The sequence below is a fragment of the Ostrinia furnacalis genome, unplaced genomic scaffold, assembly GCF_004193835.3.
Source record: "Ostrinia furnacalis isolate ACB-3 unplaced genomic scaffold, ASM419383v2 OfSCF4894, whole genome shotgun sequence".
NCBI lineage: Eukaryota > Metazoa > Arthropoda > Insecta > Lepidoptera > Crambidae > Ostrinia > Ostrinia furnacalis.
This window is the reverse complement of record NW_021135133.1, coordinates 3,314-147,492: the sequence shown is the minus strand read 5'-3', so window position 1 is coordinate 147,492 and position 144,179 is coordinate 3,314. Positions and strand designations below refer to the sequence as shown.

At 36.8% G+C, this 144,179-nt stretch overlaps 3 protein-coding genes across 3 annotated transcripts; 1 reads left to right on the top strand and 2 right to left on the bottom strand.

Moving 5' to 3' along the window:
- Positions 1-43,392: 43,392 nt before the first annotated feature.
- Positions 43,393-61,101, top strand: LOC114360115 (uncharacterized). Its single transcript, XM_028314688.1, has 2 exons — positions 43,393-44,616; positions 61,036-61,101. The coding sequence occupies exons 1-2, from the start codon at positions 43,393-43,395 to the stop codon at positions 61,099-61,101; spliced, it is 1,290 nt and encodes a 429-aa protein (XP_028170489.1).
- Positions 61,102-61,289: 188 nt separating this feature from the next.
- Positions 61,290-92,257, bottom strand: LOC114360114 (uncharacterized). Its single transcript, XM_028314687.1, has 8 exons — positions 92,041-92,257; positions 91,389-91,541; positions 90,726-90,861; positions 88,021-88,148; positions 86,087-86,212; positions 85,078-85,242; positions 69,363-69,587; positions 61,290-61,416 (listed from the first exon to the last, which is right to left on the bottom strand). Exons 1-8 carry the CDS (start codon positions 92,255-92,257, stop codon positions 61,295-61,297), a joined length of 1,272 nt encoding a protein of 423 aa, XP_028170488.1. The 3' UTR covers positions 61,290-61,294.
- Positions 92,258-110,989: 18,732 nt separating this feature from the next.
- Positions 110,990-140,916, bottom strand: TrpA1 (Transient receptor potential cation channel A1; the record flags this gene model as incomplete). Its single annotated transcript, XM_028314709.1, has 19 exons — positions 110,990-112,411; positions 113,234-113,364; positions 113,596-113,755; positions 113,851-114,126; positions 114,411-114,599; positions 114,751-114,956; positions 115,064-115,364; positions 116,299-116,406; positions 116,853-116,997; positions 118,481-118,650; positions 119,669-119,948; positions 120,321-120,499; positions 127,837-127,944; positions 130,030-130,269; positions 130,400-130,696; positions 131,220-131,345; positions 135,104-135,173; positions 136,031-136,121; positions 140,717-140,916. Coding segments are annotated over 19 exons (3,415 nt in total), but the record flags the coding sequence as incomplete, so codon positions are not given.
- Positions 140,917-144,179: the final 3,263 nt, after the last annotated feature.

The following is a 144,179-nucleotide window of genomic DNA, read 5'->3' as shown; positions in this document are numbered from 1 at the left end:
GTCAGATTCGAGGATCTAACGCAAAATCACAGTCTAATCAATCCTACGCTCAACTGTCACGTTTTATGCAAAACTGAACCTTGTGCTCGTGTTGATTAAATAGAACTTCGTCAAAATCTGCCGGATTATAACATCCTTCGACCCGGGGCTGAATATTTGGGGTGTACAGTGCAATAACTATCGTAAATAAAGGCGATAAAATTCAGTTTCGATGCACGGGCTCGGTAATGGTAGGAACTCCATATGTGGTCAACTCCATCGTCCGCTGTCAGACATTCTGTTATAGAGCGTCGTGTCAATTGAGGCTTGGTGATGAATCGCCTCCCTGCACTTTGGCTATTGATTTTTCTTCCTTTGTGAAAGCATTAAAGTAATTTTTAAATCAGATTCGAAACTAATGAGCGTCAGTAATACCTTTAAAACGTTTCGTTTTGAGTGAAATATTTTGTCTTAATTTTCTTCGTTATTAGAAAGCGTGGCTCTGTCTAAAATCGTTAAGGCGCGGCAACAGTCTCACCAAATCCCAAAAATCATTCTGAACGCAGATTTACATAGTAATAAGGAAAAATCATCATCGATATTCAGTAAAATACAAAAATTCCCAAACGTAGGTAATTTCCTACGAAATTCTTTCAGGTGAGTCTCAAATGTCAGCATTATAGGAATAAAATTATCCAAGACCGTTGAGGTGTCAAAAGTTGTCTACTCCTAGAAATCATTCGCAACGCATATTCAAACATAAGAATAAATAAATAAATAATAAATAAATAAATAAAAAATGTATTTATTGCCTTCGAACCATAATAACGAAAAATCATCGTCGTCTATTTCAGTAATAATACTTTTATACAAAAATTCCCACACGTAATTTCCTACAGAGTTCTTTCAGGTAAATCTCAAATGTCAGCATTAAAAAGCCCGCCCCGGTTACCTATTGCTCGCCGCCGCAATTGATCAAAACACTCGATCCCGAGTCAATACGGGTTATGGAACGGGAAATCGGTCAAGTATGAACGCCTTCGTATGCAAAAGTTTAGTTAGCGGGACTTTTTACATGTTTGCGTAAGGATATCATCCGGAATTCCGGATTATTGTGAGACGACATAAACGGGTGGGTATAGTCGCTTTCTGATATTTAAACGGTGAAAAGTAGACAACTGAAGTAGGTGCTACTGAACTTTGATTAAGCGAAAAGAGATTTTGTAAATAGAAAAACTATTTTAGTAAATTCATTGAGTGAGTTCAACCTTATTAGTTAGTTCGCAAGTCAGTTTTATTTACCGAATGTTTAGAAAATACACCTTTTTAATGCACCAATTAAACTCAAATAAACTACTTTCCATTCTGCGGAACCCGAAAATGTTTTTATTACTTAGTAGCAGAAGCAGCGCATCGCAACTGGATGCTAATAAAAGTGACAAAAGCACAAACACTGCAACCTCACACACGCACAAAAAAGAATTAAACAAGCAATTAAATCGAACGGACGTGATTTGCTTCTTAAATATTTTTTTTCACAGAAGAAAATATTTATCATAAGGATTTGTTTCCAGATGGAAATAAATCATAATATCTATATTAGAAGTAGGTAGACCTAGCATTTATTTTGGGGTCGTTTGTCCCTTTTGCAGTATTTTTATAAAATCTCAGAAAAGTTTAATTTACCAATTTCCGATTTTTCCATACCTTAAGGAGGCAAACACATTTAAAATGCACCGCGGCTGCTTACCATCGATATTATTTATGGGGTGCATTTAATTAAATATATTAAAACAGGTGTCCATTTTTAACAAAATGCCTAAACTATGGCACACAATATTATTTAGGTATTTATCGTAAATTGATAAATAATATCTTATCAAAAAGTGTAAAAAATGGAATTCATGAATCGTGTGGCCGCAAACCAAGTAACTCAATTGCAAAAGAAACGAGTAACTTTTTGCATTACAAATAGTTTTGGCTTCTGAAAATCTGGAGTCAAGCTGAACAAACAAAACAAGCAAAATTTCGCAAACGATGAAATCTTTCAAGGGCCACTTTGTTTCAAACTTTTCGTATTAGCATTCTCCCGACTCTACCATAAAGAAATTCCTTGAACCGACTCCTCAAATAACAATTGTTCATTAAACAGAAATTCCGTTGATATCCAAAATAAATGTAGAATTATGTTCTTAAACATATGAATATACTCGTAAGCATCAAGGCAAAGGTAGCTAATTGGGATTAAATTCTTAAGTTTTTTGTTTCGAAACATTTTAAATGTTAAACTGAGAATAAAAGCCATTACGTCAGCCATCTGAACGAAAAGGCCTAAAATACTGAACTCTAGCGCTAGTTCGGGAGGTGGCATCAATATTTAAAATACCGGACAGCCGAGCCAATTAGTCAGTTAACGCCGAAATAACCGGCGCCATTAAAAATTCAGATTGCAAAGTGCAGTTCGGTGTCGCTGCAGTCGCCGTATATAGCGGGGCCAGGCAGGCCTGTCTGCCCTCGAATAGAACGATCAGTGGGAAACCAGGAGCAAGAGACAGGTAATCGCTGTTAGTTAAAAAATTTACGGTTAAAATAAGTTCGTGGGATAAAACTTTTTTGATGAGTAGAAAGAAAATAGGAAAAAATATTTGGTACCGAAAAATAAACAGAAAGTGTTTTTTTAGGCAGACATTTTTCCCGGGAGCTTTTTTTGTCAAATTCGTAATTAATAAAATGAATATTTTCTATGGTTTCTGAGATGCGCCTAGATCGCGGCTAGATGAAGCTAGCAAAACTCAAATGAAATAGAATGAAAACATTTGCCCAATGCGCCCGGCCTACAAAGGTATCCAGACTAGACTAAACTGAAATAGCGACCTGTAAATGTGAAATTGATTCTGACACATTTCGCTAGTTCAGATATATCCAAACCGTCTCAGAGTGCCTTCTGTATAAACCTATTTCCGGATTTAAGCCGTCTGGCTTCTCAAAATGTGACAATTGAAAAATTGGTTTACACTGGGTGGCAGCTCGACCGCTTGATTTATGAGTTAACTGCTTTCAAAGTTTTATGATGAGTGCCTACTGTATTCTACAACCGAACGAGGGTGGCATGGGGTTTGAAAACACACAAAGGAGTTTCGGTTAAAATAAAAGCGATTGTCTTCCACCCGTTTGTAAATCCATTAACGAGAGACGCGCCATTGGCTATGCCTGTAACTGCAATCCCTCTCTGCCTGTTTCAGTAGATAAATGCATGGTCTGGCGTCATATGATTTTTTTAGAATGCTTGAATTGTGACAGCTGACCAGTGAATATTTAGCGAAGTACCTATGTAATCCAAATTAGCTCGACTTCTTCAATGTACATAAGGTTCTGGAATACAGTCAGGGTGAGGGTGTCGTCTAATAATTGCAACGCGACGTGAGTGTTACGTGAAGTTTAATACAAATTGACAACTGTTTATAAATGTAAAGTGGCCCGTTTCCAGGTAAACAGATGTTAAGTTATAGGGAAACAAATGCAGCACTGTGTGCCAAGGACTTTGCAGTGCAGTTCCAGTCCAGGACTGATGAAGTAATCACAAGTAAACTTTGGCGTAATATGAATTGCTCTATCCATTTGCTAGTCTTCGAGGAAACGGAAGCCAAACAGCTTTAGTACCTACCTGAAATATGTTCGTATGAACTTCTCCAGAACTACTTCTCAGAGCACTAAGTTAAAACAATACCCTCTAATGTTATGATAAAATACAAATAAATACAACATAACATTACGTTACGGACTCAGTTATTTAACTTTTATGCATTTAAATCTGAAATACGAACAGCCTCCTCTGAAGTAAAATGATTTGAAGATTGCCAAAATTTTTGTTTTGAGTAAACTTTGAACAAAGTTATCGCGTTGTTTCCAACCGAGAGATATTTATTTAATGACCTTACTTTCGTTTTCAAAAATAGCTTGAGTGGATAAACTGGAAAAAGTCTTTTAGCAAATAATTTAGAAATATCTTTTGATAATAATACGCTTCAAACATATTTCAAGTCTACGCGTATGGTTTGGGTAAACTTTAGATGACCTACCTAATATTATAAAGTTCTAATGTCACTAATACGAATGGTTTGCTAACAATGTTTTATATTTTGCAATAAGACGCTTTAAACTAGATTGAAATTCAAAATTATTTGAAGGCCATTAATTAATAGTACTTTTGAGTAACAAATGAAGCGCTTAAAAATTAATATACTTATTCTCGTATACATTTGAGTATGAGGAGTCTTTTAACTGCCAAAAGTCTGACTTGGATTAGGCTTGCGTTTTTTCATTACGCGATTTTATCTCGAGTTTTTAATTAGACTGAGCGACCCAACTTCCGACGATGAAACCACGTCTAGTGTCAGCACACGGGACATGTTACGCAAATAAACAAACCACAAGACGAACGACAAAGTTTACCCACAAGCAATGCGAAAATATTTTGGTAGGTTGGAGCGAGCCGCAGTGGAGAATCATTGAATGTTTCCTGCTTTCACAACTTCGGCTCTTTCCGAACAAGTCTTGTTTTCATTGGTTTGTTGTACTTTAGTGGCTGACGTGCCTTTCTCGAACTTTCCCCTTTCCATCTCGGAGTTCTGATATGCTCTGTCATACAACACTACTAAAGTCTACTTTTCCCCATCTAATAAAAACTATTTTATTGTTTAGCTCCTCGTTTTTCTAGAAGCTCTTCCCGACAAATTAACTCAAGCATCTTCACGGATTAGCTCAGACTTGTGATTAAGAGCGCGGAAAGAGGTAGCTAATTGAAGTAAATACAGCACTTTGAAGATAATTTAAGTCCTGGAATGTGTCATTTTTATTCATTACAGCCTGGCCAAAAAGCTTACCTTGATTTTCACTGTAACGTCTTCGTTCTTCTTCGTTACACTACTCAGAAATACATGAAATTTCAGATATTAAGAACAAGAACACAGTTGAGATGTGTAGACACATCAGTGCGAATATGTATTCACTCACTTTTATGTAAATTCTCTAATACCAATATAGTCGTCATCAAGTCCATCCAGTAAACAGAGTATTTATGGGTTGACCCGATGGCCAGTGGCCGACATTTCCACAATAGCCGTTTACCAACACACAATGTCCGCACCACAAGGACTGCCTGTGGTATTTTATCATTGATTCCATTACAAATCTGAGTCGACAAGCCTCGGCAGCCATTGTTCGGCTTGAAACGATCAATGAGCTCCACAAGAGCCTCTCTGAAGTTGGATAATTAATTATGGGCCATAATGCCTTGGACGCGCTCGTTATGGTGCCCCAGAGCGCCGTAGACTAACTCAAACCCATACAATACCCTATTGAATCTGGATAATACGTTTTTGAGTTACTACCGAAACGGATTAGCTATATTACTAGCGAGAAAATTATTACTTTCCTATATTACTTCGTAAATCTTCAGCGCAGACGGTAAGCGTATTCTTANTACAAACACCGTTTATTTCTGTACTCAATATTCGTGGAGCAGCAGAGATGTTGACGCCTCGGCGATCGCAGCGCAAATAGACCCGATCAAGATGGCGGACGCGGGACGTGACATCAAACTCGTAATGCCTACCTAATAAATCGATTCATAATCGATGAATCGATTTATTTATAAATAGTAAAAATGAACGTAATAAAAATAAATGATAATTTATTTATGATTGTTAACAGTCGGCCATCCTGAACAGACGGCTGTCCCAGACGTCAACCTCTCTGTATTAATAATTATTCTAACATGATCAATTTTGCTTTGATTTATATTAAGTAAAACGAATTTTAACAATTATACGCAATTATTCACACATTCTTACAATTCAAATCGTATAGCTTTGTTCTCCTTTAAATTAATGTTATCATAATCAAGTTACATTTAATCGCAATAAGATTTAAATACATAGGTATTTAGATCGTGAGAAAAAAAATGTAAGTAGGTATACATTCTTAATTTATGTTCTCGGTCATCCTGCATAATAGAATGACCCCATTCCAGAATTCTAGAAAGTTCCTATATACTGTAAACAATCCATAAAAATAATTAAGTTAAAGGATAAACAGCTTAACATAATACTTAAAATTATGGGTAACTAATGTCATTAATCAAGAATCACTTTCAATACACTTCACACAAAACGCACTCTGACTCATTAGGTACACTTATCACATTTACTACCCCGAACTGAGTGGCGAACTAGCGAACACCAGGACGTTTTCTCTCCGCACCTTTTACCCGCACAAGGGGCTGCCGCCTACATCCGCCGAAGCTGCTACCGCTTGCACACATGAGAAGTTGCGGCGTCACTTCCCCGAGCTGCCACTCCTTGCCCTCACGAGGAGCCGCAGCCTCAGTCGACCGAAGCTGCCACCGCCTCAGCCGACCAGAGCTGCCACCGCCTGCCCACACAAGGAGCCACCGCCTCAGCCGACCAGGGCTGCCACCACCTCAGCCGACCAGGGCTGCCACCGCCTCAGCCGACCAGAGCTGCCACTGCCTGCCCACACATGGAGCCACCGCCTCAGCCGACCAGAGCTGTCACCGCCTCAGTCGACCAGAGCTGCCACCGTCAGCCCACACAAGGAGCCACAGCATCGGCCGACCGGAGTTGCCACCGCTTGCCCACACAAGGAGCTACGGCCTGAGTCATTCAGAGCTGCTACCGCTTGCCCACACAAGGAGCTTCGGCCTGAGCCCACCATAGCTGCTACCGCTTGCCCACACAAGGAGCTTCGGCCTGAGCCAACCAGAGCTGCTACCGCTTGCCCACACAAGGAGCGGGACGTGACATCAAACTCGTAATGCCTACCTAATAAATCGATTCATAATCGATGAATCGATTTATTTATAAATATTAAAAATGAACGTAATAAAAATAAATGATAATTTATTTATGATTGTTAACAGTCGGCCATCCTGAACAGACGGCTGTCCCAGACGTCAACCTCTCTGTATTAATAATTATTCTAACATGATCAATTTTGCTTTGATTTATATTAAGTAAAACGAATTTTAACAATTATACGCAATTATTTACACATTATTACAATTCAAATCGTATAGCTTTGTTCTCCTTTAAATTAATGTTATCATAATCAAGTTAAATTTGATCGCAATAAGATTTAAATACATAGGTATTTAGACCGTGAGAAAAAAAAAATGTAAGAAGGTATACATTCTTAATTTATGTTCTCGGCCATCCTGCATAATAGAATGACTCCATTCCAGAATTCTAGAAAGTTCCTATATACTGTAATTAATCCATAAAAATAATTAAATTAAAGGAGATCTAAAAACAGCTTAACATAATACTTAAAATTATGGGTAACTAATGTCATTAATCAAAATCACTTTCAATACACTTCACACAAAACGCACTTTGACTCATTAGGTACACTTATCACATTAATACCCCGAACTGAGTGGCGAACTAGCGAACACCAGGACGTTTTCTCTCCGCACCTTTTACTCGCACAAGGGGCTGCCGCCTACAGCCGCCGAAGCTGCTACCGCTTGCACACATGAGAAGCTGCGGCGTCATTCCCCCGAGCTGCCACGCCTTGCCCTCACAAGGAGCCGCAGCCTCAGTCAACCGAAGCTGCCACCGTCTCAGCCGACCATAGCTGCCACCGCCTGCCCACATAAGGAGCCACCGCCTCAGCCGACCAGGGCTGCCACCGCCTCAGCCGACCAGGGCTGCCACCGCCTCAGCCGACCAGGGCTGCCACCGCCTCAGCCGACCAGAGCTGCCACCGCCTGCCCACACAANACATAACATTTTTGTGAAAACCATGATCATCTGCCTCTGCCTTATGGTTTGATTTGTGGGTAAGTATGTGAAGTGTCGATTTGACCAAACAAATTATTTGGGATATAATATTTGGCAAAATAAAACATTTGCTATATAAACATTTGCCAAGTAAAATTTGGCCAAATGATAATTTGTCCAAATGAATTAGTTGCGAAAAGTACAGTTGCTAAAAGTTCATTTGGGAAATGAAACTTTGGCGATAAGTTGTTTGCGAAGTGAAATTTGGCGAAAAGTAATTTGGCCAAACGGAAGGATACCCATTCTTCAACATTCATAAATGCGGTCAAAGAGTCTATCATCAGGTCATTTAGTCTCCACTGCAGGAGCACGACCCTCTCTCTCTCTCTTGTACTATAGGCAAAATGGAGGATTTGACCTACACTCCCCAAGCTGGCCAAACGGGTTGGGGAGGCAAGAGTAACCTCTATAATTTTTTAAATTTTTTTGATGCTCCAACTATCATCCAGTTAATTTCTTGTTACATGACAGCTAAGTGTGCTTACGTAATTCTCGCTGGTAGCAGCTTGTGTATGCCATTCCAAGCCATAAATGTTAGCTTGAGATGTAAAGGAAATCATTGTTACAAATCATCATCAGTTTATCCGCCATAACTCCATTATTTTTACTAGGTCCATGATAACGACATAACCATTGCTATTCACTTCAGTTCGTCCTCCATACTCCCATTCAAAATACCATGGTAATGATGACGTCACCAACGACGTTACCTACATCAGCTTCTCCGCCGCAATTCCACAACATACACCACACGCCTTTCGGCAGCTCTTTGCTCGTAACAGCTTTGTTGGCTCGTTACGTCTTTCGTGCAGCTAGCGAATAAAGTTTTCTTTGACGTATTTGCATTCGCCATATTGCTGGATTCCTTTAGACTTCGTGCTAGCGATTGATAACTTTATAGCCGCTTACCGACGGCGAAATTTGTTTTACGAAATTGATTTCGGCAAAAATCACGACTTCGGTTCTGTGGAATACGTTGAAATGGCTGAGTTTGTTACTCCAGACAGACAGAACTTTTTATGTTTCTTGAAGAATCGTTTTGCTAAAATCTTTAGTCAGGGTTATTAAAGTAACAGACATTTATCTCTGAATATTTTCTGCTATATTTTATTGATAGTTTAGATTTTAATCTGATAGATTAAGAAGAAAGAAGGTATAAAGGCTTAAGAAACAATATTATAATTCCATTAAATTACAATTATAAACTTTTAATGTAGATAATGATTTAAATTAAATGGTCAATAAACGATTGATTACCATCAATTTACCGTAAAAACTTTATAGACATTTAATTATGCAGCTGGAGGCAAGAGCCAGTGATATAAACTTAGCAATTCTATGCAGTGGCGGGCAGTAGTTTTATTTTGATGGCAATTGTAATGTAGCTTTGCTTAGTGAACCGATGACCTCAAAAAGAGGGCTTTAAGGTGAAAAAAGCCGTAGATAATGCTTTATGGTGCTCTGCCAGCAATGAACTGAAATTGGCTGAAATAATGAATAATTTTAGGTGGGAATTAAGACCAGTCGCCCAGTAAAGTAAAGGTTTTGGGTTCGATTTCCACCTTAGTCATTTAAATTTTTTCAAGTTATTTAAAATTTTCGTTTGAGACACGTCTCTTAACGCTACAAAATTTCCTTCTCCCAGTAGTTCTACATTTCTTATAAGTAAATTCTATCAATAAAACAGTGCCTGTAACCTACATGCACTGCACGCCACGACCCTGAAAATAAGATCTAGAGTCAGTATCACAATCTTGATGTAGTCAGTAATTTGCGATAATAAACAATGGAATTATTTCTGCTATAGCAGTTACAGTGTAGTTGACTCATGTAAACATTGATTGCTGGTTGCCGCGGTGATACATTGAGCGCACGCGCAGCACAATACAACAAACGTGCTACAGGGCTGTCCACATTACTACTGCAATAATACTTGTAAATTTTATACGTCGTAAATATAATTAAAATAAAGTTTTTCACTGATTAGCGACAAATAACCTGTTTACTCGTTTAAAACCAAATTTAATATGTACACATTCATACCTAACCAAAACCTATACAGTATACCTACACTGAAAAAAGTGTTTGGTTACTGCTTACACAAAAAAGTGTGAATAGTGTGTCATTACGAAAGTTAGTATAATAGTAGTAAACCTCCAGTTCGCAAGTCACTTTTTTTGTAAGCAGTAACCAAACCATTTTTTTCAGTGTACCTAAGCAGTATGCAGTATCCAGTCTTTAAAACTACAAGTCATCTTAGGTAATTTAATAATTTAGTCACATACAATTCAATAATTAGTTACTTCTTATCTACACTTCCTCCACTTCCCTATGTTACACGCTAACGTAATATCTAAGAAACTAATATAAATATCTGATTTCAGTGAAGTGACAGCCCTGAAGCAGCCAGTGATTACACGGCTACGGGCGATAGACATCTCGCTGCACCCGGCCCCGCCCGCCGTCATGTTCGGATCAACTTAGCATCATAACCTGGAGGTGTTAGTAACTACATTTGACTTTCGCTAAAGCTAGCTTCGATGTCGGGTTGTCGAAGTGAGTGATAGCACAGGTAACTGTCAAATTAGATGTTATGAGGAATACTGATTTAGTGACTGAATTAAGGGTGTGGTTACTTATTTTTCATTTATCAAACAAGATTTAAGTTTGCAAAGTCCTTGAGTCTAGGACTTACACAAACTAGGAAAACAAAATACACGAATTAATTATTTGATGATAAAGGAACCTATCTGCAACAAAAACCACATACTCAATAGTACAATTCTGTAAACATTATTCAACAGTTTGAAGAGTCCAACTCACTAAATTAATGTAATAGAAAAACGTTTGATTAGACTTATTTTCTGTTCTCGTTTTTAATTATTTTTAAAGGAAAGAAATTGATTGTAATAAATGAATGAAGAAATGCTTCCATAAAATTACATTCGACTTGTGTTCTTTTCACCAACCAACCACAGCCACCAATAATAAAACATAGGAAACGTTCTATCTATATTTCACCGTGTTCTAGTTCTAGCCCATCAGTCTAAACTGAACTATCTAGGCCGACACTAAAACGGAGCACTAATTCAAATTCATTAGACTGCCAAGGAATGAGATTGCCTTTATTTTAAGAACCACTTGCCACTCGACTGATTAAGTGGTGCCTAAAATCATACTGTCTGTTGCTAACCAGGTCTCTGTGACCTGTATAACGAATATAATCAAAATTTTATTTATAAATCTAAATATACATGACACCTTGTAGATATCTACGAAAAAAGGAGTAGTAAACTTCACAATTACTAAGGAAGTTAAAATAATAACGTTTAACCATGGTACATTAATGTAGTGCTATAGGTACTGCTGCCTGGCACACAATACCTCAAATATATTTTTAACTTTTTGTATTTGAAATTGCTTTACATTTTCAAAGGTGAAGCCACAATACCTCAATTCAAACCTAAACATAATAAAAAAAAGAACAGAAATCTTCACAAATACGTTGCTAACTAAGAAAACCTCTCCACTGAAGTAATCTTCATAATGGACCTTTCGCGTTGAAAATTTTACCTTTAAAGTTACAAATCCTGCTACAGGAATTGCTACTCGAACATCTTGTTTCAGATTGTTTTTAGAAAATTTGATTTGGGCAGCCCTCGAAAATACAGCGTGAAGAACACTAACATAAAAAGACTACTTCATCGAAATAATTACCATATTTTAATACGTTACCATTTACACACAACTCACTCATAATATAATTTTAGGACTGGATGAAAGTATTTATTTTACTCCCTGTGTCAACAAGGCATCGCTTACTAATACCCTCTCTACAAGGCAGTAGGCCCATAACTTAAGTAGACAATATCAGCTAATAAGGAGCTTTCAATTAATCGACACCTCGCCGCCCCTATCGGTATCTAATTAGCAATCTTTTTAACGCGATCATCCTTCGCTCTGAACCACTCGCGTGAATACATCAGTGCACCCCCTTAGAGAAATAACTCGAGCGTAAAGTAAAGCTAACGCGGCCAAATGAGCAGGTCATAAAAGCGCCATCACTCCAACTCCAGGGAATGCACTGGATTTATTTATGGGAAAAACTGGGAGAGCGTTCGTTCGATTTGTTTGCTCGGGTTGAGATTTTTCTAAATCCCCTTTACAGACAATAGCTTAGAAGATTGTCGAGGTTCCTTTTTATGGTCTGCAGTGAACAAAAGCGGTAGGTGGTAAAAATCTTGCCTTGCTTCCGTAAATTCAAACGGCACAGGCTTTAAATTATTTAGTCCGTGGACCGATTTATATACCAGTACTTCCTTGCCAGTGGCGTACATAAATACCAGAAGCGTTAAACATTGGTTGAGTAGGCAAACATCTTAGGACTGTATTAGCGAAATTCCGAATAGGAAAAGAAATTCTTTTAAAGTTTAAGCTCATCGCTATAACAAATATGTAATTGCAAGATCATGCGAGTACATGGCACATTCGAGTTTGTTACACATATTTGATAGTCTTTTCATAAATGAATACAGTTCTGAGACATTTATACTGAGATGATTGGTGGTCCTCGAATAATATCTCAGTAGAGTACAAGTTATTACTCTTAACATAATTAAAGTACACTTGAATTCACAATTAATACATTAAAAGTACAATAACAAATACGTAATTGAACAATTATGGCACTCTTTCAGCTTAATATTGTCTGTAGATTAACACGTACATTTCGTAAAACGGTACAAAATTAAAACGTACTGAAACGGAATAATCCCAGCTTGAAATTCCGAACAGCGAACAAATTCGCTTAAAATTAAAATGTAAAATAAATTAACACTACCTATCTCATTACGGAGGAAGTCTTCCTTAAAATTCATGATTCAGTCATACAAGAGACTACAATTAAAGTTTAATATAGCAGGTGGTGAATTGAGCAAAACTTTCGCTCTGTAAGCCGAAGGCGGGCTTAGGGCTGGCTGGCATACAAACTATTTATGCTTATTTTAAAATAAACATTTTTTTATTGGCAACCAATTATTTTCAATATTAATGTGCATTAATATTTTATACTAGCTTTCCACCCGCGGCTTCGCCCGGAGTTTTCCCGGAAATTATTCGAATTATTCTCACCGTAAAAACCATCCGTGGACTTCTACGAACATTTAAAAAAGAATTGGTAAAATTGGTCCAGGCGTTGTTGAGTTATGCGCTTACCAACACATTTTGCGATTCATTTTTATATTACAGATAGATTAATGATCCTTTGTATTGTCCTGGATGTTTTTGTATCTTATCGCAGTAAATCATTTTCTGACACACCACAATACACACGGTCGAAACTATGCCATGTGTTGAAATTAGTTAATGTTAAAGTAATAGGAAATATAAGAAACGAACATATCCGTAGTCTTCTTTTATTTCTACTTCTGGTAAGCAAACACAATTTCGTCTCATATCCAGCGAAATCTCAAGCACGCTTCACTCTCGCTAGGATTTTGGCCTGGTTTTTGAGAGCTCGTTAGGTCCCTCGTCCTAAGTACCACGTGAGTTTCAATTTCTGTGTCAACGTGGACAGTAACTACGTGGACGTTAAAACTTGTAAATTAATGCTTTTGCTATATTAAAAATTTCATTAATGGGTCCTTTCAGGGTTCACACATTTAGAGACTGCTAGTAGCTTCTATAGTACTTCAAGCTCTATATGACGAAAATTAAAACAAGTTTCATCGCTTCAGCCAAATGACGTCCACTGCTGGACAAAAGCCTCCCCCAATTATTTCCACAACCAACGAGCGGCACTGCGCTCTCACTTCACGTATTACGTACTTAAATATAATCGGCGTTCCATAACAGACATTTGATAATCAAGTTGGGTCTTACCATACATGATAGAAGAATTTTAAATAAACAACTTGAAAAAATCGAACAGCCTAAGGCGGGACTATTTATTTAAAACTAGCTTTCCGCCCGCGGCTTCGCCCGCGTGGTTTGTTATTCCAAGTCTGATTCTTTTTTGTTATACCACGTTTTATAGTGACTGACGTTTCATGTCAAATCACACGGGAATGCTGTCGAACGGGATAAAAAGTATCCTATGTCCTTCTCCTGGCTCTAAACTACCTCCCTGACAATTTTCAGCTAAATCGGTTCAGCCGTTCTTGAGTTATAAGTGGAGTAACTAACACGACTTTCTTTTTAGATTGAGAAGCGACTCTATTCACTAAGAAATTTTAATAATGATAGAAGAAACTCGTAAGAAATTTAACCTTCTAAGGCAGAACAAATTACTGCCAGCCCTAGCCAGTAGTAATTATAGCGGCATGCCAACTCCTCGAAGTCGGATGGCGTGGCATGAATATTCCATTTCCGAGGAGCGCGTGTTCAACTCCGCACTGTGTCGGTGTCGCGAGCTGAGCGCGGAATAATTGAGCCGTCTTCAAGTACTACCAGCAGTAGGTACCTACTTGTCCATTAGACAGTTTGTCTTTAAGACGAGATTGAAGTTCACTTCGCTGTCAGTCAATTGGAAATCGAGTCTTATAAAACAATCTTTTGACTCGGGAACTATTCGCTGGGTGCGAAGTACTAGGTGGGGGTAACATAATCTATCGCAGCGCTCATGGTGGTCAAAAGTAGAAATAATGTAAGCTCTGTCATCAGATGTATCTGTCAATAGCAAAGCGATTCTACATAATACATTTTAATATCTTTAATTAATCGCATGAAAANTTGGGACATCTCCTTTGTGATTTTTAATTAAGTCACATAGGTAATTCCATTTTACCAGTAGGTAGGTGCTTTTTCAACGGACTCGATTTATTCTAATGCTTTATGACATCCGGAATCTATTACGATGTTAATCCCCGGAACTACTCGTATCATCATCATCATCATTTCAGCTATAGGACGTTCACTGCTGAACATAGGCCTCTCTCAATGATTTCCACAATGGCCCGTGTGTGTCTAGGTATTATTTATTTACTTTTATTTTCAGTAGGACCGATAGTCCAGCAATCTAAATATACAGTGTGTCCGGGCATGTAGTGATCAAACTTTAAGGGCGTAATCTATGGACAATTTTATCGATGAAAATACTTCAAATTTAGGGCTTGACCCATTTCTCGCTAAATTACGAGGATTTAAGTTTTTGATTTTTAGTTTTCACCTCTTCCTTCAAAAACAAGTGAAAACATGGGTAACTTAACATTACTAAGCAAATATTTTATATCATCCGATAGCCAATAAAAATTTCTATTAGTAGAAGTAGAAAAAGGACATAAGTTTCATACATTTTAAGGGAGTAAGAATGGATTTAATTAGAAAAAAACATGACTTTTTTCACTTTATTTTCAGTTATTTTCCAACACAAGAAAAACCAGGTCGTTAAGGTATGTTTTATTTGCATTGTATTATTAGTATTTGAGCTATCCTACAAAACGAATGTAAATTTATTAGTCTACGTCTATTAGTTTCGGCGTAATTGTTGAACAAAGATACCCCTTCCCAGCGATTCCATAGCGCGGCTATTACGAGTATGTAATCGGAATAGGTTGTGTGATTCTTTCGGGCAGTGCGTTTTCGCATGTCGCGTGCGCTATGGAGACCGCTGGGAAGGGGTATCTTAAAGTATCTTAAATATCACTACATGCCCGGACACACTGTACAATAACTCAAAGGTGACTGACTGGGTCTGACTGACATAGTGATCTATCAACGCACAGCCCAAACCACTGGACGTATCGGGCTGAAATTTGGCATGTAGTTAGATGTTATGACGCAGGCATCCGCTAAGAAAGGATTTTACGAAACTCTACCCCTAAGGGGGTAAAACGGGATCCACGCGTATGAAGTCGCGGGCGGGCGCTAGTGAACGTATATAGGCTGAAATTAGCGATCCAGCAGTCCTAGACAAGAGTTGCAGTAGAAACATGAGGTGGGAATACCCTCATTACTATTTCTTCGCATACCAGCAGTTTCAAAAGCCTTTCAAACGCCCCTATTTTCAGCAAAACTTATTCCCTAAGGCGCGATTCGTTCGCGCTCGTTACAACGCGTCTACGCTGATCTATGGTATGATTTATACGTGGAACAGAGCAAAGCCTTTGCTGCAATAGGTGGGATATTTGTATAATTCATTGCTTTTTAACAGATAAAATTCAGGTAGCTTGAGTTTTAGGTTGGTACTTTTGAAAAGTTTTGTATAAATCTAATCATCATCATCATTTCAGCCACAGAACGTCCACTGCCGAACATAGGCCTCCCCCAATGACTTTGGATATCGGACGATTGGTAGCGGCCTGCATCCAGCGCCTTCCTGCTACCTTTATCAGGTCGTCGGCAAATAAAAATGTTTATAAAATTCTTCTTTCTTCTTCTGCCTGTGAATATCTGACTTGTAACACCCTTAATAAATATTCTGCATCCGTCAAGCTCATATGACTCAATCATTATAAAATATTTTCATATGGATGTGTTTGGTATGAAAAAGTGTTTTACATCCTGTGTTAGACATACAGCATAATATCAAGCGTCAAGCTTCCGGTAGCAATTTTTCGTTAGCTGGAGAGCAACTTACAAAAAATATAGTCGCGTTTTATTGTTCACCTTAGGTATACGATAAATTGGTGTCAGTTTGTCGACTTTAAGGGCTCCTTTACACAGCATTCCAGTTTTGTAGTATTCAACAATGGAGGATCCCGCAAAAATGGATTATCGTGTGAACACACTTGTGTATTTCTCCTCCTTCCTTCCTTCCTAAAGTTGCTGTGCCCTAACTGGGTCCACATTGTATAACTGCCTAAATTGTAAGACCTAATGTGAAAGCTAATGTGGTTATGCAATAACGATTGAGTATTGAGTATTTAAAATTCGAATCAAAAATTCGGACAGATCGGTTTTCCTGACTTTCGGCAAACGGGATGTTCGTTTGAACGTATAGAGAGATGCCAACTAATGCGCTGAGTTCGAAACTTACTGTAGCATTAGAAATTCACACACACAAAGTAATCAACATGTGCTCATTATCCACTGCGGTATCTGTAGATACTCAACGTTCGAATAATCTTTAGTACTACGCAAGCAATGTAAGCTGTTTACATTATGACGTCGTTGCTGTCATCGTTGCTGTCAATTGCTGGAACACCAGGCCGCCCCCTTGTCACATCTCCCTTTAGTTTCTGTGATCTGTGGTTCACGCATAAATACAGTTCCTCCAAAAACATCTCCGTGGAAACAAGGTCTTAGTTAATGAATAAGCACACCCTGTAAACATAGTCTTAGCTCTTATCTCCATTAATTTACCATTTTTATCCTTGTAAAGCAAAATAACAAAATTACCAGCGCTCAACGAATCTGCAGCCTAATATCGGCTAATCCCTTATTATGAACGGTAAGCCTAATTGAGCTTATGGAGCACACGAGTGTTGCGGAACAATAATAATATTATCGCATCTTTTTTCCTGTAAACGTTGCAAAATAACTCTTATTGACGTATAAATTGATGGATATTTGGAGGTAATGGGCGTGAAAAGATTTTTTTAAAGATGCCTCTCCAACCCGTCTGGCCAGAGCGGAGAGTGTAGGCTAAATTCTCCAAGCCTCTAGTAAATTAGAGGAGAATTAGCAAGCTGAAGTGGCAATGGGCAGGGCACATAAGTACGCAGAATTGACGGCCGATGGGGCAGCAAGGTTCGGGAGTGGAGGCCACATACCAAAAAACGCAGCGTGGGACGTCCACCCATAGAAAGGCGCTGGATGCAGGCCACTACCAACCGGTTAATATGGAAATCATTGGGGGAGGCCTGTGTTTAGCAGAGGACGTCCTATGGCTGAAATGATGATGATGAAATTAGAGTAGGTCATGCTCTTGTAATACAGATATAATGATCTGAAAATGATGAATGAATGATAAAGATGCGTCAACTTTTAACAGTTCAGAAGTAAAACACCCAAACGTACCTACTTACAAACACCGTTTATTTCTGTATTCAATATTCGTGGAGCAGCAGAGATGTTGACGCCTCGGCGATCGCAGCGCAAATAGACCCGATCAAGATGGCGGACGCGGGACGTGACATCAAACTCGTAATGCCTACCTAATAAATCGATTCATAATCGATGAATCGATTTATTTATAAATATTAAAAATGAACGTAATAAAAATAAATGATAATTTATTTATGATTGTTAACAGTCGGCCATCCTGAACAGACGGCTGTCCCAGACGTCAACCTCTCTGTATTAATAATTATTCTAACATGATCAATTTTGCTTTGATTTATATTAAGTAAAACGAATTTTAACAATTATACTCAATTATTCACACATTATTACAATTCAAATCGTATAGCTTTGTTCTCCTTTAAATTAATGTTATCATAATCAAGTTACATTTGATCGCAATAAGATTTAAATATATAGGTATTTAGACCGTGAGGAAAAAAATGTAAGTAGGTATACATTCTTAATTTATGTTCTTGGCCATCCTGCATAATAGAATGACCCCATTCCAGAAAGTTCCTATATACTGTAAACAATCCATAAAAATAATTAAATTAAAGGAGATCTATAAACAGCTTAACATAATACTTAAAATTATGGGTAACTAATGTCATTAATCAAGAATCACTTTCAATACACTTCACACAAAACGCACTTTGACTCATTAGGTACACTTATCACATTACTACCCCGAACTGCGTGGCGAACTAGCGAACACCAGGACGTTTTCTCTCCGCACCTTTTACCCGCACAAGGGGCTGCCGCCTACATCCGCCGAAGCTGCTACCACTTGCACACATGAGAAGCTGCGGCGTCATTCCCCCGAGCTGCCACGCCTTGCCCTCACAAGGAGCCGCAGCCTCAGTCGACCGAAGCTGCCACCGCCTCAGCCGACCAGAGCTGCCACCGCCTGCCCACACAAGGAGCCACCGCCTCAGCCGACCAGGGCTGCCACCGCCTCAGCCGACCAGGGCTGCCACCGCCTCAGCCGACCAGAGCTGCCACCGCCTGCCCACACAAGGAGCCACCGCCTCAGCCGACCAGAGCTGCCACCGCCTGCCCACGCAAGGAGCCACGGCCTGAGTCATTCAGAGCTGCTACCGCTTGCCCACACAAGGAGCTTCGGCCTGAGCCCACCAGAGCTGCTACCGCTTGCCCACACAGGGGGCTTCGGCCTCAATCCAACAGAGCTGCTACCGCTTGCCCACGCAAGGAGCTACGGCCTCATCTCGAAACCGCCTCGTCACACGTGCAGTTCAGCAGCCCATCTCGCTTCAGTTCATTAAGGAATGGGATAGGATAGGGAAGGAATAGGAGTAATGAGGACATGTTCCCCTAATTTAGCAACTTCTATAAATTATATGACATCATTATATCCAACTTAAGTTATAACTTTGTAAAATATATGTGTAGATATCTTCGCAATCAACATTTGTAAATAATAAAATTTGATTAATTAATTGTAATATAAAAATAATGTATAAGATTTCATAATGATAATGAAATTAATTGTAATATAATAATAATGTATAAGATTTCATAATGATAATGAAATAAATGTACTTTTGAACACTAAAATAAATAATTTCATTTCCATCCACATATTTACATAATAAGAATCACTCGCTATCACCGTACTCGCTCTCCGATGCAGATTCCCCAAATCGCATCCAAGGTTTTAATTTGTCCACAGAAAAAACATTACGATACTTCTTTTTCGAGTAACCTTCCACGCTACTTATTTCATAACGGTCATGACCTAACACCGCGGTAACTCTATATGGGCCACTAAATGGCGGAACTAATTTATGGCTTTCGCCCGGAGTTCTGGTATTCTTTTGAGCCATTACTAGATCGCCCTCCTTATATGTTTTCGCCTTGGTCCTATTTTTATCAAATCGTGTTTTCATTTTTTGTTGTCTATCTCTAATAGTTGATCCTACCTTTTCGCGTACACTATCCAAGGCTTCTGCAGATAACTCCTCGGAACAATTTATCTCGTGCAATTGAGCTTCTGCTGTATTAACCGTAGGCCTCCCGAATATAACTTCCGATGGACATTTTCCCGTGGCTTGATTTACAGTATTGTTAAGGCTCCACTGAACCTTTGCAAGTTTAACGTCCCAGTTGCGATCGTCTTCATCATGACAAAGAGCCGTAAGAGATGCCAAAATTGAACGATTATATCGTTCAATTTGGCCATTGGCTCTCGGTGTTGCCACTGCGTTTAATGTATGTTTCACTCCAATTGATTCAATATATGCTTTGAACTCATTTGAAGTGAAACTTGTCCCTCTATCTGAGATAAGGTGAGCTGGTATACCAAAAAGAGCAAATACTTCCCTGAGCACGTTTATTGACGTTTTACTTTTTGTATTCCTTACAGCGCGCAATATAATAAACTTCGTAAAGCTATCTATAATCCCGAATACATAAAGATTGCCACGCTTACTCTTGACGAATGGTCCCAAGTGATCGATGTGAAGACATTGGAACGGCAAGTGAGGTTTTGGGATGGGGTTCAAAAGACCCTGTTTTTTGCCTCCTGGTATTTTGGCATGAGCGCAAGCAATACAAGCACGAACGTATTTTTTTGTAAACTGAGCGAGTCTAGGAAACCAGTAATCTCGTCTTACCTTTTCCAATGTCTTCTCATATGCAAAATGCCCAGACTCATCGTGACATTGTTGCATGATCTTCCATCTAGCATCTCTCGGTACAGCCCAACGTAACTCACCATCTACTTTTCTATAAATTTTGCCTTCTTTTAGTTCGTAATTATCTCGGATATCTTTCGCTTCTTGACATTTTGTATCGAGTACAGCTTTTATATGGCATAACCTAGGGTCGCTCATTTGTACCGATTGTAACCAATTAACTTCACCTATCTGCAGAACTGAAAGTGGTTGGTCTGCTTGCTCTGGAAGTGAGTTGCGACTCAGGGCATCTGCATGTGCCATTTGAGAACTCGGCTTATACTCGACCGTAAAAGTAAATTCCTGAACAAGGAGCCACCAACGCGCTATTCTCGGAATCAGGTCTCTCTTTGTTAAAGTGGTACGGAGTGCATTACAATCCGTGAAGATTTTGAAGTCTATACCCAGGAGGTAAACTCGAAATCGGTTGAGCGACGCGACGACAGCAAGAGTCTCCAACTCATACGAATGAAAACGTTGTTCCTCTGCTGTCGTCTGTCTACTGAAATAAGCTACAGAGCGAAGTGGTGAATCTTTATTTGGGCGTTGTAACAGTATACCGCCAAGACCATTTGCACTGGCATCGGTATGCAGTTCTGTGCCAAAGTTTGGATTATAAATGGCTAGAACCGGACGTGTGGTCAGAATTTCTTTTAATTTTGAAAACGCCTGAATCTGATCGTCACCCCATACCCAAGCTGTAGTCGCTTTTGTAAGGATCGTAAGTGGTCTTGCGATCGTGGCAAATCCTTGAACAAAGCGCCTGAAGAAGCTGGTCAATCCAATGAATTGACGTACTTCATGGACGTTCTTCGGCGTTTTGAAATCAGTAACAGCCTTTGTTTTGTCCTGTCCTGGTCTTACTCCTTCTGAAGAGATCTCGAAACCCAAATATTGTATGGTCCGTTGAAAGAAGTTACACTTGGAAAGGTTCAGTGTCAAATTAGCTTCTCTCAGAAGGTCAAGTACTTGCTGCAACTTGGACATCCCCTCACTTACAGTTTTTGATGATATGATGATATCATCCATGTAAGCAAGGACGCCCGGAATGCGACGCAATTTTAGAAGTTTGAGTATAAGTCTTTGGAATACCGCTGGTGCATTTGTGAGTCCGAAAGGCATACGATTATATTCATAGTGGCCATCCGGAGTCACAAATGCAGTCAGGTGTTTTGATTCCTTTGCCATAGGCACCTGATGGTAGCCGGAGGTGAGATCAAGCGAGGTAAAGAACACCTGACCAGAAAGACTGTCAATCTGGTCGTCGATGAGAGGCATCGGGAATTTTTCTTTGACAGTCTTTCTATTCAATGCCCGATAATCCACGCACAACCTCGAATCCCCGTTTTTCTTTGCCACCAAAATTATTGGACTCGCGTACTCTGAAGCCTATTATACAACTCGAGATTTTCTTAATGATAAGTCATCCTGGGAGTAGGATTATGGTCCTCTCATGCTCGCACTAAAAAGAATTAAAATGAAAAGTAATGTATAAACTCATAATAATTTCTCAAATGTTATAGTGTCATGCTTCTCAATCTGGACTGTTACTTAGCTTTAATATTAGTTTTTTATTTTAAAGAGATAACTTGGAATTGTCATTCTCACTAAAATGTCTCTGGGGTGGTGGCGTAGTGAGGCGGGTCGTTACATTCCCTCTAATATGGTCGAGTGAAGCGATGGCTGGTTCACTCGTCATGTCTGTGAACAGGCGCTGCTTTCGGGGACTGGTCAATCCAAGTTATTCAAATTTATGTATGCGAGTCATTTCTACTAGTATCTTAATATGTAAGTCTAGATATTAGCACGTCACTACCTTGTTTAATATACCACGCAATCTTGTATACCCATTCTTATAAGATACACCATACAAGAATGCATGGTAAATTCAGTGAACTGCTCCTGAATCGAATGTACCTACTACTACTATTTCTATTTATTTATATTAACCGGCAGACAGTGGTGACTGAGTTTGTTGCGGCGCTTCTTCTCAGCACTTGCCAAATGTTGGTCTCGAAGCGCTGGTAGGGTAAAAAGATTATGAGACATGTAGAGGCTCCTTAAGAGCAAAATTACGATTTGTAAGAACTATTTATTAGTCCAAACAAATAAAGAAATTTTGACTTTGACTTTGACTTTGACTCCTGAATAATTCCGTTAGCTAATAGATTGTTGACAATACCATTGACTTTATCGCGTTCTGATAGTGAGAGTCTGTAGGGCCTATAAGTGACAGGTACATTATCTTTTAACTCGATATGCATTTCCGTACAATTTGTCTTGCCTAGTTCGTCCAGATTAAATGCAAAACAATCGCGATATTGATTTAGTAGACCACAGAGTTGGTCTTTTACATCTGATGACAAGCTATTATCCATATTTACTTGCATAGGATCGATGTCGGAAGGATTTATACCATCATTGACTTCTATTGAGTTGACAGTCAGTATTTTGTTGTTTGGATGTTGAGAAATTGGCATAATATTAGATAACACTATACCACGGGCCAGTAGAGTTCCTTTACGCAACACGAATGGTTCTGAATTTAACGAAATAATCACCACCGTTCCTTTACCACTGTTAATCGAATATAGTCCCGGCAATATCATATACTCTTTACCCTCTCGCATACAAGGCTCAGTGTCTATACAGTGTGTCCGGGTTTGTAGTGATCAAACTTTAAGGGCGTAATCTATGGACAATTTTATCGATGAAAATACTTCAAATTTGGGGCTTGACCCATTTCTCGCAAAATTACGAGGATTTAAGTTTTTAATTTTTAGTTTTCACCTCTTCCTTCAAAAACAAGTGAAAGCGTGGGTAGCTTAACATTAATAAGCAAAAATTTTATATCATGCGATAGCCAATAAAATTATCTATTAGCAGAAGTAGAAAACAGATACAAGTTTCATACATTTTAAGGGAGTAAGAATGGATTTAATTAGAAAAAAACATGACATTTTTCACTTCTTTTTCAGTTATTTTCCAACACAAGAAAAACCAGGTCGTTAAGGTATGTTTTATTTTCATTTTATTATTAGTATTTGAGCTATTCTACAAAACGAATGTAAATTTATTAGTCTACATTTATTAGTTTCGACGTAATTGTTGAACAAAGATACCCCTTCCCAGCGGTTTCCATAGCGCCCGCGACATGCGAAAATGCACTGCCTGAAAGAATCACACAACCTATTCCGATTACTATGGAAACCGCTGGGAAGGGGTATCTTTGTTCAACAATTACGTCGAAACTAATAGACGTAGACTAATAAATTTACATTCGTTTTGTAGAATAGCTCAAATACTAATAATACAATGCAAATAAAACATACCTTAACGACCTGGTTTTTCTTGTGTTGGAAAATAACTGAAAAAGAAGTGAAAAAAGTCATGTTTTTTTCTAATTAAATCCATTCTTACTCCCTTAAAATGTATGAAACTTGTATCTGTTTTCTACTTCTGCTAATAGATAATTTTATTGGCTATCGCATGATATAAAATTTTTGCTTATTAGTGTTAAGCTACCCACGCTTTCACTTGTTTTTGAAGGAAGAGGTGAAAACTAAAAATTAAAAACTTAAATCCTTGTAATTTTGCGATAAATGGGTCAAGCCCCAAATTTGAAGTATTTTTATCGATAAAATTGTCCCTAGATTTGGCCCATAAAGTTTGATCACTACATGCCCGGACACACTGTATATACTAATCCAGTATTATCGGACTCCATCAAAACTTCTACAGTCACTGAACCATGTATCGTGACATCGTCTACATTTGTGATTGGGTGTTTGTCATATTTTGTGTCTACCTCCTTGTAAAATACCAATTTGTCATTTGTTTTAAGCGCCCTTACTTGAGGAAGTTCGGTCAATGACTGACCCACTAATACATCAGCTGGGAGAACAGAAGAGTCCACCAAGTACGCATCTATTTGTTCGTCTAGTCCGTCTAATGTAACCCTGACATTAACACGCCCACTTGGAACAAGAGTCCCGCTAGCAAACCCCTTCAGCGTAGGTAAATTGGTTTTATCTATCGCTAATTTCAAATCGGAACCAAAATCTTCCCGAAGTAAAGTGCACTGGCTACCTAAATCTACGAATGCTGTCATAGATCTACCATTTACAGTAATTGGTTTATAATATTTCTCACTACCTCTCTCTGCCGTCACGATATTCAAAACGTTTTTCGTATTCGATGTAGTTGACCCTTTAGGTACTTGATCCCTTGTAGTTCTAGTCTCAAACTGTCTAGAACAATTTTTCTCTTCGTGGCCAAAACGTCGACATTTATTGCACTTAAGAACGTCTTTAGGACAACGAGTCACAACATGACCTACTTCGCCACAATTGTAGCATGTCGTTTGAATTGTCGCGGCTGGCTTCTTAAAGGAAGAGTCATTGTTCCTCCTACTTGTATTTTCGTTATATTGTTGATTTTGATTGGGCAAACGAGGGACCTGAGTAGCCCTGCTGGTTATATTCCTAAAGTATTGAAGAACATTTTCGGGATTTTGGAGATTTGCACCTTGAACATTCATCCTAATATTAGCATCGTAGATACCTTGTGTAAGGCAATCCACTGCCTTTTTCCCATTTAACTCACACCTATTTATAAGCATAATCTTATCATAATAATACTCCTCTAAAGTTTCATTGCGACGAGTCTTCCTAGCTAACATTTCTGCAAGAACGTCAGCATAATTTTGTTCGCACGGGAATGCAGAAATCAGCTTATCACGCCACTCAGCCCATGTGTATTTGACGCTGGTGAGTCCGTCATACCAACGCTTAGCTAAACCCCGTAATTTGGGTAGTGCATAAAATATCGTTTGACGTTCTGACCAGCCATACACATGCGCTGATTCATCTATTTTAGCTAACCATTCCTTCATAGTCTGATTTTTACCTTGTGGATCAAAGTCAGGTATTATATTTTGAGCCGCTTGCACCCCTATGCCTTGATTGGAAGTGTTATTGCGCTCCGTTAGAACCGTGACCAGTTTTTCTAACAAAGAAGTCTCATTCAACGTTCCCGCCGCTGATTCACTCGTATTTTTATCATGATTGTGATTCTCTGACTCCCTAACCTCTGCGTTAGTATGGGTTCCTACTTTAGATGTATCTGATTCACAATGTGGGGTAATTATATTATCAGGTGAGAAACGACTTCGTGATCGACGACGTCTTTTGATGTCGGGTTCGTCCGAATCTAAACGACTTCGTCGTCGTACGTTGCTGTGGTCTCGACGATGAGTCGGCCTAGAAGGTCTATGTCTACTATCGCTGCGACTATGTCGCGGCGTACGTGATCGACTTTCATTACTACCTCTCCTAGATAATGAATTATCTCGCCGTTGATTGGATCGCGATTTACTCTTAGGGGTTGACAATTTCCGAGTAGGTGGATTTTTAGTAGAACTACGACTACGTGAAGGTGTTCGTGGAGGAGTTCGCGACCTAACGCGACGTATTCGTGACCGGCTGCGAACCCTTGAACGTCCAGTCGTGTCTTGTCGTTGTAGTACTGGTGATAACGGTGGTCCTTGCGATGTAGATCGCGAGGTTTTCTTTTTACTACTACGCCCCCGAATAGACCCCATAGCTACTAGTAAGTGGGAGCGGATAAAGGAATTTAGGAATAAAGGTTTGCTGTAATATTACATAAATATGTTTAAATGGGTGATCACTTCAATCCCACTAGCAACGAATCATTCCGGAATCATTATTATAAAATAAAAATGTTTTTTAAAATGTAAATCAATAAATTAATATTCACTGACTAGATGTATTACGTACGTCCCAAATATATCGAAATGACGTAACGATTAATTTTATCACAATACTCACAATAAAATATTATGTATCAAACAATTATGATACAAGTCACTTCACTACACTTCAGTATCTATTACAAAAGTGGTGCACTCAGCCTAAGCGCCGAATAAATAAATGAAAGCTATTTTTATTTGCACTTATTTACAGCCAGCATTGCATCATATTTGGGGTAGGTACCTACCCGACCATTTTAAACGTTATAAAGTTTCACTTGATTTATCCACACAACCAGAAAGTAAATGTAGCCTCAGGTATACGTGTAGTATTACTAATGTATAAATAATCTCTTAGAAAAATAATTGTTAGAGATAGTACCTTCATAGAATAGCGACGAAAGATTCCAATCACGGAAATAAAATGTTTATAATTATTGCACTATTCATAACGTCGTATACATNTTCATCTATTTTAGCTAACCATTCCTTCATAGTCTGATTTTTACCTTGTGGATCAAAGTCAGGTATTATATTTTGAGCCGCTTGCACCCCTATGCCTTGGTTGGAAGTGTTATTGCGCTCCGTTAGAACCGTGACCAGTTTTTCTAACAAAGAAGTCTCATTCAACGTTCCCGCCGCTGATTCACTCGTATTTTTATCATGATTGTGATTCCCTGACTCCCTAACCTCTGCGTTAGTATGGGTTCCTACTTTAGATGTATCTGATTCACAATGTGGGGTAATTATATTATCAGGTGAGAGACGACTTCGTGATCGACGACGTCTTTTGATGTCGGGTTCGTCCGAATCTGAACGACTTCGTCGTCGTACGTTGCTGTGGTCTCGACGATGAGTCGGCCTAGAAGGTCTATGTCTACTATCGCTGCGACTATGTCGCGGCGTACGTGATCGACTTTCATTACTACCTCTCCTAGATAATGAACTATCTCGCCGTTGATTGGATCGCGATTTACACTTAGGGGTTGACAATTTCCGAGTAGGTTGATTTTTAGTAGAACTACGACTACGTGAAGGTGTTCGTGGAGGAGTTCGCGACCTAACGCGACGTATTCGTGACCGGCTGCGAACCCTTGAACGTCCAGTCGTGTCTTGTCGTTGCAGTACTGGTGATAACGGTGGTCCTTGCGATGTAGATCGCGAGGTTTTCTTTTTACTACTACGCCCCCGACTAGACCCCATAGCTACTAGTAAGTGGGAGCGGATAAAGGAATTTAGGAATAAAGGTTTGCTGTAATATTACATAATTATGTTTAAATGTGTGATCACTTCAATCCCACTAGTAACGAATCATTCCGGAATCATTATTGTAAAATAAAAATATTATTTTTAAAAATATAAATCAATTAATATTCACTGACTAGATATATTACGTCCCAAATATATCGAAATGACGTAGCGATTAATTTTATCACAATACTCACAATAAAATATTATGTATCAAACAATTATGATACAACAAGTCACTTCACTACACTTCAGTATCTATTACAAAAGTGTTGCACTCAGCCTAAGCGCCGAATAAATAAATGAAAGCTATTTTTATTTACACTTATTTACAGCCAGCCTTGCATCATATTTGGGGTAGGTACCGGTGTACCTACCCGACCATTTTAAACGTTATAAAATTTCACTTGATTTATCCACACAACCGGAAAGTAAATGTAGCCTCAGGTATACGTGTAGTAGTATTACCAATGTATAAATAATCTCTTAGTAAAATAATTGTTAGAGATAGTACCTTCATAGAATAGCGACGAAATATTCCAATCACGGAAATAAAATGTTTATAATTAGGTATTGCATTATTCATAACGTCGTATACATGCACCTTGATTCGTATTAGATACCTGATAATTTATGATAATTTTCACTGCAAATACGATAATCGACAAGTACTTTGTACAAATTATATTGGTTTGCCATAAATAACACACAGTATAACAATATTCACCGATATTCAATAAAATATTTTAAATGTGCAGTCACTTACCGAGTTTGTTGCAATTCTTGNGAGTAGGTGGATTTTTAGTAGAACTACGAGTACGTGAAGGTGTTCGTGGAGGAGTTCGCGACCTAACGCGACGTATTCGTGACCGGCTGCGAACCCTTGAACGTCCAGTCGTGTCTTGTCGTTGTAGTACTGGTGATAACGGTGGTCCTTGCGATGTAGATCGCGAGGTTTTCTTTTTACTACTACGCCCCCGACTAGACCCCATAGCTACTAGTAAGTGGGAGCGGATAAAGGAATTTAGGAATGAAGGTTTGCTGTAATATTACATAATTATGTTTAAATGGGTGATCATTTCAATCCCACTAGTAACGAATCATTCCGGAATCATTATTGTAAAATAAAAATATATTTTTTTTTAAATGTAAATCAATTAATATTCACTGACTAGATAATATTACGTCCCAAATATATCGAAATGACGTAGCGATTAATTTTATCACAATACTCACAATAAAATATTATGTATCAAACAATTATGATACAAGTCACTTCACTACACTTCAGTATCTATTACAAAAGTGTTGCACTCAGCCTAAGCGCCGAATAAATAAATGAAAGCTATTTTTATTTACACTTATTTACAGCCAGCATTGCATCATATTTGGGGTAGGTACCTACCCAACCATTTTAAACGTTATAAAATTTCACTTGATTTATCCACACAACCAAAAAGTAAATGTAGCCTCAGGTATACGTGTAGTATCACTAATGTATAAATAATTTCTTAGTAAAATAATTGTTAGAGATAGTACCTTCATAGAATAGCGATGAAATATTCCAACCACGGAAATAAAACGTTTATAATTATTGCACTATTCATAACGTCGTATACATGCAACTTGATTCGTATTAGATACCTGATAATTTATGATCATTTTCACTGCAAATACGATAATCGACAAGTACTTTGTCTTAATATAATTATTTGTTATCATTCCTCCCATTTTACGCAATATAGGTATGCTTCAGCTGGCATTCACTTCATAACAATTACGATAACACTCATATTTCGTACGAATTATATTGGTTTATCATAAATAACACACAATATTCACCGATATTCAATAAAATATTTTAAATGTGCAGTCACTTACCGAGTATGTTGCAATTCTTGGCCTTAGCACAGGCAAAGCGTTCGTCGCGGTATCCCACTTCTGAACTTTTAACAGTTCAGAAGTAAAACACCCAAACGTACCTACTTACAAACACCGTTTATTTCTGTATTCAATATTCGTGGAGCAGCAGAGATGTTGACGCCTCGGCGATCGCAGCGCAAATAGACCCGATCAAGATGGCGGACGCGGGACGTGACATCAAACTCGTAATGCCTACCTAATAAATCGATTCATAATCGATGAATCGATTTATTTATAAATATTAAAAATGAACGTAATAAAAATAAATGATAATTTATTTATGATTGTTAACACAACGAGGATCATAACAAACAAAAAATGTGTGACAAAGTTATAACTCGTAAATAGGTCTGTACGGATCCTGAGACACGAAACAATTCAGCATCCAGAGTACTGAAATCCGGCATTATTTATTACTAGGAAAACTCTAATATTTTGGCTGGTTCCGAGAAAAAGCCAAATATCTGATTGGTGGTTAAAATAACCACGTAAATACCTCACTCCAAACTTAATCTGACATGAGAATCGATTACGCCAGACATAATATCATCGGTATAATAAATTGTGGTTGACAGAAGCCCGTTTTATCAAGAGACCTTAGTGTAATTTGACTGAAATGTATATCGAATATCAATTCGGTCTAGTCTAGCCAAATCGTCTGAGAATAGTTACTTAGTTCTGACACAAATATTTGGATGTCTTATAAGAACTTGGAGCCAAAGCACACGATGCGTTCCGTCGGCGGTGCGACGCCGAAGCGGTGTCGCTGCGTCTTACGGGACTCTTCCCACCTCTCGTTCCCACCACTGCAACTCCTGTGTAGCCTGGATCTACAGCTTGACCGCCATAAAAACCCAACCAATGAAGATCAAGTTTGTCCCGGGGAAAAGTTAAACTGTCATTGAACCCGCAACGAAATTTATCAGAAGAACATAGGAGGAGTTCGAAGTTAAGGTTCGAATTCCCTCCATTGCAAAGCGGATGACAGGTGACAAACAAAGGTTTAAAACCTTTAAGAAAAGATACACCACGGAAAATAAATATCAATTAAGGGGGCCTATCTTATGAGCGGTGTCGCTGCGTCTTGTAATTCTTCAACCATACCAACGCGTGCAGATCGCGATCACCGGCGCGATCATAGGCCAATGACAATGACAGTCCAAATAGTGGTTGAAGCTTTACATAGATAGCTTGCTCTCGAGGCAGCTTGAGCTGAACCTCATGGCCTTTTGTTTCCCCTATTTAATTTACTCTAGTTTTAATTTTAATTGTAACATTTAAATTAAATTTTTATTGTTTTTTATTTATAGATATCGTATCTGTGGTGGGCACACGAGCGATACGGCATAATATTTGCGGTGCGGCGCCGCAACGCATCGTGTGCTTGGGCTCTAACGATAGGTATTGCAATACCATTTTCAAAATACATTAAGGTACACATAATTAGGTTTGGGCTTAGATATTGGGAATAGATTGGGTGATATCAAATAACTCTGTATTCTCTATGGAATCTTATAATTAGCTCATAATAATATAAACTTGGGATTAATACAAATAAGTTTCATCAGACTGCTGCTAGAATAAAAATATATACTTATAACTCAAAGGTGACTGACTGACTGATTGACTGACTGACTGACTGACATAGTGATCTATCAACGCACAGCCCAAACCACTAGACGGATAGGGCTGAAATTTGGCATGCAGGTAGATGTTATGACGTAGGCATCCGCTAAGAAAGGATTTTACGAAACTCCACCCCTTAGCGGGTAACGGAATCCACGCGTACGAAGTCGCCGGCGGCCGCTAGTGTACTAATAAGCCTGTTAGCCCCTCGTATTACGTTACAGAGTGGGCTCACCACAATAGTCGAGCGGCAACGGGGTTCAAACCCGCGTTCCTCGGATATCAAGTCGGCCAGTCCGACCCCTTCACCGTTCGTTCCCCTTCAATCGTGGCATCAGTGTTGACCTGTTGGATGCAGTGCTTTCCTGTAACCTTAAAAAGGTCATCTTACACCTTAACTTACCACTAGAGATGAAACGGATATCCGGTAACTATCCGGTAGGCCGGATATCCGGCCTAATTTTACTATCCGGCCGGATACCGGATAGTAACTTACTATCCGGCCGGATACCGGATATTAAAAAACTACGACAATTTCCTATAATAACATGAAATACTTACATTAACCTTTGAGGTAAATATCAATCAAATGGCTTACAAGACGGCTTTTATTTAAAGTCGAAAATGTTACAAAAAAGCCGTATTAAGGTCTTTCAAAAAATTTATTTCTTTTTCTGGGCTATTCACTCTAATAACAAATACATAAATAGTAAATAATTTTCAAATTCAAATAATTATCTGTTAATGTCGAAATATTGCCAAATAAAATAGGCGATCTTTTTTTCACTGATGGTCTAATGACATGATACAGTTCAGTCACATTACGCAGCAAGTAAACTAATTTAATTTTCACTATTCAATCACACACTCATGATGGCAACCGAAATCGCCCGAATTAATCTGCCCCCTAGACAAGTGGCAAATCTGACATTTTATTCGAACGGATTCGATTTTCGAAAAGTGTGACTTGTCTAGTCCACTAGACCCACTGATCACGTTCGAAGCACCTGTGCGGCGCTAAATTCGTCACGACATGCAACGAGACAATGGGCCAACTATCCGGCCGCCGGATATCCGGCTATCCGGCCTAGCAGCTCACCGGATATCCGGTATCCGGTATCCGGCCAAACAACTATCCGTTTCATCTCTACTTACCACCTTAACTTCGAACTCCTATGTTCTCCTAATTAATTTCGTTACGGGTCCAATTACATTTTAACTTTCCCCCGGGACTAACTTAACCTTCACTGATTGGGTTTTTATTGACGGTCAAGATGTAGACCCTGGCAACATAAGAGTTACAGCGGTGAGAACGAGAGGTGGGAATAGTCCCTTGTATAGTCTGGTCACCGAGCACACTCACTGCTGCCGCCCGTCGCACAGTCGCGACAGCAATATAATTACGCGCGTACGATAAGGATAGGTAGGTAGCTTGGGGTCATTGGACAAAATTCTACGTGCTCGGCGACCAGACTTTAGGTGTAACTTTTGTTGAAAAGAAGCTCACTGTGTGCCCCCAATTCTTATATCTATGTGGGATGGCTATATCTTTGTTATTTGTGTGTGAATACGAGATAGAGTAATTCCACGCAGTTTATAGCGGCCATTACAAATGCTTGTAATGGGTAGTAAACGTGTCGGTGTGTTTATCTTCAGGCGTTTTCTTATGGACGTATTTGGAATCGACGTTGATTGCTTCCTTACGAGGTCGAGGAATTGGGATACATAATACAACAAAGGTTACGTACAATAGAATGTAAAACCAAGCTTGAGGGACTTCTTCATCAATTGACTTCTATTTATGGTTATTGATTTGAAAAGGTTCTCTTTATTTGTTTGTGGTTGATAAAATAAATATTCTTGGAATTAATAAATTTAAAAAATCTTGAATTTATCATGGCGTACGAGTAGATTAAACTTAGACAAGTTAAACTGAACCAGACGGTGCAATAAGTGACTAACGCCCGTTTTCACCATCAATCCCTAATTTTTAAGTGACCCTTATGGCAACACATAACAAGCATTTTGTTTTCATAGGGGTCACTTAAAAATTAGGGATTGATGGTGAAAACGGGCAATAAGAAATGTTAGGTTCAGGTTTATTCTTTTTAGATTTTATTTGTGTTCTAGACTCTAATTATTTGTAAAAAAAACTGGGCTCTATAGAAATCATGGTAATTTCGTCAGTGAGTTATGTCATTTTCACTATTTTATATTAGTAATTGATTTTTGGACGTGTGTGTGTATTAATAATATGAATCAAAGGTTCAAAACCTGCCATTTTGTTCCCAATTAAGGCAAAAACGAAATGGCGTAGAAACAAACAAATCAAAGCACGTCTCGTCACCTTTTTGTATTAAACCGCGTTTCAGCATTGGATATGATACTCAAATTGGATGCATGAGAGCCAGCAGGGCGCGTGAATCCAAACACGTAAAAGCGTGTAGTAGACCCACACTGTGCAGGTATTGGTTTAAGGAATTCAACTCTAGACTATTTTCAGTATGGAGCGTAACTTTGTTGGGAAGGACTCAGTGGGCATAATATGAGTGGAATGTAAATCAAATCAAAAAAAAAATTATTTGTAAAACATAATCGATAATCTGTATAAAGCATTACTTTAATTTTAATTTTTGCATTCTCGGATATTTAAAAACTCATAAAACTCATTTATTTCTGTAAATAGCCTTTAAAAAAGCACTTTTACACGTCCTAGTATTAACCCTACCACTGCTTCAGGACAACAAATGGGCCAGTATTGAGAAGAAGCAGCGCAAGAAACTCAGACACTATTTAGTTAGTAGATTTTTTTTATTCATCATTTTGATTACGGTCAAAATCTACACAAGTGAATTTATTAAAGGCATGTATTTAAATGATCTTTTTAAATTAGCGAAAACGGCAAATAAAAAAATCTAAATGGTCATCTATTTTAATGAGTGATCCTCTTTCTTTGAGACATAAAATAAATAAAATCGATCGAAATTTTAACCTCTTTTGAACTACGCAAAAAAAAATTTGAGATGTAAAAATTATATCTGATCGTTACTTGTTGGTCCTCAAAAATAAAAGAAATGAGCACCAAATATTCAATATTGTGATACTTTTTTAAATAATTCGATTTGTATAAATTATTTTTTGTCTATATCAAATAATCTTCAAAATAATTATGTTATGGTACTTATTTTTATTAAGTTGTAGTCAAAGGATGGAAACTATTTAAAGGCACTTGATGTTCAAAGATTTTTTTTTTATTAAAAAGCATACTTAACACGTTCACACTGCGTTATCGGGTCGAATTGACCTTAGGTGCTGGATGCGTTGGTGTGGGATGGATATATTCGGTCTTTTCAATAGTACGAAAGATAAATATTGTTTTGCAATTGTTTCGTCAAACACAGTAAATATTCGGAAAAAAAAAACTTATCAGGTCCTTACGACCCGATGTCGCACTAAAAGTAAACAAATATCGTTTAGTGCTTTTATCGTGTCTAATCGACCCGTTGACAGATGACTTTATGGTCACTGATCACGGTCGAGATCGGTATACTAAGAGAAAATCAACCTTGCGATTTGAAAAAAATAAAGAGGTAAAAATTATGATGTCGGGTTCAGGGATGTCAGAAGTAAGAAATCATTTTACATAGCGCCTCTAGTCCCAAACTAAGCAAAGCTTGTAATTTAAACAAACATGGCAATGTACCATTCTGCTTGCTTATTGGCCGCTAAGCCCTTGGCCAACTCAGTAACTAATGTCGGACGATTGTCACTCAACCACAAAGTACCTACCGCGTAAATTAAAATATATTTTTTAATTAAAAATATTAACCAATAATATTTTTTGTTAGATCAAATATATTTTAAAGTTAAGTTATACATAGATCGAAATGTATTTATTAGGTGATCAATATTAAAAGGCAAACTTGATATAAAAATCATCAAATTAACAAAATTAAAGATCAATAACTAAAAAAGAGGATCAAATATTATTTTTGTTTACCAAATATTAAAAGAGTATGTTAAACATAAATATTATGTTACCTTTAATGAAGATCATTCATAATTTATCCGTAGATCAACTAATAGAGACCCAATAATTAATATAAGGATAAAATATAATAAAAAACATCATTTATTTTTAAAAGTGCACATACAAAAAAGATCAATTAGTTTTTAGAGGATCAAATAATATTGTCCCTTTATTAAATAATCTCATTGACAGGGCAAAAACATAGAACAGCGAATTGCTATTTTAGGATAGCGCTCTTGTCTTTGGACTTTGTAATCTCTAAAAATGTTGCAATTCTTTCAAATAAATTTTAATATTTATCTAGGTATTTGTTAACCCATATTATGCCCAGAACTTAGGTCTCAGATTTAGTGTAATTTGGCATAATTTACAGTTTTTTTGTACACATCGCATGAGAACATGTACCATTCGGTCGTTTTCGTACCTCTGGGAATACATGGGTGTTTATTTTGGTCTTAAAGCGGTTTTTTGCGATGCTTTTTCTCAGCACTGGCCTATTTATGGTCTCAAAACATTATTGTTTGGTAGCATTAAAGTAACTCGGACGTGAAAAAGCGCTTTTTAAAGGCCTATTTGCAGGAAATAAATGACGTTTGCTAAATGAGGCTTTTGCATCAATCTCAATTGTGCGTCAGGGTTGTCACGCAACCCGTGACGTTGTTTTCAAATTAATTAAATTTTACTCCAGGGGTGCAAAAGCGATGAGAGGGAAGGATTGCTTTTCCTGTTACAAATGTTATTTCCTAATTCAGAGAATTGTCAGATATAATAGCTAATGGAAACGGCATGTAAATGTTTAACCAAATTAAGGGAACTCCGTATCTACGAGTAGCTTTGATGTGTTAAAGGTACATTTAATTTTGTATTGAAGGTTATATTCGTTAATTCAATTATTTGTTACTACGAGTATGATAAAGATTTTGATGAGAAAATCGGTTCATAGCATTCGAGATCTACAACTTTGACGCAATAAAACTTGACTAGTTTTTTAGGCACTAATCTTTTCCACAATTTATTTGTTTTACATCAAATCCATATTTTGGGATAAAACTATTTCTCACGGGCTATGATTTTGACTCCTGATTGCCTTTATATTTTTTTTGCCATGATGACTTCTGACCTCTACCTCTTTTGCAAATATTTCAAATCTTTGTTTTTTTGTGATAAAAATAATAAAAGATCAGTAGTTGAGTACCTATACAATAAAATAGAGACAATAATATTTCTATATCTGACATAATCCTACTATTATGAGCCATCGCTTTTTCTTTCTTTTCCAATTTAAGTAAAAGTATTGAAGAACAGATCTAGAACAAACAAGTTTATGTACGTACACAAAGATTTTTGATTAAGAAAACTTTTTTTCTTTCTTTGAAATAAAATACATGAATGTATTTCACTATCTTCTAAGGAAGTGGATTAAATCTGTAGTACAAAGCAAAATGGAAACAATTACCTGCACAAATATTAGCTCAGAAACAACCTCTCAGGTAAAACAATACAAAAATCTTGCCAAAATAAGGAAACTTGCCCAAGAATGTATTTTACCGAGTGCTTAACCCTTTGACTGTTTGGTAAGGTCTAAAGAACCGTACAACCGTCTACAAGTTACACAGATACGTCCCTAAGGTGAGTCTTTCTGGTGTCCGCCGGAAAAGCCTTTCATGCATTAGGTTAAAATTAAATAAGGTATTTTTTTTCGACCTGTCCTTATCATCATCATCATCATCATTTTAGCCACAGACAGCTGAACATGCCTCTCCAGTAATACTGCTAGTAGTAGCGGTATTGGTTTCGACCAATAATATCACTGAAAGAAATTATCCTCTATAGTTCAGAAGATAGTTTGCTCTAGGTATAGTAGCCATGATAGTATAGAGTCTATACTATTATAGAGATTTCAATTCTTCTTTTAATGATTATTAAATAAAGCAATTATTGCAATGATCTGAAGAAAAAAGAGGCTCATCCATAAAAAATATCACCATAACTTAATGTACGCCTAAAATTGCTATTAATATATTATTTTTTCTTGGCTCTTCAGACACCATACACACTATTCCATTTTTTCCCTAGACGTGCGAAGGGTTTAACAAAAACAAACAGCCCCGTGCCGGTCTTACTCAGGAATGCTAGACATTCTTGCAATTAAAGTTCACTCACTTGAGACTATGAATCTACTACTACTTATCTTTTCTAAGGGTTAAATGAAGGGGCAGACTTTTTTGAGTAAAATGAAGAAAATGATTGATGCTCTTGTGCATGTTTTGCTACTTTTTATAAATTCAATGACAAACTGAGTGTTATTTAGAATTTACAATAAAATCTGTGAAAGACTAACTTATTAATTACTGTTGATCTCACTGTAGTTTTTACTAGTCCTTAAATTTTTGAGTTTGAGAATTTATAGATGGGCTGAACTTTAAATAATTACCTTGCTCAGTAATTCTATATAAATAAAAATTAATTGCTGTTCGTTAGTCTGATTAAAACTCGAGAACGGCTGGGCCGATTGAGCTGATTTTGGTTTTAAAATGTTTGTCGTAGTCCAGGGTAGGTCTAAACGGTGAGCAAATAAGGAAAAGTTGCGATGGCTTATTTATTGCCTTTAAGGCGGAACAGAGTTCGCCGGGTCAGCTAGTGTATAATATAAATGAATCGCAAAATGTGTTCGTAAGCGCATAACTCAACAACGGCTGGACCAATTTTACCAAATTTTTTTTAAATGTTTGTTGAAGTCCAAGGATGGTTTTTACGGCGAGAAAAATTCGAATAATTTCCGGGAAATCCCTAAAAACATCACTTTTTTCTCACGGGCGAAGCCGCGGGCGGAATTCTAATTAACAATAATATAAGATCGCCGACTAACTGCACAAGCAAAAGTGTGGAACCCAATAGGTAATTTAGTATAATGTATTTTTTTATATTATCGTCTTGGATAAGTACTTACTACTTTATGAGGAATACTAGCGGCCGCCCGCGACTTCGTACGCGTGGACCTCGTTTAATTACTAATGATGTTGATAGATGGCGTTTCACGGGTTCCCCCGCATGAATAATTTACGAACGTCAAAATTTTTCGTCCAGCGCTTTAGATTTTAACCAATGACGATAGATAGCGCTTTTTACCCACGTCTTATTTATTTATTGAAGTTTAGTTTGTCACATATCGTAATAAATTATAGCCTATATGTTAACCTGGATTATCAACAATAATACTGTAAAGTTTCAACAAAATCCGTTCAGTAGTTTTCGCGTGAAAGAGAAACAAACATCCAGACATCTACACAAACTTTCGCATTTATAATATTAGTAGGAAGTAGGACGAGTACAAGGACGACTTTATCCACTAGTTATGTTGCCTACATGATAGGAGCTTACACACGACTCGTTGTAGTGGGCGACGCCTCTGTGGACCATTGAACGTAACTTTTGGCAACGTTCCATGGCATATAAACATATTTCCTCCAAAAGTGTTAATACTTACCAATTCTTTAATATTATTTGCAGCAAATAACTAGTTAAGTAATCGCATAACATCTTATCATACACAATATACTTATTTAGTTACATTATCTTCCAATTGAAAAGAAGAACCATACATTTTATGAGGCGATTTTATAATCGCTTTAACGATCACTACCAACATAAATACGATCAACAGAAAGCGCTCTGAACCACTTATCCTCTCTGTTTAATGTACAAATAACTCAATCAAGTAAAAAGCACTTGAAAAAGCTTTATCCGTGGCTCAAAATTAAATAATCAGCCAAATTGCTTTGTTATTTATTTCCCCTTTTCGTTTCCAATCCGAACGCTCCGGAGAATTTGGAACTGGCATCGTATCCTTCCGAAAATCCGAAATAAATAAAAAATAAAACTCAGTCAAACAACAAAGCCAAACACTTAACTTTATGGGTGTAGAAAATACATCTATCATATCGAATGACCCCTACGATATCCGGCGAACAAAAAAAGGAGGATATAAGAAGGAATTACATCAATCCAATTTAAGGAACGACTCGCATTACGCACATTCCGGAATCCAGAAATTATGGTGTGGCGCAAGGATCTGGAGCAAGCGACCAAATGTTTTAGTGAACGGATTAGCAAGCTTAAGTGGCAATGGGTAGAGCACATAGTATGCAGAACTGACGGCCGATGGGGCAGCAAGGTTCTGGGGTGGAGGCCGCGTACCGGTAAACGCAGGCTAGGACGTCCACCCACAAGGTGGACCGATGACATCATAAAGGTAGCAGGGAAGCGCTGGACGCAGGCCGCTACCAATCGATCAACATGGAAAGCATTGGGGGAGGCCTATGTTCAGCAGTGGACGTCCTATGGCTCAAATGATGATGATGATGACAAGAAGATAGGTGATGTCATGTAGGTATCAACAATTGGTCAAAGCTCATTACACAACAAAAACCTATCTAATACCTACGTGTCGATCTAATTCAATATACAAGTATCAAAAACTAGGATGTTTCCTAAAATTTCCGTCTCTTCCTCCTTTTGGAAGAAAATAGTAGGTTGGATTCACAAACAAATTGATTCTTGTCAAATACGATCTAAGGCCAGGTTTATGAATTGAGATTTTTGGCTGAAACGTGCTCATCTTCTATCAAGATTCATACTTGAAACCAAAATGTTCACATCAGAAACTGGGTCAAGGTATGTCAAAGTTTCAATGAGTTTATCTCCACAAGTTCTGAGAAAGGTTTGATATACATACAAAATAACAGACAACGAAGTGTCTTCCAAGCCACAAAATAGATTGTATCAGAAGAAAATCACCTTTATGTACTTTATTTTCATAAGCACACAGACGCGTGTCTCAAGCGGGCGGAACTCGCACTCGCAGTGGTTTAGACTGGTTTGCGATATCGCGTCTATGATCTTTGTCTATGTGTGCGTTGCGAGCGCACTCTGTAAGTCATAAGTTAAGTCATAAGTTTATTCCATTTAAAAACAATATTACATTGTGCTGGAAATAGGTACAATAATAATATAAGCATAATAAATAAGCATGCAAAATTACAATTAATCAGAATCTATACCAATGTCAAAATTAACCATGTCAATAATTAATAGCAATATTATAATTGCAAATAAAAAAAAAACAATCAAAAATATTATCTTATACATGTCACATTTTGTTTTTTAGTTAAATCTAGTTCACATTAAATTCAAATTAATTTCAATAATGTCACAACAATAAATTAATAAAATAAGTCAAATTAAAGTTAGACCATTTTACAAAAATCCTCCACACTATAAAAACTATTATCCAGCAGGTAAGCCCTCAATACTTTTTAACCGACTTCAAAAAAGGAGGAGGTTATATGTTCGACTGTATGTATGTTTTTTTTTTCTATGTATGTTCACCGATTACTCCGTCAATTGTGGACCGATTTTCAAAATTCTTTTTTTGTTCGATAGAGTACACTTCTGAGGTGGTCCCATTGTCACCAAGTCAGGATCTGATGATGGGATCCTAGGGAAATCGACTGCAACCCTCAAATTTTATAGGCACGTATATCGTTTTTCAAACATTTTCTTAAGTTATTCAAGTATTTGCTCCTGGAAATCATCATCTCAAATTGATGAGCTGATGATAGAGAGTAAAAATCCTTAATGCTTAGGAGTTGGAGGTAATTCTTTTAATTTTATAGATAAGTATAGTTTCTAAAGTTATTCAAGTGTTTGCATCAGATAGCCATCATCTCATCACGATGAACTGGTCATGGTAGGTACAACTCCATAACGCTTAGGAGTTGGAGGATAATTCTTTAAATATTATAGGTACAAATAGCCCAACAGTTGTATTCTTTCATGTTTTTAAGGTGGGCTGACGGTTTAAGGTCTTTTTAGGTTGCCGATATGGTAACCTGTATTTTGTAGAGAATATTATGTTACACTTGACATGAAGAATATACTGCCTACCTTCAGTGATAACACCAAGGTAATAATTAGTTAACTAAAAAGCCAGAAATAAGTTAATTTTTATAAAAAAAAATAAAACCGACTCCAAAAAACATACACTAAAAAGTAGAAAAATAATTACTAATTACTTATTTATTAGGACGAATTAATATTTATGTATACCATGATTGATACTTTTGGAGTCGGTGCAAGCAAACTTCACACGTTTCATAATCTTGGCACCGACTCCAGAAGTATCAATCATGGTATACATAAATATTAATTCGTCCTAATAAATAAGTAATTAGTAATTATTTTTTTTAAATATATTAACATTATTTATTTTCTTTAAATGTTTNTTCGAGGCAATTTGGACCTTATTACTTAAGAGTTTTTAACTTGTAATATTTTAGATTCTATTGTGAGTAATATTGGACTTGTAAAATTTTAAATGCATGTTTTAGGACTTAGAATAATTTGCTAAAAAACGAGGGAACGGGGAATCCATGCCCGATTTTGTTGATATTTAAGTTAAGCGAAAACACTTGTAATTTTCATAGATTGTCATATTAGTAAAAAGTTACATTTTACAAATTGCAATATTTTGTTTATGCACAGTCTTTTAATTGTAATTTCAATATGGAAGGTTTAATTAACGTTCAGAAAGACTTACAAAAAGCTATTGAAAAGGGTGCAGTTAATTATAGGAAAAGTCCAAAGGATAGAATCACTATTGAATATTTAGAAACTAGATTGGAAAATGTGGAAAGAGATTGGGGATTATTTTATAAAAATCACAATAAGTTAGTTCTTCAGTACGAGGGCAAAGAATTGGAAAATAGTTCATATGTCATTAACGACATCTATGATAAGACTGAGGAATCTTACATAATGTATAAATCATGTTTGAAAACTGAGTTAAATAAATTATTGGCTTATGCACAAAGAGAAAAATCTGCAAATTTAAATGTTGAAAAATGTGAGTCCAATAATTCTTTTGTTAATTTACCTAAAATATCGATTCCGAAGTTTTCTGGTAATTATTCAGAGTGGCCAACCTTTAGAGACTTGTTTACTTCACTCGTACATAATAATAATTCACTCGATGATGTACAAAAATTACATTACTTAAAAGGCCAACTGTCAGGAGAAGCAGAACAATTAATAAGACATACTCCTATTACCAGTGATAATTATTTGCAGTGTTGGGATCTATTAGTAAAGAGATACAACAATAAACGTTATCTTTCAAATTGCATTTTGAAACGATTATTTAGTCAAAAACAATTAAATGTTGAATCATCATCGGGATTAAAGGAATTGTTGGACACTACATGTGACTGTTTAGGTGCGCTACAGAACATAGGTATACAGGTGTCCACGTGGGATGTTATTATCATTCATATAGTAACGTTTAAATTGGACTTAGAAACGCGTAAACAGTGGGAATTACATATTTCTAATATTGATGCCAATATTTTACCAACTTGGAACCAACTTAAGGAGTTCTTAGAGAGTCGTTTTCGGGCTCTGGAGTTCGTAGTTGCGAAGAGACCTTTCCAACAAAATAGTAGTCCTCAGAACAAGCCCAAGGTATTGCTTTCTACTAATGGTTCTGGTATGCGATGTGAATACTGCTCAGATGTTCACAAGTTATGTTTCTGTAAAGAGTTCGCTAAACAAGATTGTGCAAAACGACGTGAGTTCGTTCTTAAAAATCGCATTTGTTTTAATTGTTTGGGCAGTAATCACACCGCTTACGAATGTAAGAGCCCCAGTACCTGCAAAATATGTAAAAAGCGCCACCACTCGTTACTTCACATAGCATCTGAAAAGGTAAACGAAAAGAGTTCATCTGAAGAGGTCTCTCCACTGGTGACTTGTCTGTCAACAATGGAAAAACCTAAGCAGGTTTTATTAGCCACCGCGTTAGTAAATGCCGAGTCACAAACAGGTGAATTTCAAGTTATACGGGCGTTGCTTGATCAAGGCTCTCAGGCGTGCTTTATTACCGAAGCCACTGTGCAGCTTTTGAGATTAAAAAAGAGATCAATTCATGGCGTTATTTCAGGATTGGGAGATAATAAATCAGTAACTACCAAATATGAGGTCAACTTTACAATACAGTCGCGTTTTGATCCTTTGCATAAAATACCTATCAAGGCGTTCGTGTTAAAAAACATCACTTCATATTTGCCTGAAAAGCACATCAAGTCAATAAATTGGATAGATTTGCAATACTTACCGCTAGCGGATCCTGGGTTCACTGCATCAGGTAAGATTGATTTGCTGATTAGTGCAGAAGTTTACAGCTACATTCTGAAAGAAGGGTTAATGAGAAGTCCAACGGGATCGTTGATCGCGCAGAACACCACATTGGGGTGGATCGTTTCAGGTGTAGTTGACACTGCCAATGTAACTGAAGAAAAGAATAACAAATCTAAGGCCATTTCAAGAAATATAACTGTCATGCACGCACAAGTAAATGAGGACGACATTTTAAGGAAGTTTTGGGAAATTGAAGAACAACTACCTGATAAACGGACTATCCTAACCGAAGAAGAACAACGCTGTGAGGACTTCTTTACAAGCACCACAGTGAGAACACCCGAAGGTCGTTACATTGTGAGGTTACCATTTCGTGGAGATCAACCGCAATGCACGAATCACGGGTCTAAAGATATCGCAGAAGCTAGATTTAGATCTTTGGAAAAAAGATTCGCAAAGGACAAACACCTAAAAGAAAAGTACACAGAAGTAATAAATGAATATCTAACTTTAGACCACATGAGGCCAGCCAATGAGAACATAAAGGAAAATGAAGCAACTTATTTACCACATCACGCTGTTGTACGAGATGATAAAACGACAACAAAGGTTCGAGTGGTATTTAATGCCTCAGAGAAGAACAAGAAAGGCGTATCATTAAACGATACTCTTATGATTGGCCCCACTATACAAGCGGACCTTCGCCATACTGTGATGCGATGGAGAGAACACCCGATTGCTTTAGTAGCGGACATCGTCAAAATGTATCGCCAGGTTTTAGTAGCAGAGGAAGATGTGAAGTACCAACGTATCCTGTGGCGCGACGAACCTGAAAAACAAATAAAGGAATATGAATTACTGACAGTTACTTTTGGAACAGCATCGGCGCCTTACCTTGCGGTCAGAGTGTTGCAGCAAATCGCCATGGACGAAGGCCAAGAAGTTCCTCAAGCTGCTGAAAGGATTTTACAGAGCTTTTATATGGACGATCTGATGACTGGTTGTTCAAGCGTCGAAGAAGGTGTAGAGCTCTATAATCAGTTAAGCAAATTATTAGAAAAAGGCGGATTTAAATTACAAAAGTGGAACAGTAATGATAAAACGTTAGTTGAAACTATCAAGGAGAAGGAAAGGGAAAGTGACGGGTTAGTGACAGAGGAGGTGATAGAAGGAAATAAGGACAGGGATACACAAAAACCAGAACAAACAGAACTAAAACTCAAATTAGACCAAACAGTAAAAATATTAGGACTTACCTGGAATCGCGACGACGACTTCCTGCAGTACTCGGTGATCCTTCCTCCAGCAACCGCACCTGTAACAAAAAGAACAATTATAGGAGATATAGCGAGACTGTTCGACCCACTAGGATGGATAGCGCCTACCATCATCATAGCAAAGATTTTTATTCAGCGTTTATGGTTAGCTGGTGTAGGTTGGGACGAACAGCTTTCTAACGAACTATTAGATGAATGGAACACTTACCGAAGAACATTATTGGATTTAACAAAAATCAGGATTCCACGTTGGCTTGGTACTTGTCCAGATGACGTCCAAGTCGAACTTCACGGGTTTTGCGATGCGTCCAAGGCAGCCTACTCAGCAGTTATCTATTTAAGGACAATTAACATACAAGGACAAGTGAATGTATCACTTCTAACTGCCAAAACAAGAGTAGCGCCTATCAAGCAAGTGAGCATCCCAAAGCTGGAGCTATGTGGAGCGGTTCTGTTGTCAAGATTGATAATTGAGACTGCTAAGGTTCTTAACATTCCCAAGGACAAGGTTAAAGCTTGGACCGACTCCACCATTGTTCTTGCATGGTTGAATGCTCACCCTAGTAAATGGAAAACCTATGTAGCCAACAGGACCTCGGAAATTCTAACAAACATGAACTCATCGCAATGGAGCCATATTTCTACGAAGCACAACCCTGCCGATTTAGCTTCTCGAGGAGTTTTGCCGGTTCCTTTAGCTGAGAGTAGCTTATGGTTCAAAGGGCCACAGATAATTCAAGAACAAATCATAACTTACCCTAGAGCGACGGATTTGAAGGGCACCCTTGAAGAATCAGCCGGTAGAACTTATGTTGCAACCATCCCGGATGATACGATTTTCAAAAGATTTTCTTCACTGTCGAAATTAGTTAGAGTCGTAGCATACTGTAGAAGGTTCATAAGACGAACAAGGTCCACATATTTACGCAAGGATGAAATTGATGAAGCTCTACAGTGCTGTATTAGACAAGCCCAAAGAGAATCATTTCCATCTGAATATGCTCAATTGTCGGTCGGAAATTCAGAACACAAATCAAGTTCATTGAGATCACTATGTCCATATTTAGACGACAACAAGATCATCAGAGTCACAGGTAGATTGCAAAAAGCACAAGGAGATGAGAACTTTAAGCATCCAATAATTTTGCCAAAGAATCACCAACTCACCAAGTTGATAGTAGCTGACGCACATGAAAGAACATTGCACGGCGGTCCCCAGTTAATGATAAATTATCTGCGGTCTGTTTACTGGATAATTTCAGTCAGAACAATTGTGAGACAGCACGTTCATGCATGTGTGATCTGTGCTAAACAAAAGGCTCAGACCAAGGCTCAATTTATGGGCTCATTGCCTTCAGTAAGATGCACGCCAGCTAGACCATTTCTTCACAGTGGTTTAGATTATGCTGGACCCATCAATATAAGGACATCCAAGGGTAGAGGTCATCGCTCTTATAAAGGATACATCTCATTGTTTGTATGCATGAGTACGCGCGCTATTCATCTCGAGCTGGTGAGTGATATGACCTCTCAAGCTTTTCTTGCAGCATTTAAGCGTTTCACTGCTCGTCGAGGACATTGTACCGACATTTGGAGCGATAACGGTACAACGTTTGTAGGAGCAAGCAAAGAGTTGCAGCAATTGAGTTCCATCCAAGAACCCATTGTACAAAATCTTGAAATGAATGGCACTACGTGGCATTTCATTCCCCCCCATGCCCCCAATTTCGGAGGTATCTGGGAGGCTGGAGTGAAATCTACTAAATTTCACCTCAAACGCGTAATTGGAGACCAAACTTTAACTTTCGAGGAATTAAGCACTCTCTTGTCTCAGGTGGAAGCATGTTTGAATTCACGTCCGATAAGTGTCATTCATAGTGACGATCCTAGTGAACCATTTCCACTAACTCCAGGACACTTTTTAATTGGAGAGTCACTTTTGACAGTACCAGAGCCCAATTACGAAACCTCATCATTAAGCTCTTTAAGTCGTTGGCAGTTAATACAGAGATCAGTTCAAACCTTTTGGAGACGTTGGTCTCAGGAGTATTTGGCATTAATGTTAAATCGATATAAATGGAGATCACACACTCCAGAGCCAGAGATCGGCCAGATTGTTTTAATTAAAGAAGACGATTTGCCTCCTAGTAGGTGGCTTTTAGGGCGCATTTTAGAGAAGCATCCAGGTAATGATAACATATCACGTGTGGTCACCTTGCGCACTAAGTCATCCGTCATAAAAAGACCTACATCAAAGCTCTGTATTTTGCCTATAGCAAACTAAGTTTATTTTGTTTTAAAATGTTATTTGTCATTAAGTACAATTTTATTAATTACTAGCGGCCGCCCGCGACTTCGTACGCGTGGACCTCGTTTTACTCCATTAGGGGTGGAGTTTCGTAAAATCCGCTCTTAGCATCTATAGCGCATACATTTTAAATTTCAACTCTCTTACTTTAAACACATAGGACTTTCATAATATAAACTTCCAACCCTCCTTTTATCTCCTTAGCCCCCGTGGTTGATGTCTAATGATACATTTTCAGTATATGTACCACCACCACCACCATTTCAGCCATAGGACGTCCACTGCTGAACATAGGCCTCCCCCAATGCGGCCTGCGTCCAGCGCTTCCCTGCTACCTTTACGATGTCGTCGGTCCACCTTGTAGGTGGAAGTCCCACGCTACGTTTTCCGGTACATTATTTGAGGATCATGAATTATTTTATTGTTTTTCTTTAGAATAATTTTAAGTTTATCAACATTACCAATGTGGTTTCTATTGATGTTTACAGTGTTCCATATTGCTTTAGCTGAGTTCTTACATCTCTCAATTTCATACTGAACAGCCTTTTTTTTCGCTGTTCTAATCACTTTCCTATAAATACGCACATATTTTTTTTTATACTCTAGCAACGTATTGTCAGCAACTGATGTATTTGCCAGTGTTAAAAAGCGTTTCATCTTGCTTGACGTTTTTATCCCCCTAGTAACCCACTTCAAAGATTGTTTACAATTCACTTTAATTTTTTTTGTTTTTATTTGGTAGGAATTTACAAAAACTGTATTAAGATTTTTCAAAAAGCTATTTATTCCATATTCGTTCCAGTCATATTTGAGCACGTATTCCCTAAATTTGTTATTATTTGCGTCGTTAAATACTCTTTGTTTCTTTAATAAAACTACATTATTATCTTGCTTGTGACCCTGAAACGGTAGAGAAAATCTGCACATTATAGCCGCATGACCATCAGATAGACCATTGTGATCCACCTTAGTGTCATTAATAAAAGTATCGGGAAGATTTGTCAAAAAGTTGTCCAAACATGATTGAGCACTACCTTTAACATATGTCACTGACGATATAAGCGGTTTAAAATTGTAACACTTCAACAAAGACAAAAACTCAGATCTCTGACTTGAGTCCTTCAACAAATCAACGTTAAAATCGCCACAAATCAAACATTTCTTATTGAAATTATATTCTAATAACATTTCCATTTGTTCAATAAAAAGATTAAAGTACTTATCTAACGGATTCCTATAAATGCAGATGACATTCAGTGCAGTATCTACATCTCTAATTCCACATACTTCAAAATAGGAGGTTTTGTACATTTTTTTACAATATGACAATTCCACAAAATTACAATTCCTAAGACCTAACACAAGACTTCCTCCTCTAATTTTATTTGATCTGGTATTATAGGAAATAATTCCATACTGGTTCAAGTTAAATAAATTTATATTTTTGTCATTTAAAAAGTGCTCAGTAACACATACATATCGTGGCATAATTGAAGTGTTAAGAGTCTCCAGATACAGATCAAATTCGTCCTTTTTTGAGGTCACGCCACACATGTTCTGATGATATACCTGTATGCAGATATTACTACTATGTACACTGCTTTCGTTCTCAAGCACCGTTCCACAATCAGGACTTTTCCCTTGAAATTGGTATGTATGATTGATTTTACACTTTCTTTGAGTCACGAAAAAACTTTCTATTCAGATTTTCGAAAATATTTAAAATACCCAAATTATTAATTTTACCTGTATACTGGGAAAACATTTCAAACGACAAGTCCATATTGGAATCAAAACAATACACATTCTTTAGAGACTGTAAACCCCCACTTAACATATTATTAAAAATCTCCACATTATAATTAAACAAAGGAGCCCCACAAATATATGTAGGAACTGCAAGAATTATGTTAGTAAAAGTAAATTGCCTTAGCTTCTCTACAATATCACTTATAAGTTCATAATTACTTTCCATTTTTCTTAAGTCTTTTTCTCCAATAAGTACAACGCAATGATCACTTTCAGTATAGTTCTCGATTTTATTTTCCAAGCCATCTAGTAGTTCTCGTATTCCTGCGTGTGTTTTTATAAAATGACAATATTCGAATTCCTTATTATTCAGTCTCTCCATAGCTCGTAGGACTTTGTTTCTGTTATTACTGCTGATGACACATAATTTTTTCTTCATAATGCAATTTGTGTCTGGTGATTTTTGAATATTTGGTTCATTCTGAGTGCAATTCATGTCCGAAAAGTTCATTCTTACTTTGTTGAAGTTCTTTTGTTTTTCTCTTGATTTTCTAGCTTTAGGAGTGGAGCGACATATTTGTGTAAGTTTATGAGTTTTCATCTCATAAGCCTTGATTTGTTTCTTTAGCGTATTGTTTTCTAGTGACAGATTCTCTATTTCTTTTTCAGCACTAAGAAGTTTCTTTTCTACAGAGTTTAGTTTCTTTATTAGTTCATTCAGCTCTTCTTTAATACTAAGACTTATTTCTGGACAGCTTCTGTTTAAGAATCGTGTTTTTATTTCAGAATCGTCTTCACTATCTGAAATATCCAAATTCAGCAGCCCTTCAAAAGAGTTGCCCGTGGAAATATTTATTTTACATTTGTTGTAGATTGTCTTCTGCTCCTAATTTGTGTCGAAGCGCTTAGCTCCAGTCTATTCCTTACACCACCCGCCAAACCGAAGGCCTACGGAATAAAAATGAAATGTTGGGCAGTAAAAAGTAAGATCTCCACGATTGTCCGCGCTTCACTCCGACAATATACGTAGGTCGAACCAAATTGAGACATTTTCTAATTCCAGCCTTAGCAGGATAGACGAAAGATGGAATTGAAACCGTAATTCAAGCTCCCCCAAAAATAGGTCGGCTACAGCTGACCTAATTTCCTTGGATTTAAAAAAGACATTAAGAATGTAAGATACAAAAGATTTATTAACTTCTCCAGTCGTTACTGGGGAAGCACTTAAGACGCTATAAAATTTCGTTTTTGTTTTTGCCTTGAAACCCAAGTTTTCAAACATTTTATTTTATTTATTGACGAGGATGTCTTACGAACTGATTTTGTTTTGTTCGAAATAAACTTAAATTCGACTAAATCTTACTCGTGACACACCAACAAATAAAGGAATATCAAACGAATATAAAATTATAACGAAACATTTTATCCTGAAGCGAATTTTCGAGCACCTTGCGTCATTTTAAAGTACAAGCTGAAGAGTTATTTAATTAATTAAATCATGTGAAGTTGCTGTTATTTAAAGCGTGCTTACACGACACCTTGTGAATTCAGTGACATTTTTTTTTTTTATTTATTTATTTAATAACAATCTTAGCTCTAACATTACACCCCAATGCGATAGAGTAGATTAATTAGTACATAATTTAACAATTAAGATTGCCACTATGGCTATAACATAAAATAAATAATGTAACCTTTGTGAATTCAGTCAAAGAACAGCTGAATATGTCAACGGTTCTAGCTACTACATTAAGTGTACGCAACGTTCTGGTAATTGGCGCCTCTTTTAGCATATTGGTTCTAGCATTCGGAATTGCGAATAGAGGAGGCTGCCGGCGCCGCCATACGTACCGGTCCGGCACACAAAGCGTCATCGACTGCAGTACGACCTGGTTGCATACCCGCCCCCGTACTAATTTGAACATATACGTAGCCAGGCTTAGATCGCGTCTAACTTCTAGTTTGTTGTACCCCACCATCCCGAGTACAAATAAAGTTGGATACATGAGTGGATAGAACGGTGATTTTCATATAATAGCTGGAATAACTACATCGTAACGTTTAAATAGAAGCTTTTAGAACATGATACTTTTTTATTTGATTAAGGTTCAGCCAAACCAACGCGATCACACGCGATCAGCCGGCGTGCAGCGATGGCGACCAGAAATGAATTGATCGCCATCGCACGCCGGCTGATCGAACCTTTACTAGGTGTGCCCGCGACTTCGTACACGTGAAAACAGTCTAAATAACGTTCCAGTGTTTGCAACATTTTTATTTACTGCTCCACCCCTATTGGCTGTAGGGTGATGTTATATAGCCTAAAGCCTTCTTCGATAAATAATAGGCTATCCAACACAATAAGAATTTTCAAAATCGGACCATTACTTCCTGAGATAAGATCGCAAACAATCTCTTCAGTTTCAATCTCTTAATAGTACAGAAGTATACGAGTAGATACTTGATATTATTATTTCTACATTTTATTTTGTCTGAAAACCTACATCTAGACGCGGAAATTCTTTTCATTTCTTTCCTTGCGAAATTTTCTCTTTGTGTTTCTAAATTGTTACTTTATTTCTCAGCTTGAACCCTAATTGCGGGTTTATTTGGATTTTCTTTGGAATTCAGAATGTTGGTATTCTTAATTGAAAGTTGGTTTACATCTTTTGTATTTTGGTATTACTTTTGTAAAATGTTGGTCCCTTGAAAGCAATTAGTACTATCGATGTTAATGCATCAGATGGGCTGTCAATACGTTGTTAATTTGTGGTTTAATTTTCAACAGATAATTATGTCATATCGTGAATAAATAAAATTTAAATGTTTATCTCAATCACATGGAAAATATACTTCACAATATCGAAAAGTAGCTCTATGTTAAGCAGCTTCGTCCGCGTGATTTTAAAATTACTAAGGACGCGTGTCCGTGCGCTTTAAAAATCTGGATGTAGCCCTCAGTCATAAACTAATAATTTATCATATTTTATCAAAATCCATTCACGTTCACAAACTTTCACATAATATTAGTAGTATAAGATGATATTGCCTGAAATGCCCACATCTCGAAAACGGTTGACCCTATACCCCAAATCACTACCCCTTCCTAATAGACCGGCAAACACCTCGGGAAAAACAAAAGCTTTAACGGGCGTTCGCAGTTAATATGAGGACAAAGCGTCTATTTTTGCCAAGTCTCCGACCGGTTTAGTTCACTCGTTCGACAGTGTCGCGTCTAATGGATTGTGAGTGCGGCGCGCTCGCGCGGACGGATCCGCCTCTGGTAGCCGGTGGTGTAAGATAAAAGAAACATGATTCCAATTTCAGTTACTCGACGGGACAAAATGGAACAGAACGGAACGTAATGAATCGTGGAATTCTTGTACCAAACTCACAAAATAAAATATTGCAAGACAGGAGAATCAATATTCAGATCAATGAAACAATTGACAAAGAGAACAAAATGGAATGGAGTAGAACGGAACGGAATGAAACGTAGAGATTCGTACTAGACACAATTTTGCAGGACAGGGAAATCAATATAAGATTTTCAGATCAATAAAGAAGGTCCACTCAATGAAACGGAACGGAGTGAAACGTAGACGAGAATCCTACGTACCAAACTTGTAAAGTAACATTTTGAAAGACAGGAGGAACTATACGAAATGGAGTAGGACGGAACGAAACGTAGGATTCTCGCATCAAACCTACACGTACTTACAAAAATTTTGTAGGTCAGGAGAAACAATATTCGATTTACAGATCAATGAAAATATTAACCAGATGGGACAAAATGAAATGGAGCATAACGGAACGGAATGAAACGTAGATGGTCGTACTTTAAGCCCCATAAGGAAAAGTAACAATCGTGACAGATTAAATTTCTTGCTTCATGTAGCGAAGTAATTTCTATGTGCAATATAGAGGAATAATGCTCCACTGAACATAATAAGTACGCAATATTAATTGGAATAAGATTTAGGACTGGTTTTATTATTTTGTTGATTGATTAATATGGGGATTAAATCCCCCATTTGATTATGTTTAATAGGTAAGAGGAAAGGTTCCTGCAGTGAGTGTAAAAAGATGACCTAATGATGATGATGATTTGAGTTGAGTTCATTTTATATTATTGAAACCAGTAATCACATCAATAAACTGCTCTGGACTTGGGGTCTACTGCTGATTGCATAAATAAGTAATGAACAGCTAGGGACTGGAATTCGCTGCCTGCCTGTTTTTCCCGAACACTATAACCTCTAGGGCCTTTTCACTTTCAGGGCAGATAATATGTACCATCTAGACTGCATCTCACTTAACACCAGGTGCGATTCATCATCATCTCAGCCATAGAACGTCCACTGCTGAACATAGACCTCCCACGATGCTTTCCATTTTACTCGGTTGGTAGCGGCCTGCGTCAGGTGCGTTTGCGGTCAAATAATCTGCCTTGTTATGCATTAAAAAGAGGTTACCCTACCCTCGCCTATCACTTGCACTATTTTCTAGTTCGCACTATATCCGTGAAGCTAAGTTTTCTCTGCACTCCATATGGCATCTAATGCAACGCAGTAGACTGTATTTTTCTAAAAGTATTTCATTTTATATCTCTTTTATTACTGAATTCGAGGACACTAGTTCGCAGCTTGAGTTGTTTGTACAAAGACAATTTACTAATGCCTTCTTTTGTGCAAACAGTATAGACTGTTGCCAAAATAAGTGGCCTTGAACGTATGAGGAGCATCTATCCAGATAGAGTATACAGTTTTTATCAAGATAGGGTATTTTAGCAATAATATCATGTAAGTCGCTGACATAGCACGACGGATTAGCAAGCTGAAGTGGCAATGGGCAGGGCACAAAGTACGCAGAACTGACGGCCGATGGGGCAGCAAGGTTCTGGAGTGGAGGCCGCGTACCGGAAAACGTAGCGTGGGACGTTCACCCACAAGGTGGACCAACGACATCATAAAGGTAGCAGGAAAGTGCTGGACGCAGGCCGCTACCAGCCGGGTAACATGGAAAGCATTGGGGGAGGCCTATGTTCAACAGTGGATGTCCTATGGCTGAGATGATGATGATGATGATGATCATGTACGTCAAACTTCATGATGTAGATCCATGAAATCTTACTTTGTAACTTGCTATAAGGCCTGTCGATATACACTCGCGAGCAAAACTATGGAATCACTTACATGAAGTTGTTTCCACGCGATCTTGTGTACTAACGAATTTGTTAGTAACAAAAAAAGTGGCACCATTTTAAAGATTAAACTTTTACCTTTTAATTCATACCAAATTCATTTAAATCACACCGGTATTTAAAAAGATATCCCGGCTGATGTGAAGAACTAAGGAAAAAGACATGTATCAACTGTTTGATACGTCGCGAGTTGCGGCCCATTTACCCCCTATAAAAGCACGTGTTTTCGAATTTTTGCTTTCACACGTTGATCCATACACATCTCAGCTTCTTTTGACACTTTACCTGGGATTCTACACCTTCAGAAGCAGCACAAATCCTTGCACTATTGCAAGCAGGGCTCAGCCAGCGGGCTGTCGCATGTCAGCTCCACATAAGCCAGTCCTGGGTTTCGAAAGTTTTAAGACGCTTTCGGAAGACTGGTGGCTTTATCCCGAGACCAAGTTCTGAACAGCGCCAGTGTACATCGCAGAAGGATGACCGTTTTTTCATGTCAACCTCTCTATGAAATCGTCATTTGATTGGTATCGACGTCCAGCAAGAGCTCAGAAATGTTCGTAGGATAGCTGTTAGCGTGTGGACAGATCGTCTAAGATATAAGCAATAGAATTTGACTCCAAAAAGGCCTGCCACAGGCTCGAAACTGACGGCAGGTCACCGACAAGCACGCTTTCAATTAACTCGCACTTATTTTGATGGGTAGGCGAGTAATGGAGGCGAGTTTTGTTCTCCGATGAATGCAGACTGTGTTTGCAGTGCAGCAGTTGAAGAGGTCGGGTCTATAGGCAGCCTGGGGAGCGATTTGTGCAGTGCTGGTTCGCTGAAACAGTGGCTTATGGGGGTGGCTTGCTCGACTTCCCATCGAGATGTGTACGAGCAAATTGAAAGCGTGCTTATCGGTGACCTGCCGTCAGTTTCGAGCCTGTGGCAGGCCTTTTTGGAGTCAAATTCTATTGCTTATATCTTAGACGAACTGTCCACACGCTAACAGCTATCCTACGAACATTTCTGAGCTCTTGCTGGACGTCGATACCAATCAAATGACGATTTCATAGAGAGGTTGACATGAAAAAACGGTCATCCTTCTGCGATGTACACTGGCGCTGTTCAGAACTTGGTCTCGGGATAAAGCCACCAGTCTTCCGAAAGCGTCTTAAAACTTTCGAAACCCAGGACTGGCTTATGTGGAGCTGACATGCGACAGCCCGCTGGCTGAGCCCTGCTTGCAATAATGCAAGGATTTGTGCTGCTTCTGAAGGTGTAGAATCCCAGGTAAAGTGTCAAAAGAAGCTGAGATGTGTATGGATCAACGTGTGAAAGCAAAAATTTGAAAACACGTGCTTTTATAGGGGGTAAATGGGCCGCAACTCGCGACGTATCAAACAGTTGATACATGTCTTTTTCCTTACTTCTTCACATCAGCCGCGATATATTTTTAAATACTGGTGTGATTAAAATGAATTTGGTATCATTTTAAAGATAAAAGTTTAATCTTTAAAATGGTGCCACTTTTTTTGTTACTAACAAATTCGTTAGTACACAAGATCGCGTGGAAACAACTTCATGTAAGTGATTCCATAGTTTTGCTCGCGAGTGTAGTAGCTTTTAGCCGTGACTTCCACATAATGACAGCGTTAGTACTTTCACTGGGTTCTACCCTAGCTAGAGCATGACAGATAAGTGGTAAATATTCTGCTTTTGATCTAAACAATATTTTTTTCTTTCTTTCTCCTGATTTCTTTTTGAGTAGGTAAGTATAATTTCAAGTAGGGTAAAATGATATTATGAGGAACTTTGAACTTTTTTTAAATCTATAGTCAAAATTTTATCGAATGTAAAAATTCAAATATTATCTTCTGGTTTAAATATTTATTGTAACATTTTGTATGACAATCATATTTGTACCCATATTATTGATACGATAGCACGCAATGTGTAAGATGAATTAGAACCTATAACAACAGCATTTTAGTAGCGTTTAGCTTGACAGATGACAGCACATCAGATTACAAATTTTTGTTGCAAAATAGCCAGTATCACAACGAAATAAGATGCCACCGTGTTTAGATTGACTTGCTGGTGTCTGTACTTAGTTTGTTTCACTTTCAAATAGAAACGTAACACGAACTGTAACGTAAAAACTTTTCAATTTACTAGGAACCGTCCGAAATGTATGCAAATGGCATAATAAAGACGAAGTCAATGAACTAGGGGACACGTTATTGGGGGTAGTCAATACTTGCTGGTTTAAAGTTATTGTTGTGATCAAGAAAGGTACCTCTTAGATCAACTTTTATTACCATTATTGCATTATAACAGTCATTTCTGTCACATACTTACTCGTAAATACACAAAACTATACAATACATAGGTGCTGAAGTAAAAACTAATAGAAACATAATAATAAACAATTTTATGTGTAGCCTTATTGTAAGACGTAAATAAATACATGTGCGAGTTTATATTGAGAAAGAAATACTGGTTTTATGCCTTTTATGAACTTTGCATTTTTGCTGGAATGAACATGATTCATTCCAGAAAAATTGAATTAAATGTAATCATTTTCTGACAATGGCTCAGTATTGAATGATCAAACGAACTTACCAAGTGAAGTTCGATCTAAATTATCCTGTTTTCGCCGAAGAGATTTATTTTACCATGTAGTACCCCTGTACGACAACCCAATCCGCACACAATATTCAGCGTAGTAGTATTAAAAAACAAAAGAGCGGGCAACCCCACCCCTACCNTAGTCGCTAGGTGCAACCGCCTGCGTGCCTCCATCCGTATACGATTGGCACTGTTCAGAAAAGGAGTAACATGCGTCCTAGGTGGAATGTGGAAGCAGAAGCGTGCACAAGCATTCTGCACTCGCTGAATGAGCTTTGCAGTCCTGGCTAGAAGGCATGGTCCATAGACAGTGTCGCAGTAATTAAGCTTAGAAAGTACCAGAGCCTCACAGAGCGAAATGCGAAGCTGTTCACATAAATAAGGTCTCATTCCATAAAGCAGTCGGAGTCGATAGAAGCATCCCCTTGCACATTCAGCTATATGGCTCTCAAACTTAAGGTGGCTGTCCATAACAAGGCCTAGGTTTCTGACATTGTTCACTCTTTTGACAAATAATAAATAATCCCAACTAATATTATAAATGCGAAAGTAACTCTGTCTGTCTGTCTGTCTGTTACGCTTTCCCGCTTAAACCTCGCAACCGATTTTGATGAAATTTGGCATAGAGATAGTTTGAGTCCCGGGAAAGAACATAGGATAGTTTTTATCCCGGTTTTTGAAACAGGGACGCGCGCGATAAAGTTTTTCTGTGACAGACAAAATTCCACGCGGGCGAAGCCGCGGGCGGAAAGCTAGTAATAAATAACTTTATTGTGTCTTTAACAATGCACATGGTATCTTAACGAAAAAATTACATTTAACAATAGGAGCTGTATTAAGATAGGGATCATTAACGTCTATACTAGTTTATTTATTTATTTATTTATTTATTTATATGGCATACCAACAACATACAGTGTGAGTCACGTTAAAGTGTACATATGAAAATAGATGAAACTAGACCTATTTTTATCGACAAAAAAGAGGTCAAAAATTTTTTGAGATTTTTTTTTTAATTTTTTATAGAATTTTTTTTCTTCAAATTACTTATTGTAAAGAAAACGTAATAACTTTTAAACTAAGCGGTATATCCTGATAAAATAAAAACAGTAATAATACTAAATAACAGGAGATATTAAAAAAATACATAAAATACACAAAAAGTGCCAACAAATAATAAAAAATGATACTTTTTGAAAAAAATCTGCTTAAAAATTCGTGTTTTTTTGGTTATNCGGTGAAACGGTGACGGAGATAGCTATTGCGGTTTCTATCTTGCGGTTGTTCTGTTGCTCCCGCCGGTACTGGAGTCTTCAATCTCCAGTTCGTTGCTGTTTCTGTATTCTGGCGTTGTTTATCGACGTCTTCTGTTGAACGCTGTTTTCCTTTCGAAGTTTGGCGTGGTACGGACAATGGACGGTTTTCAAACTTTCTATATTTATCTTCTCTATATTCTCGCCGTGACTCCTCCCGCCGGTATGGAAGCTGCGATGACTCCTGTCGGTTTCTATTTGACGATGACTCCCGCCGGTTTTTCGATGACTCCCGCTGGTTTTGGGACGATCTTCCGTTTCTAATAGCGCCTGACGGATTTCTATTAGCAATTTTATCGACGTGCGTAGGCGAAACTATTGCGTGTANTATGATTAAATTGATTTGCAAAAATATCTGTATATTATTTGAGGATCATGAATTATTTTATTGTTTTTCTTTAGAATAATTTTAAGTTTATCAACATTACCAATGTGGTTTCTATTGATGTTTACAGTGTTCCATATTGCTTTAGCTGAGTTCTTACATCTCTCAATTTCATACTGAACAGCCTTTTTTTTCGCTGTTCTAATCACTTTCCTATAAATACGCACATATTTTTTTTTATACTCTAGCAACGTATTGTCAGCAACTGATGTATTTGCCAGTGTTAAAAAGCGTTTCATCTTGCTTGACGTTTTTATCCCCCTAGTAACCCACTTCAAAGATTGTTTACAATTCACTTTAATTTTTTTTGTTTTNTTTGTCAGGCGCAAGAAGATTTTAAGCAATGACGATAGATGGCGCTTTTCCACGTCTTATGAAAATCCCAAATATTTTACGGGACCCTATTGTTTTCCAAAATAAAATTTAGCCTATGTTACTCGTGAGTTATGTAGCTTTCGAATGGTGAAAGAATTTTTAAAATCGGTCCAGTAGTTTTTGAGCCTATCCATTACAACTAAACAAACAAACAAACAAACAAAGTTTTCCTCTTTATAATATTAGTGTAGATATTAATTAAGGCATTAGTTAAGTACCAACCCAATGTTTAGTTCATTAAGTTTTGTAGGCCATTCCTGCAATTAAATGGCCTAAGGGGGCGGTATGTTTAAGAGTGTTTATGTATTAAGTTCAAAACGCCACCAACAGATGGCGCTATACGTTATTAACTCGCGCAAGTGAAGTATTTTTTGGCCCATACATAAATATGGGTGACTACAGAGTCCATTTTCGAACAACTTAATACACGTCTTGTCTTAGTACAATACTATTGTGGTTTTATTTGAGTTAACCCTTTAGTACAGTTCAGAACATCGCAAGTTCAGTGTGTTAACAAACGGAGCTAATCATACGAGTGAAAAGCCAATGGTTTCATATTGCCTTTTGATTAGTGCATTCATCTGAGTGAATTCAATATGATTGCAAAGTTGTTTACTTACTTTAATTTGTTTATCGTTCATAAGATTTTGAAGTTGTTTCGTGGTGGATTGAGTAGCCTAGAATGCGCGCCGCGATAAGTTTTTATCGCGACCTTTTATCAATTTTACGCGATAAGTGCATACATTTGTCGTCTAAAATCATCGATATCATTATCACGGCGTGTATCCTACTCCAGCTGGTCGCGAGTTCGATCTCTGTACATATCATCTAGATCAGTGGTTCCCAAAGTTGTCTGGGCTACGACTCATCTAATACAAGTTCCCAAACTCGGGAGCCACCTATAGGAAATTTCGCCCGCTGCCCAGCAGTTGTATCGGTAGGGTGGTGTGTCGTTCTACAGGCAGGGCCCACTCAATGTTCGCTCGCGACCCACCACTGGGTCGCGACCCATAGCTTGGGATTTAGATGGTTTCTAAGTAATCGCTTTTCTTTCCTGTTACCGTCCAAGGTAGTACCTACTATGTACATAATTATTATTATTGAAAAACCTCTAAGATAAGTTTAAACTAAAAGTGATAGTCTAATATAGGTACAAAATAATAAAACCTAGACTCATTACTTCACACTGTCAACATCAATAAAAAAAAATCATAGCGCTGTCTCGACAAATAATGTGATATAGAAAAAGAAAAAAGAAAACAGCAGCCAGATCCATTTTACAGCGACTAAGCAATAAGTTAAGCTGCAAAAGCAATAGGCGTAATTGGAATCCAATAACTAAATCAAGTCGCTGAGTTACTTTACACACGTTTTTAACATTTCAATAGTTTTCCTGTCAAAATAAAAACATATGTAGGTGTATTTTGCAATTATTAACTCAAACAAACTTGTCAAAGTTGTCGTAAACTTTACAAAAAAGTTTTAATATGAGCTTATGTTATTGTATAATTTCCTTAAAAAATCCAACCTGTTTAAAATTTAATAAGCAATTCAATTGATTTCAAATCAGAAACTATCGCATAGGCTACTTTAATAAATTATGTATGCAGCTTCACCAAAAGCTGACTTTAGTTGGCTAAAATTAATTAAATTACTTTGCACGACAATATAGGTGGCACTGAACTGGTTAAACATAAAATTAAATGAGTAAGAAATAGACTGTCATTTATTTAAGTTATTTAATGTCACCATACACAACAATACATGACATCTTACATTATAACAACACTCAATATAAAATATCAAAAAAAGTATAAAATAACACCCACAAAAGATTAACAACGACAACGTTGAAGAAACCAACATATAATATTTTTAAGTGTTTTTATCATTTTGTGCTGCACTTCGCGATACAATAGATTTTTATCCAATATCTCCCGTGTCTGATGCTGGAGATGAACTAAACTCTTAGAAACTCTTTCAGTTGTAAAGGACAATGGCGACACCCGGCTCCGTATTTTGCTGTAAGCACACAATGGCATCAGCAGGGTTTAACTTAAAAGGAATTGGGAATATTGAGTTTACTGGAGTGGACTAAAGGTTCGGCCAAACCAACGCGATCAGCCTGCGCGATGGCGATGGCGATCAAAGCGTTTAAGTCTTATCGCCATAGTAATCGTGCACGCCGGCTGCATGCATTGGTTTGATTGAACCTTTAAGCCTGAGCTACTCGTATATCTCAGTATCTTTGTGTGACCCAAATATTTATCTTGTAAGATCAACTGGCGTCATCTATTTCTAGGCTTTGGTCGAATATTGGACGCCACATCAAATGCAAGTTTGGTCCAAGTCAAACTCCTCGCTTGCGCTATGTTAACATCGTACCCGAATATCACCCAACTTCAGTTCAACTCCAGACGGTGTATTGAAACTTCCATCAAACGTTCTGTTTACACTTGTGTATTGGTTAAGAGTTTATTCGTCATTAGCCTTCGTTCTCTGCTTCACAAGTGGGTTTCGATTCAATGCAGAATGCTCTTCTAATCCCTAAATAATCCATTACAAGGACCTGTATAATCCTTTGTTAAAAGTGGCAAATAGAAATCGGATTTTAAGGTTATACTGAATAAGTCTTCAGATTACAGCTCATTGACATAATCACAAACCTATTTACAAACTGTTTGAAATTATTACTAATGGCAGTTACTACTACGATTATTTTAGGGACTATATTATTATGTGGAAAGATTATAAAAGATTGTTTGTGCACGGTTGTTGTACGTAGTTAAGGCAAAACCCGCGGTTGTCTATATCGACGGGCGCCTCCACGCTGTCGGTGTGAAACCACAGCCTGAAAGGCTTCACTGTGCCTGCAAACAAAAGGTTTGATTAGTAGGTTCATTCGAAAGTTGGAATATAAAGTTGGGAAACGCCATCTGTTCTACGAACAATCGCCACGTATTTTTCCCACCACTATAACCCCTTTTGTTTTAAAATCTAACGCTTTTAAGCTCCGGGACTTTCCCGTACCGAGCTTTGAGGCGCGGGCGCGCGCGTCGTTGTTCGTTATTGCCATGTGACAAGCTTTAAGTAGGTACTACCACAGAATAATAATAAGTACTACGTACAGAAGTTTTACTTCGCGAAGGTATTTAAAAAAATGTATGCTCAATGTCATTAACAATGTGGTGTAATTTAGCCTGTCTCAAGAGTCAAGCACCATTTTGTTGACAAACGTCAGTGATCGGCACTGCGCCGAAGCTATAGGGCTGACTTCGGTAAAATGATGTGACGGAAGGTGCCAAACTGCAGAAAATGGCGGAAGAAATACATGATTTAGCATGAATTATCACGAATAATATTAACTACTTATTTACCTCTCAGTGTCTTGAGGCAACTTAAAAAAGTACATTCTGTGTTTTTATTATTATTTAGGCAGTTAAATACTGCACAGTATTTAGTACACCATTTTCTTTATTTTGTTCCATCCTCAGAATACAGAACAAACCAGAAGGAGTGTTCGATAACATTTCTACGCGGCAACTTGTGTCCAAAATACTTCCCCTCCCGCGCCCCTCTACCCCCTTTAGTGTTACTAGCGCCGTGTGACACCCCCATTTTTGGGGTAAAATTATGTAATTTTTTAAAGAGATGTTAAACAAGTAAAAAATAAGTAAGTGAAATAAGTACACACGGCCAGTGTTAACTATCCATTTCCGTTTTTGCTCTCGCTCTTATCAAATGGTGATTCTTTGCGATAGAACGAGACGACATGACTGGCCATAGGCATAGATAGTACCTACCTACCTATGAATTTAATTTTTACTCCGAAGTAACTAAGTGTAAGATGATTATTTATTTCTATTAAATAGTGTAATATATGTACTATATTTTATGTAGGTATAATATGTTATTTAAAAGTCAATTACAAAAGTCGAATATAAATTTTAGAATGCCAAGTAAAACAAAAAAGAAACTTAAGGTTCTTTATTATGTAAACATATCGACAACAAAACATTTGTTTACGGCGCAGTAGTGCTTTTAGTTTAACTTTTCTTGGAGTCAAAAACAGAATCCAAATCAAAAACATCACCAATACTTAAATTTGATTGCGAGGCAACTCTGGCTGTGTATCCTGAAAAAAAATCAGAGTAAGTATGTAAGCAATAATTAATTACTTAAAATTATTATTAAATATACAAATATTGCTGCTGCTGATCTGTTGATACCAATGCCTTACTTTTGAATAAATGGGAAAGTATGAAATTCACGATAGTAATTTATTATCTCCTCATTATTAGGGAGTAATATTATAAATTAATTCAATATATTGAAATCAAATCAAAATCAAAAATATTTATTCAGTTTAGACCACAAGTGGCACTTATAATTTAATTAATCAGGTTGTCATGTCATGGATGAAATTACACTAAAAACTAATTAAAACAAAAAGGATGGGGAAAATATTCCATTATTCTGTGGTAACGCTAACAAAATTAACGCGTGAATTTTTTATAAGTAGACAAATGTAATTCAATATAAAAAAGTAGGGTAAAATATTCCGTTGACCTGTGGCAACACTTACAAAATACAACCGTGATTTTTTTTGAAAATTATTATTTAATTAAAATGAATTGGAAATGTGCTACTTACGGATAAAACATGATCCCATGCACTTTCTTCGTAATTCCAGTAGCATTCTTACATGTTGGAACGGCACAAGACGGCATAATTTAATTATAAAGTGTCAATCTGACGGATATGTAAACAATGCGCGCGCCGGCCATTGACTGATTGCTCTAAAGTCAAAGTAGTGCGATTTGGAGTACTTTAAATGAATACACATTTACGCCCGTTGACGGTTTCTGGTTTGTTCCGTATTCTGAGGTTCCATCATACACTAAGCATACACAAGAATACGCGTGCGTGAGTCAATGTTCGCTCGTATGTGAGGCCTTGTCGAATAGTATCCTGTAGGTGGGCCATCGTGCGTGTTTTGTTTTCGATGTAAACTCGCGGAGATGAACAGGCCTGGTACTACGCACGTTTCCGCTTACTAATTGTATTGTTAAAAATTTTATCAGACATGTGGTGGTGAACACTGAAAAACCTTTGTGATTCAATGCATCCGCTGAAAGCATCAAACTAATTTGATTTATATTGTTTAGATCGTAACATAATATGACTCACGAGGAATACGGCTGCTTGTTAATAGAACGTTGATTTTATGATGGTAATATGATAAAACTGATGGTTGGGAGTTGGTGTAATATAAGTACGTCCTGAAACACTATCCTGAAACATTATGAAAGTTTTTTCAACACCATGGCATAAACGTTTGTCTCATAATTTCCTAGAAAGTGTTGTCACCCATGGGAAAGGAGCAGACTTGCGCTGTGTAGTTTGTTCTCAGGCAGTCAGAAAAGGCATCGATTACTTGATTGAATGGTTATTTTCCGTATTTGTATTATCACAATGAAAATAATTAATTAACAGTAAGTGCATTTTCTATAGGTTCTTTTACACCGTTAGAAATATGAACTTTTCGTATAACGCTAACCTTTAAATCAAAAATTAAGCGATTTTTTTCCTCATAAACTATCACATGGTTGAGTTTTTGTAAGTAGTATTTTTACTTTATTTATAGACGTAAAAATATTAAATACATGAAATCCACTCGGTCCACTCTCGAACAGATTTCAATATGAATGTAATAACGCACCTACCTACGCATTTTATTCGGTCTAGAGCTTTCGTTATAAAGATTGAGAATGTTACTAGGTATGCAAAATCACTTGAAACCTATGTTACAGTTAAGCTTTTACATTTACAAATACATTAGTTTTTATTTCATTCAAAAATACCCAGTAGTTATGATTTTATAGGCATTCAAAGTTCGCTTAAATATTGAGACCCGCCGACGGTCACGTGACCCCGTGTGACGTACATTCACAGCGTCCGCTCACTAGAAAACGGATATAAACATACTTAAATATTTTTTTTTTGTAAATACAAACTTATTATACATATTAACACCGTGAGTCAGTGAGTCAGTCAGTGAGTGACAAAATTAAGTAACTTTGACCCGTTATAATTCTTAAACTACTGGTTCAAATTGAATGAAATTTTAAATATACCGTGTCTTTACAATGCCTGCATAGCTAATGAAAATTCAGCCTTCTAGTTTTATCCACAACGAAGTTACAGGCGGTCGAAAATGGCCTGAATTGCTTCGAGAAAAGGATGGTACGGCCGTGCCGCTTTTTTGCTCGACTTGGTGGGGGCACTGCCGTGCCCCCCAGATATGACGTCACGCGCATAAAATGGCGGGCCGGCCGCCGCCCGCACTTTTAAAATTCAATATCTTGGAAACTAATTGACGTATCGAAATAATTCTTTCACGTGTATTTTTTATTTTTAACAGAGAATACAGAAAGCTAAAAAACAAAATTAGTGAACATTCTTCATTATGTTCTTTAGAAATTCCATATTTAGATGTTTAACACCAAAACATTTTTACTTTATTGCGTCCAAAATACTACTACTCGTATGGCGGTTATTTTCCTAAAGACGTAGATTTCAAATTATTACGAGAATCTGGCTCATTTTACTAACAGCTCCGTGTATAATAATTTACTTACCAGTGTTTTTCAATGTAAGAAAATGTATTTTCTGTTTTGAGAAATAAATGTCTTAGACCGTAATGCTTCAACCACACCAAAGCGTGCAGATCGCTATCGCGGCGCGATCACGGCGCGATCACGGCGCGATCACGGCGCGATCATAGGCAAATGACAGGTCGCGTGAACTGTCATGGTAATGTACGTACATCATAATATATATTTTTTTGTTTTGTCATTCTCTTATTTTATAAGTTAGGGGGGGTCACATTTTACCACTTTGGTAGCGTCTCTCGCGCAAACTGTTCTGTTTAGAAAAAAATGATATTACAAACCTCAATATTATTTTTAAAGAACTATCCATAGATACCCCAAAATACGGGTTTGATGAAAAAAAAATTTTTGAGTTTCAGTTTTAAGTATAGGGTGGGGAACCTCAATTCCTTTTTTTCTAATTTTGTGTAAAAATCTTAATGCGGTTTTCACCATCAATCCCTAATATTTAAGTGACCTCTTTAAAAACAAAATTACTGTTATGTGTCACCATCACTTAATAATTGATGGTCAAAACCTAATCATGAGTAGAGATGTAGGAATTGACTGAATCTGACCGGTCACGATGGTCAAATACCATATATGTCCGGTCAAATTCAGTCAATTTGACTCAATATTACTGTACTACCACCGAATAATTTATTTATATACGTACCCAATTTATATGCAATTTTAAATGAAGGAACGTTATATTACTATTCTGTGTAATGGTTTCAATGGTACGAATTTGAAGCACACTGGTTTTTTGTATTAAATTATGAGAGGAGAGAGTGACGTCTTACGTCACGTAAGTTGACGTGCGCGGCGATGCGACATTGCCATTCACCTATAATGCACGTGAGCGGGGTGCGGCGCAATTGCGTAGGGAAAGAAAGAGAGCACAATAAATTATTACAAAACACATAATGTTTCAATTTAGAAGTTTTAGACTTACTGTAAAATGTTTAACTATAACAAATCATTACAAACCACTTTTTTATTTCAATTAAGATGTTGTAGACTTTTATCAATCACAAAATCTAAGAAAAAACTTAAAAAGTACTTAACTATTAATGAAATCAAATTGTCCGAAATTGGCCGTTTTTGGCAGTTTATTACTTGTTTTTGACCAATTTGACCGTAAATGACGGTCAGTCAAATTCAGCCGCTTTGGTCATTTTCAACACTAATCATGAGTAGGTGCGAAAGTTGAGGAATATTACTCTAGACTCTTCTACGAGTGGGTGTAATTTTTGGGGCCAACAAGTTGATGAAGCGTATTTTAGTCTAATGCGCATATTTGAAATGCCCACGAACCACTTCTCTGTCATAAGCCGTTCCTGAAAGCTGCAGTGTGGGCAGAATATAGAACACGCGCTCTAATTTTGGTTATACCTAAATCTCTCAAGTACCGCCTATGATCTAGTTAACTAATAAGGTCATTAGTTCATAGTTTACAGCAATGTTAATATCAACCCCCTATGCAACGTATGAAATTGAAGAGATTTTATGACAGCGAAATGACTCTTTGTTGACAGCTAAAAAGGAATTTTGTGCAGGACTGATTATCCGGCTATAAAAACTGTACGGAACTGTCGGAGCCAGATAACTGTGACTGGAGTGGATGAGCGGAGTGGGCTGTACGGATGCGGTGAAACGGAGAGCGGTGGACTGTAGACTGTAGAAGCTCCGCTGACGGTGTCTCCAATCGCTGCACTACTATACTATAATCGGTGGTGGATCGTTGCCACGTCTTCGTACCTCGTGGCTTCTATACTATGTGCGGTGTGACGTTCTATACGGTGAACACGGTGCGGTCGATGTCACACGCTGTAGGAGTCCGGTCTATACGGTATCCGAAGTCGCTATGCTATACGGTGTCCGAGGTCTATGCTGTAGTCGTTGTACTATTCACTATGCGCTCTTGAGACTCTTGAGTAGACTTCGCTGTACTACCGGAGACTATTCTCTTCGGTTGCTTGTAGAAGACTATTCACTTCGATTGATTAGAGAAGACTATTCTCTTCGCTTGACTATGAGAGACTATGCTTGGTGCGGCCCGGCAGCCGGTTTATATACCCATAAAATCCCGCCTATTTTCTAGAAACATACGCGGTCCGCCCGTATTCGGGAATACGCAAGTACTTACTCGAACTCGCGGGAATCGTAAACAAACTATAAGGCGTCCGGATATGAGCCTTATTGCGTATGCGCTAAGGGCGGTTATCGCGGGCGCGCGTGCTATCGCTATCCTTTGCGCGCTCGCGCTGTCTCTGTCTTTTTTGGTACTTGCCGAGCGCCGATGATTTATTACATACCTATAGGTACGTATAGGTATTTGCTGCGGTTTCCTTTTATCTTTTTAGGGTTCCGCTCGGCCGATTTGTAGTCGTCCTGCACAAATTTTATATCATAAGTTTACCCACTATATTATTTAATATATCCTTCCCTATCACCGAAGGTGTGTTGTGGAACGCTGTTAATGTTGTTCCGATATTATTACCTACTTCCACGTGCCTACGTTAGCGACGCTCGCGTGGTTTCCATGGAAATGCGAGTAGACGTATACAATTTCTGTAAAGGATATTAAAGAACATTTTCCTGGATAAGTATAGTAGAGCAAATCAGATTTTTGGAGCTTTTGTGCTTTTTATGTTATTTGCATACTGTTTGTCATCCTCGAGGTTGTAAAAGAACATAGTGTTTTGTTTTAGGTCATGAAATTAACGACCACCTTTAGTTATGTTTTGGGAGTTGTTTTCGCCTTTTGTTTTCTTTCAGACTTTTATTAACGGTCTTTAATATTACCATTGAGTAATAATGTACTACGTACTAGAGAAGACATGTCAACTAGACTGTTTCTGGCACCTAAATAGGTCCACGGACCGAAATTCAATTAGTATGTGCTCAGCGGTTGCTGTGACAACACGCTTGAGTGCAGTTTTGTTTTTTGAAATATGCCATCCTATAGACGAAAATACTGTTCAAATAACTCCAGATACATANCGGCAGAGCGCAGTGATTTCGAATGTTTCAACTGCTACGTTTTGTCACTTGTCTAGGAGGGCTAATTTTAGTCTAAGGGAGGGGAGCTTAGATTACATTACAGGAAACGCACAATATAATAAAAGAAAATAATGTAAGTAGCTGAACCTTTTTGCTATTGAGCACCATGAAAATTTAACACAATTTAGCCGATTTGTTTATTTTCACAATCGTTTCACAATGTCTATGATGAGGCGACCGCAGGAACGTCACTATTCGTGCAATCCTATCAATGAAGTACGACATTTTCTGGTGCAGATTTTATCGCCATAAATTATGAAACTTGATAGTCATGGATTTGACTGACAGCTGTCCGTCAAATTCCCGCCCCGCACCCCGCACTGTACATATTTTGTTCGCGATGTCTGTTCTATACGTAGTAATAGGTATTACTTCAATGAATATTACTATCTTTTTTATTCAAAACACATAAACTTCAATAATTAAAAATAAGGTAAGTAACTGTATTACTTTTCACTGGGGCGGTAGACTTGTTTGCGATAAAAGTCTTCCTGGAATTTAGAATCGTATTTTGTTTATTTGGGTAAAACGTGACCCATATTTTTGTTAACCGGCTTTGATTGCTTGTAAAACAATTTAAAAGGTAAAATATTTTTTGCTTACAACATCTTTGAGCTTCACATAATCCGTCACGCAATTTGTAGATAAATTCATCCATATTTTCCTAAAAAAATCCTTAACCTAATTATTGATTGATACCCGATAGGCCTGAAGAGCTGCGATTATCTTATCCATCTTTTATGAACCTTCTGACTTCTAATTTCATTTTTTGCCTTGTTAGCCCCTCAAACTATAATAGTCGAGCGTCGGCCAATCCGAGTACCCCTTCGTTCGTTCGTTTCAGCCAAATGACGTCCACTGCTGGACAAAGGCTTCCCCCAAGGTTTTCCATAATGAACGGTCCTGCGCTGCCCGCATCCAGGCTCTTCCCGCGACCTACTTACCAGATCGTCGGTGCACCTAGTAGGAGGCCCACGCTACGTCTTCCAGCCCGTGGTCGCCACCCGAGAATCCCTTCACCGTTCGTCTATCGTGGCATTAATCAAGAAGCATCACTGAAAGAATCGAAATTAGGTTGAAAGTTCAACAATACTCACTCAACACAGTAGAAGCAGTCATAGACAAGTCAGCCGAGAAGGTTCCCCCGCAAATCCTGTCTGTGCACAGCGCTTGGGCTGGCTGTATTCTGCCAACGTTGGCGGCACAGGGCACCAACAGCCAATCGTTGGCGCAATTGTTGGGTCCAGCTCCAGAGCCGATCATAGCGTTGACAGGCCCGTTGCTATTGCCACTCAAGGTGAACGCTCGAGAACGGTTGTTAACTGAAAAAAAAAAATATCGAGCTTTGCTTATTATGGAAACTTTTTTTTTCTCTTTTCTCTTCATTGTTTTTGTACTTTTTTTTATTAGTTGTCAAATAAATAATTTTGCTTTCTTTCTTATTATGATCAAGTTACGTTGGACATGGGAGGTTCCGAGATGGTTATAGCCGAGTAACATATTTTAATGTGCATATTCCTGCTGAAACAATTGTATCTAAAGCCGATGTTAGTGATTCAAAGATTCCATAAAGTGGATTATAGAGTGAATGAGAACAACTTTACTACAGTTAGGAATGGTAGTTGAGAAGTTCATTTATTTTGATAATGCACTTACTAAAAACGCGATGGCAATGGCGTTGGTTTGGCCGAAGCTTAAATTGGACTCAATCATAAACATATTTTATAACTTAAAATAAAAAACAAATAAACTTAATCTGAATATATTTAAAATCTGAAATCTGAAATAACGACTTTTATAAAATTATTAATATGATTAAAAACCAGGATGCCTATACGAGGTTCAGTCGATTGGAATTCGATTAGAATTCAATTTTCGCTTGAAACTGGAATCTCGTGTCACGCGTTCCAACTTTTTCACGATGCAAATTCGCCGTCTATCATCAAACACTTCACTGAAACTGGTAGGTACCAAGCGCGAATGCAAATGGGATGTGGTTGCCAATCCTTATTGTATAAGCACTTATTAAATCACTATTGGTATGAATGAATATGTAAACGGGAAATTGTGAACTTCGTCAGTTTACAATATAACGCGTTAGATTGTAAACTTACAATTTTACGGTGACATAATAATATATACAGTTTAAAAGGTATATTATTTAACCAATTTTTAAACGACAGTAAAAATAATGCACTGAAAGTAACGAAACTGTGAGTTTAATATCAAATTCAAAATTATTGTATACCTAAGTAAAGAGAGGCCTATGAGATACTAGCGGCATATCGTGGCTTCACCCGCGTCAATTTCGGTCTGTCACAAAAATAATTTATCTATAGCGTGCGTTCGTGTCCCCAGTTTCAAAAACCATGATATTATTATTAAAATCTATGTTATTTTCAGGGGTTTAAGCGTGAAAAGGCAACGAATAAACAAAGTTAGTAAGTACTTTCGCATATTTTTTAATGGATTCGCAGCATTAATATTAAGCGCACTTTCAATAGACTACAAAGTGCCTAGAGTAAGAGTTAGGTATTCAATTATTTAGCAAGTTACTTTGATGCGCTGAACGTATTTTCTAAGGCATACTCTAGGACACTTTACATGTTAGTCTTGACATTATTTATTAATATAGTTGTTTTACAAAGGATGAGCATTGAAAGGAGATAAGATGGAATCTAGTAAGTAATAAGATCTGCTAAAGTGGCCAGTAAAGATAAAGTGCGTCACTAAAAGGATTTTTTATAAAGTTTGTTATGTAAAAATGTACTTTTAGACAAAGAGGTGATTTAGGTTCCAGACTTAACTTTTTTTGGACATACGCTGATCTACTTTTTAGCTTAATTTGACAATGACTAATTACGATTTATTTCAATGTTTGCCTTTCCTCGGATGTTTTTAACTGTACTTTAGCTCCTTCTTCATAACATTAATATAAACAGCGGTACGCCAATAATATTTTATTGAAACGTTTATTTTGAAAATAATGATGACAGGAAAATAGAGCATTAATAAAGGGCGGATATTGTACCGGACAGCGTTTGCGTATTGGAACAGTTGCAATAAGCCCTGCGGGGCTTGCAGGGCGGTGAGGGAGCTTAAAATAGACTGAATAAACCAGGATTCGTGCGCGAAGATACTAAATAAACTGGGAATCTTTTAGATGGGAAGTGCCTGTACAATAACAGAGTAAATACAAATGAGTAGGTAGGTCATCTTCATAGAAACGCACCGACCGCGGTTTGTATGTGAGCGTGCCAATACGTATGCGGCGCGTACGCACACACTGACAAAATTCGGCGCAACACTCCGCTAATCCACGCTAAAAATCCGAGCATAACCCTCTCCATAGCATATAGATCATTTACCATCAGGTGATACGTCTGCTCGTTTGCCTCCTGTCCCATAAAAAGTACTACTGTGTAAAGGTACGCTGTAAAACAATTTGCATGTCTGTGACTATCGTTATTGCCAGGGTTGGCTCGTAATTACACAAAATGAAAATGCATGAGGGAGGGTGCATGCCGGAAATGCGGGTACACATTTTAAACAATGAGTTGTAACGAACGCGCGCATATACGTGACTAAAATTATGACGTGTGCTCCATCAGTCGTGATTCAGAACTATACTTGTGTCAAAGACTCGCTGCCGATGGGGCAATAAAATCAGAGTAAATACATATGAGTTGGTCATCTTCATAGAAACGCTCCGAGCGCGGTTTGTATGTGAGCGCGCCAATACGTATGCGGCGCTCACGCACACACTGACAAAATTCGACACAAAATTTTGTCAGTGTGTGCGTGCGCGCCGCATACGTATTGGGCATACAAACCGCGTTCGGGCGTTTCTATGAAGATGACCTACTCATTTGTATTTTCTCTGATAAAACTTTCGTGCGCTAGGGAGAGACGCGTGCGGTGCTTGCCTTATCGACAACCGCTCCCATTCCTCCAGGAAATCGTACCCTGGCATGTGCGTCATGCTGCATCATGATAATCAATCATTTACTACCTAATTACTCGCGGTAATGATAAAAATAAGTACTAAATTATTTAAACTTTTTTTAAACTTGTTTCTTTTGTTACTTGTTATATTATTAATATTATTAATTAACACCATATCGCTCCGAGTCTCATCGTGGATAATAACTACATACAAAAATAATCATCATAGCTATATATTTGCACTTTTTATTTTATTTGTAATGATTTATTATAATTCCCAACGCGGTTCTACTTATTAAATAGTCTGCATATTAACAAGAATTCTTAAGAAATATTCACAAAAGTTGTTGTTGTATAAAAAATTCCACACAGCGAGCGAAAGGAAAAGCTAACAAGGCCGAAAACCGACAAGGAGTAAAAATACCACGAACTTCGCTCTGTGAAGGTTGCACGTTGATTTATTTTTAGACGACATAAAGGCTTCTTCATCAAAAATTTGACTTTCTGCAGCACCATAAATGCAGTATTGCAAATGTTATCTACCGCGCTTTGGTAAAGTCAAAGTCAAAATTTCTTTATTTGTATCTTAGACTATTATAGTATAGTGCTCACAAATCGTCTATTAATATTTTGCTCTTAAAGAGCCTCTCATGTCTCATAATCTTTTTACCCTACCAGTAAATCCTGATATCACCGCTTTGGCTCCCCTGCGGTCAGCGGTCCAGGTAAAACAATCGTCAGCCGAAAAAATCTTTTGACTATAATAATCTATACATACAATAAATCTGTATAGAGGTCAATTCTGTACATTTTTTTTTATGTGATAGGAGGCAAACGATTAATTATAGGCAAACATTAAATATATTTTCAAAATAACTATCCGGGGGTGATTGTGATCGATACTGATGCCAAAAATGCAATCAGTAAAATTTTTGTCTGTCCGTCTGTCTGTATGTTCCTTATAGAAACAAAAACTACTCGACGGATTTTAACGAAACTTGGTACAATTATTCTTCATACTTCTGGGCAGGTTATAGTATACTTAGGAATTCCCACGGGAACAGGAATTAGCGGGAAAATCCATTTGTATGGAAAATCTAAACCGCTTAAGTAAGACGCTTGAAATTTGGCATGTAGGTACCTTAGTAAACTTAAAGCTTAGTCACAACAGGATATTGCAAAATTCCCACGGAAACGGGAATTACCGGGAAAATCCTTTTGTATGAAAAATCTAAACCGCTTAAGTTAGACGCCTGAAATTTGGTATGGAGGTACCTTAGGAAACTTAAAGCTTAGTTACAATAAGGAATTCCCGAAATCCCTACGGGAACGGGAGTTAGCGGGAAAAAACATTTGCATGAAAACATCTAAACTGCGTAAGATAGATGAAGGGGGTAAAACGGGATCCACGCGTACGAAGTCGCGGGCGGCCGCTAGTAACTTAATAAAAACTTATAAATTGAGAACAAAGTTCGTTAAAAGGCAAGCAACATAAACGTAAGCCTAACTTTTACGGTGACCTTTGCTGTATATTCTATTTACGTTGTACCATAAAATCTGTTTTTTATTTGGGCAATGATTAGAAGTTGTTTCCTCCTCAGCCAGACAGTTTTGACAATTCCAACTCCATGCCAGACTATCTTTAGAGGATAGCTGCCAAAGCCACGATGACCCAAACTACCTACATGATGTAGATACCAACATTCTAATCTAATTGGGAGCATACTCTGACAAACTTTCAGCTTTTATAAAATGACGTAGGTCTGGCGTTCACTAGCTCGTCGCAGATCATAACCAAAACCAACCCTTGACATGCCGTAATTTGAAGAAGTTCATAAATTCGCCCGCTTTTCCTATGGGAGGCGTGGCTCAGTTGGCAGAGCGGTCGCGTCAATGCGATGGTACCGGGATCGAAGCCCGGCGTCTCGGGCTTAGGTAAATCTAAATCAATCTTCGCTTTTGCTTTTTATTTTTCAGCATAACGTTTTTGCGTATCAATGGGCACGTTATAAAAAAGTAAAAAACAAATAATATCTTTGGTGTGATTTATATTTTTAACGTTATAAATTGAATAAATTCACTACAAATAATTTTTTTGGTTAATTTAACGGTATCTGAAATATTACAAGCACTTTTAGACAAAGGATACGACTTTAGTAAGAATCTGGAAGTTTAGTAGGTACTGATATATTTAGAATTATGTGAACATAGATTTACGGGCTACAATATGTATCATTTATGGTACTTACTTGGTGATCCAATTTATAGGCTACTGAAATGGAATATTTTTATATACAGTGTGAGTCACGTTAAAGTGTACATATGAAAATAGATGAAACTAGACCTATTTTTATCGACAAAAAAAGGTCAAAAAAATTTTGAGATTTTTTTTTAATTTTTTTATAGAACTTTTTTTCTTCCAATTACTTATTGTAAAGAAAACGTAATAACTTTTAAACTAAGCGGTATATCCTGATAAAATAAAAACAGTAATAATGCTAAATAACAGGAAATACTAAAACAATACATAAAATACACAAAAAATGCCAACAAATAGTAAAAAATGATGCTTTTTGAAAAAAATCTGCTTAAAAATTCGTATTTTTTTGGTTATTTGATAAATTTCTCCAAAAAATGCCCCTATAACAGATGGTTTTTATTACTTTTTATTATTCTTTATCGTATTACTTTTGTAAAACTAAAAATCGCATGTCTCTATACCTATCACAACATTTGCTATGATCGTTTGAACAAAGGCCTGCCACCACATTTTTCTCCGCTACAGGTAGAGACAATTTTCATTTTAACTCAAATGCTTATTTTACTTCGAAATCTTTTGTTTTTATTTAAAATCTAACTTGTCTTTATCAAAATTACAAATCTAGAGTCACTTTCAGTTTCGTTGTTAACGAAGCGTTGAATGACGCGCCCGGAGAGGCTTAGTTCAAACGATCATTGCAAACATTGTGATAGGGATAGAGACATGCGATTTTTGGTTTTACAAAAGTAATACGATAGATAATAATAAAAACTAATAAAAACCACCTGTCAAAGGGGCATTTTATGGAGAAATTTATCAAATAACCAAAAAAATACGAATTTTTAAGCACATTTTTTTCTAAAAGTATCATTTTTTATTATTTGTTGGCATTTTCTAGGTATTTCATGTATTTTTTTAGTATCGCCTGTTATTTAGCATTATGACTGTTTTTATTTTATCAGGATATACCGCTTAGTTTAAAAGTTATTACGTTTTCTTTCCAATAAGTAATTGGAAGAAAAAAAATTCTATAAAAAAATTTAAAAAAATCTCAAAAATTTTTTGACCTCTTTTTTATCGATAAAAATAGGTCTAGTTTCATATATTTTCATATGTACACTTTGACGTGACTCACACTGTATTATTGGGTCTCATAAAAGCATTGTTAAATACGAGTACCTACTTTCCGTTTTTTTAAACAAAAAACTAGTCTTAGTAGTCTAAGATATAATTATATAGATTTGATCAAAATTACAAGAGTGCATTCTTTAAAAATACTTTTTGGAAAGTCTCAACGTACAGTATAATTATGTAGTTACATATTTTATTCACAACGAGAAATAATATACATATTTCGAAGATGTTTGGAAAAAGAATTGTTCTCAAATAAAAATTCCGAATTTCACAACAAAACTCTAGCAAATATTTCGGTGCAAAATATTTTTTAAGATTCTAAACCTTACAATAGGCACGAACTGCGTTATTTTAAGTTTGTTTACACAATAGTTTTGCATCGCAAAATATTCCAGTTCGTCAATCTTGTAATATCAATATTGTTGTTTTTGTACTTACTTCGATTATTTTGAAAGTTTACTAAATCTTTGTACGAATCGACATTGTAATAAAAAATTCACAACTAAAATATATTATAGCTACCAGAATATTGCCCGTAGAATTAATTATCTCGAAATTATTTTTTTCTTAAGCTCTCGCGTGATTTTGAACATAGAAATAAAATAAAATAAAATATTGATTAGTGTATTTTTGAAAACCAGTATAATTTCAGATATTATTTCCTACAAACAGACTTGGAATCATACAAACATTTGAAGACAAAATTGTAATCAAAATTCAAGTTTATCAGTAGGTATGCCCTCAATGCTGGTGATTATAATTTTCTCAGGGACTGCGCCGCACTGTTCTGAGGGCTTAGCACTACGTGATATTACAAAGCATTTTGTTCTTAAGGGCTAATGCCGATTGCAAGTCTACAGTAGATAAATATTTTTATTTACTTGGAATTTTAGAGTTTATTTTCTTTCAGAGACCAATTTTGAGTATTCTCTTTTATGCTTGGTACTGTTTAAAAAAGCCATTGAAATTATAGTAAACAAATATTTAGCTGCTTAATTTTGGTCGATTATGTTGACTTATTAAAATTACCTATTTTTTCTGACACTAGCGTCATTTTTTATAGAGACTTATCAACCTTAACCACATAAATGTGGGGGTCCGTACAGAAACTAAAGTCGCCTACATAGCCCGACGGATTTAGCTAGCTGAAGTGGCTATAGACAGGGCACATAGTACGCAGAACTGACGGCCGAAAAGCAGCAAGGTTCTGGAGTGGAGGCCACGTCCCGTCCACCTTCAATCGACAACCTTATAAAGGTAGCAGGAAGGCGCTTGGATACAGGCCGCTGCCTACCAGGCGATATGGAAATCATTTTGGAGGCCTAAATTCAGTAGTGGTCCTGAAATTATGGTCATGATAATGATGACCTAAAGGTGAATGTAGTACACCTTTCAACTTTGGAACGGTTCTCCCACAATCGTTTGATCCATGAATGGTACATCCACAGAATTTTTCACCCACTATCGTGTCGCCCAAAGGACGTTTCGCCCAAAAACGATTTGCCCGCTGAATTTTTCATTTTAGACTAAATTAAGAAGAAAAATACTTATCTGTAAATATCTGTAACAGGAATGTTTCTCAAGAAATATAAATTTTCCCAGCTTATTGAATTCTCAGATAAACTATTGAAGGTATCTTTACTTTTCTAATCAAATTAAAATGTATCGAGAAAAGGAACGTCTCTTGCAATCATTAGAGCTTAGTATTTGTATGGTTGCTTTACTTAAGTCCTTAATTGAATACAAGTATTTCAATCACTGCTATATCATAAAATATTCAATAAATTAATGAAACTTAGGTTTTCATTTTGATTCACTGAAAGCGCTTGGCAATTGGATCGAAGCCGTAAAAAAGATTGCAATTTACCTTTGACTAGTCTTAATTTTAATTTGATACCAAATCGGTGGTGTAATTTTAGTTGTTTTAAGGTGAGTATAGACTAGAGCATTTTCTCGTTTTACGTCGTTTATTTTATTTAACTTAATAAATTCACGACAAGTCTTTGTTACAATGATTGGACTAAAGTTGTGTTATCAACTTTTTGGCCATTTTGGGTGTCACGAACTATTTAACGCTGACTGTACGTATAATACAGTTACGACGTTTGGTTTGTTGTGAGAGGGAGCTTAAACTTGAATGACTAGATTGAACACTAGACTATGAGTAAATGCTTACTCCCCTTTATGCACTTAATTGAAACTTAAAAACGTTACTTTATGCGGTACGTCACCTTTGTCTTTTTGGGATATCTGTGTATGTGTGTGCGTATATTTGGCCTAGGTATACTTATGTTATTTTTCAATTATGGTTTTATAACCTCATTGCCGAGTATGTAGCCATAATAGCTCATTAGGTTTGTGTTAACTATTACTTACTTTCGCTCGCTTCAGCCGAAAGACGTCCACTGCTGGACAAAGGCCTCCCCCAAGGATTTCCACAAAGACCGGTCCTGCGCCGCTTGCATCCAGGTACTTCCCGCGACCTTCACCAGATCGTCGGTCCACCTAGTGGGAGGCCTGCCCACGCTACGTCTTCCAGCTCGTGGTCGCCACTCAAGAACTTTCCTGCCCCACTTACTTACTTACTTTGTCTAGACACTGACATCCATTTGCCAAATACGCTGTAGCTAGGGATCATATCTTTAGGGACTGGGAGTATTATTGGGACGGCACGGCAATGGGTTTTTCTGGTACAGTCAGTGGAATAATGTGCTGGTACAGTCAGCTTCAAATAGTTCTTGACACTCAAAGTAGCCAAAAAGTTCGCAACACGTCTTTGTAACTTAGAATAAGGTTATGTTGTCAAGTCAGTATCAAGCCACCCAAATGGCAAGAACCACTTGGGTGGCTTGATACTGACCTTTACCTTATAGATTTAGCGCTATGGTTGATATTGTTGCAGTGTGTTAGTCTCGCTAGCAATCGAGAGAGGCTCGGCCGATTTGTGTGATTTTATTTTTAAGTGGTCGTTTAAAAGAAAGAAAATAAGGCGGTACGAAGATTCCTGAAGCAGCTAATGTTACATAATTTGTTTTCCAAAGTTACTGCTAAAGATTCATGAGTACGTCTGAGAGTAGAATTAGAGTGTTATTGTTATTTTTTCTCTTTACTTGGGACTTGGGACAACAAACAATTACATTGAGGGCTTTGTTTACACCAATATTCATGATAAAATTTCTCGATAGAAAACTCCAGTGAATGATAGATGCTATTTATTATCTGTGCCACGATTGATCGGTGAATCCTTTTATTCGCGTTCATTGGAAGAACTTATTAAAGGTCGTCTTGGTTTACAATATTAAAAACTCTTCATTTACAATATTAAACTCCTACAAAGAATGCTGCTATTATAATCGGCATGTACTTTTAAAGTTGTATTTCTCAAAGTTGAGTCAAGGCACATACTTAATAATAATACCTGAGTACTACGTAGGTACCGTACGTCCAGCAGTGGACGTCATTTGGCTGAAACGAACGAACTACGTACCTACAGAAAGTTTTCTTCGCGAAGGTATTTAAAAAAATGTATGCTCAATGTCGTTAACAATATGGTGTAATTTAGCTTGTCTCAAGAGTCGTGCACCATTTTGTTGACAAATGTCAGTGATCGGTACTGCGCCGAAGCCATAGGGCTGACTTCGGTAAAATGATGTGTGACGCGAGGTTCCAAATGGCGGAGGAAATGCATGAATAAACATGAATTATATTTTGTTTCTATTATTATTCAGGCAGTTAAAATACTGCACATTATTAATAATTACACCAAAGTTTTTACATAGGACATAGTTTATTGTCTTCACAATGCAAATGGGTGCGTGCGTCAATGTTCGCTCATGATTGTCCTGTCGATTAGATATCTCAGGAGGTGCAGTCGCGCGTGTTTTATTTTCGATGCAAACTCGCGGAGATGAACAGGCCTGATTGAGGTAAGTATAGACATAACCGCTCTATGTTATGATATGTTCTAGTGTTCACCTTTTGACGAACCAAACGTCGCGTCGTACATTCTAGTCTCTACTTAGCTCATAATATTTATGTGTTCATACATAAGTAGAGGTTTTAAAATTAGAGTAAAAACAGCCTTTTAGACTACGTCGTTATTGGTCACACCACCATTCAGTATTAAGTTATAAAGCAACAAGTTGGCTCTCAGCCAGACAATTTAACGAACCAGGATAGTTATAGTACACACGTGAAGATATTTTTCGTTGACTAACTAACGTTAAAGTTCGTTTCAATTTTTTTACTGATTTGTGATCAGAATAAGCTAATTTGATAATTATAAATAACTTGAAAAAATCGAACTGCCTAAGGCGGGAATTGAACCCACGACCTTCCGCTTGCCGGGCGACTGCTCTTCCAACTGAGCTACTTAGACACTGGATGAACCCGTCGAAATTTTCAAGTGTAATACGCTGTTACGGCCAGCGTTTGTTTCATCAATGTTGAGTATACCTACCCTACATCTAACAGAAATATTGTTGCAAATATTTAACAGTCAGTTAAGATGAAACAGCTCTTTTACATAGTTATGTAATTTTTAGCGTTAAGAGTCGCATCTCAAACTATAAGAATAAGCTACTTAATCAACTCCCTAAATATGGCGAGGATTGAAATCAACACCCTGTAATTACTCATCTATCAGAGCTAATGTAATAAAGGTGAGTAAACAGAGCAACCACGTGTATAGAAGTATTTTAAAAATCAAAGTTTAATTCTTGTTTCGTAATATTGGCCTTAGTGACCTAATAACCGCAATTGGCGTGCTCTATGTATATCATCATCAACTTTTTCAGTCCACTGCTGGACTAAGCTTCCACCACTATAGTGGAGGGTTTTGCCATAATCCCCACGCTTGGCAGGCGGGTTGGAGATCGCAGTTTAAAAGATTGATGTTTTTCAGAGAGCGCTGCTGCTGATTGATGTTTGATGTGTAGTCCCTAAGTCGCCTCTTACGACACCCGTGGGAAGAGTAGGGGTTGGTGACAAATGTATTCTACTCTGCCGTCACCACACGGTATAATCTATGTATATGTTACAGTCAAACCACTTTTGACTGCAAAAATCAGTCAAAAAAAGTGGTTTTGACCGATTATGAGTTTTGACTGACCTATAAATTAAAGCTTTAACTAAATATGCTACTGTCGCTAATCGATGCATGTGTTCTGCTGAGAAGCACAATTAACTGTCAATTTGCTGTCGAGCCTTGATAACATTTCTGTAAACCAATACTAATTGCCTGCTCTATAGTGCAATGCAGATAACGACAGATGAGGTCCAAACTTAATCCTCTTTGCTATATTGTTAATTATCTGCCATGCCCTCAATTCATTTAGGGCATATCACACAGGAAGTCAGATACCGCAAGCTTTAATTAATCCGTTCACAATGGAACCCTATGATGAACCGTGTCCATACAATACTAGGCTTTGTAGTTACTTAATATTGCGCCAAAATAAAACTTAGTATGATGCGTTATGGGAAAATCTGCGCTTCATCAAAACAATTCGTATTTTGTATCGGGACACTTGTGCGACACACAATCGCGGAAATCCATTTGCGCGTATGGACGCTTGCGCGAAAAGACGCTTGTGCGATGATACGCGCACGAAAGACACTTACACGAAGACACAAGCGCGAAAATCTATTTGCGCGTATGACCGCTTGCGCGAAAAGACGCTTGTTCGACTGTACGTCCCAATCAGAGAAAAAAATGCTTCACTCATACATTGGGCAACTCGATATGGGAAACAAAATTTTAATAAGTTGTGTAATAGGACGAGAACATTGTACTGAATACAACGTTCAGCATTCTTTTACGGGTAAAAGATTGAAAACGTAGCGTCCGAGATAGTGATCTCAGTTCACTCATAAAATGGTTGCCGAAGCATTCTTTATGACCACGTATAAAGTAGGTACTTTTTTACTTTATTACGTGAAAGATTAAGCAGCAAGTAAACTTCAAGTCGGATGACTATTTGATAAAAGTATTTAAGTGTACAACGTAAAACTAGCCGAATGAAAAGCTCCGCCGCACACCTGTCGTGAAAACTTGCACTGAAACTTGCCACAAGTTGCAAGTATTCTCTTACGTGGTTCAGACAGACAAATCCACTGCCAATACCTTAAGAACTGTGTACCAAATGTAGGGGGCGCTAATTGAGGGCAGAGTTAAGATCATGTGAATGATTTATCGTGAGACTGTAATGTAATACTTATTGTGAATGTCAAATTGTTCTAAGCAATGTTATTTTAAGCAAATGTGTCTTCCAAATTAGGAATGTCTAATTCAGTGTCAAATTACTAATGGGTTAGAAGATAGACTCGATTTTAATTCGATCAAAATATCATTCGCTCGTCATTAAACCTCGACTGCTTAAGGGGCATGTATTTAAAGCAGCGACTAATTAATCTGATTTAATGTTTATAAAATAATTAAAGTGGATAGAAACCTACTCGTATTAGTTACAGTATTAAGTAAAAACTAGCAGCATTAAAAATCCATTATAAGCTTTGGTGGCATCGAGTTTTTCTTTTGGCTATTGAATTTAATTACAGCTGCTCGTACATCAGAGCCAGAAAGGTTTTTTTAGATGGAAGTCTACGATAGCCATAAAATATATTATTATTTGTTATCCCACTGATAATATTAGTTGCTATGTCATTACTCCGAGAATATCAATCATGGTCATAATAATTGTCCTAATTAAATAAATAACGTAAAATTATTGTTCTACTTTTCAGTGTAGGTACTTTTTGGAGTCAGTTCAATTTTTAAAGACGGTTTTTTTAAACGCAGTTTATTTTTGCCAATAGGTAATACCCTATAAATTTTTCATTCGCCTCGATAATAATAAGCTTGCCTAAATTAATTATTGCTCGATAGCTGTGGCCTTTTAAATCACTTCAAACGCAATGGTTTGATTTCCAGTTAGATAGAATTGATTTAATCTTTAAAATATTATAATAGACAACAAGAAAACCTTTAACCCTTGATTTGATATTAAGTTATATCACATCATAGAAATACAACAGAGGCATTCGATAGTGGAAATATCAATTACTGTAAGGGACAAAACACGACTTTTCAGGAGAGCCAAAAAACGATTTTTTTTTTCTTTATACCTCAATATCTTTTTATGTGATGTTACGATTTAAATAGTTTCTATGGCAAAGTTTCTTAGAATTTTCTGTTCTTTCATAATATAAACGCCTAATTTTCGAAAAATGGGTAGTTTAAAAGATAGCATGTCCCTTACATTAAAAAAACGAGCTTGACTGTACCTTACAATGTTGAAATTTCACAGTATGGAATGTCATGTATGTTGTAAGGTACATTTAAGAATAAACACGACAGTAATATTATTGTAACTTGACAATTTTAACATTGAAAGCTGATGTAAGTAGAGGTTGCATTCGAGTATTCATTAACAAAACGAAGAGAAGAGATAGAAACAAGACAACTTAGTGTTCACAAATGCAGTTGGAGGCATCAAATACACATCACCAACAAAACATTTAGTCACTGATGATGCCTACATCTGCATTTGTGAACAAGTTGTCTTGTTTTTATCTTTTTCTGTTCATTTTTACGCAGATAGGTTTTTTTTTTTTCAATCATCGTTCGTTCGTTTTAGCCGAATGACGTCCACTGCTGGACAAAGGTCTTCCCCCAAGGATTTCCACAACATCCGGTCCTGCGCCGCCCGCATCCAGGCACCTCCTANTCGATATAGACAGAGGCCCTTGCAAAAGCAATACCTCACAGATCTTTGTCACAACGATCCGCTTGCATCGTTCGCTGTAAATTGCGCTTTGTGACGCGATATCGTTTCGTCTAGTAATATGATATTCCAAGTCCCCAGCAGGATCCATTTGAAAGTGGATTTAAGCCTCAAATGCTAGAGTTTAAAATAGCTTGAAACTATCGGAGATGCGTCGCGGAGGAGTTTGTAAAGCCGTCATAGGTTTATGTTAACAAAGCCCCTTATGCTGAACTAAGCGGTTTATGGTCACTTTCTATCAAAGCGGGAACTAGTGTTGAAAGGACTGCTTTGAGGGTTCTAGGACCCATCTGTACGAGTACAATGCACAGCAAATCTGTGCAAAGGAACGTTTGCTCGATGGTTTTCTAGAAAGTAAAAAGAAAAAGCTTTTTATGGTAACATAGGTAGTAATTTTATTTTGTTTCCAATATTATCACAAGTTTTAATTATACTTGTATCATTCAATTTGTAAATTAATTCATTTACCGAATAGGAATGCTCTCGACGACGACATCGTAAAGGTAGCAGGGAAGTGCTGGACGCAATCGATCAACGTGGAAAGCATTAGGGGAGGCCTATGTTCAGCAGTGGACGTCCTATAGCTGCAATGATGATGATGATGATGAATTCTCTCTAAATTAGGTCATGAAGTAGAAATACTTATGGACGATAAACTTTTGATCACTTTGAATTTCATCTGTAGTCGAATTGGACATTTGTATGTTTTCTGATTGAAATCTTTAATCAGATACTGTTTACTAGCTTTGACCTTTACTTGGGAGCCAATATCAAGTTTGAGTTACGACATTCAAGTGGTGAGTTATATGTATTATTGACAGTTATACATGTATGTATTATTGACAATGATTTTTTATTGAATCCGCGTAGCCTGAAACCCGTCACTTGTAATTTCTTGCAAGTAGAATTGTTGTAAGGATGCTTCAAATAGTAGTAAAAGAGTACTTATTATTATTCTGTGGTAAAAGCACCGAGAACTTAATTTATCCATAGCTATAGTTAGTACCTATAGGTATTATTAAGAGAAAGTGATTACTATGTAGTTTATGGAATAAATGACTATGGACCATGACCTGTTACTATTGTTTTAAATTACTATGGTTAAATAGTTTGTAGCACTTGTAGAAATGTTAGCAGATTCAGCAACTAAAAGCTTAGATTTTCAAGGTCTTGTTTTTAAACAAAGTTTTCTAAAATGCAATGCGCTGCACAAATGGAATTTTGTCGCCCTATCTGCAACGTTCCAAGGTAAAACAAAAGAGAAGTCGACAGGAACAGCCCCGAGCGATCGCGGCATGATGAGCTAGATTGCTTATGCATTTTTTTAACGCATGATTTTCCGTCCAGCGCGGCAGCGCCCGTTTTCTTTTTTCGGATGCGATGTTTGGAAAAAGGAATATGACAACACTAAAGGCCGAACATGTCCAAAGGCTCACTCACCTTTTAGGGTCTCATACATTTTTTTTAAAACAAAAGCCTTTTGAGTTTTTTACACAGCCTATCAATTACCAGTTTTGCAAAATAATACACTTACTGACTGAATGTTGAGGCCAGAAGGGGGCAACCTTCAGAGACTGCAAACAAATCTTACCCCCCTTACTGATCTGCTTAAGGTTGCCTGCTTGGTAGGACTGATTAATAAAAATATATCACGAGGACTGGTCAGTGGTCAATCTATCTGGTACTTACCATTATCCGGACACGCGGTGTACTGGACGCCACAGAAGTTCCTCTCCATCCTGATGCAGATGCCGTAGTCCTGGTTGCTGAGCTGCAGCCCCGAAGCAGGGTCGTAGTTGAACGAGCGCAGCTGTCCCGACACACCCGTGTAGTACTGGAGGCAACCTTCATCAGCTAAAAAAGCATCGATGTAATGGACAATAAAAACTTGCAGTTGGGACAAAATGAACTAATGGTAAAAAAGCAGCAGATTTTTTTTTCTAACTAAAATTAGTAACACACACCAATATGTGTCTATGTAGTGATGAAAGTCTTAACAAGAACCATTCATTACGTTTCAAACATCCCTCAGTATATACGACTGCAGTAATAAACACAAAATTAAATTCAAATAGTTTGTGCATAGGCCCTTTCCAGGGCACTTACTACGTCCCAAATATAGCTTGCCCTACCACCACTTCGAGACAACATACGGGCTGGTGCTGAGAAGAAGTAGTGAAAGAAACTCAGTCACTTTGTCAGCCTCTTTTTCAATCAGATACAGCAATTTATATAACTTACTTGACAGGTAAGTGCGACCTAGGCAGGTAAAGTCCACGCACTCTTGTCATTATCCGACATTAGGTATATTATGTACGAGTATGTATCTAAATACATATCACTAACAAAAGAATTAGGCATTGATGCCTCTGACTACATTATTTTGTGAACACTGAGTTGTCTTGTTTATGTCTTTCAATCCATTTTAACGCAGTTGGGTATTTTGTTTTTCAAAAATATTTTTTAAATAATCATTTACTTTATAGCATCCTTTGTCATAAGGATTAAGTATCTTCATAGAAAAAAAACATCAAAGAGATAATAAGTACCTTTAGTGCCTTTTTGCAAAGCTATTATTTGTAGGTTTTCTCCACCTCTATACCTTTCGATGCTTTAATTATAGGATTATGGAGGGGGATTTTTAATTATTTTCTAGAAAAGTTGGAAAAAGATCTTTTGTTCGGAATAATGAAATTACCTTTGTATATCGTGCTGCAGGGTATTTGCGTGACCTTGACCTTCCACATCCTCTCGAAGGAGTTGCCGCTGGTGACGAAGGTCAGCTTCACTGGGTTGGTGGTTCCGATGCCCGCGTCCACGTACACTATAGACATAATTATCAACATTCATCACAGAATATCACTCGAATAAGATTTTATGAAATTGATGTTTGTTTACTTTGGTTGGTAAGCCTAGGCGCAGACCACCGATTTTTAGTTGACCGATAGTTGAGCCCAATTCTAATTTGTATGAAAAATTGGCCGATACCAAATCGGCATATAATAATTATGCGCACTTTCATACATCTCCATACTCATTAACAGCTCGACCCAACTATCGGCTAACTAAAAATCTGTGGTCTGCGCCTAGGCTAAGTACTTTCTGTTTGTAAAATGTGTTGCCTGTAATGCAAACACACGTTTTATATAAATGTAATTGTGTAACGCCATGATCACATGAAAAAATAGTACCTACCATGGTTTCAACCGTTTGTGTGTTACGAGGATCAATATCCTGTATGTATGAAAGGGAACATCCCTTTAGCGTGAGTCGAGCATCGATTACAGCTCGTTCACATAGACGTCGCGTTGACGCGTGAAATGATATTAATTTCCTTAACAACGATCGAGTCAGCGTTGCAAGCGACGTTCACATTAAAGCGTTCATTGTCCGCCGTCTTTAATTACAATTTACGTTACTTACGACTTGTTGCTAAATTTTTCTAAATCAAGTCGATATTTTCATGACGACATAATTTAATGATTGTCAGTTTAGGAACTATTTGCCCCAGTGGATGCGTTCTGCTGTCTGCGGTTAGGTCAAACTGCATTATGTTATGAGCAATATCGTCAGTCTCTGTAAATTTTGTGTTGATGCTATCTGAGACGGTGCGGGCACGAGCAAAGAACGCAAACTGACAGGTGCAGGCTGCATTCATTTAACCTGCCCGCAGAATGCATAAAGTGTGGCAAATGCTTTATGGCTAAGCAATAAGTTCATAATCCTGATGCTGGAATTTCATTACACCGTTCCTTTTAGAACTGTTAGTAGTGAAGGATACGCCTGAGTGACCGCCGCGTCCTCATTAAAGATCTCCGCTTGCTGTTGTTGACGCAGGCTGCCAATATCGCCCTTCCTTTACAACATTATGAGTGCAATATTGCGTTAAACTGTATTTATTGACTTCCCGCGAAGAAAAATAAGTAAACGGTAACATTATTTCCTCTACAGCTTTGGTTTCGCCTGCTCCTTGCTGTTATTGGCTGAGGTAGCAATTTGTTGGGAACAAATTACATTTATTTTATGATTTCTATTGGTGCAGTTCCGCTGCTCAAGATAGTTAGCGTAATCAGCGGCAGGAAGTTTATTCCAAGATACCTACTTAGAATTTATGTACAGACGACGGCAAGTTCAAGGTAAACATTGTGGGGTCTTATAGTGGTACAAATAGGTGCTGTTTTGCAACAAAATGTTTTACATAGTCTGATGTATTGCCAACCACCGATTTCCTTTGTATATGGTCCTTGTACATAATGTACATTGTACATGCCTATAATTATGGACTCCCTCTTACGTCCCTAGTATATAAAACCTTTCATTGTGGTACTGCACTGAGCGAGGTCAGAACAAAAAATTATCCCGATCGGTTTTTTTCTCTTGCATTTCATGCTTCATCGCAAATGATGAAAACGCTTTCAGGGCCGTAGCAAGGCATTATGCTGCAATAACAAACCTCAAAATAAGTAGGTAGTACGATTGCTCTACGTCTACCTTAACATCTATCATCGAGTAGGTAAGTGCCTTACCTAAGTCACTAGTATTTTTTTCAGTTTCATGAAAATAAGTGCAGGTCTATTTTGCCAGTATGTATGTCAAGGATTATCAGGTAGTGTGAATGAACATGGTACTCACTGTGACTTCCTTGGTTGGTGCCGCATATGGTGGGTATGGGGTTCCCTCCGGACACGATGAACTGGTCCTGGTTGCAGACGTGGTTCATGGGCTCGGGACCTGCGATGCTGAACCGATTGAAGTCCAGTCTGCAAAAAAGGATATTTTATAAAGTGTAGAAAGAAACATGGAACAATGCTTGTTTGTCGGCCGTTTGGTGTAGTGGTTCAGAACGGACTACCTACTAAGTATGCCGAGAGGTCCCGGGTTTGAATCCCGGCCGGGCAGAAATTGAAATGATGAATTTTAATTTCTGTGACGAGTCTGGGTGTTTTCTATGTATAATATGTATTTACAAAAAAAAATATTTAAGTACACATAGTACAAGCTTTGCTTAGTTTGGGGCTAGCGTCGCAGTGTAAAATGTCCAAGGATATTTATTCATTTATTTAAAACAACTGTGCTGCCTCTTCGGCTAAGCTATGATGCTTGTGATTGTAGGATGTTGACGGGGTTCGAACTTGTGTCACTGAAATCGGGCTATCACACAGTGGCTAGTCATTTATATTATGTCGAAAGCGTATAGTCGCTATTTTTCTTTAACAGTTGAGGAGGACTTCCAAAAATATTTCATACAAAACACATAGAAATCTACCATACTGCAATGTAGCGATGGATCTATGGAAACGTGACAGTTACCATACTGTCTGTGTATTGACCACAATGGGTATATAATTTTGAATCAATAAAAAACTGAATCAAGTCGAAAATTTCGATGGCAACGAATAAAATGCACTGAATGCTTTTATTCTTATTTTATTGATACGATTTCCTTGTCTCTTTGTCACCGTTTGAGCTCGGTGAGTGCCTCTACACGAGATGGTAAAAGCAGGTGAAATATAATAGGAAAGATGATCTTAGGCCCCTAATCCACGGCGACTTTTTGTAGCGATTCTGTCGCGCGTTCGCATCGATACTGTCGCAATGCGGTCGCTAGCTGTGAGCCCTCGCCCACGTAAACGCGCTTCTGTCGTGATGCAAACGCAATACTGTCACGATGTAAACGCGATTCAGTAACTCTCCCTCCGTTCTCTTCCCGATGTCGTCCGACACGGTTGCGCTTTTGCATCGATACAGTCGCACTTCTGTAGCGGCATCGCTTCTCTCTTTAGTGCGTTGGAAATGCGACTAACAGGCTTTAGTACGCGCGATAGCATCACTACAAAAAGTCGCCATGGGCGAGGGCCCTTAGAACTGAGACCCATATAGACACTCACGTCCCATTTCGCTTTTTGACAGTAGGGAAAGGATTCCTCAAAATATATTGGAAGTGGAATGATATGCATTTTGGAAGTAGCAAATCTGATTTCTAGCTTGAAAGTGTAGGAAATGGAGTCGTATTGGTATGGTAACATAAAATAGACATAAATACAAAGTAAATTATTTTATATTAATTTGCTTTTTAATTAATGATTCCTACCAGGGCAACAGGCGTAATTATCGATATAAAAATAATAAATATTTATTTACATCGAGACCAAGAAGACCACTGTCCAGCTCCCAACTCATATTGAGTGAATTGACTTTGTTTCCCATAAAATGGGCAATGAAGTTTATTCAAACTTACGTCCCTGGACTTACCAAGTCCCCAGGAATAGAAGTATAAACAAAATAATATTATGGTGGAAAACGTTGTTAGGTTGTTACAAAGTTATCAGAAATCCTTATTTCGTACAATACTTTTAACTGCTACTAAGCTGAAAAGTTGAATATTGTACTTAAAACGGTCACCAATATTTTTAAAATAAAACAGGTCGAGTTTAACTTGCTCACCGAGGGTTCCGTACAAACTTGAAAATGTATAGTAATATATTATGTATAATCGCAAAAAAAGTTCGAAGAAGATTCATAATAAGAATTCTAGCAATGAGGGCACCTACCATATACCATCCGGCACCCACTAACAATCGATGTCACACTTTCTATGACCTGTCAAAACGCGATTCCCCGATTTCGTAGATTTAATATGAAAATAGAATCTATGACGTCAATCATTCATCAACTGAATTGCAAATGACGTGTAATTCCGCTATAGAAAGTACTGTAGAGCGAACCTTCATTGACCTTATTTGATTGGGCTTGATAATTTCAAAGAAGCAAAAAATCGAACGTAAAAGTTATTTTAAAAGTAAATTATTATCATCAGTGTTATTATTTAAACTAGCTGTGCCCGCGACTTCGTCCGCGTGGAATAATGACTTTGGGTAGGCACTTTTAATAAGGCATGTATTTAAATGATCTTTTTAAATTAGCAAAAACGGCAAATAAAAAAATCTAAACGGTCATCTATTTTAATGATTGATCCTCTTTCTTTGAGACATAAAATAAATAAAATCGATCTATATTTTAACCTCTTTTGAACTACGCAAAAAAAATTTGAGATGTAAAAAATATATCTGATCGTTACTTGTTGGTCCTCAAAAATAAAAGNAAAATCACTGATTTGAAACATTCTTCATTGGTGCTCCGCTCCTATTGGTCTTAGCGTGATGATATATAGCCTAAAGCCTTCAGGAACTAACGGGCTATCCAACACAAAAAGAATTTTTCAAATCGGTCCAGTAGTTCCTGAGATTAGCGCGTTCAACCAAACAAACAAACAAACAAACAAACTCTTCAGCTTTATAATATTAGTATAGATGTGTTCTATTCAGTGTTTCTATTACCTGATCTGGCAAACGTCAGGGTGTGCCTTGATGACGGTGAGCTCGCAGGAGCCCGTTCCGTCGAAGGCCGAAGGGTAGCCATTGTTCACGAAGTAGGTGCCGTTCTCTGACGTTGAACTGCCACATGATGTCATGACTGGTGAAATATTAGAATCTTGTAGAACCATAAAATAGGTAGGTTAAATACTAATTTACACGCACATTATTACACACACAACTGGACACAATTTGGTATGGCGCGGAAATTATCCCACTCTCTGGCATAGTGTCCTCTGTCTATCGATTGCGTGAATAACCTGGTCAAACGGGACTATTACCACCTCTCGTTCCCACCACTGCAACTCGTGTGTAGCCAGGATCTACAGCTTGACCACCATAAAAACCCAACCAATGAAGGTCAAGTTTGTCCCGGGGGAAAGTTAAACTGTCATTGAACCCGCATCGAAATTAATCAGAAGAACAAAGGAGGAGTTCGAAATTAAGATTCGACTTCCCTCCATTGCAAAGCGGATGACAGGTGACAAAAAATATAAAGGTTTTATTAACCTATATGAAAAAATATGCACCACGGACAATAAATATCAATTAAGGGAGCCTATCTTATGAGCAATTAGCAATGAGAATAACCTGGTCAGGCAGCTGAGGTATTCTCAGTCTACTTACAAATACAGCAGAGTCCAAAGCCGTTTGCGCAGTAGCCGTTGGCGGAGCCGCCGCGCGCCGAGCACTCGCGCGCAGTCATGCACGTCCCGTTGTCGCCGGACGCGCCCGCGCACCCGCCGTTAGGGAAAGTCACCACGGTGAACAGGGACAGAACTGGGAATTAAAAGTTTTTAAAGGGAACAACTTAAGTTGCTAAACACCCTAAAATTAAATGTACTTCCACACTATCAACATCAGTTAAGTATACCTAAACTCTACTAGAGGCAAATGGATTATGATTCGGCTTAGTACATAGCATAGATACCTAGGTAAGAAGATGCCTGACATTCGCATGTTTCCAACTTTCATGCACTTTGCTAAATCAATAGGAAACACATCGATATCTGAAGCATTGCAAAAACTCATCTGATGAATCATGAAAAGGATGATTAAGAACATTATTTTCTTAATTTTGTTACCAAATTAATAATAATAAAATAAACGTTCGCTTTGCCGAAATTAGCAACAAATGTCTTAATTCTGATGAACAGAAAATCTGTGTGAAGTATCGAACTAAGACTTTGAAACTTATTAATAAAAAATACTTGTAACTGAAAATTAAGTAATCCCCAAACTGTCGTCGTAAAACTTTAACATACATAATGGTACTTACATCGACTTTCTTTCTGCACTGGCGACCAAAACCTGGGTTCCGATTTTTGCGAATCATGATTAGGTTTCTTCGTATACCCCCCATTGCTCCATTTCGGTACAGACACCCCGTTCAGAATACCCCTCCCTTTGAGACCGGGTCCCACCCTGTTCCCGGCGTCGTTACCATCACTAAATTGGGTGAAAGTCAGTAAAAAAACTGTGATTGCTAACTTCATTTTAACTGTCACCGCCAAAGGGTGTCAGAACGTTTGAATTGCAATCTAGTTTGTTGGTGTCATTTATAATATTTTAACAGGAAGGGGAACAATGGTGCGAATTTCTACTTTTATTGTGACGCGACAATAGTGTTTAGTGCTAATTTCTTTCGGCGTTTATTTGCGTTACACGCATGCGTGGGCGCCGCTTGGGACGCGCAACACCGAGAGAGTAGTGCAGTAGGTACGCTGCGATTGCGCTGACCACCGAAGAAGCATCTTTATCTTTGTTGTCCTGAGTTGAAGGACTTGAAGGTTACCATTACAGTGATTTTTTTTAATGCATAACAAGGCATATATTTGACCACAATCGCACCTGATGTTAGGTGGGATGCAGTCTAGGATGGTACATATCTGCCCTGTAAGTGCCTATTCATTCTCGCCTTGAAAAGGCCCGGATTATAGTTTTCGGGAAAGACAGCAGCAGGCAACGAATTGCAGCCTCATATCAATTTTGGAAAAACTTTTCAGGACATCTATCTTATCTAATTTAAGCGAATTGTATATTTGTGTAAGCAAATTCTTAAATATGTTTAAAAAAGTCTTGGTAATAATTAATAGCATACATAAGTAGCTACTGCAAAATATTAATTAAGTTATTACTCCGCAAATAATTAGTAATGACACATGGAGACATGGACTCTTCGTGAAACCGATAGGAAGAAGATTGACGCATTGGAGATGTGGTGCTGGAGACGGATGCTGGGAATATCGTGGACCGAGTTTCGTACCAATGACTCCATATTAAAAATTTAAAAGAACTCTGCATCAGACAGCGCCTATCAACCACGGTTCAGTCACGCATTTTAACCTTCTTCGGCCATGTATCTCGGCGCAGTAATGACTCCATAAAGCGTCTCGTAGTGCAGGGAAAAGTTGAGGGCACCAGACCACGTGGTAGATCACCAATGAGATGGACGGACCAGATCAGGGCCGCAACTAAGTGCTCGGTTAGCGAAAGTACCCGGAAAGCTGCAGTCCGCGAGGAATGGCGCCGTATTACGAGGAACATGACTCTGAATCGTGATTCACAATGATGACCACGACCATTCTGACAAGAGTGTACCGACTGAGAAGAAGAAGAATAATAATTAGTAATAGAGCAAAGCGTATTTTTCAATACATTTATCGTACGCTCGATATTTACGAAGTTTCACGTGACCATAGATTATGCCTGCCTATTGATAAAGTCTATTTATGATAGTAGGTAGGTACCTACATAATATGTACGCTTCTGTAAAGTGTAATTTTTTTTATATTCATTTGATTAATATAAAGTGAATCTTCTGTATCTTCTGTATCTGATTATATTGTTAATGCAACTTTAGTCAATGATGAAATTGCATCGTATTTAGCACATTGACACAACTCTTTAGATATTATTGATTAACAATAACTGAACAGCCGTTTTCTCCATATTTCCTTCTTAGACACTATTCGTAAATGGGTGGCCGTAAGCTAGCCTACAGGTGGACGCAAACGGTGAGTTTGTGTCCAAAAGGGTACAGTTAACTTACTAGGTATATAGACTAGGAAAAGAACAGTTTGGGTTAGAACTTCACGCAAGTGTTTAAATCCGCGGGAAAAGACAGGTCCCATATTTCCTTAATTTAGTAAATGCAAACTTGAGAAGTTAAAGTTGAAATTTATTGAAACATTTTGGTTAAGGCGCAGCGTTAGTGATTATGACATATTATTTTTTATACACCCTCATAATATTCATATTCAGCTCTCAGCTCGTGCACCTTTGCAATGGGTTATTCATCTAATCAAAATGAAACTACTTACATTCATACTAAATGTAACGAACATTATTCCCATTTGATAGGGTTACGACTTGCGACGTATTAAATGAGCCCAAAGTCTACGGGGTTGTGTCGCTTTATTGCGGAGTTCCTATGGCCACATTCCAACTCCATAATTAGACCCTAGTATCATATAGGATTGAAGTTGTCGTCAATACAAATTAAACGAGCCCAAACTCGATGGTATTGTGTCGTTTTATTGCAAAGTTCATGTGACCACCTTCCAGCTTCGATACCTTCAGGTTCAATTGTCGTATAAACCAAAACCCTACTTTTCAGGAGAGCCAAAAAACGATTTTTTTTTTAATAAAAAATTCGTAACTTTTTTATTTGAGAAGTTATAAAAAAATGTCCAAGAGAAAACATTTTTCAATTTTTGCGATGAAAAAGTCTAAATATTTAAAAAATGGGCATCTTCAGTAGTTTTAAAGTTAGCTTGGAGTTACGTCGTTGAAAAAGGCACTCGGTGGTTTATACGACCCATTATATTTGACCTAAAAATAACTCTTTACGTCGTATTTGAATTTTTTGTAAACACGAGACTGAAATTGATGGCTTGAAGACCATTAGATGTATTTTTTTTGGTTTATATACCCATTGATAAAGTGATTTATTCAAATGTATTATTAAAACTATGTATGTAAATAATGTATTGTTTACTATTTCCAGGCTTTTGTTGTTTAGAGAATTTGCACAAAGATATTTAACAGTGTAAAAACTATATTTGGTTGAGGTAGAAATAATAAATTTGCTAGCATACATTTTTTTTTACAATTTTGCAGGAAAATTATGGCAAAACAAATAATATTTCTAATAATTCTAAACAAAACTAATCACCATAAATTTTGAACAAAAAAATACAATTACAGCAAAACATTAAGACAGCTTTCCTGGTTCTCTGCTGACGCATATTGATTTCGTTTGGTTATGATAAATTTTGCATGAAGAGAAGAGCCCCAGTATGCTCAGCCGGGCTAGGATGCGCGCCGTGATAAAATCTTATCGACTATTTTAGACGACAAATGTATGGGCCTATCGCGTATAATCGATAAAATGGCGTGATAAAAGCTTATCACAGCGCGCATCCTAGGCCTACAGGAGAAGGATTTGTAATTTTTTGAGAATTTCTCTAAGGAATTTAATATCTTTACAAGAAACCCAAACTTAAATTACAGCTAAAAGTAACCACTACTGGCAACAATTAAAAGTTGGAGTACTTGTAAAGTAATAAACTATTACAGAGCATTTCAAAAGGGTATAAAATGAGCACACTATGGCTTGTTTTCTTTGTTTAAAAGTCTTGAATTCATCACATTTAGTCGAGATCAATAGGCTAGATGACAAAATTTCAATTATTTGTCCGTCAAACAGAGGTTGTGTTGTTTCAGTGCGAATTTCCTATGGACACCTTCCGGCTCCATCATCAGACCCTAATGGTTACCATACAGGATTATAGTTCTCGTCAATACAAATTAAACGAGCCCAAACTCGATAGGCCTGTGTCGTTTTATTGCGGAGTTCCTATGACTACCTTCCAGCTCCATCATCAGATCAGCTCCGTGTCATCATAATATTGCATTGTCATCCGACTTACACATGCATGCAAAATTCCAGCTCAATAGAAAACCGGGAAGTGGGTCAATTTTAAGTTGCAAGATTTGACGACAGACACCAGACATGTGAAAGTAATAAAAAGCTTGTAATAATAATTATACTACGAGTTTAATGTATTAGGTTATTCCTATCTGTAAACAATAACACTGTTAGGTTTCATCCATCCTTTCATCTTCATAAATATTCACATATAATTTATTAGTACGAGTACCTAGGTTAATAAATTGTAGGTAAAACTTGCTACAATTACAGTTTAAGTCGCCAGCACAACAAAACACTAAATTGAATGAACCGATCTCAAAAGTAAGGAATAGATTTCGTAGGAAATATTTCAAATAAAATTTAATTACGGAATCGTGTGCACTTCATATTTCTGGATCACTGAGCTTCCAACTGGCACTCGTAGCTTGATATGAATTATTCGATCTGAGCTCTACTCCACTTAAACGGTGCAATTCCGTGCACTACCTACGAGAATAGTTTTTTACGTATTTCTCCCTCTGATTTTAGTCCACTTTAGTTAGGAATAAGGAAAAATATTTCTTTAAAATTTGAAATAATTTAATCTTTGGTACCCTCATTAGATCCCCATTCCCAGTATCTACTAACATTCAATGTTATACTAAAATAAATATAAACTTAATAATTCCTAATTACCTACAATTCATGATTGACGACCACTGAAAATCTTAGAAAGGCTAGAATACTTTAAAAAAGTGTACTCTCTATAAATAAGTTTTATTACCTTACATAAATACAGATTTTATTTCAAAATACAATTACTTACGTATCGAACAAAAACTATTAAATCTAATTGGCTTTGCATGGAAAATTGTTTAGATTTTGATTTGTAAACTATTTGAGAGAGTTGTATTTGAGCAAAGAAGCCCTATTCGAAGGTGAGAGCCGAGAGGTCACGCAAGGCCTGTGCGTGACCCCTGAGCAAAAGAATCCCTATTCGTACAGAATAGGTACATATCTACGCACATGCGAGTTCTGCAATGATTTCTCATACGAACTATTTTTTTCTTTAAAATACCTAATATAAATCTTGATTGTTGTCAAAACATTTAATTAATAAAACGATAACTTTCATTTACTTTCACAGCAATAGTCCTTGTATTGTATCTTGTAAATTATAAAAAAAAATAAAACCGACGCCAAAAAACCTATACTAAAAAGTCGGTTTTATTTTTTTTTTTAAAATTTTACTTATTTCTAGCTTTTTAGTTAACTAATTATTACCTTGATGTTACCACTGAAGGTAGGCAGTAGGTAGGGAGAGTTCGGTATATTGTACCGCCGGGTAAATTGTACCACCCTCATATTTCGTAAAGTATTTATTGGATGTCTGTAATTGCAACACTCAGCGATACACAACTAAAATCAATTAATATCGGCCATGTGGTTTTTGCCGTGACAACAAACACGTGTGTTTTATTTTGAAAAGTATTTTTTCATTGTTTTCAAGTAACTTTTGACAATACATGTTTAGATTGTAATTTTGTTAAATTTAATCACAGGGTGTTTCTAATATGTTATTTAGAAGCGTAAATTAGTGTGGATTATAATTATTTGAAACATTTTTCGGTATTTATAAGCTATATTTTTTACCGATTTTTTAAAAGCACTATCACCTAGTCGGCTAAATTGTACCACATCAAGTTGTATGGAACTTTACCAAAGGATTTTGAAATTTTTTTTAGTAAATCATATTTTGAAGTTATAATAGCGTAGTTATGTTTGACTAACAATAAATGAAAGCAAAAGACTGGCAAAGTAGATTAGGTACAAGTGTGCGTTACGATAATTGGAATTACAAAACTTGTACTCAAAATCGTGATAACGTGTAAAACAATATCGATTGTCTATGTTATTAACTACTGTTCCTTTTCGTTTCCTAATTTGTTAAGAATGTATCGTATAATATTTTGCCATAGTATTTTTATAGGCTTGAAATTTATTGAAATCCAATTTAGTAACCCTGTGGTACAAATTATCGAACCGGTTGGCTAAATTGGACCGAAGCTCTGAACTCGTACTTTGTTGATTTGTGCTAAATATACAACAATCATGTTAATTAATACTTATGAAATAGTAAGTTGAATAATGTATCTTTTATTATATACCATGGACATTAGCAAAAACAAAAGAAAACTATGTGTAAAATGGGATTGAAAAAAACTGGTCCAAATTAGCGGACTCTCCCTTACATTGAGACCATATTCTTCATGGCTAGTGTAAAATAATATTACCTACAAAATACAGGTTACCATATAGGAAACCTAAAAAGATCTTAAACCGTCAGCCCACCTTAAAAACATGAAAGAATACAACTGTTGGTCTATTTGTACTTATAATATTTAAAGAATTATCCTCCAACTCCTAAGCATTAAGGAGTTGTACCTACCATGACCAGTTCATCATGATGAGATGATGAATATCTGATGTAAACACTTGAATAACTTTAGAAACTATACTTACCTACAAAATTAAAAGAATTATCCTCCAACTCCTAAGCATTAAGGAGTTTTACCTTCTATCATCAGCTCATCAATATGAGATGATGATTTCCAGGAGCAAATACTTGAATAACTTAAGAAAAAGTTTGAAAAACGATATACGTGCCTATAAAATTTGAGGGTTGCCCTCGATTTCCCTAGGATCTCATCATCAGATCCTGACTTGGTGACAATGGGACCACCTCAGAAGTGTACCCTATTGAAAAAAATAATAATTTTGAAAATCGGTCCACAATTGACGGAGTAATCGGTGAACATACATAGAAAAATTACATACAGTCGAACATATAACCTCCTCCTTTTTTGAAGTCGGTTAAATAATGTTTGAGCCACTTAAGATATCCGAATGAAACCACTATGGCTGAGTTGTAATAATCTACTTTAACTTTAACAAACGTCAAAAATCAGTCAAACTTCATATAAAAACGCCGGTTATCGTTATGGTTACGGTCAAATTTGGTGGTGCAACTCAGCCTGAGATTTGAAATTGATTGCTTATTATTGAATGTAGGTACTCACTTGGGAATCGAACCAGCGTGCACTACTTTTGAGTGTCTGTCTAGCCAATCGTGACCCAATTACCTTTGCGTTTATACTCGCCTTTCTATCATTTCCAGGAAGAAATAAATACCCCCCTGACATCTAACGGATAAGAAATAAATAAAAACCATCGACAGTCATCCTTTGTACTGGCGCGGCAGTAGCGTCCAAACTAAAACACTGACAATTCGAATCAGGCTCTGGTCAAAGACTCAATACTCAATACTCAATAGTTTATTGCTTCCATAATGTTTACAAAAGGTGTTATTGGTTCTACTATCTGAAAAATTATTGGTTTTTAAATTACAAGTCTGTTCATTTTTCCCTTTGATCTCTGCAATCTCGAACTACTGTCGAGCGTCTAAAGCTAGGCAATGCAGGCAATATGAAATCAAAATCAAAATCAAAATCAAAAAATATTTATTCAGTTTAGACCACAAGTGGCACTTATGAACGTCAATAGAAAATAATAAAAAAAGAAAAAGGTAGCCCTTATGGGGCACTTTACATGTCTCCTTATCTTTTGGGCCCTACCAGCGCTTCGAGACAATATGGTTCGAGGGAATCCCGTTTGTGTTACATTTTTCAGAAATTGGGTACCGTCGGTACTCAACTTCATAACCCTTTTGAAATGTGCCACGTGATATGAGCTAGTTAACACTCTGGACGATGCAAACGACAGAACAGGCTATAAGTAACGAAACTATGTCACATTTGCACAAAACTCTCGAGTGGAGTGGGCATGATGTTTTGACCTATTTCAAACTGATAGCTACGCTAACATTCTGAGCACAATTGCTCGTATGAACAAGTCCTGGTGAAAAAGTAAATGATCATTTAAGTCGACTTTCTGCTCTAAACATCACGAAAAAAATATTTCATCACTTATAAAGTACTTAAATCATGCGAAATTGATTAAATATTACTAAATATCAGATACCACCCACATTTCTCGCTTCGCAGGACATTTTAAGTGGAGACGCACCTTTAAATATTATGCGCTTAACAGAGCGTGAAAGTTGTAAAATGAAATTTTCACTCTGCAAATAACTAAACTCTGCTCATAAAATATGCATTTGCGAGAGATAGCACAAAATTACGTACCTACATGTCAAAGTTAATCTGTAAATTTTAAGCTGTAATGTTGCAATTTTGTGAACAAAAACGTGTTAGCAAAAATTTGTTTCCTGACTCACATTTTTTTTCAGAGTCAAAGACTACAAAATGATCCTTATTGCATTCAATTATAGTAGAATTACAAAGGAACGAGTTGCCTTTGACGCTAGGTGTATTGTTTCTGATATTTGAGCTGTCGTTATAAACGGGTTTCAAAGGTTAAGGTAAGAAACGATAAAGACTGAAAACTAAAAGTGACATCATCAATTTATCTATTTTAGGGAGACCCAACGCTTCTTTAATTATATTAATTAATAAAAAGGTTTATAGTATAAATATTTAAAGTGTATGCATGAAAGTTAAGTGGACTTAATTAAATAAGAAAGACTGTGTTGCGTAGTGCAATAAAGTGCAGTGACTCAACCCAAAGTTCAGGAAAAAAAATCTGTCCTTCCGAAATGGACTTAATAGAGCTATGGTTGTGGAGTGACCAATATCAAAATTGAGTTAAGGCTAACACGTACAACAGATGCAGATATTTCACCAACGAATTTCTTTGTTTTTGCTGCAAATAAATTATTAACTTTATTTGTAAACCAAAAAAAAAACAAAATATGTGCAAAGTGCATAACATAACATTTATTTAGGGCGTACGTTATCGCCTTAAGCGAGTAGTTATCAGTCCGACAGCTTAATTAATGTGATTGAAAACTTCTCGATCGCTTCGGTTTTACCGTAGGCCTCTTGAGTGTTGATTGGAAATAAGGCTTTAGTGGTTTCCTGTATATCTGTCACCGGAAAATAACAAAACTCGTAAGTTGATCAATTTTCTAGGTAGTTGATCAACTCTCGGAAAATAATAAACGGCAGTTGAAATGTATTTAACGCATTGAATTTTAGCTAATTGGTCAACTTACGGTACCTAGCCGTAATTTAATAATTAACTATATTGCTACAAGTAAAATCATCCACAAATGGGCCAATCGTTGCCCAGTGTACTATTTGACGGTACACTATTATCCGTCACTTAATACACTTTTCTCTGATTGGTCGACAGCATTAATTATAAGTATAATTAGCAAGTGTTTATTCATAGAGTTACAAACACTTAGATATGTTGTTTTAATATTTATATTTTAGAGATAGGGATATTCAAGTTCGTCTATGCTATATAGTTAAATAAATGAAAAATGTTTAAATATATTGGAGCTCAGAGTTTTATTATTGTAAGTTATATTAATAATAAGTATTATAATCAGTTTAATCAGTCAGTACAATCAGTGGGCTAAGTACCTACAGAAAATATTTTTTATTTTATTTTCTGTACTTAGCCCACTGTAGTACTTTTGTAACTCTGCATCAGTGTTCTCGATCAACAAAACTAGTATTGCTCACTGATTGTTCGTTTATTTCTACCACTACAGACTCCATTTCACTCATCATAAATAAAATGACGCGTTATAATGAGAATTATTACCAAACAAAACAACAATTGCTAATTTTACTACTGTAAATAAAGAAAAACAAGTACGGACTAGATAGAGTAATGGCGGCGGCCGGGTGGCGGGGAGCGGTATAAAAGCACGTGAGTCTTTCAACCAATCAACGTGCACCTTGCCTTTGTCGGATAATTTAACGGCAAGACGCCGTAAATTAATCAACTTACTAAAATACATACGTTAAATAGTACATTTCAAATGCCGTTTATTATTTTCCGAGAGTTGATCAACTACCTAGAAAATTGATCAACTTACGAGTCTTGTTATTTTCCGGTGACATATCCATACTTTTTCATTAATCATTGAGGTCAGGACCTGTCAGGAATGACTGATAAAGACCCAAATACTGAATTGTCCTATCCGTGACATTGACAGCGGGGCGCCACCGTCAATACCGGATCGCTGGTTATAGATGACCCACGCTGAACTGTCCCACCAAACTCAATGACAGGGGGGCGCTACCATCGTTCAACTATATGGTTTCCAACATGGCAAAAATCGGAACCAGCGATCCGGTATTGACGGTGGCGCCCCACTGTCAATGTCATGCACATAGGACAGTTCAGTATTTTGGAACTATATGATTTTTGCCATGTTGGAAACTATACCTAGTTGAACGATGGTGTGGCGTCCCCTTGTCAATGAGTTTGGTAGAACAGTTCAGTTTAGGTCACCTATAGCCTAGACGCAGACCACCGACTTTTAGTTGGCTGATAGTTGTGTCGGGCTGTTGATCAGTATGATTATGTATGGAAGTGCGCACATCACACCGATTTGATAACGGCCGATTCTTCATACAAATTAGAATCGGGCCCACTATCGGCCAACTAAAAGTCGGTAGTCTGCACCTAGACTTATACTCGTAGACAGGAGAAGAAAACATTCAAGAAAAATAATCACCATCGTATACAAAGGCTGAGTTGCACCATCTTACTTTAACCGTAACTACAACAATAACCTTTTTTTATGGAGTTTGACAGATTTTTGACGTTTGTTAAAGTAAGATGGTGCAACTCAGCCTTAGTAACATGTTTTAAAATAACTACTTCACATACATTCAGAACTGTTTGGATTTTCAGAAGCTTTAGTATTATTTTCGATGGCTTATCTTTAAGTAGCCCAATTACGCTTTAAGCCGCTAAAAATATTAAAGGATGCTTCAAACGCCCTCTGGTTTAATGAGCTTATAATATTATGTATTTTCGAACCAATTATCCAGACAACGACTTAATCGGCTTAAGAATAAAAGCTTTACATAATAAAATTGCTACGAGTATTTCTTATTATATTATTTCTTAGGAAAATTACGCTACATAATTCGTACTTGAATTAGAAAGCCTACACATTATCGAACAACCAACGCATAACAATATTGTTATGTAATAGGAAAGTTCCACGATTCAATAGACCTAAGATCTAAAGTTAAGTACTAGGTACTTATTGTGACTTAATTTTTCAATGAGGATTTCGGGTCGAACATATAAAAGAAAAGATCACAATGGATTAAGTTTATGATGGTTCTGGATGGGTGTGCTGCCACACAACCCAACCAAATGGACAATTAAAATTGTCTACACATTGTAAATAAGTCGAAAATTGTAGTAGGTACTTCAATCTACCTATTGTTTGTTTGCAAATAACGTATCTTATCATCATTTCAGCCATAGGACTTCCACTGCTGAACATAATCCTCCCCCAATGATTTTCGGTTGGCCGTTTGGTAGCGGCCTGCATCCAACACCTTCCTGCGCTGCCTTTGTTGTAAGATCGTCTGTCCACCTTGTGGCTGGATGAAAAAAGTGGAAGATCATGCTTTGTCTTGGTTTTGAAAACCATAACATGAATTTTACAAAGGTCACAATGCATTCAATTAATTATCGCTTAACATTCAATTAATTATCGCTTAAGTGTTTTTGGTCTTTGAGAAAAACTATATTACATTTTTATACTTGTGACTGGACAAGCTCAGACTGCCACTCACGTAATTTTCACAGAAACATTTAGCGAGTTTTCACATAGGTATTAACATCCGTTAGTAATAATGTATTATTGCATCCTGTTAATTTCATGCCCTTTGAACACGGTGATGAGTGAAATACAATAATAGAATGGTTTCCCTCGTTATTATTATGTAAAAGAGGGCACAAAATTTATCATTCACTCATTAGTAAATCGCGGTCGCATACAATAAGTATAAATCGATTAAATAGAAATAAAGAGATACAAATGTTATAATGGATAAAAGGTGAGTGTAGGTATTTTGACCTATTTTTGTAGAGAAACGTCATTACGCGACGTCACAAAATATTCCCTCATGTCTCTAAATGGAGTGGTTAAAAAAAGCAAGTTTATTTTTACTTATGATAATTTAATCAATTTAAGTACAAAGTAGGATCGGATATCTCTCGGGAAATACAAACTAATTAATTAAGTGACCGTTTTAATGCTTAGGACAAAAAATTGTTTTACATAAGTCAACAAAGGCTGTCAGTAAGTCAAGTTTTAAATTAGGTAGATTTGCTAGGAAATTGTGCATTAATTAATTCTTTCAGCAGTTTGAGTTTCATAAACATAACCTTACGATTGAGAAATAGCATTTGTTAGCGTCTCTACATAATATTTCTGACATCATTGAAAACTGTGCCTAACTTTTATTCCAAGTTACAAAAACTGAATTCCACTTTTTACTTATCATTAGGTAGGTCTTAAATAAATCATCATTGTGTATAAGTCTTCCGTCATCCTGCTTGAAAGCAAAAACAACATTATTAATAGTGTTTAACAGCCATACCACCATCATGCTGATTGTGTCTAATGCCATAAGAGCACGTTGACAGTTTATCAAAATGCATTAATTACCTATCTCCCGGGCTAGAATGCGGGCCGTGATAAAAATGTATCAATGATTTTAGACGTCAAACTGCATGGGCTTATTGCGTAAATTCGATAAAATCTATTAATAAGTGTAGGTAGGTATATCTGTTGCACTGAACGGGTCATAGATTGCATTAATGGAAATTAAAGCTAGACTTTATAGTTGAGTTGATAAAGTTTAAACTTTATACAGAGAAGTGCCAGGCAGGAGTTCGGAAAACTATTTTAGGGCTATTTTTTTATCATGCTAGAATAGTCTGAATCGGGGCGTCAAAGGGTTGCTTGAGCGTGGACTCAATATGAATATGGATGGATTGCATATTATGGCGATACAATAGGGGTATTTTATTGGGCCTCCCCTATAGTCCGGACAGTTGCACATCACGGCAAATTGAAGCACCTTATGTGAAAGAAATAGAGACTATTTTGCGACAAACATTTAAAATCTGATGTGCTGTGTGTGTTCGTCTCTTCGTTCAAATATTGGCGATAGGCTTTTGGGATAGGGCGCTGGACCGATATGCAATAAACTTTGTTTATTTTTACTGCGTGCATTTTAACTTTGTGTGGAAACAACTGGGCGTAACGTTTTGCCACTCCCTTTTGAAGTCGATTGACGAAATGGATAGATATCAAACAAAGTTTGATGAAAGGGTAAACTTTAACTGTGTGAGCTAAACAAGGCTTTTAAAGTGCAATATCAATGAAGTTCAGTCATTACAGAGATTAACCTGCAAATCCTGAACTTAAAACTTCTGTAATAGAATAAATTTTGAAATGTAGGNTTTCGCGAATCGGTGTTCATACATTCACTTAATACATTAGACGCCATGTTGTCATAAACGACATATTATAAAATCGCTGTGATTTAATATTCTTAATCATTAATTTTATGGCAAGTGTCCATCAGGAATCATTGTTCTTACACACAGAATCGTATTATTTCGCTTTCGGGTAGTAATATGTCAAAATTGTTGGTTCTTAGGCGAACAATGTATGGAGAACGAACATTGTCCTTTAAATCATTAAAAGAATCACGAAAAGAACCTACCAAGTGCGAGTGGGACTAGCACACCGAGGGTTCCATACAAACCAATAAATCGTTCCTGAAATTAAGGTTTTCGAGCAATAAACTGCAAAAAAAAAACACGTTTTTTGTAGCCCCACAAATATTTTATTATAATTATGTATAATGTTTTGATACCTAGTTAATTTTAGCCGTAAATACAATGCATTCATGAAAGTGCTATCTAAAAGTCGTGTTAGTTACTCCAATTATAACTCAAGAATGGCTGAACCGATTTAGCTGAAAATTGTCAGGGAGGTAGTTTAGAGCCAGGAGAAGGACATAGGATGCTTTTTATCCCGTTCGAAATTAAAAAAAGTCTGTTTATTTATTGCCATTAAGGCGGAACAAAGTTCGCTGGGTCAGCTAGTTTCACAATAAAGTTAAAGCTGTGTCTTTACTTTAGAAATAATTTTCATAGATATTTTGTCTTATTCTCAGTTCAAAACAATACTTATATGAATATGAACCAGCTTAGCTGCATCTTCTCTTAATACATAACCCTGTCTTTTCTTAAAATTAAGTTTAATCTGATAATATTTTAGCTGGATACTTACCTTTTAAACTTAAAGGATTATGATGAATGTTCTATCTAGTTGCAAGTGATTCACATTTCCAAAAATATATCTAAGTATTCAAAATAACAACATCCAAAACCTCTTATCAAAACGAATACTAAGTTAAGTGTCAGGGAAAAGATAAATATGGAAAAAATGAATTGTCCAAGGATCCACTACAAAAGTAATCCAATGCAATGCGGATCAAGCTCATAAAGCATACATTGCATCAGAGCCAAAGCACACGATACGTTGCGGCAGCGGTGCGACGCCGGAGCGGTGTCGCTGCGTAGTCTGAGCGTGAGGCCCCATTAGTCTGTTGCGCTGCGTCGCGTCATAACCCTTACATAGAAATAACTAGCTTTTGCCCGCAGCTTCACCCGCGTGAAATTTAGTTTGTCACAGATCGTCATAAATTATAGCCTATGTGTTATTCTGGGTGGTAATAAAAATAATACTGTAAAGTTTCATCAAAATCCGTTCAGTAGTTTTTGCGTTAAATAGTAACAAACATCCATCCAGACATCCAAACTTTCGCATCCTACTAATTTATAAATGCGAAAGTTTGGATGTCTGGATGTTTGTTACTCTTTCACGCAAAAACTACTGAACGGATTTTGATTAAACTTTACAGTATTATTGTTTATAACCCAGAATAACATATAGGCTATAATTTATGACGATATGTGACAAACTAAATTTCACGCGGGTGAAGCCGCGGGTAAAAGCTAGTTTATAATATTAGTAGTGTGGCGGGCCGCGCGGCGCGATACGGTAATCTTTGCGGTGCGATACCGCAACGCATCGTGAGCTTTCGCTTTCAACTGATGCAAAAAGAAAATTGTGAAGGATATTACATTTTTCTTATCGTTTTGACACCCTTACCCATAGCTGGGCACCGTTAATCAAATAGTTAACTTCGTTAATCGTTAAACCGTTAATAAAAAAATTAACTTCGTTAAACGTTAAAACGTTATATTTCGCAAGATTTAACGCAAGTTAACGTTAATCGTTAATCCGTTAACACATGATAATAAAACGAAAAATAAAATGTATGCAAGGTTCAAATAATTTCGAAAGCTTGTATGGCGCATGGAATTTATTTCTCTTTTAGCTTGCGAAATTATTTGAACCTTGCATTAGTACAATTATTTTTTTCGTTTTAGTACAAGTAATTGCATTTCAGAATAAAAGCTTGTTTTTAAAAAAGTTTTTTAATATTATAATTTTATTTTACATATTTTATTATTAGTATCTCAATCTCAGAGCCTTGGTCCCAAACTCGATAAGTTTCCACCGTTTCGTTTAGGAATTCCTATGGCCACCTCCTGACTCCATCATCAGGACCATGGACATTATCTAGTACTAAAGTCGAGCACTTTAGAAAAAGACAAATCCAACGAACCCAAATTCGATGCGCTTCTGCCGTTTCATTTAGGAGTTCCTATGGCCACCTCCTGACTCCACCATCAGACCAGCTTAATGGTACCATAACATTGCATTGTCATCGTACTTACATAATTATACCAAATTTCAGCTCAATCGGTTGAGGAAAACTTTTTATAAATTCAGTTGCAAGATTTGTATCACACATACTATAGCCTGACCAGGAACATAAAAACCCTCGCCATGTTGCGGAAAACTAATGGTACTAATTTCTTTTAATGGCAACAGTAACTGAAAACTTCATTGACATGTCACCTTGCATGTCAGTCTATTGCTGTCAAAGTGTAAACAAACTTTATTTTAAATGTGCGCAATTGATTTTGTGAATTAAATTGCTAAAATCTTTTTATAGTCGTGAAAGAAAAGTGGTTCACTATGTGTTAAAGTATTTGTCGAAGAGAAATATTAAGGGTTCGGACAATATTTTCATTGAATAATGTTTCCGACAAAGGTTGTCAAATTGACTGACATGTTTATCGTATAGTACAGTCCGCTATGAAAAAATAGCTGTGGTTTGTTTCAACTACCTATTTTAAAGTTTTTTGTCACTTTCTAAGTGTTGAATTTTATGGAATTGGGAAAGAAGTACAGAGTTTGAAGCGTTCATGAGCAGACATTGCAGTTGAATATTCAAGTACTAAATTTGATTATTGATGAATAATAAAATAAATCCTACTAGCTCGATTGATGGTTTCGTTTAATTTATTTAAACCAGGTTACCTATAATAATATTTTTTCGTTAATTTATGAAAATATCAAATTAGCCCGTAATCCTGAATCCTGATACATAAAGTTAGCCTATTAATTTAACACAGGTACGACTGTACTCAGTGTTGCACTATCAAATGCAATTGACGCGCCTCTATGCCAGGGTTTTTATGTTCCTGGTCAGGCTATAACAAGTGAAGTAAAAAAAAAATAAAGCTTGGAATTAAATAAATAAATAAATAAAAAATATCATTTTTATATCATTTCGTTAGTGATCTACTTACAAAAACTGTTGTTTTGGGTTCTGCAAGTTCTGGAAGCCCGAACGTACTTGTCAGAACGCATTTTCCTAGCGTTTTTCAGCGTGCCTGCTGTATCTTTTTGGTAAATAGTAGGTACTGGATTAACGATTAACGGACTTGATTATTTAACGGAAGTTAACGAGTCCGTTAACAATTTTTAAAGTTAACTTAAAAGTTAATCCGTTAATAGAAATGTTAACTTCGTTAATTAACGATTAACGGATTAACGAGTTAATGCCCAGCTATGCCCTTACCCTTACATTGCATTATCGTAAACATTAAGAAAATGTAAGCATCAACTTATAAATTGTACCTTTTAGAGTAGGCGCACACCGTTGATTTTTCGTCGGCCGATAGTTTAGTCGGGCAGTTGATCAGTATGGGCATGTATGGGAGTGCGCACATTAAGCCGATTCGATTTAACCGATTCTTCATACAAATTAAAATCGGGCACAACTATCGGCCAACTAAAAATCATCGGTGTGCGCCTACTCTAACTGATAACTGAAAGGTGCGGAAAGGAAGCAGATGAGGATGTACCTTTCGCTTTGTCGGTCCTTCTAATGCAAAATAATGTCATTTTCTTTCACGTCCAAGGAAACAAGAGGAAAATAAACTTCCGGCCTCTTTAAACTGTGTCTTCTATGTTATTTTAAAGGCATCTTCATTATTTCCTTTTTATGTTAAAGTGCCTTCCGTAGTTTTTATAGCCTGACCAGGAACATAAAAACCCTCGCCATGTTGCGGAAAACTAATGGTACTAATTTCTTTTAATGGCAACAGTAACTGAAAACTTCATTGACATGTCACCTTGCATGTCAGTCTATTGCTGTCAAAGTGTAAACAAACTTTATTTTAAATGTGCGCAATTGATTTTGTGAATTAAAATGCTAAAATCTTTTTATAGTCTTGAAAGAAAAGTGGTTCACAATGTGTTAAAATATTTGTCGAAGAGAAATACTAAGGGTTCGGACAATATTTTCATTGAATAATGTTTCCGACAAAGGTTGTCAAATTGACTCTGACATATTTATCGTATAGTACAGTCCACTATGAAAATTAGCTGTGGTTTGTTTCAAATACCTATTTTAAAGTTTTTGTCACTTTCTAAGTGTTGAATTTTATGGAATTGGGAAAGAAGTACCGAGTTTGAAGCGTTCATGAGCAGACATTGCAGTTGAACATTCAAGTTCTGAATTTGATTATTGATGAATAATAAAATAAATCCTACTAACTCGATTGATGGTTTCATTTAATTTATTTAAACCAGGTTACCTATAATAATATTTTTTCGTTAATTTGTGAAAATATCAAATTAGCCCCTAATCCTGAATCCTGATACATAAAGTTAGCCTATTAATTTAACACAGGTACGACTGTACTCAGTGTTGCACTATCAAATGCAATTGCCGCGCCTCTATGCCAGGGTTATTATATTCCTGGTCAGGCTATAATAACATTATTTATGCAACGCTGTTAGAAGTATTATACTGTATAATTATTATGATTAATAATTATACAGTATGACGTCAGACAAGGCATTAAGCATTTAGTTTTATTTATGTCCTTATTAATTATTCAAGCTGACAAGATAGTATTAATGTCGAATAAAAAGTGTTATTTCGGCCATTTCAGCTACCTACCTAATTGGTTGTGTTATCTTTTTGCAGACATTTCAAACAAAATTTAAAGCCTTAAAAAAACAACATAAAAAGCATCGCTTTACTATCAAAATTAAAAATTGTTATTTTTTTACAAAATTCACTGTTTACAAATTTTAATGTCTTAAAGTACCTATGAACAAAAAAATTACAGAGTAATCTGGATATTATTATTTCGTTTTATAAAAATACATAATCTACATTATTTCATTTAATCCTGCCATTCATGTTGTTTAACTTTAATTTTATCTGTTTTGTAAACAGTAAATCCTTATAATGTATTGTGTTTGTTTATTTATTTATAGGAAAAATCTACAGCATTATCTTATAAATAATTACAAGTTTGCTTATAATATAAATGTATATGTTAGCAAGTAATGCCAATTATAGGCGGTCTGCGGTCCTTCTTGACTAGGTAGGTACTTACAACATCTACATAGTAAATATTAATACATTAATTTAATATACCAAATTACAGTTAACACTTTTTCGCTGCTTAATTGGTATATACTTAGGTACTTTAAATTCTAATTTGGTAACAGTAGTAAAAGTACTATTTATAATGAATAATTATCTTACTGAACTAAATTAAATACAAACATACCTTATATCACTTAAGATTCTTATTAAATGATTAATAAAATATGCAAGAACAAAAGGTTATGTTTTTACTTGTTAAGAAGGTTCTTAAAAACTGATCAATCAATGTGATTTGGGTCGTTATACCATTCGGTCAAGTTGGTAAATTCGAGAGAGAAATTAGAAGTGTTTGCGTTTTAATAGTATTATTATTATGAACAAAAAATGGAGGCCATGAATTGTTATTGGTCTTTTTGAGTTTATGGAATGCATATTTTTTAACAAAACATCTTTTTCTTAACTTTATAAATCGACCAATAACTGAAACAAGCATTTTCCTCATTGTGTCCACCTGTAGATATTGCGTCCATTCATTTATAAAATGAAATATTAGTGAGATAAGTAATGCAATTTGCAAATATTATATCCAGGTATTAAAATAAAAAGAAAATGGAGTCATCATACATTTTATTTTTCAAACTATTGAGCGACTTAAAAAATATAAAATACTTTTTGAATTCATAGAAATAACTTTTGGTTTTGGTTACTGTGTTGGTAAATACATAGATGGTTATTAGCATATTTCTGTTAGCTGAAGAGGATTTGAAAAGTGATCCGTCGTCAGGATGCGAACAGGACGGTGGATGAAAACTAACAGGTGTACGGACCCTATTTAATTATCCGTAATAAATAATAATAAATCTTTGGACAATTACACACAGCACCAGCTAGTCCCCAACTAAGCAAAGCTTGAACTATGGGTACTAGACAACGGATATAAACATACTTAAATACATTTTTTTTGTAAATACATAGATACATATCATAAATAGTAACACCCAGACCCATCACAGAAATTAAAATTCTCATAGCTAATTTCAATTTCTGCCCGGCCGGGAATCGAACCCGGGACCTCTCGGCATAGCAGTCCGTTCTTAACCACTACATCAAACGGCCGGCATAATTAAAATTAATTCAGGATCTTGAATATTAATCAAATTATAACTTCTAGGTACTACCAGCAAATTAATTTTATTCATTAGTTTATGAATTGTGATAGAAACTGATAGATCTCTGATAGACTGTTACTAGATCAATTGACGGTATTATTTTTTTTTAAATTGATATACATTTACAATGAATCTTCGAAAGTATAATGTAAGTATTATGATTATCTGTAAAGTAGAACTAAAAACTAAACATAAGTCGCAAAGCAAACTATAAATAAAGACAAAAAAGCATAACCAAACGTATCTTTACTTTTGCACATGGGCCCGACCTCTAGTAGGCACAAATGAAAATGAAAACTCATTCTCGTGAGTTTCCATGCCTTATTTTTATAGCAGACTGTATCCTTCAAGCGGTGTAGACAAAATTGTATAGATGGCAATAAAATAGCTCCCAGTTCTATAATTTTGGTTATAATAACTAGTTTAATGACTAAAGCAAATCAGTTTTTTAAGTTACTTATATACCTAATTATTAAATTATATTTAGCAGAAACAACTGCATACAAAATTAGTTTCCGATTATAACCAAATACGCAACAAGTTTGTAATTCAGAACCTAAAGAACAGATGTCGCTACGCAAAATATGGGTCAAACGAAGGAATATGGGTTACTTGGAAGCTGCGTGCAATCGATAAAATAGAAGGGTATGAACTTGACCTTTATCCCTACGCGTTAGATTACCCTCCTTTGTTGAAAGAGGGAGCTGTTCGGAGTTTCTTGCGGATGCGAGGGGAACTCCATCGAGGGATCACTCTTGTGTCTGAAGGGGACACCCCTTCATCCACGTCGTCAGCTTCGGTTTTGATCTCCATTTTCTGGAAAAAAATAGTTAGAATTTAGGAAATGTTTCAGAACCCATAAAACTCATTATGTAAACCCTGTCCCCATTGGCTCCCCCTTATAGCAGGAGCTTGGAGATCGTGAATGGAAGGACGACCACGGAAGACGTCTTGGTCGTGAGCTGGAATGACTCCATGGTTTCTAGCTTTTCCCATCGGAGGGCATTTAAGAACACACGTGAGGAACGTAGTGGGAACACACTGTATCTTTAGTGAGTCAAACATTACTCGCTTTTATGGGGTCGACGGGTTTCATACATAAGGATGGGCCATTTTTAGGGTTTTGCAGTCCTGACATGGAACCCTTATTAAGAGTAAAAATGCTTAGCAACTGACCAGCACATCAAGCGCCGCAAGTGGAATTGGATTGGCCACACTCTCCAAAGGGATCACGATCACATCTCCAAGCAGGCTCTGGATTAGAACCCCCAAGGAAAACGTAAACGTGGTTTCCCCAAGCAAACTTGGCGGCACACTATAGCAGACGAGGCGAAGAGAATCGGCAAGACATGGAATGCGATCAAACGCGAAGCTCAAGACCGAACACGATGGAGGACTGTTGTGGACGCCATCTGCCGAATATAGGGGACATAGGATCTTAAGTCAAGTAAGTCTGCTGATTAATTTCGTTGCGGGTCCAATGACAGTTTAACTTTTCCCCGGGACAAACTTGACCTTCATTGGTTGGGTTTTTGTGGCGGTCAAGCTGTAGATCCAAGCTGTAGATAGCTGCACAGGAGTTGCAGTGGTGGGAACGAGAGGTGGGAATGGTCCCGTAAGTCAAGTAAGTGGACTGACCTGCACGATGAGCCGGATGAGCGTGTGCTGCTGCTCCATGAGCTGCGACATGTCGCGCAGCCGCCGCTTCTGTTTCTCCAGCTCCGCCGTAATGTAGTCCTCGCTACTCTCCAGCACTAGGTCTAAACCAGCTTTAAAATTTTAAAGTGAACCAGTATCGTCATATTAACTGGAGGTTTGCTTATAAATTAGAACTTAGAAATGAGTATTAGTGAAATTAATGAAAGCAATTACCATAATTTAAAATAGGGTACATAATATTTGTTCAAATTATGATAAAAGTGTACTCAAAATGTTGATAGAAAATAATATGAAAAAATAAATTACATCGAATTATTAACTGTGTAAATTAACATACATACCATCATCCGTGAAAGGGTTACAGAACCATTTGCGAAGGATCAAGTCCAGAAAACCCAGCTTGCTGCATTTATTATTTGGGTATTCAATAAGTTCATCTTTATCAACTTTCTCCAATAGTATCGCTGGTAGTTTTCTCTCCAACTCTGTATGAAGTACTACCTGAAACACGAAGATGATCAAAGGTTAGTTTTGAAGAGCAACGTTAGATTATTGTATCTTAAAGTTTTTATTTATTGTAGGAGTTATAATATCACCTGCATCGCTAATCTCTTCAACTGTGCATTCCTCCTCACACTTTCAATGTCACCCACAGCCAAACCAATGAGGAGGTTCATCAGAAGAATTGGCATCAACACCATGAATAGTGCAAGTATGAAAAATGTCGGCATCGGGAACGGTAGTATGACGTCCGTTTCGGATTTGTTGTAGTACGGCTGCACGTACGTTCCCACAAAATCTATTTCTCCAAGCATCATAGCAAAAGTACGCATGAGAGACATGGGAATTGTGCTGAATGATAAATGGTGACCCTGGAAAAATGTAACGTAAGTAACGAGTAAACAAACAATTTGTCCGCCCATCTAATAATCTAATTGAAGCCATTAACAATTTGGATCTTGCACAGATAAATGACCTACTTGTTCACTGCCAATTTAACAATTTCGCTTTGCAATTTGGAAAGAAATTCGCGTTGTGTTCATGTTAAATTTATGAAACGGTTCACCTAATAGGCCAGATTATCATTGAATTTAATTTTCATGACGTCATGAACGCAAAGCCTCAAGAAAATTTATTAAATCAATTCTGTACCCACTTTAGATAGAAGTATGAAAAATGCCAGGCCAAACGCAATGATCAGAATCGAGAACAACATCAAGACTTTGATCAGCGTCTGCAAGATCTCCAGGAACATCACCACGTATATGCCAATTTGGTCGAAGCGTTGAAGTAAAAGCAGTAGCTCGAACCAGGAGAGGAAAACTGTTATAGCGGCTGCAGAAAACTGAAAAATAGGCATACAAGTTTAAGATGTTTCCATGAACATTATTGTCTATAATGTAAATATTTTTTGTTGTAAAATAAAACTGTGGTACTAAATATGCTCCTTGCACAGTCCCTTACGACTGTTTATAGAACTCTATAAAAAATCTTACTTGTATGTCATAGAAACCTCCGAATAGGGTCGGAAAGACCATCTGAGTGGAACTGATATACAACATCCATGAGACCAAGTTACATGGGTCGACTAGGTAGTGCCATTTCTGCTGCTTCAGATTATACGCCTCTCGTATTATGCAGATTACGTTGTAGACTATTATCGCTACTGTGCTTGTGTACATTGCCACCATGATTTCAAAATCTGAAATCAATTTGCTGATTCAGGCGATTATCAAAAAAAGTATTGTGCTCTACTTTAGTACTAAGTTACTACTATGGTTTATTGGTCAATGTGCATCTTTGACTTACCTATTGGCTTACTATTATTATCAATAGTTGTACTATTTTCCACGCGTTCTGAAATTATCTTATCGTCTGATAGATTTAAAACAGGAGAATTACATGTAACCGGTTTTACTACAGCTGCTGTACTCGGATCGACGTTTGCCATCAATAGATATGTATAAACTGTCCCAAATATTAGGTAAATGCAGTAAAACAGGAGATTTGCCAGGTGAAAGTACTTTCCGTAGGAGTTCCATTTCATTTGTAGATATTTTTGACTCAATGGATGAGCTAGGAGTTCAACTCTGCCATGAGCAACCATCGCCTGAAAAATTATCAGGTATGTATTATTAGGTATTACTTATTAAAAATAGCTTTCAAAATTAATGAAAAACCAGTCACCATACACATAATTCAAAATTTACATCAGTAAGTTGTAAAACCACAATAAATAGTGCAGATTAGACATAGACGGTGTTAATATTTACATTAGTAATTTGACAAATAAGCTTGAAACCACCAAAATCACCAAGTCGTGGTGAGGAAGCTTTGCTGTGAATGATTATTTTGATGCCATGAAACCAGTTGGTCATACTTTTTACTCATAATCTCTTTTACTATCTGAATCGGTAAAATAGGTAGTTTAGAAATCAATTTCTTCTTTTATAGATGACCCGCGCTGAACTGTCCCGCCAAACTCAATGACAGGGGGGCGCTACCATCGTTCAACTATATGGTTTCCAACATGGCAAAAATCTGAACCAGCGATCCGGTATTGACGGTGGCGCCCCACTGTCAATGTCATCGACAGGACAGTCCAGTATTTTGGAACTATACCTAGGCGACAAAATATGTCTTAGTGACTTTAACATCAATATTGCTTGCTCATCAAACCATATCTCTATTTGATCTATTTGTTAAAATGAGTATTGAAGTAATTTAACAATCTGCATTTATATTTGGGAATAGTAGAACTTCTTCTCCAAAGCTTTGAAGAAACGGTTATCAGGGTTTAGAAACATATTCAAAATAGGTTGGAACAACACTTATTTCGTGGCATCAATACACACAGTCAAGCATTGCGCTAGGTCTGACTCACGTTGATAACACACAACGGTTCTGGACGGTATTTTGGGTTGTTTAGCGCCAGTCTCATGGCGTCTACCTCAAGTTTGGAGCGTTGGTAGTGTTTGAAAGAGTACTTAATCTGCACGAAGCGAAAAAAAACAGAATCAGTATCAAATTGTTGTGGCACTTACGTTGAGAGCTGGTAACGGTATTTTCTGCGATTTCGGAACGCTTTCGGTTTTCTTTGTGCCGTCTTCGTCCTTTAATTGAGGACATAGCGCATCGAAGTTGTACTTGATCTAAATTTAGTAAATAGGTTAGTATTACTTACAAAGTGTAAATGAATATTTTTTTGTCCGTAACTGTACTTTAAATGAGTTGTGTAACAAGAGTGCTTAAAGTCTACAAGTACTATTTAGCATGATCAGCATCAATATTAATTAAGCGTAGGTAAATTCTTTTTAAAGATATTTATTTGCAGTGGACCTAGTAAAATAGACTGCATCTATCGATATTCCGAATAATTTGTGTATTTTTGTCGTAGAAAGTAGCAAAAATATATCGAGTTAAAAAATAACTGCCAATCTTTTAGACTAAAACGTAGGTATAAACAATATAACTTTGGCATTTCATAATTGCAATGTTACCTTGCTCGCGGATCGCTTTGGATAGGTACGTTCTCGATCTATTATGGTTGCTTTTAACTTACCATATGACTGCTATAATTACAATTTTCCAGACTCACGTAAAAGCTCTTGGAATCCTTTTTGCAGTTGGCCTTGGTGATGCACCGGTCCTGGACCGCTTCAAAGACACGCGGCATGTAAGCGATCAGAGCTAACGTCACGCACGGGTGGCGATCTGAGCGAAGAGCCATCACTTCCTTGGCTCTGCAATTGAAATGAATAATAATATCAGAGTGAATCGATTGCACGCCACCACTGTATTAAAAAAAATCCAATGGCTCAGGCTTGAGTTTCAATGGCTTAGGCTAGTTCGATATGTTTCAGACGTGCTAATTTTGAGACACCCTGTATATTCTGCATACTATTAAGCCCAGAATATTAAAAAATCTATAATATAAAAATGAATCGCAAAATGTGTTGGTAAGCGCATAACTCAACAACGCCTGGACCAATTTGGCCAAATCTTTTTTTTAAATGTTCGTTGAAGTTCAAGGATGGTTTTTACGGCGAGAAAAATTAGAATTATTGCTGGAAAAACCCTAAAAATAGCCCTTTTCTTTTTCCCATACAAATGATTTGTAACTAAAACGTAGTCAATTTGAGCTTTATTGCTATGGTATAAAGTTCATATTAAGTTACAAGCACTCACTGTTGTCTAAGCAATGTAGGTGTGTTCCTAACGTCAAAGATCATATTATCTATCAAAACAATGTGCGTGTGTGCGTTGGAGCACAGAATACATATATACATAGTTGGAGGAGTTTAATGTCGCGTTCCGAAACTCGCGTTTCTTTTGTATTAGTTTCTTTATCTATACTTATAATAAATCTGTAGAGAGGTCAATTCTGTACATGAAATATATTTTCAAAATAACTATCAGGGGGTGATTAGTGATCGATACTGATGCCAAAAATGCAATCAGTAAAATTTTTGTCTGTCTGTCTGTCTGTCTGTCCGTCTGTATGTTCCTTATAGAAACAAAAACTACTCGACGGATTTTAACGAAACTTGGTACAATTATTCTTCTTACTCCTGGGCAGGTTATAGTATACTTAGGAATTCCCACGGGAACAGGAATTAGCGGGAAAATCCTTTTGTATGAAAAATCTAAACCGCTTAAGTTAGACGCTTGAAATTTGGCATGTTACCTACATGGTAACCTACCTTAGTAAACTTAAAGCTTAGTTACAACAAGGAATTCCCGAAATTCCCACGGGAACGGAAATAAGCGGGAAAATCCTTTTGTATGAAAAATCAAAACCGCTTAAGTTAGAAGCTTGAAATTTGGCATGCTATTACCTTAGTAAACTTAAAGCTTAGTTACAACAGGATATTGCCAAATTCCCACGGGAACGGGAGTTAGCGGGAAAAACATTTGTATGAAAAATCTTAACCGCGTAAGATAGATGAAGAGGGTAAAACGGGATCCACGCGTACGAAGTCGCGGGCGGCCGCTAGTCTAAAATAAAAATGTATTCAGTACTAAGCCCTTTTCATAACGTCATCATCTTATAACGTCCCAAATATAGCTAACCCACCTTACACTTTGGGACAAAATTACGGACTGGTGTTGAGAAAAAGTGGTGGATGAAGATTGCTATATTTGCGATCAACCAAGAGGCGTCGTTAGATTGATTAATTGTTAGGCATTGGTGAAAATCACAAGTGTATGATTAATGAGCTGTACCTTTGTTCATGGGTGACCATAGCCAACGCGGCCTCCGGGAACTTGTAGTAGATGGCGTAGTCGATGGCACTCATGTCCAGGTTGTTGTAGCTGAAGCGGCAGCCCATAGAGAGGAGCAGCGCTATGGAGTTAGGCTTGTTCTCCATCGTGGCTAGGTGCAGAGGGGTGTTCTGGAACATTCAAGAAAGTTATAAATAATAATTACTAAAGCCCTGATTGTTTACTGATTGTTCTGTTCATTTCCATAAATCAGCTAGTGGTGCAAAGAGGCAAAGCATGTTTGTAAGATGGGGATAGCGGTGCGGGTTGTACAATAACTAAATGTCGATGTATAACTTTACAGCACATCTGAATTGTACAATTGTTTGTTATCCTAAATAAAATAAAATAAAATAAAATAAAGCCCGGTCCGTGAGCACGTAGAATTTAGTCCAATGACCCCTAGCTACCCATCCTTATCGCTAGCGCGTAATTACATATATTGCTGTCGCGACTGTACGACTGACACCCGCAGTGAGTGTGCGAGCACTGCGAGCGCGATAGCAATATAATTACGCGCGAGCAATAAGGATGGGTAGCTTGGGGTCATTGGACAAAATTCTACGTGCTCACGGACCAGACTATAGGGTATACATTTAATTAGAAACTCTCTTACGAGATCGAATCAGAAATGGGTACATCCGTAAACAAACTAAAGTCAATGGATTAGCTGAAGTAGTAATGGGCCGAGCACATAGCACGCATAACTGACGGCCGATGGAGCAACAAGGTTCTATAAAGGAGACCATAGTGACCGACAAATGCAGCGTTTGAAGTCTTTTCACCTTTTCACCTTACGGGTAGAGGTGAAAAACAAAAAGGCCGTGGGAAGGCGCTGGATGCAGAGTAATACAAACTGACCAATGGAAAGCATTTAGTGGTCTATGTTCAGCAGTGGACGTGCTGTGTCTGAAATGATGATTAATGATGAAAGGACGTCCACTGCTTGACAAAGGCCTCCTCCAAAAATTTACACAACAACGTAACAGGTGCTTCCCGTGATATTCATGAGGTCATAACCAAATGAGAAAACTGACGAAACTCGAGAACAAATAACCTTTGTGCGATAACGGCCCTCAGTTTTCCGAGCTGTGTGCTTCACAATATTATATTATATAAAAAAGTAATGGTGACAATAATGAAACTTACGCCATCTTTATCAGCCTGATCCAGCAAATGGGAATGCACTGAATGCAGCAGTTCAATGGTTTGGGTGTACCCGCTCATAGCAGCCAGATGCAAGGGGTTGCGTCCGTTGTGGTCCCTGTGCAGTAAGGCTCCCCTGTTCAGAAGGAGCTGGACGACCCTTGTGTGACCTTCACGTGAAGCAATATGAAGAGGCGTAAGACCTTCGCCGTCACTCTCGTTGATGATGAACGTGCCTTTGTCAGAATCTAAGAGCTGGCAGGCAGTGTGGTAGCGGCCATATCTGAAAAGGATTTATGATGTTTGCTCAATATTTTTAGAACTGCAAGATCTTTCAAATATTATGGTAAGGATACTTTGTTATTGTTTATGAATATCCTGCTTGAAGAGGATTTTGTGAAGACTGTTTGGTGCTTCATAAACAGTAGGTGAGTTGTCTAGCAAAGGCTGATGATGAAATCCTTAGTTTGGTTTTAACCCTTAACTAGGCCTTGGTTAAATAGAGCCCCACATTAATTTGAACTTTAAAACCAATTCCTTTTTTTAGCCTAGTCAAGTGTTAAAGTAGGATTTTCTTGACTTGGCCCTTTGGTTTTAATAAAAACTGTGAGACCCTTATCATCACCACTGAAACAACTAAAGACATTGACATTACCTGGCGGCAAAGTGCAGAGGGCTCTCGTTATTGTTGTTCTTCAAGTTGATGCAGGCGCCCAGTCTGATCAAGTTCTCCAGGGACCTGATGTGGCCCTCCCTGCTGGCGTAATGGAGCGGTGAGCAGCCAGTGTTATCTTTTTCGTTCAGCAACTGAGCTAAACTTTTCTCACAGCGATCCTGAAAAAGCAAAAGCTATTGTTAAATATCGTTAGTGAGAATGAAATAAGCAATAATTTTACGTTAAGAGTTACATGAGAACATTACCAGTCTTTATAAAAATTGCTGAAAAAAACAATGCGAAATTACCCCTTCCTATTTTTATCACCACAGCTAATACCCTGATATTTTGCCTTCAATATGGCACAGAAAACTTTTCTCTGTAGACGTCACGACGACACAAGAATTTAAAAACATTGAATCTTGTTTTCATTGTTTTCTATTTGTTCAATACAAGGGATTTTTCCAACTTATTTATGCACAGTACTGGACAGACAGAGAACTTTGCATAAACTAAGCCTTAGTTACTAAAGTATAGGTAGGTATGTGGCGTACTTTCTAACAATAAATTTGGTTTTGCTAAATTGCCAGATTTGTCCTGCTAATAATGTTAGCATTGAGTACACAGGAAGACTCAAGTCTCGTAGTCGTCTGATGAATACACAAAAAACTTATAATTTCCGAGAGGTACTGAAATTCATGCCAAAAAAGGTTGTTTAAACGGTGCAGTCCTGTTGTCCCCCCTGCTTGGCCCCCCTTTCGAAATCCTGTTGTCCCCCCTGGCTAGGGGAGACAACAGGACTAGATTTTAATTCAATGATATGAGGACTGTTGTCACCCTGGCAAACATTATTTAAAAGCCATGTATTTTTATAACATAATTTGTGAAATACTGAAGTACCTACTTGACTGAATGCCAAATTCCTAAAATGAGTGAATACCTAAACGTTTGTTAAGAGCGTTTACGTCTAGCGTGGCATGTCAAGTTTAGGTAATTTCGATGCTATTTTTATTCACACTAAAATAATTATGACTGTGTGCGTGTTCTCACGCTCTATAGTCAAACCAAAATACTTTGATCCACCATCGTAAAAGTGTGCCAGGCTGTCAAGTGACAGCTCAAGGTAACTATAAAAATCTTCGAATCTTCCAACACCGACTCCATAATTATAAATAATGGTATACATTAGCACAGTAGATAAATTAAACAGTACGGAAGCTTCATACAAACGCTCGAAATCAGACTCACGCACACAGACGCACGCATTACACGAGCTCTAAGCGAACCTCGCAGTCCATCCGTCGCGAGTGTCGCGCGCGTTGTGTTTTTAATAATAATTTTATTGCATGCACTGTCCGCTGTATTTTTACAAACATGCCACGAGTGTATTGCGTAGTATACGGCGCACAGTGGTCCCGATTTAATAAAACATGGACATTGATGCTAGAGGCACGAAAATTTTTTTCATGGTTACTGCTATGATAACTAATAAGGCAAAAAAATATTACAATCCTACGACGTNAATTAGTTTACGCTTTATGTGCTAAACCGAAAGAGTCTAACAAAACGAAATTAGCGACTACCTATAATCAAAGAACTGTTCCAAAACGAAAAACAGTGTAAAATAGTAGACAATCTTTTAACTTAGAACTGTGTCTATCTGAAGATAAACGTTAGCGCTAGTTACATGTAATTTGTCAAAATGGCAACATCGCAATTTGAGATTCATTCTCACTTCAGAGAGTATTTATGAGCTTCCATCCTATCAAAAGCTTCTGGAAACAAAAAAAAACTTGTTATCCTTCAGAGAGAGATGATATTTGTGTGAGTTATCAATGATGGACATATTGTAAATTGGGCACCCTCTCGTATAAGCTACTTTTTGACGGCCAGCGGACCTATACATACAAATTTGTATTAAGTATTTCCCTTAATTTTTATTTTATTTTAGTAAAAGTTGATGCATACGAGCGCGCGCGAGTGCGAGTCGTTGTTATGTGTCATCAAAAGTGTCCTTTATACACCATATTGTAATTCTGGCAATTTTTCGTGGAAATATTTAATATAAAAAAATCGATTTTTCAACCCTCGATAACTCAAAAGTACGCAGAGATAAGTGACAAGTATCTTCGCATGAAATACTCAGAATCACTTGTTTTATAACATGTGTGAGCGGCATCTTGACATCGTTTAAGAATTTCGAAAAATTTACAGAAACGTAATTTCTTCCATACAAAAAATATGTATATATTTTTTTTTACTACGAAATAGACGTTGTAGGATTGTAATATTTTTTTGCCTTATTAGTTATCATAGCAGTAACCATCAAAAAAAATTTCGTGCTTCTAGCATCAATGTCCATGTTTTATTAAATCGGGACCACCGTGCGGCGGCTTGAACTCGACATCTTCAAAACCAGAACTTTCATTTTTTAAACTTCGTAATAATTCTGAATTGTAAAAATGATTATATTACTTTTTAAATAAAGTGCTTACATCTGGTTTTGTAATAGTTCTTTTTAAATTACGTAATTACGCTTTTTAACATTTTATGTGTTCTATTTGATAAAGTAATTTGCTCCGCACGCTTTTGTACTAAGTGATGAACTGTATTTAAAATGAGGCAATAGGTATGTGAAAGTAAGTATCCGGTATTTTATTTGTGAGAATAGATCTCCTACCGGCCTCTAATAGTACTTAATCAATTTATTCGATTATGTATTCGATCATTATAGAACCTAATTAACGTTTTATTTTTTTGTTAACTAGGTACTTAGTCAATTAATTTATTCCATTAGGTATTTGATAATTAAAAAACCTAAATAAACGTTTTAATAAATAAGTAAGTAAGAACCTTATTAATTTTATAAAGATTAAGAGTGCCAACCCTAACGCTCGGTTGAAGTGTAGGTATTTAACTCGCCGAAAGGGCTTAGTTTCCGTACTGCTTTAGCTCATATATATACTGTGACATTAGTCCTAATCAATAATAAATACGTATAGCCTGACCAGGAACATAAAAACCCTGGCATAGAGGATTAGAGGCGCGTCAATTGCATTTGATAGTGCAACACTGAATACAGTCGTACCTGTGTTAAATTAATAGGCTAACTTTATATATCAGGATTACGGGCTAATTTGATATTTTCATAAATTAACGAAAAAATGTTATTATAGGTAACCTGATTTAAATAAATTAAATGAAACCATCAATCGAGCTAGTAGATTTATTTTATTATTCATCAATAATCAAATTCAGAACTTGAATATTCAACTGCAATGTCTGCTCATGAACGCTTCAAACTTGGTACTTCTTTCCCAATCTCATAAAATTCAACACTTAGAAAGTGACAAAATTTTTAAAATAGGTAGTTGAAACAAACCACAGCTAATTTTCATAGTGGACTGTACTATACGATAAACATGTCAGTCAATTTGACAACCTTTGTCGGAAACATTATTCAATGAAAATATTGTCCGAACCCTTAGTATTTCTCTTCGACAAATACTTTAACACATTGTGAACCACTTTTCTTTCACGACTATAAAAATATTTTAGCAATTTAATTCATAAAACCAATTGCGCACATTTAAAATAAAGTTTGTTTACACTTTGACAGCAATAGACTGACATGCAAGGTGACATGTCAATGAAGTTTTCAGTTACGTTCGGGAAGCTTCGCGAAATTCTCACGTCCGAAATACCGCAGTGTCTCAAGTCAAAAGTGTTTGACCAGTGTATGTTGCCAGTGATGGTGTATGGCTCTGAGACGTGGTCGCTTACTATGGGCCTCATAAGAAGGCTCAAGGTCACCCAAAGAGCGATGGAGCGTGCTATGCTCGGAGTTTCCCTGCGTGATCGAATTAGAAATGAGGAGATCCGTAGGAGAACCAGTGTGACTGACATAGCCCGCAGAATCGCTAAAATCAAGTGGCAGTGGGCGGGGCACATAGCTCGAAGAGCTGACGGCCGCTGGGGCAGGAAAGTTCTTGAGTGGCGACCACGAGCTGGAAGACGTAGCGTGGGCAGGCCTCCCACTAGGTGGACCGACGATCTGGTGAAGGTCGCGGGAAGTACCTGGATGCAAGCGGCGCAGGACCGGTCTTTGTGGAAATCCTTGGGGGAGGCCTTTGTCCAGCAGTGGACGTCTTTCGGCTGAAACTAACGAATATTACAAATGGAAGTATGGAATAGTATAGATGTTTGATACTCTTTCACGTAAAAATTACCTACTAAACGGATTTTTAGTCAACTTTACAGAAGACAATATTTTTTATATATGAGAATAAAAAATATTGTCAAGCATTATACTTAGCTTTTGCCTACGGCTTTGTCCGCGTAAGATTTTGTCTGTCACAGAAAAAAAATATAGAGCGCATTCCTGTTTAAAAAACCGGGACCCGGCACTCAAAACTATCTCTTTACCAAATATCAAAATCGGTTCAATGTTGTATGCGTGAATTCGTAACAGACAGACAGATAAAGTACTGTCGCATTTACTAATTCATAACGATCTGTTAAAAGCAAGTAAAGCAGATTTTGGAATAGTCAGAAATATTACCGGTACCAGAACTTATATTTCTTTCGTTAGGTAACAAGATGGTAATTATTATTTGACATACGTTTAGGTATTTAGTTTGTCAATATGGCATTTAGTCAGGTAGGTACTCCAGTACTTCTTAAATGTTACAAAAATATATGGCTTCTAAATACCCAATGTTTGCCAGGGGGACAACAGGACTGCACCGTTTAAACGTCCCAATATTTGTAAAGCCATCACCCTACTGCCGGCAATTCTGTGCGAGGCCTTTTAGAGTATGGTTCGTTTAATCTTTTTAGATTTGCTACTGTTACACGTGTTGACGCGTATCAGAAAGTTCAGCATACATAAATGGTACGCCCACATCTGCTTCTTACATCAAAGAAATTTTAAAGACTAATAGGGTATAAAAAATATGTCTTTGCCTAACGAATCCTAACTTACACTTATTCGTTTCTATTTTGGTAGTGTTTGTATTAAAAATTATTGTAATTAAATTATTTCGAAGTAACATAGTGTTATTTCGCACCATCTATGGAACTGGATGGTCTGTGCCATTCATTTTAGCGGCCGAATTGTTTTGGCAGATAACGGTTATTGCTTGAAGATGGACAGTGCCTGGCGTTCATAATACATTTTATAAAATGAGGCAGATAACCGAATTGCTGTTTTTCAAGCTAAAAATGAGCCTGATGATGCTTACATCTGATGCCAAATCTTTTTGGTCAGTGGAGCTTAAATCAGCTTAATGTCTTTGTCTTCGATACAGACCGGTAATATACTTAATTATCATCATGTTAATTTTATGTATTAAATATCTGAAATACTAGAAGTATCACCACAGGTATCACTAACCACTTTCCCATTTAATATAATAATTTCTGGTCTCAATCGAAACAAAAAGATGGATAAAGGTTATTTTTGTATCGTCGAGATTTCTCGGTTTCATTATTTGAAGTAGGTAATATTACTAGTACATTATATCTCAATGGTTTCAATACACATCTCAAGAACAATACCATTCCCAGAATCAATAACATAAATAACGAGATTTGAGGTAACTTTCAACGCTAACTTACGTGTACGCGTCGTTGAATAAAGAAAAAGTGGTATTGGATACGTCAACAGCAGACACAAAATGGACGAAATCTTTAAAAGTGGTCACGATTGTGTGAGCGCTACGTAAATACTGTAAATAGCTACCTTCTAAATTGGATATACTTTTAGTTATTGTATAACAGGCAGCATTTGATTATTAATCTTAATGCTTTCTCTACATCAACGAAAGAATCGATAGTGTGATCTGTCTGGTTTTCTGTTCAAGGAGAACACCATTTATTACACACGTCGTAACTTGATCTCCTACCCCTGGGTTGAATAAGGTTGAATAAGAACAGCGAAGGGGTTCTTTTTATTGCAATATTGCTTGTCTCTTTTTATTTAAACAACGGTCTCTTTATCGACCCCTTTAAGATTACCTACTTGTTTATTTGATACTCGTAAGGAAAAACAATCGATTTAACATCTACACAAGTCTCGAGTGAGACGTGGATCGTTATCTTCTTGGACGTAATTATCAAGGGGGCGAAGTTGGTAGCCAATAAAAAGTTGATCGGGTTTTGCCACAAGTCTGTTTGATCGTTGAACCAACTGGCAACTCATAAGTTATTAGACTGGCAAGATTTATCCATCCATCTTACCTAAGTCTGTCGCCATAACAACAAAGTTAACAGCATTGTTGTGTTCCGGCAGTTAGAGGTAAGATAGCCAGTTCCTCCGTGGTTGAGGATTCCGGGTGAAGCTCGCTTCGACCTTCGGCCTGATCATCACTTACCATCAGGTGAGATTCAGGCTAAGAGCTTCCTCGTTGTGGATAAAAAAAAAAAAAAATTTAGAAAGCTGGACATTCGCAATTTCGGCGCCCGTCTGTGCCCCACATTTGTAACAAGATAATACGCATGCTCCGTTTTATTTGCATAAAAACCGCCATTTTGTAGAGCGGTTGCCGAGTCAGTACTTACTAACTTTGTTCGTTGAAATTACTTGTTGCAGAGCAGTTGCAGATGCGCGATGGGAGCTCGATTTACATTATTTATTGTTTGCAGTTGTATGCGTTAAACTGCTTCTACTGCAGTTAAAAATAGTGTAATTGAGATCTTTAGTAATTCTGCGCAATTTAAACTCGTAATCCCAATGATTAATAATGTTCTATATACTAATACTATGTGGATTACGCTTTAAAATTTGCACGAGGAGACAAAATATTACTCTATCGCTATTTAAAAAATTATAAAAAAGTGCTTTGAACAAGAAATTGAGTTAGTTCATAAATGGCATAGGTAAATGTATTTTTTAAAGAAGTAAGGTCTGCTGGGAATTGTCCTTTGCCTGAGAAATCTGCCGCTTTCTATCAATTACCTTCAAAAAATAAATACAAGGTCACATGAAAAAGTAAAAGAAATACCAAGAAAACCAGTAAAGGTAAAAAACATGACTGAAACTGTCAGAGACAGGCAATCTGCAAAGACAGGTTAAAATCTAGCTGCTAGCGTATTATTAATATCCATGGAAATTAAAAAGCATAGATATTTATTTGTCTTATGAAATACATTGAAGCTTCTCCAATATCAGTGGAAAAAGTCCTCAAGTAAAATAATCTGTTAAAGAGGGCATTATAAATCTTATAGAGAAAAAGTAAGTGGTAGTGGTCGAGAAATTGTATTACGTAGCCCTGAGACTGTCAGCGGCTACCTAAATATTTCTTCACGGAAAGTTATACAAACTTGATAAACGAAAAATATTCACAACACATACGTAATCGATGATCCTAGAAGAAAGTTTTCAAGTTTCAGACTTCACTGCCTATTTTCTTCAGCAAGCAAATCTAAAAATTTTTGGGCAAACAGCTTCTTTCTACATATTTAGTATGTTAGTCTACCTACCAAAAAGCTTACCATAATAAAATAATTATCGTACCTTGCAACTGGCCGCAAAATCTTCAAGGCGCCCTCCATTCATGACAACCAAGTGAAGCACATTCCTTGAATTGATGTCCTTCAGTTGAATATCTGCACCTAGTTTAATCTGAAAGCAATCCAAAACTTTTTTAAGATAATTCTTAGAAGAAATCAACGAACTCTAGAATATTCCCGGTGTTCGATTCCCGGCCGGGCAGATTGAAATGATGAATTTTAATTTTTGTGACGGGTCTGGGAGTTATTATGTACATTTAAAAAGTATATATATATTATGTAGTATATCCGTTAAGCTAGAACCCATAAAACACAAGCATAATATTAATTGCTTACTTTGGGACTAGATAGCGCTGTGTGATATTGTCCAATTATTCAAGTTCTAGGACACAACCTAGGTGTAATATATTCTGGCATCAGTCCAAGAGCAATGACGTTGACTAATGACAAGTAGTACCCGAAGAAACATACATTAGCATTACTTATTGGGCGGCGACATGGCCTCAAGCAGAGAGAAGACAACGGTACCTCTAGCATGAACAACTTTCGTCTTTCGTTCGACAGAATTCAATACTTAACTTTCGAATTAAACAATAACGTGACATTTTGATTCTCAAAATAAGTTTCGTGAACCCATTTCTCATACTAAGTTCACTTTACGACACGTTCAGTCGTTCACAAGCGCACTGTTGTAGTTTTCGTACTAAATCTTTTGATGGCGATTCGAATACGCAAACGATTCGAGCTTAAAGTTTTTCGTGCTAGCCGTACGGAGCGTTGATAAATCGAACCTATTAGTTGTGCAAAATACTTCCCAAAACGTGACTTGGTGGAATTGAACCACTCCACAGTTGTGTTGAAGAACATATGTTTCATAATCTGTTTGTCAGATTCTTAGTTTGATTAACTTAATGTTCAAAGTTTTCATGAGCATTAAGCAGAAGTACAAAACAGTAAACATTTTCCAAAAATGTAGAATGAGTTAGTGCGAAAAACATCTCTGTCTCTTAGTCGTAGTTGTTGGATGAAGAACCTCATTAAACCACAGAATACACATAATAGTAGAAAATTAAACGTTATGGAAATAATATGTATAATAATATGAAAAGAAATTAGGTACTTGAAGTTTTTCGAAGATTTAAGGAAGATAAAGTTCAATTAACGTCATTTATGTTTGAAAGTTAGTGCCCAATTTATGCTGTGGGGAAAATTTGAGCCAAAACTTTGCATAAGTAGATACTTTGTTTCTAAATAATATCCTGATGTACTAAATATTTTTAAAACATTATGATATCAGAATGTTTGTTAATAATAAATGAAATTTTATTAAAAAATAATTATAACGAATCATGAACATAAACTGAATTGTCTTATATGAAAACTTTCCAAATCGGTATAAAGATTTTATCTGAAATGCTGAAATGTAAAATTTGAAGTTTCAAGAAGATTGCACCCTAGAAGTTAGAAATGTGAAATGGCAAAGCGATCAATCGGTCAGGTCAACTGCAGTCATCGTGCACTACGTTTATGCAAAGTATGCAATGCTAACTTTTAACAGTTTTGCATAATTTTCTTTTATTACCTACCTACAGTAGATAGATAGGAGAGTAATTTTTTCTACTGGGCAATCCTGCTAGCAGGAATTAGTGANTTCAGAAGAGCTGTCTGTCTTCAGCATCAGCAAGGAAGTCAAATAAAAGAAAGTTTTTTCAACTTAACAACTTCATAAAATAGGATCATCTCTAAAAAAAGTGTTTTTTTACAAAAAGACCAAGTGTCATATTTTTTTAACCAGAGCTGATACAGATATTTCAATCACAGATTTAAAATCGTCATTAAAAATTGGACTAATATCATATTACATAACCCAATCATCAGAAATGTCGTTGTGCAGTGTTATAAATGAAGTTGAATAGCTACTCAATTCGGAGTCTGGGAATCACAATATCGATTCGGCTACGTAAAGTCGTAATGAAATAACTTCGATGTATTCCCAGTATAGTTAGAAAATAGATACTTTACGAGGACTTTTCGTCGGCAATTTTAGTTTTGCCGTTGCCGTAGCTTTCGTCCTCTTTCCATTGGCTCTCAAAAGAATTTTTGAGCCAGCTGTGTTTATTATTTTTGCTATATTATTATGTTATTACCCAAAAGACAGTGTTGTTTCGACAACATAGCTATAAAATAACAAACTTACCAACGTGTGCACCGTTCTCCAACCAGCTCTTGATGCTGCCAGCAGCAAAGGAGATCTTCTTTCTTTATCTAAGGGGTTTATGTCAGATCCTTCGGAGATCAGGTAGTTGACAATGTCCGGATGGTCGAACATGGCAGCGCAGTGGATCGGTGTCATCTTCTGGACATCACAGGACATAAGGCAAGCCATTTTCTCTTTGGGCTGCATGCTAAACATCAGCTTCACAATCTCGAGGGCACCCTAAGGAATATAATTATTACTGTTAATATTATGCTGATAGATTTTGATTTTAAAATATGCTAACCAAACAATAAATAGCTTTGAATGTAACTCAGCAGTATTGAATTTTAGTAAAATTTTAAGGTTTTACCTGAGCGCAAGCCAAATGCACCGGCGTTGACAGATCGTGTTGTTGAGTTGATATCTTCGCTCCAGACCTCAAGCAGAGCTCCACCGCCTTAATATCTCCTCCATGCACCGCCGAGTGCAAGGGAACGTTCCCTTCATTATCGTACAGCGATATCATTTGCTCCCTGGTACATCCTTTGGACTCCCCCCATTGGAGGAAAACTTCCATGGCCCGAGAAGACGCGTTCTTGGCTGCCTCGTGAATAGGGTAGTATCCGTTGTTGCAGGGCCGCTTGGATTCGGCACCGAGGTCAGTAATCTATGTGGATATGATGAGAAGATTTTGTAATCAAAGATGAATTTGTAACAAAAAATGGCCGTTACAAAAGATTTTGCTATGACGATGGAGGCAACCACTCTGAAGCCGAAAGGTCGTCGATTCTTCCAAGCAATGACTAAACATTAAAAATGTCAAAAACTACTTAACTCGGAGCTGAAAGGCAGGTAAATAGTTTATAGATAAGAAACGTTAGAACAGATTTTACTACAGGCGAACCCAGGGGGAAAGGGGGATTAAAGGTATTTATGAAAATTCATCGGTACAAAAGTAAGACTTGAAAATTGATATACTTATTGATTATGAAATCGAATACTTTTATTTGTAATTTTTTTTTAAGTAGGGATACATAATGTATATTAAAGTTTTAACATTCTTACGAATGAAAACTGATAATTTAGTTATATAGACAGAGGATATCCGGAAATAATGATAATATAATTAATTTCATATTAGCAGTTAATCCAGGAGGATTCCAAAGAGGGTCATATCACCAGGCTCTTACCAACACTCTCGCGCACATGTCATGATCGTGTATGGCTGCGAAGTGCAGTGCAGTGCGCCCATGCTCACCGCCCAGATCCACGTTGAACTGGCTCTTGTACTTCGCAAATATCTGGAGGACCGATACCTAGAAAGAGTTTTAATACAACCTATTACAGCACACTATGAGACAACTTTTTAAAAGTCGCATTTATTAAAACTGCACGACGCGTCGTACCTGCTGTGCTATAATTTGCATACTACTACAAAATGAACGATTCAATGTTTTTAGAATCCAAAGTCAATAGTAGACTGACGTTTGAATGTTTTGGATAAATAAAACCATTTGAATAAAATGAATTTACGACGAATCAGTAAATCCAAGTGCAAAGCAAACCGTACGGATTGGTCTATTCAAACACTGTACGAGTCCTAATTATTTTAGTGTTCATGCAGATGTTGACAGAAGGACGATACTAAACCGACGATCTAATTATTCGCAGAGATGGATTAGGGGTATTTTAAATAATATGAAAAATTATTGTTGGTGAATGAGTATTATAGCCACTGTAAATCTTTAGTCTGTTAATTGATCAAACTAAACATTGGTTCTATAACTGTTATTCCACCATGAATTATACCCAAAAGGTATGGTTATCCAAAGTAAAAAGTTTTAATTTTACCAGTAACTTTGGTGAGTTTCTTGACGATTCATTAAATAAGGTACTTCGACCCCTTGGGCTCAACACCAAACGGCACTAATCTATTGCAAAGTATTTCTCATTGGGAAAAAATGCTCTCTATAATGAAAAAAGTTTACTGTTCTCACAATAAAATTATTAAGTGGAAATGTTTTACTCCCTATTGTTATAATAAGGTAAACAGTGTTATGGGAACAAGAAAGAGGCTTGTGAAGAGGGTAGAATGAAATTAATGCGCGCAAACGAGCGTAGATGATGAATTAACTTTAATTGGGCTCCGACTTCGTGGAGTCCGGCCCCGTCGTTTAGGATTTAGTTGTTTAAACTTTTATACGAGCCAACAATGTTGGTGTTCTCTCTGTAGGCCCTATAAAGAGCATTGCTACCAATTTGACATAACAAAGGATATTGTGTAGCGTTTAGAAACTTAACTTTGACTGTTTATTTTGTTATCTAGATCAACAATATCGTAACACTTGTAAGTTGCGTTATAAGGACATCTATCTTGTTTAATACCATAGATTCTTACTTATTTTCTAAGAAATCATGATTTGTATTGACTTTTACCTGAATTTTCAATGTGCAATTTCAATTCATCAATTCTAACGCAATAAGAGATGACGGTTGAAGTAGACAATAAACTTATAGAAGTAGGTACCTTTGTAAAAAATATTTTCTTATAACATTTTGGCATAAGTTTATATACTTAAATCTACTTGTTATTAGTAAATAACAACATACGTGACGTTAATCTATGTACGTGCTCAATGTTCATCTCAAATTCTATTTAATAAGTTCATAATATTCTATCATAAGTTACAAATCAAGCCACGCTTAAACGAGTAGCTTACTCGCATTTCAGTAATATAAGTACGTACTTTTGGCTTTGGACAGAACAGAAAAGACGAGATGACTTACAAATCGACTCGAAATCAAGAAGGAAACGCCTTAAACATAATATATGGCGGAGTGAACAATATTTGTTAGGCATGCGTTAAAATAAATTAAAGTAGTCTACGATTACGATACGAAGTTTTTACCAAAAATAAAAAAAACACAACTCTTTCCTTTACTAATAAATATTACACGCTCGTTGAAGTGTTTTAAAGTGGCGTTTAGTATGGAAATAACACTTTTAAACAGTGTTCAATGAGTGTGTTTTAAGGTAAGGGTTAATAATTACTCGATAGGTTTGTTTATCTCGTGATTATTAAATAAACAAAAAGAAGACCTCTAGGTCTAGGATGCGCGCCGCGATAAGCGGTTATCACGCCATTTTATCGATTTTATATGAAGATAAAAGTTATCACGGCATTCACGGCGCGCATCTTAGGCCCACAGGACGATAAGTATTCCTAAACTAAGCTTTATGTTTCAGTATCGTGGACTTCAATTTGTAGCCGTAACTTGAGATCTAATTTGAAGTTTGATACTTTTTGCCCAAGGCCATTTTATCCAAAAGTATTTACTGTATCACTATACTTTCATGAAACCCTGTAAGTCATAAGGAGAATATGAAGAACATGTATCGCTTTACTGAACGTGTATTGACAGTAAAAAACCTCGTTTCATGACACTTGTGTTATTAAATCAAGTTCACCAGCAAATCATTTACGTTATGTTGAATAAAGTATGTTTTATGAAAAATAACTTTGTATAGCATGCTCATTGCTCATAAAATATTATTATCACTTTTTAGATACAATTACTTATTCTGAAATAAGTCTGGTTTAATTTTGGCTTCGTTCTTTAGAACGATATAGAACAGAACATTTCTCTGTAAATTAGGATTCTTTTTCCTATGTAGGTAAATGAAACTAAAAGTATAATAACAAAAGACGCTTTTGGTAACTCTTATTAATATTTACCAAAACACTGAAAAAGAAGATAAACTTTAGAATAATTTTAATATCCCTTTGAGCTTAATCTTAGTCTGATGCTTTTTATGTCTTGCATTTCTTCTTTCCAAGTAACAATATTAAATCTTTAACTATACGAGAACCAAAGGAGGTTTGATTGAAGCGGAACTACTGATCAATATTTTTAGTTTTATAAACATTATTTTAGAGGATTACTAATGTTTGGCCAAAAAACGTTTCCCAAATTATCACATCGCAAACAACGTTTCGCAAATTTTCATTTGGCAAATTCTCATTTGGCAAAACAACTTATTGCAAACTTTTAATTCGCAAATGTCGTTTTTGGCATATTGTTGTTTAGCAAATTATTGTTTGGCAAAGTATGTTTTGCCAAATGTTTCATTTGGCAAAAATATTTCATGATAAACTATTTACAAAATAATTTGATTGGTGCATAGAATAGAATACAAATGAGCTTGTGGTTATTATTTTATTTAGTGGGTAGTTAAAATATTTTTTTTTTAATTAATTTTCATCTTTCATTCTTTTTATCGAAATTTCCAAATGATTCATTAACAATAGAGGTGATTCTAGCGCTCGGCGGCCGCTGCCGCGGCACGCTCACTTCGCTCGCTTCGCTCGCTCCGTTCGCTCGCCTTCGCGCGTTAAGGGTCACTGTTCTAACCTAACCTAACCTACTATTTTCTGCAATACCTACTTTCTGCAACCATACTATTTTCTGCAATCTCTTTGTTTTACATAAACTTCTTGTGAAAACCACGATCGTGGCTTATGCTTTGATTTGTGGGTAACGGTGGGTAAGTAGGTGAAGTGTCAATTTGACCAAACAAATTATTTGGGATATAATTTTTGGCAAAATAAAACATTTGCTGCATAAACATTTGCCAAGTAAATTTGGCCAAATGATAATTTGACCAAATGAATTAGTTGCGAAAAGTACAGTTGCTAAAAGTTTATTTGGGAAATGAAACGTTGGCGATAAGTTGTTTGCGAAGTGAAATTTGGCGAAAAGTAATTTGGCCAAACGGAAGGATACCTATTTTAGAATATTAACCACAACAAAAAAACATAAATATGTGCTAAAAAACAAAAAACCTGAATTTCATTTCATCAAGTTTTATTCAAAATTCATAAATAATAAATTCATAATAATAATATCTGCCTAATAATCTGTCATTATTAGGCAGATAATTATGGTTGAATTACTGCAAGTCAGACTTAGGTTCGTTTATTTAACGAAACATGCCGACTAGATTTATGTAACCAAACAATTGAGATAAAATCCTCAAAGTCTAAATTAAATAAAACAACAAACAAAAGCTTACCTTATTTAATTCAGTAGCCAAATGAATTGGTGCTTGGGTCTTTTCATTGAGGACCCCAGTATCGACGTGCCTGTAACAGATAAGACGTTCAAACCCGCGTGGTAAGTACAGGTCGAAATACAATTCGATCTGTTCGGTCTGTTTTTTCCTTTTCTCCTATGAGAAAAGGAAAAAACAGACCGGTTGTTCTATAACAACCGTGGAATAACATCGCCATCACTTCTTATGTTTTAAAATTTTAAACACTGATTTGTGTTGTATGGTGTAGTTGAGTGATTAAGGGCTGATTTTTCAACCGTCAGATAACTTTTAACTGAAGAATAAGTTTGGCACATTGACATTTTCAGTATGGAAAATATGCCAAAATGACAAGTTTCAGTTAAAAGATATCTGACTATTGAAAAATTAGCCAATATCTAATCTATGCTATGCTTGATCAAAACACGTATCCAAGTTTGTGTAATCAAAATGCTAAAATGGAAATAAATAGCGAGATCTTGGCTAAGTCACTATCGTGCACCTATTCTTAAGACTGATAAAATGCAGCTTACAGTGCGATGCCCTTTGTACCAAGAAACGGATAGATTACAGTGTAATGGTTCTTTTGGAATTGATACCGCGTCCCTGGAAAGTAAATATCCCAGCGCTTACAGATTTAAAGGAAGGTGTTTCATTTAAAATCATAAAGACGGATCGGTTTCAAAAAGATCTCGAGCTTTGGAAATATTTCTATTGTGTGACATAAAATCAGTACAGCGCTGATTAAAAAACGTAAACCTACCCATTTTGTGAACCTTTCATAAATAAATATTTGTGTATAAATGAAGTATTTGATGGTGGTTTTTATGATTTACTATGTTTAGCAGTGGGCGTCCTGTGACTGAAACGATGATGATGATGATGATGGTAACCATGGCATTTACTTACTGTTGCAATAAGAACTCTACAGCATCAAGAGCTTCGCTTTCAACCGCGACATGAAGAGGAGTATTGCCCGTATTGTCTCTAGCATTTAAATCTACAACAAAACAAAATGTTTATTAAAATAGTTTAAATTGAGTTTCTCGCTATTATTTACAATATAAGTGAGTCATTTGTAAGATCTCACTACGGGTTGTTCGTCATCTCGCACCTGTCAAACTCGCTAACAGGTGCGAGGTGGGAAATTCCGATTTTACCTATTATTTTGTTCGTCAACTCGCACCTTTTCAAAAGTACAGTCAAATAAAAACTAATTGAATCTAAAAACTTTCAGTGTGTCGGGCATGTAGTGATCAAACTTTAAGGGATTCTTTGACGCATATTCGCATCATTCGCATGTTAACCGCGCATGGAACCGCTGGGAAGGGGTATCCTTGTTCAACAATAACGTCGAAACTAAAATACGTATCCGTTTTCACCATCAATCCCTAAATTTTAAGTGACCCCTTTGTAATCAAAATTCCTGTTAAGTGTCACCATAGGGGTCACTTAAAAATTAGGGATTGATGGTGAAAACGGACAGTAGACTAATAAATTTACATTCGTTTTGTGGAATATCTGGTTTTTCTTGTGTTGTAAAATAACCGTAAGGGAGGTAAAAATGACATGTTTTTTTTACTTAAATCCATTCTTACTCCCTTAAAATGTATGAAATTCGTGTATCTTTTCTCTTCTACCAATAGATAATTTTATTTACATATTCAAATTATTTATTTGCAATAAATGTGTTTTATTAGGAATTATTTATAGGTACTAGGTCCTTACTTATGAAATTATTTATTACTAGCGGCCGCCCGCGACTTCGTACGCGTGGACCCCGTTTTACCCTTAGGGGTGAAGTTTCGAGTTTTTTAGGATTTACCCGGAAATTATTCAAACTTTTTCTCGCTGTAAAAACCATCCTTGGACTTCAACAAACATTTAAAAAAAAGAATTGGTAAAATTGGTCCAGGCGTTGTTGAGTTATGCGCTTACCAACACATTAATTTTGCGATTCATTTTTATATTATATGTAGATTATGGAGAATACGAAAATGTATTAAGTATTTCCATAGATACTAAAATTTTTTTGCGAATTTTTAAGAAACCACAAATTTAAATTTTATAAAATTTTGTGGGTTGATTAAAACAACATTAAAGCTATAGGAAACGATTAGTAAAAATTTTTGGATATTGGTATCTGTAAAAATATTTAAGCAACCTAAAAGATGGAATAGCAAGTTTATTAAGAAATATGTCTCGTGTTAAATGAGTGGACGTCGCTTTTCTTAGCAAATAAATGTATAATGTTTACGGGTTACGGGTTCCTTGTCAGGACTACGGAACTCTAAAAAAATGACATATCTATAATATGGAAGGAATTATGTATTAATGAATATTGAAGAAAAAAACGCTAATTTCCTAGATAAACCCAATATTATAATCTGTGATAATGGCATAAACTTTCATGTAAATTTTTCTCGCAAGAAATTGGACGAGTTATTAGTTAATACAGCGGCTACTTCGTGTCCTGTATACTATCGAATTGCTAACAAACAATATAGACTAACCAAAAAGAAATATGGAGCACTCTTTGGAGCACCATGAGTGGACACAGGAGCAGGTGGACCTGCAGTTGAAAAATCCTTATAAAAATCATTAAATTCATTTTTACTTACAATAATAATATTGTGCTGTCCGGCCTCCTTAGCCGCGCGCACTGGCCGGCAAGAAACCTCACACGTTTTTTTCATAGACGGAGATTGTTTTAAAAAAAAAATTCGCGCTCTTCATTACTCGAATTTACAAGTTATCTACATAATAAATAAGCATTTATTTATTTTACTGTTTGTGCAGTTGAAAAATGTGGATGAAAATGTTTTTGATGACTTTGATGTACTGTGGCGGTAAGTTTATAATGATTTAATTAACTTTTTAAGGTGCACTAAAAATATTTTGTTGCTCCTATTTTTTTTATTGATACGAGGCTAACAAGATGTAATTATATTTTGCATCAACAAAGACGCTGTGGACGCAGGCCGCTACCAACCGGGTAACACGGAAAGCATTGGGGGAGGCCTATGTTCAGCAGTGGACGTCGTATGGCTGAGATGATGATGATGATGAGGATGATTGCTTAGTTATGTCACAGATTAACTCATTATTCTAACAATTGAACTTTATTAATTTACGTATTGGTATACCTATTTGTTTTGTTCACTTTAACTAAGTTGTCCTTAATTTTTTATTAGTGACTCCACCGTAAAATAAATTACACGTTAATTTTCCATAATTATTATTACTTACTAAAGAATGTTTTATTTTATCTTTATTTGGCTTTTAAATATGTATAATGTAGGTACATATGTATAAAAAGTTTTTCATGAAACACATATTTTTAGGAAGTGGATCTCAAGCAGGTTCATCCAGGAACGACTTCTTCTTAGTCGTTACGCTCTTGGCAGAGCGGTCGTGGTCACGTTGAGGCGTTGTTTACATCGGTTGTAGAGGCGGATACAACTCTCCGCACGATCTCCCTCCATCTCTCTCTATTGGCAGACTTTCTGGTGCAGTCACATAAGCCGTCTCCCACTGCTGCTTTCACTTGGTCGGTCCAGCGCATTGGTGACCTGCCACGTGATCGGGTTCCTTCGACTTTTCCCTGGACGACCAGTCGTTCTATGGAGTTGTCATCCCGCCTCGAGACATGTCCGAAGTATTGCAGTATGCGCGACTGTACTACGGTTGATAAACGCTGAGTGACACCGAGCTCCTGGAGTATGGACACATTGGTACGTTTTTTTTTTTTTTGTCTTCGGCACTTTTTCGATTTTGGTTAAAGTACCTAAGCGTCTAACTTAAGCAGTTTAGATTTTTCATACAAAAGTATTTTCCCGCTAATTCCCGTACCCGTGGGAATTCCTAAGTATACTATAACCTGCCTAAGAGTATGAAAAATAATTGTACCAAGTTTCGTTAAAATCCATCGAGTAGTTTTTGTTTTTTTTTTATGAATTTTGATGGCCAGAACTGGCACATGACTGTGGCCAGAAATGGGGTAAAGCTGGCCAGAAATGGCACAAATTCCCATTTCTTTTTCTTTTCTACAGGATTATTTTTCCATTGAATCATTATGAAAAAATATATATCCTTAGGCTAGATCTTAATATATTTAATCACTTTTTACAAGAAATAAGTCCGTGATAACAAAAACTGTAAAATGACATAGCCTCAAAGTCTAAAAATTTCTTAAAATGGCCAAAACCGGGTCACCTGCCCTACCATACACAAAATAGAATTTTAATATTCGCTGGTGAACATTGTAAACACATCTTAGCAAATCCTAATTTGACAATTTTATGCGATGGTACTTTTAAATTCTGTTTAAATCCTTTCCAGCAGTTGTACAGCCTACATTGATTTAGGTAGTAGTAAAACTCATACTAATATTATACCTGTGATTTATGCGTTGTTGGCTAACAAAGCAAGAGTAACTTACGAAATTTTGTTTCGCCTTATTAAGAGTCAAATTCCTGAGTTTAATCCCAAAACCATAATACTTGACTTCGAGAAGGCTGCAATGTTGGCAGTCAAAGAAATATTCCCTGAAACAAGCATCAGAGGGTGTTTCTTCCGTTTCTCACGAAGTTTGTGGCGGAAAGCTGAGGAACTAGGATTAACGAAATCTGCATTGTCAAGAAAACATGTTAGAAGGTGTATAGTTTTGGCACATTTGCCCAAAGAAGCCGTTGAAAGTGGTTGGCTCTATATAATGTCTCAATGTCCGAAAGATGATAATATTGTAAAATTCAATGACTATTTTGTCAAGACCTGGTTATAGGAAACTTCATTTTTTGCTGACAAATGGTCATGTAACAATATGCAACACCGCACTACTAACATGGTCGAGAGCTGGCATGCTACAATAAATAAAAGGGTAAATAATAAACCCAAAAGCATTGCACATTTTTTGACCATGTTAAAAGAAGAAGATAGTTACTTTCAAACATTATATATAAAGCAGTCTGACATAACTGTGAAATTAAAGGAAACCTGTGCTATTGATGAGCACATTACTACCACCATTGACGACTACTTAAATAATATAGTACACAGTTTACATACTCAAGACATTGTGATATTGTTGAAAATTTGTTTCTTCCCGATTTATATTTATTAGCATGTTGATTTATAATATAAACCTATCTGAAAAGTTCATTTTGTTTTATTATTAAACTCAACTCATTGCAAGTGGCTTACACAATCCTTTAAGTAATTTATTAAAACATTTTTGTAGATGACTAATGACTTTACAAAAACACGTCATATTTCAAAAATGTGCGAGTTGATGACATAAAAAACAGAAGGCGCCAACTAGCATCTTTAGAGGTGCGAGATGACGAATAACTCCTCACTACCCACACAACGGTAATTGACTTCGGGACAAAAGAAGTATACCTCGCCATTATTTTGTGACTTCATCAGATCCAATACATTTAATTAAAAGTATAAAAACCTAGATTTTATGGATAAAATATTCTTAATTCTTATTCTTTGAACTCTTTATTTTTACCCAGATTGTAATTTCTGTTTCTACCAACTTATTACAGACTAGATTTGTATTTTATCCAGCAAATTATTCAAATCTCTTACCTCCTCCATAGTTGTTGATAAAATGCAGTATATTAGTGTTGTTTCTGGCTGCAGCCTGGTGGGCTGCGGTTCTTCCCCTCACGTCCCTCACAGCAAGCCGAGATGGCTCACTGAGGTACAATCGCATGAAGTCCTCCACATTTCCACTCTCTGCTGCCTGTAACAAGAGAGTGAAAGAAATGTGAAAAAATATTATGAGACTGTAATGTCAAGGATAAAAGCGACGTGATTAAGGCTTTTGTTATTTGATTTTCTTATCAATACATAATCAGATGATACAAAATTAGAAGTCCCAAACCTGTGGGTACCTAGTTACGAAGTGCTAACAAGTTTTCCACGCCGAGTCTCAGTTTCATTGTTTTTATGTAAATTATAACCTTCGGGCGAACTCGATGATTGGCAAAATAAGAAAAGTGGTTTATGACGGAGTTCGTAAATAAGACTGGATGAAAGACGCTGGATTAGTGAGACATGTCCGACGATATTGATGCGGGTATTTTGTTCGAGTTTAATTTACATGGCAAAGCTAAACAAGATTACGCTTTATGGAAAAAAGTCACAGCCAACATGGAAGTTTCTATGGCGAAAATGACAATGTGTTATGCACAGGAGTGCTGGCATTGAATAATTTATCAAACCTTGAAATCAACAAATTAAAGCTGTCACATCAATTTCGAAGACGCTTCTTTTAATACAGCAATAATATACTTTTAATACTTTAGCATATAAGACTTATTAAAATATTATTAGCTTCATTAGACCTCATGCAAACCCATAATTAATACTGAGTCTAGCGTGCCGTTATTAGACATAACCATAAATTAAAAAAGCATGTTCTAATCGTTTTAATTCAAACCAAAGAATTACGTAACTGACATACAGGGAGAACAATATATTTCAGGGGAGAGACAAGATTAAGGTAAGAGAAACACCGGACTGTTAACCCGTAACACCGTTCAATATTGCTTCAATATCTGCTGGAACGAAGGTAAGATTTTCGGGAAATTCAACTTCTTCACTGCACGAGTATATGGCAGGAAAATAAAAGTGGCTTCGCTCTCCGGTGGTTGGAAAATGTAAAGGAAAATAGCGACTTTATTGTTTATATTATGTAGAGTGCAATACTTTATTAAGAGAAACTATGTTTATTATGTTCGTATTAAACAAAAAAGGACCAAAGAACAAACATACTGATGGCCTGGCGGAGGCCAAGAAAAAGGTTGGTGTTCGCTTCAAACGGGCCATAGTCAGTCTGTTGAATGAGGTTGAATGACTACCTACTGGAAAAAGTCACTAGTAATCACCAACCTTTATTTGTTGGATATTTAGGTACATACTATATCAGATAAGGAAAATTTACCAAGAACTGGTGAAAGTGGCCCATATTATGGAAAATTTTGTTTTTATTACGCAACAATTCTACTAAAGAATGGAGGAAAATATCAAATAGCTTCTTTCAATTATGTTATTGATATGCTTCATCAAAGCTTATATTAAAACATAGGCCAATTCCATAAAAAAGAACCTTCAAAAAGTAAGAGTTAATAACACAAAGTTGACTCGAGCCATTTGTGAAGATATGATCTTACGCCACATAATTGACATCCATCACGAACAATCCACTCAAGATCCTTTCGCAAATAAACTAATCGTCATAATTATCACGTTTTCGAACACATGGCAAGTAATCAATTTGGAAATTTAATTACTTTCATATGAGAGGGTAATGGAATTAATTTACTGGAAGTCTAACAATCCCTTCTCTGCTAAAGGAAAACATTAAATTATTGCATCGAAAAAATCCAGTGATTTTTGCTACTACATTTTTACAAAACGCTTTTCTTTAACCATATATGAGTATGTGTATAAACCACGACCTGCTGAAGCTACTTATTTTAATCAAAACAAATTCTTTTCGCTGCTACATATTGGACGAATCTACGTAAGACTTGCAGCTAGCATTGTCGGATCCCATATCGTAGCTTTTGATCGCATGAATTGATTCAGTTCAGCAGAATTGAATAAAGTTAAATGCAAGTCTAAGCTACTCGTATTCGCATCACTTAAATAAGAAAACTAAAAGTGGAGTCATAAACTGAACGGTTTAGCTTAAGGTGTGGGTGGGTGGGTACTGGGTACTATTTATGAACTGTAGAAAACTTTAACCCTTAGAAATATCTGGGGCCCTCCTCCGCTAAAAAGACCTACGAGTACTCGTGGAAGTAGTCAAGTATAATTTCTACAGAACATCTGTATTATGGAACCAGGGCACCGCCTAGCGCCTGACCTAGTGACGATTCTGCGAATCTGCTTGAACCCTGATAATGGAAGTATTTGAATAAGACTTAGTTTTGCTACCCATAAAGCGGTCAATCCTTAGTTGTTTGAGCCCAAAGTGGAAACTAATTGGTAGGTTTATCTGTCCAGAATTCAACCTCACCCCTTGTGGTGGCTGAAATAAGTTTTTAAACCGTCCTATATAACGGATGTACTTACTCGCACCAGTGCCCAGTTTTATGTTGGCAGCAGTTTTTGCCATAGATTTTTTTTTTACCAAACATCATACACTCTATTGTTTTGTTTTTATATCTGTTACAGGAAATGTATGAAATCCGTCATTGTATACAATTCCTAGGAATTGTGTATAAGTCCTAAAATCACCCGGAAATGTGTGATGTAAATTGTATTAGACACATTTCCTAGGAAATTTACACATTTCCTAAACAGCAATCGGAAATGTAATTAAGATTTCTTTTTTTCTCCGAAACTTAAATGGCGCTACTGCGCCGCAGCAGCTGTGTAGGTATGTGTAAGGTCGCAAGTCTAACCTAACCTAACCGAGACTTTGTTATCCAGCTACAGGAGTACTAAAACCTTCATACTTTCAAACCTTCTAGGCAAGTATTTTTTTCGGCCAAAGTATAATATAGCGAAAACAACTGTCAGGCTAAACAATAATAGTTGTGAGTTAAAAGTATCTATCGGCCAAAGTGGTTTGGCTAAATGAAATTTTAGGCGTACTAAGGGGCACCCGATCACACGACCGCGCTTGTGCCCCTTAGATTTATACATTTCCTAATACAATATTGGAATTCTATAAAATTCCTAGGAAAAGTATACATGTCCTAGGATATGTGCGTATTAAAAAATCTCTGAAGCAATATTTTATACATTTCCTAAATAGCTTCGGAATTGTATACATTTCCTAGGAATAGTATACAATTCCTAGAATTCATACATTTCCTGTAACATATCCATTTGCATATACGAGTACTGGACAAGTGACGTCGTCTAAAAACGCAATGATTTGGAATCCAAACAGGTGATCAATGTGAAAGCAGGAAGAGTGTTGGTGGCAAAATTGAACCCTGAAGAACATCGAGGTAAGCTGCCTGTTGATCAGAGTATTCGTCTGGTCATTCTCGTAGATCGTGCTCGGATTTGTTTTAAAATTAAAAGTTTT

Bases quoted from the DNA above. Each gene is read 5' to 3' on its own strand.
- LOC114360115 (XM_028314688.1), top strand. From the start codon at position 43,393: ATGAGAAGTCCAACGGGATCGTTGATCGCGCAGAACACCACATTGGGG. The intron at 44,617-61,035 runs GTGATCCTTCCT...ATTCGTCATTAG, and splicing joins ACGACTTCCTGCAGTACTCG to CCTTCGTTCTCTGCTTCACA.
- LOC114360114 (XM_028314687.1), bottom strand. From the start codon at position 92,257: ATGAAGTTAGCAATCACAGTTTTTTTACTGACTTTCACCCAATTTAGT. The intron at 88,149-90,725 runs GTAATAGAAACA...CCTTTTTTGCAG, and splicing joins CCTGACGTTTGCCAGATCAG to ACTGGACTTCAATCGGTTCA. The intron at 86,213-88,020 runs GTGAGTACCATG...TTATGTCTATAG, and splicing joins CACCAACCAAGGAAGTCACA to TGTACGTGGACGCGGGCATC.